Below are 139,129 nucleotides of genomic sequence, written 5' to 3'. Positions count from 1 at the left end.
ATCTCCGTGGCTTGTCTCGGTAAAAACAATTATAAATTCCACCATCCACCACGGTCGAAATAACCACTAGTTCTGCTTTATACTTGTTGTGGACATCCCATGAACGTCGGAACATCTAACGCCCTGGTGTTTGGGTTCATAACATCACCCGTAGGCTCACACAGCTCGGGGAGTTTCACCGACTCCGTCTCGATAGCTTCCGCTTCCAGCGCTACCAGAGCAGCAGCAGCCCAACGGGCATCTCAACGCTGATTGGCTGGCGAGTTGCGCAACTTTTGCAACTCGCATTGGAAGTTTAAATATTTCAACTCTGGCGAAATTTCGCAACGCACGAAACGCGTGTATCGCAACGCCCGGCGAATTTCAACGAAACGCGTCTGTGCGTTGACTTTACATGGGATCCAGACGTGCGAAAGATTCGCAACGCGTTTGGTGTGAACACCCCTTTACGGCTACCGTAGTCAGGAGCGTCGCGGAGTAATACATACTGTGCTTCGCCATAATATTACAGTGTGTGTGTATAAGGACCCCAAAATGGCACCTGTCAAGAGACACGCTTACGACGCGGACTTCAAACTCAAGGCTATCAGTCACGCAGTAGAACATGGGAATAGAGCCGCTGCGAGAGAATTCAAAATTAATTAATCAATGGTACGGAAGTGGAGGAAGCAAGAAGATGACCTGCGCCAAGTAAAGAAGACCACACAGAGTTACGCTAACGTTTGATTTAGCGGTATCAGACTTTTTTTTGCGTGTTACAACTGAACAAGGTTGGGAGTTAATGTGAATACGCTCATTAACGTTTGAACAATGTTGAGAGTTATTGTGAACACGTTTAATAAAGTTTGACTGACTGACTGTTTTGTTTTGTTTCGCTTGATGCGCTTTATAGTCGGGTGCGCTTTATTTATGAAAAAATATCGAAAATAGACCATTCATTGACAGTGCGCCTTATAATCCAGTGCGCCCTATAGTGCGGAAAATACGGTATCCAATATTTTCGTATGGTTTTAACGTATACAGACCACAAAAGCCCACACGGGGCGGCCTGTCCCACAAACATTAGTCTTTCACTCAGGAGACAGCTGTTCCCTTCCCATGCGAAAAGAGAAGTCACCGTTGATGCATTTGTAACATAAATTGCATGCTTCAGTTACACTTTTGTAGTTATTTTCACCCAAACAATTACCTATTCCTAAACCTAACCAAGTACCTCACGGTCTTTTCCTAAACCTTACAGAGTAGCGAAAATTGACAGGATTTGTTGGACGAGGGGAATTTTGTAAGAAATCATACGATGAGGAAGTGACCTGAGGGGGAACTGGAGGGTGGGTGCTAATTCAATTCAATTCAATTCAGTTTATTTTGTATAGCCCAATATCACAAATTACAAATTTGCCTCAGAGGGCTTTACAATCTGTACACATACAACATCCCTGTCCCAGGACCTCACATCGGATCAGGAACAACTCCCCAAAAATAACCTTTCACAGGGAAAAAAGGGAAGAAACCTTCAGGAGAGCAACAGAGGAGGATCCCTCTCCCCGGATGGACAGATGCAATAGATATGTACAGAATGAACAGCATTTACAAAGTTACATAAACAAATTACATGAATATGACAATGTATGAATGGAACTCCAATCCATGAAACAGAAGGAGGTAGAGAGGAGGGGGGGCGGGACGCATCAGCAGGGCCAACGCGGGAGGCCGGCTCATCAGGCATCGGACACCGCCAGCTCCAACGGACCCTATGAGACGTGAAGTCACAACGACTCCGGGGAGGAAGCAGAGTTAATAAGGTGCAATGGAGAGATGTAAATTCATCCATAAGGAGAGAGAGAAGAGGAGATAGGTGCTCAGTGTATCCTAAAACATCCCCCAGCAGCCTATAAGCCTATAACAGCATATCAAGGGGCTCGACAAGGGCAAACCTGATTCAGCCTTAACTATAAGCACTATCAAACAGGAAAGTCTTAAGTCTATTCTTAAATGAGGTGACTGTGTCTGCCTCCTGGACTGAAAGTGGAAGCTGGTTCCATAAAAGAGGAGCTTGATAACTGAAGGCTCTTGCTCCCATCCTACTTTTTAGGACTCTAGGAACCACAAGTAGCCCCGCATTTAGTGAGCGCAGCTCTCTAGTGGGGCAATATGGTACTACAAGCTCCTTAAGATAGGATGGTGCATCACCAATCAAGGCTTTGTAGGTGAGGAGAAGAATTTTAAATGTGATTCTTGATTTTACAGGGAGCCAGTGCAGAGCAGCTAATACAGGAGTAATGTGATCTCTTTTCTTAGTTTTTGTGAGTACACGAGCTGCAGCATTCTGGATCAACTGGAGGGACTTAAGAGACTTATTAGAGCAGCCTGATAGTAAGGAGTTGCAGTAATCTAGTCTGGAAGTAACAAACGCGTGAACCAGCTTTTCTGCATATTTTTGGGACAAGATGTGCCTGATTTTTGAAATGTCACGTAGATGAAAAAATGCAGTCCTTGAGATTTGCTTCACGTGGGAGTTAAAGGACAAGTCCCGGTCAAAGATAACGCCGAGATTATTTACAGTGGTGTTGGATGCCAGGGCGATGCCATCTACAGAAACCACATCACCAGATAATTGATCTCTGAGGTGTTCAGGGCCCAGTAAAATAACTTCAGTTTTGTCTGAGTTTAACATCAGGAAGTTGCAGGTCATCCATGTTTTTATGTCTTTAAGACATTCTTGAATTTTAGCGAGCTGGTTGGTCTCCTCTGGTTTGATCGATAGATATAATTGAGTATCGTCTGCATAGCAATGAAAGTTTATGCAGTGTTTCCTGATAATATTGCCCAAAGGAAGCATATATAAATGTAAATAAAATTGGTCCAAGCACAGAACCTTGTGGAACTCTGTGATTAACGTTGGTGGTCATTGAGGCTTCATCGTTTACAAATACAAATTGAGATCGATCTGATAAATAGGATTTAAATCAACTTTGTGCGGTACCTGAAATGCCAATCGACTGATCCAGTCTCTGTAATAGGATGTCATGATCAGTGGTGTCGAACGCAGCACTAAGGTCTAACAAAACAAGTACAGAGATGAGTCCTTTATCTGATGCAATTAGGAGGTCATTTGTAATTTTCACCAGTGCTGTCTCTGTGCTGTGGTGTTTTCTAAATCCTGACTGAAACTCCTCAAATAAACTATTCTGATGTAGAAAGTCGCACAACTGATTTGCGACTACTTTCTCAAGGATCTTAGAGAGGAAGGGAAGGTTAGAGATCGGTCTGTAGTTAGCCAATACCTCTGGATTAAGAGTGGGCTTTTTCAGGAGAGGTTTAATTACAGCTACTTTGAAGGAATGTGGTACATGGCCTGTTAGCAAAGACACATTAACAATATCCAACAGAGAGGTGCCAATTAAAGGCAACACGTCTTTAAGTAGCTTCATTGGGATGGGGTCTAAGAGATAGGTAGACGGTTTAGAAGTAGAAACCGTTGAGGACAATTGGTCTAGGTTAATGGGAGAAAAGCCATCCAAAGATATACACCAGGGCATACAGCCGTTTCCAAGGCCACTCCTCTTGATGACAGATCGGCAGTAGTTAAGGGCAAGAGAGCATCAATCTTGCCTCTAATAGTTAAAATCTTTTCATTGAAGAAGTTCATGAAGTCATTACTACTGAGGTCTATTGGAATACACGGCTCCACAGAGCTGCGACTCTCTGTCAGCCTGGCTACAGTGCTAAAGAGAACCCTGGGGTTGTTCTTATTTTTCTCTATTACTGATGAGTAATAGGCTGCTCTGGCATTACGGAGAGCCTTTTTATATGTTTTAAGGCTGTCTCGCCAAACTAAGCGTGATTCTTCCAGATTGGTGGAACGCCATATGCTTTCAAGCTTTCGTGAAGTTTGCTTTAGGTCGCGGGTCTGAGGGTTATACCAGGGAGCAAACCTCCTTTGCTATTAGGTTTAACTTAATAATATATTTTAATTCATTAGTTGATTTATAATTTGTATTAATAATCTAAATCTCTATAGTACCTATAGCTGTAGCGTAACACAGAGATAATCAGGTAAAGCATTGTACAAGTAGCTCAAAATTGCAACTTTTTTGCTTCTCGCTCAGACTCTTGTAGATGTAACTTGTTTTCTCTCCCATCAGCAGCACTCGTTAACCGAACCCTGAAGGTCACAGTCACACAACAAATATCAGTTTCATCCCGTTTACAGGAAATTCATCCTCTTTGTTTCTTGATTTCCTGGAGTCTTCTCACGGTTTAATTTAAAGCTACATTTAATGTGCAGTCTGTGCTATTGTAATAAACAATTGAATCAGGTAAATTTAAAATATTGTTTTGCAGCAGGTCGCACACAATAAAAAACTATGTTCTCACTGACAGTCTAATGTACTTTTCTTTTGTTACGCAATGAGCCTATGGATTGGCAAACAGTATGTAAAAGCCATTAATTAGGTAAACGGCAGCTTAGCTTTTGTCCCACGGGATAATGAGTACATTCTGTATTGGTCTCGTGTTCGAGCAAGCCTGGTTGGGCGCGGTGTTTACCACATGTTCCAAGTGCACTCCCACCACTCAAACAAAAGCTTTACTCTGAACTTGTCATGTTGATCAAATCAACAACTTGCTTTCACGTCATTATTAAGAGCGATGGTGACTTTTACAGGTGTTTTTTGTTTTGTTCCAAGCTTCATACGTGAATCTGTATTTTAGATTTTATCAGTTGTATGTGTGATGCATTTAAGTTCACTTTACTGCTTCTTTTAATTATTAAAATTGTTTCAGAAATGATCCTGGCTATGCTGGAATCTAATTACATAATCCGTAGCGCCGCAAGCTAGAGGGTCTTTACTCAAAAGGTGGATTTTTCTTTTGCACCTAAGCTACAAAACCTCATGTCTTCGGCCCACCTTCTTTACGCTGAAATATGGATAGGCATTCCAGTCAAGGTCATGTGCTTTGTGCACCCAACAACAACAACAAGCACCTGTCTCTCTTACATTTATTGCATATGAATGTACTCTGCAAGAGACATGCTTGTGTCAGTGACATGTCTATGTTGTTTACCCTGCCCCTATGTTCTTCATCTGTCCAATACATCAGCAAGATTTGGGCCATAATAATGCCCACTTTGTTTCCCCTCTCTTACCACAATTGACACCCAGTAAGATATTTCACTTGCATGTGATTTGCGCATTGTATTCGCACGATGTCCCTTCTCCCCTCATGAAAATGTAATTTCAAATGGACCTTACACAATCTAGAGAATAAATGTGCCGCATATTTGCTGCCATCTTGTGGTACAACAGGATGTAGCCGTGACACTGACTGCTTTTCATGTTTGGTCAGCGCTTCATTTACTGTAATATTTCATACGACCAAACTTGTATTTGCTGTTAAATCTGCGGCTGCGAAAATAGAAACCAAAGTGAGAAATAATTCAGTCTGCGTGTCACCTAAAATACACTGTAATTAATATCATATATAAGAACGGAAACCAAATTCTAAAATGCAAGCCAAATGATGTTATCATAGCAAACTGTATCGTTTAAGTTGGTCAAACTACTCCTTTAACCTTTCCCCCCCAACACTTGTTAAATGTAGTATTTGTTTGCTGCTGACAGCAGTGTCCTCTGCTCCTGTGAGCATAATAATAATCAGCGTTCCTCTCCCTCGTGAGCGACAGTATGTTCAGTATGCTCAGTATGTCGAGTTCCGCCTATCATTCATCAGTTGTGCAGGGTACACACTGCCCTTACCCCTCCCTCTCTCTCTCTCCCGCGAACGCACGAGCTACACACGCTCCAGGATACGCACACGCGCGCGCGCAAACATGGCGGCCTCTGTTTCACCGCTACGCTCCTCCTTCAGGATTTGTAGCCCGTTAACGTTCCCTCATCACTGCTGCCGGGCAGAGCCGAGGACGCGCAGAAAATGCGAGAGTCAAAGAAGACATCTTCACCAGTCGGCGACGAGGTAAACGGCAGCCCGTTAAAACCTACATTTTTTTTCCACCACCACCACCACCCTCGCCCCCCACCTCCCTTTCCCTGGTTAATGTACGGCGTTACTTTGCGGAGGGATGAGCTACGCTAAAAGCACCGGCGAAGGCGTGTGTGCCGTCACGTGAGCTACGGGGTGGTGATTGACAGCGTGCTTCACCGTTCACGGTGAAGAGGGCAGGTTTAACGGGCGTAGCGTTACCTTCAGGTGAAGAGGGAGTGCAATTACATATCTCATTCAACCGACGGTGCTGTCAACAAACGTGTAGGTGTTACAAAACTCGCCGCAGTTTCTCCGGTTGTAGTTAGCTTACCGTTTTCAGGAGACCCGTTCGTAACATGTTGGCTGCTGCTGGAGGACGGTTAGCTTCAGTTAAGCTCTTAATGTGAATACTAACAGTTTATTCCACGCGGAAGATAACCACACAGTGACGTTAACTCATCACTAACTTTACGTTACTGAGAGTCATTTTACGTTACAGCTCCAAGGCCAATGGTTGCAGTAGCTGCTGCTGCTGCTACTACTACTATTACGACTTCTCCTTCCCTCTTCTTCTCCTCCTTACTTATTCTCCTTCCCTCTACTTCTCCTTTAAAAATGTCTCAAATAGCATTGGTGCCATTTTCTTCATATAAATAAGAAAATACCCGTAATACTTAATTATTAATACATTTATTAAATGTTGCCGATTTAATTTTTGTCACTCGACTAACTGATTAATATTGTTTTCAGCTTCTGTTGATTTTCTGTCTGCAACCTGTGACCTCCTTAACCTTCATGTCTCTGCAATGGACCCCTCCAGGCACGCCGCCGTGGTGATTTCGGGGACGGAGTTGGCTCGGCAGCTCCACCGAGAAATCCAGCGTGACGTGGAAGAGCTGGTAGCTCAGGGCAACATGAGACCCCACTTGGGAGTGGTCCTGGTGGGGGACGACCCGGCCAGTCGCACCTACGTCAAGAACAAGACCCGGGTCGCCAGCATCCTGGGTCAGACACAAGCGTTGCGTGCATCCCTGAACACCTGTATGCCATAATGAGCGTCACGCAGACCAACAAACATAGCCTTGCTCTGCTCACATATCAATGATTGCATGAATATGTGGGCACACATGGATAAACACATTTTTCATAAGCCAAACCAACGTGCAAACTAACACGCACAAGGCTACATTTTTTTTAACGTGGAGTGATTGTGATATGCGTGCGTGCTCTCCAGGTATTTCCAGTGACACGGTGGTGCGGCCGAGATCGGTGTCCCAGGAGGAGTTGTTGGAGCTGATTGACAAGATGAACCGTGACTGGAGGGTCAGCGGGCTATTGGTGCAGCTGCCACTTCCCGGTAAACACCGGGTTTCCCTAGACATCAAACAAACAAGCCGGTCGGTGCGGTGTGCTTTGCAGTGATAGCGTCTCTGCAGTTCTCTTTCCGAATGGAAAATACATTCTCATTATTGCCTTTTAACAGTTGCTGGCAGGAAAAACAATGGTGTTACTCATACCATTAATGAGGGCTCCAGTGAGAGGGGCATGTGAGCCTGAAATTTAATCAGCTAAATGGAATTTAGCCATGATTAGTTCCATTAATTACACCTGTGCGTTTCATACTTTGACAAGTCAAAATGTCCTCGGAGGGGGGAAAAAAAGGACCTAGCCGCATTCCAAATCGCACACTTTTTATTATTATTTTGTAACTTTTAGTACACACTGCGAAATGCCCTTGCTAAGTAAGGATTGTTGCATGCGTTATGCAATCAATTGGGACACACCTTGAACTTTGACCCTATATTTGATGCGCAAAGGATTGTGGGTCAGAATAGCCAGAAAAGCACGCTGGCTTGCAAGCTGCATAATGCGACGGTCAGTAGTGGTACATGGTGGTGGTTTTGACTTGCCATGCATTGGGATGTACTAAATCTTTTTCTGACATACTATCTAGCATGATAGTATGGGTAGTGGAACACACAGCTGTTTTCAACCACTGGGCCATTGGTTGGCCTCATAGCGCCATCTAGTGGGCTGCTGCGCTACTGCCAAATGGTTAGATTACATTTTTGAAATATATAGTTTGTTGTAATATACCAAGCAAATTAAAAAAAATTCTAAATATGCTCATGGATCCACATAAATAAAAACAAACAAACATAGTATTTCAACCAAAGCATTGTGTATATTACCCATTTTTTATATCACCGCACCAATCATCAGGTAGAGACAAAAGTGTTTTAGCCAGTTAGCTAGCTATATGAGCCTGACTACATCAAACTTGGATTCATAATGGCAGGCGAAGCAAAGTCGAACAGAATATTTACATTGGTCATCACAGCTGACAGTGGCAGAACACACATTTACTTCCTTAAGTCGCATGTATTGGATGTACTGGTCGACCATTTACCATTATGTTACCGTCGTGTCACATGTGACATCGTTGTAACATCAATATCTCCCCTTCAGAGCACATCAACGAGCGAGCTGTGTGCAACGCCATCGCTCCAGAGAAGGACGTGGACGGCTTCCACATCGTGAACATTGGTAAGCTGTGTCTGGACCAGAGATCCATGGTGCCTGCCACACCTGCAGCAGTCTGGGAGATCATCAAAAGAGCAGGTAGACCGCCATAGGAACCTCCTCAGCTCCATCACTCTAGACCAGTTTTTGCTCTGCACTTGTGTTGTTCTTTTTTAAAAATTTAAACTTTGCTGCAAACAAATAGTACTGTAGGGGGATTTGCAGATCTATTCAGTGCTATATTAATGTTGAATTTAGTTCAACTTCTGTCGCCATCATTACTTATTCATTAATTTATTTACTGTTTTTTAAATTAATTTTGACACATTGACAGTAAATGACTCAAATGTTGTGGTATTTGTCTGTTTCATAATTTATTCATCAAACCATAGTACACTTGAAAATAAATTGATTTGGAGTCAACTCTGGAGGCAAAGGCTCCTGCCTTTTTGTGTCCGGCCCACAAGATGGCACCTAACAATAATTTATTCCCAAGTAAGGGTGTAAAGCTAAATCCTTGAAATAAAAATAAGATATCTATAATTAGTATGAGCAGTGTTTGAGAGGTCATGTAATAATAATTTAAAAAAAGCTACACATAATGAAATAATAATATGAGAAAAGAATTGTCTGCCATGTGTTGCTTTACTCTTCAGAACATGCACAAGCGGACCGAGACCTTTCAAAAACATTGGAGGCTTTTTTGGAAGAGTTTATGAGGATTATGATGGTATTAACAATAAGTGCCCTCTACTTTATGAAAGATCGAGAGTCCCTGAGGCCCTGAGCACTTTCCTTTTGCACTTCACACACCAAATGTTGAAAACTTTGGGATGCTCTCTGCTTTCCCCTTTATGTTGGGGATGAGAGGGGAGAGGTATCTCTCTCTCTCTTTCTTTCTCTCTCTCTCTGCACTACATGGGACACACTACCTTTTGTTTTTGGTCGGGGGGGGGGGGGGGGGGTAAAGGGAATACAGGTGTTGACTGTCAAGTTGAGATAGGTATTGATGGGTAAAATTAGTCTTTCATCCATTTATTACACTGCATCAGTCAGTTATTTATGTTTGTCATGAAATACTCCAGTGGAAGAATATCGTCCCAGCATTCCCCCAAAGAAGACCGCCAATTTAAAATTCAGATATTCTAGTCACCTTAAGGTGCTCTTAAAGATGAGAAAGCTCTTGGAAAAAAATGTTCTTCAAGCAAAAGTAGAGGCCTTTTTTTTTTGGGTGAGTTGGTGAATAAAGTTGGCCAAACATACAGAACTGAACTACAAATCCATACTGATAAAGTTCCATCGTTCCAGTTTTTGTAGCTGCATGTTTGTCGGCTGTGTGCTTGTTGACATATCAAATACAAACTGAAATATGGGTCTAATATGTGCATATACTCGTCCTCCCACCATCAATCACTGTCATATAGATGCGGTGCCAGGCTGCAGCACATGCCTGTTTGCTCTCTCTCACACTTATGTTGTTGCTAAAGCTCAGCCTTTTGAGTTTGGCAAATATATTTTTTTGCTCCTTGCACACACAGAGTTCTCCTTTATTTCATAAGTGCATGATTTATTCTGAATCCCCCCCCCCCTTTCCCCCGAAAAATCTGTCTGTACAGGCATTGAAACGGTGGGGAAGAATGTGCTGGTCGCCGGTCGCTCCAAAAATGTCGGAATGCCCATCGCAATGCTGCTGCACTCCGATCGCAAGCACGAACGCCCCGGGGGTAAGTGTGTGTGTGTGTGTGTGTGTGCATGTGCATGTGTGTCTGCGTGTGTGCGCATGTGTATGTGCAGGTGAGTCAGAATTGAATTATGATTTGAGTGCTGCTCTTTGTATGTAAATGATTATTGCACCAGCTTGGCTTTCCTTGAAAGACCTTGTACGTGACCGAAGGCTTCAATAACTCACCTTTCTTTAATTAAACCATAAACGCTGATGCACTTCCTGCCGGACGAGTTCCAAGAAGGCGGGGTGAACAGGGACCAGGAAGGAAGAGCGAACAGGGCGAGACTTTTGTGCAGGCAGATCAACTGTCTTATAAGGGCGTAGGAAGAAGGGGAGAGGATTTGGAGCGGCGTGCTGTTTGGATGGAGCAACGAGATATGTTTGACTCGTCAACGTGGAGCAGTTCAAGGGGTCGGATCAACACAATAAGTTCAAAATGTGCAATATTGGGTGTTATAGGTGTTGTTTTCAGCTGTTGGAAACGATTGTCGGGTGTTGTTATAACTGGAAAAAACTGCTCAGTAAAGCTTCGGAGCAAATGTTTGACATTATGGGAAACAACCCAATATTCTCTTTTTTTTTTTTAAAACCCTCAATATTCTCATATATTCTCCCAACCTACAGCTGCAGTCCACGCCATCCATCACTTGAAGCAGTGGTTCCCAACACGGGATCCATAGGGTGTGCCCTATGAACTCCAATCATAATAACGCACTTTTTGGATAATTTATACAAAAGTCTATATGTAAAACCATTTAGAAAGATATCAATGTATTCGTCCTCAGTCTTAAATGGTAGTCCACATTCTGTTTAAACCTGGTATTTGTGCACAGAGTCAAGTAGAGATCACTATTATATGTGTATTTTAGATTCGAGGCGGTGGCTGCATAGGATTGCTTCCAACTCGTAAATTCTAAAAGTCAAATCTGTCAAGACGCCAACACTTTATTCATGTTGACAAAGCTGACAAGTTCTAGTCATTAAAGAAAGATGTTTGAATAAAAACGGACTAACTCTTTTAATACGCTGAATTACTTTGCCTCATGGGTCACCTTGCTAGTGAAGGTGTTGGATCTAAACTTCGTCCATGGCGGTCTCAAACCTACCCTCCAATACAAATGTGATTTAACTGGCATTCTCTCTACTGACCACCTGGAGGTGAATCCTCCGGTTGTAAGAAGTAAGAAGACTTTTATACCATCAGACGATGGTATAAAAGTCTATGAGAAAATGACTCTACTACTCTCTCTCGATTTATTCCTTCAGTAAATATTGTAAACATGAGTTTATGGTCTTAATCTGTAGTTTCAAGTCTTCTTCAATACAGCATGATGTTCATTTAGTACATTATGGTCAGTTTAGAGTCAAATAGACCGTAAAGCAGGGTATGCTTTAGGACAGGGCTTATTGTGATTGACAGGTTGCTACCGCTACCAGAAACATACGCCGTCTCTACTCCGCATTCCAAATATGGTAACTTCCGTTCACTGGTTGCAAAATAGCAAGATGCGGACGGGCAAAATGCCAGACTTGATACTTCAAAAGCGCCGTCCACAAACCAACGGGTGACGACACGACGACTACATCCACTCCTTTTCAGATTCAGTCTGTTTAAACGTTGCTCTGATAATCCTACTGTTCTGTATGTATTTCCTTTCTCGGGACGTGGCACTACCCCTGCATTACATTGTCAACAGTAGAGGGGCACAGAGAACAGGATGGAGCACCAACATGGACACAGTATGACCGTATGTCATGCATGATGAGGCCTGACATGGGATGGGACGCCTTGTTTTTTTTATTTTACTTCATTTTCAGTTCGGGGTCAGTTCTCTTCCTAATCAGCCACACGCGCGCACACACACACACACAGACACACACACACACGTACGTACACACGTGTCTCATAAGGAATGCGTCCTCAGGCTCCCCGGAGGTTCGATGCGCTGCAACTTGCCTCTCCTTCCCTCTCCTTCCCTCTTACATCTCTTATCTTTCTCAAAGCCCCTGCCCCCACCCCCCTATGCATGATCCTCTCATCCCCGCCCCACATTTCAGGTCACAGTTGAGTTGCAACTATGCTGGGTGTCCACGCACATTTTCAGATTGAGATCAAGATCACTGTCGTCGGGTCGCTCTGCCTCATTGCGTAATCACTGGCCGCACCGGAGGGCTTCTGCGGGTGTGATGGATGTATCTGTAAACACTCTTTCTCTTGTCTGAGGTGTTTGCCCTTTTACTGAGAAATCCTCCCCTGAAACTCAATACAATGGAGGTGAATGATGTTCTGAAATTACACACCCTGAAAAGAAGCAGTTTGCTTCTACTTTTCCAAGCTTTTGTGGAGTCATGTTTTTCTTTTGATTATACTGTGGCACACTTTGATAAATTATAGTTTCCTACTGAGCTGAGTATAACAAATAACAATTAAAGGAATTGTGTTCTGTCCTTTGCACCAATATATATATATATATATATGTATGTATATGTGTGTGTGTGTGTGTGTATATATATATATATATATATATACATATGTATGTATGTATATATACACTACCGTTCAAAAGTTTGGGGTCACTTAGAAATGTCCTTATTTTTCAAAGAAAAGCACTGTTTTCTTCAATGAAGATAACATTAAATTAATCACAAATACACTCTATAGAGTCAGAATAGTAATTTATCACATTAACAATAGTCATTTACCACATTAACAATGTATACATTGTTAATGTGGTAAATGACTTCTTTGTGGAAACGTCTGGTTTTTAATTAAATATCTACATAGGTGTATAGAGGCCCATTTCCTATCACTCCAGTGTTCTAATGGTACATTGTGTTTTTAGAAGACTAATGGATGATTAGAAAACCCTTGAAAACCATTGTGCAATTATGTTAGCACAGCTGAAAACAGTTATGCTAGTGAGAGAAGCTATAAAACTGCTGCAAATGGAGCATTCTTTGATGAAAGCAAAGTTTGAAGAACAAAATTAATATTTCAAATAAAAATCATTATTGCTAACCTTGTCAATGTCTTGACTATATTTTCTATTCATTGCAACTCATTTAATAAATAAAAGTCTGAGTTTTCATGGAAAACACGAAATTGTCTGGGTGACCCCAAACTTCTGAACGGTAGTGTATATATACATATATATACACACACATATATATGTATATATATATATATGTGTATGTATATAGATATGTGTATGTATATATATATATGTGTGTATATATACACACACACATATATATATATGTATATGTGTGTATGTATATGTGTGTATATATGTGTATATATATGTATATATGTATATATATATATATATATATATATATATATATGTGTGTTTATATATATATGTATGTATATGAATAAAGGACTTTTCTTTTTCACCCGGTACATTTAAAACATGTATGAATGACAGTAAAATAAATAGCAGCTATCCGGCCTTTATTTTGTAAACTGCCACTGATGAGGTTTAGAAAATATAGATAAACTTCAGGTAAATTTTAAGCACCAGATGTGAAATGTAACGGTGGCAGAAATCCTTGTGTCTTTCAGGTGATGCCACGGTGACCATCGCCCACAGATGCACTCCGAAGGAGCAGCTGAAGGAGCTGACCAGCCTGGCTGACATCATCATTGCAGCTGCAGGTAATCGCACCATTCAGACACGTGCCAGCCTAATAATTCCCAGTTTACGGACTAATTACCAAAAGTGACACGTGACGCAGAGAAAAAGGTTCTGAATTTGATTTAATAACACAAAGTCATGTATACGACTTCTCCGTTAGCCTCTAGCGCCGCAGTTAACGTTTCTTTTTCAGTGTCGGTCGATCTGCTGTTCAGTTCTCAATGACTCTCAATTCCCTTTGTGTCAAAATGTGCGTTATAAGCTGTGTTTTAAATGTGGCACTTTGAAGCCATACTTGGATGGAGTCAATGTAAACACAACAATAAAGACATGAGGTGACATTTAGCTCAGCCATAACTGTACCCTTCCTCTTTGTTTTCACTTTCAAATAAGTGGATTAGCTAATAAGTGTGAGAGCATGTTTCCCTTTTAAAGCTTTGTACTCATCCACGCCCTCCTTCCATTCACATTTTGCATTACAAATTAAATTTTAAATGTTCCTTCCAGGAAAGGGATTTTTGTATTTATTTGTGTTCCTCTTCTTTTTAAGGTATTACTAGCCTCAGACTCACACTCCTTAAACCAGCGTTGTTTCATTGTGTTGGAAGTGCCATAGAGAAAATCCCGCGGCCTGGTAACGCAACCACGAAGACACGTTGTTAAAGTGCTCACCAGCCTCTACTTGAAGGGATCTTGGCAAAAATGGCAATAATCCAGAAAAGTTTTCCTGTGTTTGCTCATCCCAAACTGTGGATTACTTGAGTATCTGTCGAAGGCCTCTCTACGTCACCGCGGACGCCTTCCTTTGTGTGTAAATAGGACGCTTCCTGATGACTAAAAGCAGCTCTCTGGGAAGGGCTCCAACTGTCTTGAAATAAGGAAGTGACCGCGCTGTGTGATTAAGTAAACGCCAACTGTCACAAACGGGTTCCCCGTCACATGGGAATAAGCAATGTGTCTGTTTTTTTTTTATGTTGTTCTGTTTGGGTATTTTTATTTGTTGTCCTTCTGAATTCTGGGGCTTAATTGTTATTTGACTCAGACTCAATCTCGTTGTTGTGGAGCTGTAATTGCAGTGTGGGTGCTTCAAATGGACAGCTCTCTGGTAGCCAGCTTCAAAGCAGAGGGTTTTTAAAAATATAAACACAACGGTTTAATTATTCCCTTCTTCGTTTTTGCTGGCTTTTAAGGAAACCTGTGATTAAAAGCCAGATACTCGCCGTTGTCACTGTTTGGTAAACTGATTAATAGTAGCTTTGGGAACATAGACTGAATACAACACAATAAGGGCCCGAGGGGGGGGGGGGGGGGGGGGGGGGGCAAAAGGTTTTTAATATCTTAATTATTTCAAATTCTTTTTAGCTGACGAGGTGCATATTAAATTAATTTGTGTTTTGGGGTAGTTGCACAGAGAGAGGGAGGAATGAAAGGTTAATAGGGGCCCAGTGGATGTTTTTACCGTGGGGTCTCCAGGCACATAAACTCAACCATGATGCTTCTATCCCTCCTCTGATGCTCTCCCTAAGGGTTCTTCCTTTTTATACATCTTCTTCTTCTTTTTTTCTGAAACAAATGATTATCTTGTAACTGTTCCTGTGACTAGGGGTTCCCGGGCTGATCACAGCAGACATGGTGAAAGAGGGCGCGGCGGTCATCGACGTGGGCATAAATCGCATCCAGGTCCCGAACACGGGGAAACTGCGGCTCATCGGCGACGTGGACTTTGAGGGTAAGTAATCCAAAACGTTCATCCGAACGTCTTCAGATGGGGAACACACACACACCTCACGGTTGTACGCCTCCACCAATCAGGCAAGATCCAGTTTACATAATTTTATCCTCTTAGACTCTAGTGTAAAATAGTCAAAACCATGTTTTGTGAGGTCACGGTGACCTTTGCACCACATTTCTATAATTTCAACCTCGAGTGCTAGAATTTCCCTTAAGGTCTACCTGAGATATTAATCTCACGAGAACAGTACGGACAAACTTTTCACTGATTGTTTGTTTTTTGTTGCCAGTAAAAATATCTCAATGATTACTGTATATAATGTTGTTCCAAAATTAAAATGTAAATCTAAGCTCTGGATTAGATTTTAAAAAAGGAAGTCATTTAATGTCCGTTTGTTTGACTTGTTGCAGGGGTGAAGGAGAAGGCAGGTTTCATCACACCTGTTCCCGGAGGCGTGGGTCCGATGACCGTCGCCATGCTGATGAAGAACACTGTGACCGCTGCCAGAAACGCACTGATGCATTAAACACACACAGATACAGTCAAACAGTGTATCCATACGTACACACACACACACACATCAATTAATTTAGTTTTGCACACATTTTAGCAAACACACATTTTTATTTGAACATCCACAAGCTCTAAACTTCATAACTGCTGGGAAACTTACTTGATATGTACTTTGTTTATACTTTGAATGTTATTATTTATTTATTTATGTTATTAATTTCAGAGTTCACTTTTTATGAATTTAGATCAATATTTTTTCTACTGAAGTTGTTTTGGTTCATTGTTGAACATTCCAGATACCCTGGAAAAGGACTAATAAATGAAAAATAACGCTGTGGCCGTACCACAATCTGTCTTTTCCCCTCTGATTTACAGATGCCTTTATTTGTTGGTGTATTTTGCCTTTTATGTGACAGTCAACACTGCAGATGGAAGAGGAAGGTGTTGGAGAACTGCCTATTTGGTCATCCTCCATATTAAGTGATTTATCAGCCAGAATAATGTTATGCATCACAGTTATTCATTGAAAAAAGCCAGATGTAAAAATCAAGAATTGGGTTCATATTTAACTGACCTGCTGTAATTCATCACATGTATCGCTTGAAAAGTGAAAATTTGGAATTCAATACAAATATCAACAGGAGTAGAATGGAGATTGAACTCGACTAGTACAAAAGAAGATATTTGTTATGACCCGCCGGCTGGCTAACCAGCTCGGTAACTGGCCCAGCGCCCCCTCTCACTACCAGCCCGGTGGCTACCAGCCCGCTGTTTGTCTCCTTTTCTCTAATCGGTGTAGCATTAAAGCATGGCTTAAATAGCAAACTAGCTAACTAGCCAGCTGCCCGCTAGTTGGTGTACGGTTTCAGCCGACACAGCAGAAACCTCAGAGCTTGGTGAGAAACTACTACGCTACAACAATTGCAACGGCGCACAAAAAAATGGCAGCCGCTCGGACAATCCCGCTACTTTGGTTTGAACGGGTGTGTGAAGAGTTCTACTCTTATTCTGTTTCTGTGGGGAGTTCATTGTATGACTTTGGAGTTTGGACAGCTGTTGATCTGTGTTGAGGGTGATAAATGGACCATTAAAGGTAGCTAGAAAATCACAATGCAAGCGTCAAGGCAAACCAAAGGTTATCATTATTAATGGTGTGTGACCGATCTATAAAACCTAAGCAAATTACTGTTTCGCCATTAATAAAGTTACTAATAAGAGCTCATAAACCCTTTTAGAAAATTTACCTCAGAAAGTGGTGCTTAGATTTTAATAATATAAGAGATGGCTAACCAACAAATGGAGGCTGATTCCAAACTTTGGCTTCCATTAAGAATGCTTCTTTACAGCCTGATTGTCTCTATCTTTCTAATTAATACAGCCTCTCTTCATCAAAAAAAATAGAGGCTGCCAAATGAAATATCTTTCCTTAATCACCCCTTTCTGAAGAATTTGAGGCTTTCACAATACCTGTAATCATCAATGTAGCAACCTCAGAACTGCCGAGGTGGCATTTTAGTGAAACTATTGGTCTGTCAAGAGATTACGTGGGTTAAAAAAACTTCCAAACAAAAAACACAAGAAAGGAGCTTCCGGGCAATCGCGCATACCTGGACCACCATCATCCATCCGGTTTAGGCTTTGCCTCTGCATGCATGGGAGAAAAAAAGAAGGAAACAAATCTTTGCTTCATTGACTGACACTTTTAGTGGTTGTGAGCTCGGTATATAAAATCAGCAGACGCTTGTTGGCGATCACAGAGGGAGTTGGCCTGAGAACGTGAGACATCACACCGGCAGACGACAGCATGTTTACTCAAAGACAGGCGCATGCGGATAAAGGTACGTTTCTAGTTTATTCTCCGGTGTCACAATTGAAATGATTTATGTATTTGTTTAAATTAGCTGAAATGGCCTTGCTTATAGAAAAACCAATAGCATGTAGTGCTTTGGTGATCTAGCACTTTCTATGAAGATAGAAAAGGATGTTATACCAAATCGCAGGCAATTTTTTTTATTTAGATTTTGGGGTTTGAGGGTTGAAAGAATCGCAGCATTTGTATAATAAAGAACCTTATTTCCCTCCATGTGTTCCAGCCCTCCTCTCAGCAATGGCAGCGCTGCTTCTCCTGACCACAACAGGACAGTCTGCAATGTCGACTAACAGCCTCCCCACCGCAGCAACTCCTGCTTTGTCGGCCCCGTCGCTGACCACACAGCTCGGCAACGGTAAGTGGCAGTTGTGTTTTATCACAGCTGACGATTACAGCGCTCCACAATTCAAAATAGTGACATATTTTCATTTTGAGAAAAAAAAATGAACATTCCCCCCCCCCCCCCCCCCCCCCCCGTAACTCTATATACAATATACGTATAAGTGGCTACAAATAATGGATGGATGGAACAATCTATTAATTAATCCATTAAATGATAGATAATTTGACAGCAATATGGGTCCCTCCTCCTGTCACAAGAGAAAAGAAAATGTAAATATCACTCACTTATTAAAAATATATTCTAATTTGTATTAAATCAATTAATCAATAGTCAAGTGTTTGTATTTCTTATTCATTAAGTATCCATAATATTTGTTAATTTATTAATTTCTTAGTTCGTCAGTCGCTTAGTGTCACAAATGGGCCCCCATACCTTTGTGTTGATACTTGATTATGAAGCTCTCTCTCTCTCTCTCTCTCTCTCTGCAGGCAGTATGGAGGAGCCTCAGGTTCTGCCCTCACACAGATCGTGCAGGAGTGAACACGAACATTTCTGCGACAACGGGGGCGAGTGCATGTACCCCCAGGACAGCGACGAACCCGCTTGCATGTAAGCTCCTTCTCACACACAATGAAGCCTACAGCCTACAGCCCCTCCCCTCCCCGTTCCTCAATATGTTTGACATACACACAAATATGACACGCCCCTCATCCACATGCACGTGTTGGTTCGCGTTCGGCTTTGGAATGTGCTCACATATTTGTCGGTGTAATTTCGCAGCTGCAAGTCCTCCTACAGCGGCCGTCGGTGCCTGTTCCTGAACGACCGCGCTTACACTCTGCCCGAGTTGGAGCAACTCATCGGCATCACCTTCGGGGTGGCCGTGCTCATCATCGTCCTGGCCTTCATCAGTTACTGCCTCGCCTACAGGAGGTGAGTACCTGCGGGCTTTCTCCGTACAGAGCAGCATATAAATATAGTATCAACGTATTGACTTGTCACCCAGAATACGTTCTAATTCGTGTGATTTCTATCCTTCCTGCAGGTGTATAAAATCGGCGCCGTTTAAAAAGTTAGCACTGTCCGAGTCGTCGGTGTGACCACCCCCACCATCTGTTCGTCATCATCTCCATCACCATTTTAAATCATAAAGTACTGTACAATTCACAGCATTTGGAAATTAATGACAAAGCACTTAAGACACAGACCGGACTTTCTTTTTCTTTTTTTGGACTTTTTAATATGCGTTAAAATGACCACCATTCAGTTTGACGTCATTCGAACGAGCAAGGAACGACTCAACTTCTTGCAACAGATAAGAACGACTTCATTGTCCTTTGAAGAATGAGGGAGAACAAATATGACTATTTATTGTATTATAGCAATTAACTTATTGAACATGTTTTTAAAATGTTGTAATAAATCTATAACATTGTATACGTGTCGTTGACATTTGTGTGGGTTAGCGTTGAGCAAACACACACACACACGCACACACACACACACACACACTCACATATCATTATTAAGAAGATGTTGTCTAATTAGGATGCTCAACAAGCATTTCCTTTGTTATGGCACAATTTTGTAATGAGTGTATACATAAATGTCCTTCTGGTGTATCCAGAGACAAACTGTAACCTTCTATTGACCCTAAAAGCCTCCCCAAAAAAGCAAATTAAATGGCAATGTATCACAAAATTGACATATAAAAAAAGCTGCATGCCAAATACCAATTAGTACACCTGTATAAAATGGCATTAAACAGGTGTTCAGAGGATGGAAGATAATGTATTATGATCTGTTAATACAACTTGTTAAAGTTAATAATGAAGAGACTTAGATGAAAATAAGTTTGAACAAATATAAAAAGATACAGGTGGTAACATCCAACAGTTAAAATCAGAGAACAAATAGGTTAATAATGCAAGGAAAAAAATGCCAAAGAGGCATATTATGAATAAATAATGTATAAACATTCACAAGTGTATACCCGTGCCAGTATCCGTTGAAACAGTAAGCCTGTCCAGAAACTCAGGGTCATTTCAAGTCTTTTTATTTGTGTCCAGTGTGTTTATAAGACAATTATAAATATATATTGTTGAACAATAAAGAGTTTTTAATATATATAGATACACTTACCTTATACTAGAATAGGTGCATGTAGCCTGGTTGGATTTATATAAATCATAGGCTTAGGGCATACATTATATCCATCTGAAGAGGTGGAAAGTATCTCTTTGCATGCAATGTTGCCCTCAGGTTATGTTTTAAAGTATTCGTGCTGAGATTTTTTTAATTTATTTGACCCTGAAATAGTTTTTACAAGTTACTTAGGCTAATATATTTTAACAGTTTGTTCAATCTAATGCATTGTAACAAGTTACTACAAACTAACCAACGGTGCTTTAGTATAATAAATATGAACCCTTTAGGCCAGGCCTGGGGTGGGTAATCGGGAGAATCGGGAGAGTTCCCGGTGGGCAGCTTCACTTCTGGGCCGGTCGAGAATTGTATTTGTTGACATTTGTCACGTTAGTTCATCTTCTCTTAAAGTGGGCTACACACGTTCCGCATTCTGACACCGCAGCCTCTGCATGGGTTGTACCATGCGAGGAAGAACTCCCCTTCCAAATACAGTTGGTTCGGTCCGTAGCCCGTCTTTTCCAAAAAGTTTTCTCTAGGCTACCGATAGCTGGGCCGGCCCGACCGCAGCGATACGCGTCAGGGAGGATGGACGGGAGGAAGAGGGCAGGAAGGGCTGAAAATGCCAGGTTGAAAAAAAGAAAGGCATTGGAGGAGGATGCTGCCAAATGTGCCAAGCTTACTGATTTATTTTCAAGAGGACAAACACAAGTGGCAACTGGTAAAGAGAGACACAGGCCTAATGATTAGCAACGTATTCGGCTAATGTTGTAGCCTTGATTAATAGCGTTGTCAACCTATTCCCAAGCAAAATATTAAATTGAATTAAAATATTAGCCTTTTTATATCACCCAAAATACTGTGATCCATAGACTTTGCAAATACTATGCAAATATTGATATATAATATTGATATTGAAGTATGCAGTAATATTCTTTGTAGCTTCGGAGCAGCAGATAAGACTATAAGAAGTATACTGTACTGTGAGTTGAACTGTAAACATTAGTTCAATATGCCTCTTTGTTGAAGAGTGGGATGTTTCAAATGTTTTATTTATTTATTTCTGCTTTTGTTAATTTATCAACCTATAGTATAGTAGGTTGAATAGTGGAATATTTTGTGTTAACTTCTCATCTTAAGTGCATTATTATTGTTGTATTTAACCTTTACATTATTTGTTGGACCATAGTATTAACAAAAAAAAACTACAGGATAGTAAGAGCTGAACTGTTGCTTCATTTATCCAATTTCCACTACCATGGAAAAAGTGGGCTGGTCTTGAGCCTGAAATTCCAGGGCTGAAAAGTGACCCCACTCCGTCCCTGCTTTAGGCTAATATATAATAACACAACTCAGACCAGAGCCATTTTGCTCCAGGATAACCACTGCGTTTATTTTTAGCTGATAATTTTAACATGAACTGATACTAAGTACCAGACTGGGAGCAACTCTATCGCAATGGCGACGGCTAAACCGGTGGCACGCAGCTAACATCGCTAACAGTGCAAACTACGGCTACTGCTAGAGGTAACGCTATGTAATCATATCGTAAAATAAAGTCTCAGTTTGAAGACCTCAAGAACAGCCTGGATTATTTGCAAGATGCAAGACACATTTCTAAGGAAATGAGATCATTTTAAAACGAGGCAATATAGTAAAATATATGTTTAATCCCTAGGTGGATGAATTGAAAGAGCAGTACACACCTTGAGCAAGGCACTTAATCTCCAGTGGCCAGCAGATCAGACTGGTCGTACTGATCAGCATTGTACGAAGTGAAACTGGTAAAACAGTGCTATCTCCCTTTAGTACCATGCTTTACTTAAAGAGGGACGTCTATTAAGAGACTGTAGGATTGCAGGAAATAGCTCCTCTTCAGTTTTTTTGTTTTTGTTCTGGTGCTTTCAGGGTCTTTTTTACTTTGGCGTCTGAAGTGTTTAAAAGTACAGGCGTCACCACACCCAGCTGACATGATGCAGTCCTATTGGTTTCCAGTTTGACTGCGTGCCAGGAGAGGAGTCGCCGGATCTCCTTTTACCTGATCGTTCATGTTTTTCTTCTTTTTGGGACAAATCGAAAGCGCCAGTAATCCAGAGGACTTGCTGCTAACCCTCCGCGCGCCGAGCGAACCTCCTCCCGAGGGAGTGGTTTATGATCTTGGTGATTAATGGAGAGTTGGCAGAGGTGTTTGTCTTTAGCAGAGCTGATGGGAAAGGGTCCAGAGCACAGGTGGTTGGCTTTGTGTTTTTTATCATTTGATTAGTTGATTAAAAAAAAGTGTTTTAAAGGGACATCAAGAAGGTATATTAAATGGTAATAAATAATGACGCTAATAAATAATCTACATCAGGGTCCATCCTGCTGTGTGTGACTACTTTTTCTTCATATTACAATATCTCCAAAGTGTATAATAAGGAATACATTATTATCCCTTCCATCAAACACAGGGACGTAAAGCATTAAAATAACTTAACAATTTAACAGCATTGGTTTGAACTCAAGTGCATTTTGCTTTATGATATTTTACATGAGGTTTTTCCTCAGTAAAGGTTTATATTTTCTCTTCTATCACACAAGGCCTGTTTCTTCACTTCACATGAGTAACAACAGAAATTAGTTTAAGTTTTCGGAGTCGGGCGAAGGACGTACCTGCACTGATGCTCAGAGCCCGAGGGATGGGGAGAGATGCTGGCAATTAAAGCAGAAAGATTTATTGTTTGGAAGCACGCGCATGCGGTCTGATTCAATCTGTAATTTGCTTGTCATGTTCATTCGTATCTGTAAAGAGTCATATTACACTCTAGCTTGTGTAAACTGATGAGCACACCAGTAGACACCATTACCAGTGAAATCCCACTAAGTACAGAGGTAAAAGTACTCCCTCAAATATTATGACAATATTATATTCTTAACGATGATGCGTCCATGCAGTTGTAGCTGGTGGAGGTTGAGCTAGTTTGAGATCCTTTACAGTTTGGTGGTTTACTCCGGTGGTTACCAACCTAAAGGTCGGGGCCCTCCAAAGGTTCACAAGATGAAATCTGAGGTGTCATACGATGAATAATAGGAGAGGAAAAAAGATAAACAAATATCTTGCTGTGTACATTTGTATGTTTTGAACTTTTCTCAAATCTTTTTTATTTGTTGTAAATCTTTTAATAATTTGACATCGGACTTTAAGCAGATAAAAAGAGGTAAATAAATGAGACATGACTTTTTAATAAGGACTCGCAAGCCCAACATGTTAACTGCAAAATAACTCTCAATAAGCATAGCGGTGTAAAAAGTACAATGTTTCCCTCTGAAGTAGCGTCGAGCAGGCTGGTCTCATCCAGCATTCGTAGCTATGCCTATAGGGAAAAGAGTGCGCCCAAATTCATAGATATCCCACAAAATGATTATGTACGTTATCCACGTAATTATGAACTAGGAAGTATAAAGGCCGCAAATGGGGCAGGTGGGAGGAGAGGGGAGGCGGATGTGTCCAACAACCAGCTGTTCCCCGCTTGAAATGAGAAGTCAACGTTGATTTATTTGTCACGTAACTTGTGTAATGTAGTTCCGGCGCTATCGTTGTTAATTTAACACAAACAACAATCTTTTCCTCAAAACAACTAAGTAGTTTTTTCCCCTCAACCAAACTAAGTACTTCACAATCTTTTCTTAAACCCAACTAAGTAGTTTTGTTGCCTCAACCTAACTAAGTACTTCACAATCTTTTCTTAAACCAAACTAAGTAGTTTTACTGCCTAAATCTAACTAAACAGTTGTGTTGCCAACACCAAACTTAGTATTGTACAGTCTTTTCCTATAACTAACTAAGTATTCTACGATCTTTTCCCAAACCTAAGTTGTTTTGTTGCCTAAACTTAACTAAGTAGTTTTGTTGCCTCAACAAAATGTAGTACTTCCTGTGAATTTGGATATTTCTTTTCTCTTAACAAACCTCAAACACCTTTAGGGTTTCGTAGTAATGTCATGCTTCTACTGCTCTCTTTGTTTATTTCCAAGTTCTTGTTATTAACCAGTTGTCCGTGCATGATAAGACTTTGCCTGCGCTGATAACCTTCCCTCCTTTGCTGCTGTTGATAATGTGGGTCATAGGAAGCCAGCCCTGCTCATAGGAAGCCAGCCCTGCTCACCTTTACTTTGATTTTATTAACCAGCTGAGTGTCAGACGAGACCGACTGAAACCCTGATGGCCGGGCTTTAATAGCGAGTTTCTCTCTTTCTCTCTCTCCAGCCTGCAGGAATGTGGGTGTCTGCAAATGAAGCGCAATATAAAGTTGTGCAGGCTGATACAAGCCCCGCGAGCAACACTGCCTCACGTCCTGTGAGGCATTGTAAAACATGGTTTGGCAGATAATCCAAATGTTTCTTACCAAAGAACTCTGCGAGTGTGCTGGTGTCTCATCTAAACACTGTTAACATTCAGCAATTCAAATTGTCCATCCATCCATTTTCAATACCGCTTATCCTCATTAGGGTCACGGGGGCGCTGGAGCCTATCCCAGCTAACATAGGGCAAAGGCAGGGGACACCCTGGACAGGCCGCCAGTCCATCGAGGGCACATGTAGGGACATACAACCATTCACTCTCACGGGCAATTTAGAGATCAATTAACCTGCAGCATGTCTTTGGACTGTGGGAGGAAGCCGGAGAGACCGTAGAGAACCCACGCTGCCACGGGGAGAACATGCAAACTCCACACAGAAGGACCGCTCCGACCGGGAATCGAACCCACGGCCCTCTTGCTGTGAGGCGACAGTGCTAGCCACTACACCACCGTGCAGCCCAATTCATTTCAATTCCATTGTAGTAAATATCTCAAACCAAATAATCTTGTCATGTCAAATGACAGTTGCAGCTGTAGAGTTCTCTGATTGCGTGTCAAATCAAGGTTTTATGTACAACAACAATCTTTTTTAATGATATGTGGAATTAGGTCAAAGTGTCCACATCCAACATCTTTAAGTTATGAATTTTAAGGTTATCCTCACAACTTGAATAAAAACCATGCGGCGACGTCCGGGTTTGAAAACTGAAGTCAATGCAGACGAGCCTTACAACTTGCACTCTCTCTGCTGACCGGTTGCTAAAAGAAGTGAGATTGTATAGAAGTCTATAGAAAATGATTCTACTTCTCTCTTGATTCATTCCCTCAGTAAACATTGTAAACATGAGTTGTTGGTCTCAATCTCTAGTTTCAAGTCTTCTTCAATACAGCATGATGTTTATTTAGTAAATATGTGATGTCACAGGGGACTTTGTCACTTCATATTGACAGTGTGTGGTAACAACATGTCACATGTGATGTCAAAAAATGAAACCAGTGTTTTGTCTTCAACAGGCGTCATGCTGCTCTGGCCGAATGTTCTCACCAGGAGCGTCTCCTCCAGCACGCAGACTGCAGACAGCGCCTCTCTATCGGCAGGTATTCAACCTCACAACCGCTACACATCACTTTATCTGAAGTATAATAACGTATATTACATGTGCAGGGATTTAGCTTTGAAATATACGTGCAAACACATACTTCCAAGTATTGTTTTGCATTCGAACACCTGGAAGTGATCTCACACAGTATGGGATGTTATTCTCTTGATACAACTCTTGCACTTCTGCACTTTGGATTTGAAAAAACATATACTTAAAAAAACTCAGAGCAACAGTTCAAAACTCCCAAAACATTGACTTAACTATAAGGTATTGTAAGACTAATTATTTAGACTGAAATCAAAATAGCTTTTTGAGTAATCGCTGCGGTTCTAAAACAAATAATAAATAACAAAAGATGCTTGTGATTCTGCGAGCCTCAGATGCAGAGTTTCCTGTGATTAAAACAAAGCTTTCCCATCAGCTGCCCTGTTGCTGCTGTTTTCAGGGCAGGAAGGAGAGCTCCCTCTTGTGGTGAAGCGCTCAACACAGAACTGCGACGGCACGTTTGACAGCTACTGCATGAACTCCGGCCAGTGCATGCTGCTGGTGGACATCAACGAACACCACTGCAAGTACGATCCTGTGTGTGTGTGTGTGTGTGCTAGTCTTAATCATCCTGTGACTCTTTTATCTCTCCGTGTTGCAGGTGTGAGAGGGGCTTCTACGGCCCCAGGTGTAGCAACCTGGAGCTCGTCGTTCAGCCAATGGGAGAAGAGCAGCTAATAGTCACCATTTTCTGTGTGGCTCTGCTGATTATAGGTCTGGCCGGGACTCTGTACTTCTGCTGCAAATGGTACGGCTGGAGTTTGTGAAGGAATGCGTGTTTGCATGAGGATTGATTTTTGATGCAAATGTACTATTTCCGAGAGCTATATGAAGGGTAATGACTAGTTAATTGTCAACAGTGATAATTATGTGACTTGTTGTTGTCAATGCCTGTATATTATGAACATTCCTGTAGCTGGCCAGGGATGCTAGCATTGTTGCCACCGTTTCCTCCACGAAGTCCTTGCACATCAGTAGTGATCAGAAACCTGCATAAAGGATTTAAATGTTGCAGTATCCCAGTTTCTACTGGAGTGCTCCAGCTAGCATGTCCAGGTTTATCAAAACAGGATGTGGTGTTTCATGCGCAACAGATGTGGCCAGAACTCATTTGTACCAGCGGTGGAAATGAATGAAGTCCGTTGACTCAAGTACTCTACATAATGTGACGAACTCAAGAGAGTTATCACTAGAATCTGCAGCTTTCCTCAACTTTACCGAGCGATCGCTGTAGCTTCTTTCAGCTCGCTGTTTTTGATTTTCTTGGCCCACAACTGTGCTGTTGTGGTTCATTCTCACGGCTCTCCAATGTCATTTTGGTCTCAATTGGCAGCTGTTTTTTAAGTGCAAAAGCTCTTAGAACCCCACCGTACGCTGTACTGGCAAGACCCAAACAGCTGACGGGCGTAGTTAGCAACTAGCTAAAGCAGTGCCGCATTTAGCAACTAAAGAGATATTTCCCTCAGGAGTCTGTTGGTGGAGACCCAAAACAGAGCATTAAGAAAGTTAATATTGAACTTACATTGAACAGTTGGTGAGTAACACGACTCCAAATTAATGATTAACATTGTGTTCGATGTGAACTTTTTGATAACATGTGTATGTAAAAGTTGTGTTCACTGCTAATTAATGCTTCCCCCCAAGTAGCCTTAAAAGAGAAAATAATAATGGGAAATGGACCTGTACTTGTAGAGTGCTTTTCTAGTCTTCCGACCACTCAAAGCGCTTTAACACTTCATCATTCATTCATATCCATACACTGATGGGAGGGGCTAAGGTTCCACCTGCACATCAGGAGTAACTAACATTCACACTCCGTAGGCACAGCTTAGGGAGCACTTTTGGGGTTAAGTGTCTTGCCCAAGGACACATTGACATGGACTAGCGAAGGCTGGGAACCGCCGATACTCTGATTGAAGGACGACCCTGCTTACAACTATGCCACAGTCGCCCACATAATAATAATAATAATAATAATAATAATATAAAGCTTGGAGTCGAGTCGCTGCTCCTTCGTGTCGAAAGGAGTCAGCTGAGGTGGTTCGGGCATCTAGTCAGGATGCCTCCTGGACGCCTCCCATTAGAGGTTTTCCGGGCACGTTCCAACTGGTAGGAGGCCCCGGGGAAGACCGAGGACACGCTGGAGGGATTATATCTCCCGGCTGGCCTTGGAACGCCTCGGGATCCCCCAGAATGAGCTGGAAAGTGTTGAGGGTGAGAGGGAAGCCTGGGTCGGCCACCGCGACCCGACCCCGGATAAGCGGCTGATAATGGATGGATAATATATATTCTACTTTTTATTCCACTACATTTAAAAAAAATCTAGATTTCAGAAGCTGTACAAACAAAAGATATTTCCAAGTATTCTAATGTATGTCTATTATTGAATCCTAAAGGTCTTATTACTTGTGAAGAAGTGAAGAAGAAAAAAAAGCAGTTACATCAATTTAACCTGTTGTAATAGAAGTCACAAGGTTTTATAAATGTAATAGAATTAATTTACATCCAATACATTTGTTTTCATGTGAATCGAACTGGACTGGGTGAAAAATAGATTTGTAGGGCTCCATAAACTGAAACCTTCTTTTTTTGCATTTTGTTACCAGTGGCATGCAAACAAAGTGCGATCATTAGACTTTGAAGGTGACTCCACTTGTCTTCATGTCAAACAAGTGTACCTTGTGTTTCAAATCAAGCCCACTTGTGACGTAAAGTCGAACCACATACGGATTAGATTCATTTAAACCTGGTCACCTCTGCAGTTTTCAGCTCATCCCAAGAATACAAAGATATAGACTTGGTACGCACTTTCTTTTAAACCAAATATGTTCTGTTTTTTTGTTTTTTTTAACAGGTATAAGAAAAACAAATTCCCAGACCAGCAGAAGCAGCAAGGTTACAAAGGAGTCCAGACGGCATAGAGGATGTCCACAGTTTTCCTAAAATACCTTTTTTCCTAACGTACAGTACCGTGACGTTACCCGATGAGCTTACACTAAGTGGCCGGTCTAGTGGATGTCACGCGGCTTTGGATCGCTTCATAAAGCAAGCAGGTCGACAAAGAGATACAATCTATTTCATTTAAAAAAGAAACACTGTGTGCGATTGTTGTCACCGGCCGTTTCAGCACCTGCTGCCCTCGGGTTTGAAAAGATGAACCGGGAGATGCACAAAGGCGCAGTTTCTGTGGGTGACAATGATGACGGGTCATGGAAACTTCATAGGACAATGTAATGAAATATAAGCGGCTGTCGCAGTGATCCATGCTTTTAGACATGTAGGTCTATAAAGCAACAACCTGCTCATGTACTTTTTAAACTCCAGAGGCAACAAACCATAGCTTAGCTAACGGACATTATAATGATCATTATTAAAGCAATTTACTCTTCGCTAAGCCCTTAGTAATTTCTAAACCATCATACATAGTCCTCCACTGTTTAATGTTTTTGATTTATATCTAGCACCCATGGTTAAACTTGTATTTATTATTTACTTTTGTAGCTATAATCACAATATAAAGTTGGCTACTGAGTGTAACAATTATGTTTTTTTATTATTTTAAACTCTGTTTAGTCTCTGTTCATTTTTGATAATTTATTCTAAAGTATTAAAAGTATACACTGGAATCTTGTCTTTGTTTTGGAAGCTCTCTTACTGCTACAGAATGAGCGTCATTGTAGTCTGAAGGGCACATCTGAGAGTCTTCACATTCTTGTTACAGTGTTTGCAATTTTATTGTCTGTGATTAATAGGTCTCTTGAAAGAAAATATGTCTACTCTTTTTGTTTTTTACACCAAATTCTATTTTTGCAATGGCACTATTAGCTGTACAATGAAATGTAAATTAAAGTTAATACGTTCCTATTCACAGTTTGTATGATGATGACTTTCAACTCTGTAGAACTTCTCTGGGCTGCAGATTTAAGACACAAATGGGAATTGCCTTCTTACATTGTACCATGTACACAGGTGTTTTGGCACCTTCAAAATGTAGGTAAGTAAAAGTGAATCATCTGACACTTAAGAGAACTTTCCAGATGTAGGTTACTGTGTGTATTGTGTCGCTTCTTTATTACGAGCGCTACTACTAAAAACTCAATATGGTGCATCATGTATCCTGAAAATCTCTGCAGACCAAACATGACGGGTCAATTAAATGAGTCACAGCCGCGATTGATTGACAGTTCCAGACACCTGGTACTGAATGGATGTGTGAGCCATCATCAATGTTACCAGTTACACCTGTGCTTTTCCTTCTATAAGCGGGTCCTCTTCCAGGAGCCGACCACCATGTTTCTACAGTTGCCAACAATGGGGAAAAAGATCTCTAAAACTTCCAAACCAGCCCAGTCTCACAGAAATGCATGACATTGTCACAAGCTATGTTTGGTAGGCATGACGTGTGTTAAAAGTACATGTTGGCAGCATTAGAAATCATGCCGGTGGAGAGTCAATTGCTTTTCTTGTTATATTTTCACCTTTATTTTGTAAGCCACAGTAGCAGCATGCTTCTAGGGGTGTTACCGTAATGTGGGTCTGTAGATCGAATTACAGACATTCGTGATCCCCAGAGGATGAATTCTAATCACTTTGGTGATCCTTTGTCCTAGCAGATGGTCAAAGTTTCCAATAATCCAGTAAAATATGTACAAACATGTACAAAAATGTGTCCAGACATTCATGGTTCCCAGTGGAGGAATCCTAATGATGCCCAAACTTTTGATAAGATGTCGAGATGGAGGGAAAGATCTATGAAAATGAAGACGCTTTGGCGGGTACTTATCAGACAGCTGAGTAATGACCCATAGATCCAATTACATTGCAAGTATCAGTATTTAAAGGTTGTATTTTAATTTGCGCTGTTGCTCTCCTACTTTCACTTGAGAGAGGTGCCAAACCATGGCAGGTCCTTGAATGAAAAAACTTAACCGAGAACTGCATTAACAAATTCTTAACTTGTTCAGATTTATAAAATAAGTTTTTCAAACTAAAAAGATTTAGTTTGAAAAAAAATCTAATTTGTGAAACACAATTACTTTCTTTTACTACATTTAAAACATTACAAGTATTTGAGGGTGCGGTCACACTACACTTAAATAATGCAACGCAGTAATTGGTACAGGCCGTCATGGTCAGACCTACAAAATGCAGTGTCCGGTGTCCAGTTAATCTGTAACAGAGTTTCACTCTCTGCACCCTCATTAGTGCTTCAACCGGAGCCAATGAGCCATTTTTAACTCCTGACTGGAGCAGCTTTATATGTTCTGTATGCTAACGAACAGCATTGGTCACACATAAACATTAACTCACTGAACTTAAGACATATTAAAAAACACATAAGCATGCACTTACACACGCAAAGACCCACGAACACACCCACTCAGCGGCTTACATTCTATTCTATGTATAGCACCTGTGGATAAACATATCCGAAATTCAGGAAATGCACTAATCTCCACTCTGTGCTAGTTCTGTGTAACTGTTATTACCTAATTACTGCATAAGTAATAGTAGGTTGCTCATGCAGTGAGTAACGTGGTTAATGGAAGCCCTGTTAAGCCGCATCCTTGTGTGTCATTTAGGAAAACAAAAAGTTCCACGTGTACCATTTGTTTTTGTAGCTCGAGGCTGGTTCATGTTATATTTTCACTGTTATTTTGTAAGCCACGTTAGCAGCATGCTACTAGGGCTGGAACTGTAATGCTGTGGGTCTGTGGGTAAAATTACAGACATTCGTGATCCCCAGAGGAAGGATCCGAAATGATGCCCAGACATTTACACCAACACCATCTTGTTAAAATGTTATTTTGAAGTGTCGGTCTGTTGATCCATGTACTTCAGCCTACTGAAATATCTCAACAGCTAATGCCATGAATTATACATTCGTGATCCCGAGAGGATGAATTCTAATGACTTTATTGACCCATTATAGCTACCAGGTCAAAGTTTCCACTCATCCGTGGAAATATCCCGACATCTAGGACATAAATAAAAAACACATGTTTTACGAAATTCATGGTTCCCAGAGGAGTAATCCTAATGATGCCCTGGCTTTTACTCCACCATCATGTCAACATTTTATTTGGTTTTGGAAGTCCCGTCAGCCCAAATTGTACTTACAGGTACCCTGTGTAGCATTAATGGGGATCTACTGACAGACATGTATAAAAAACTTAGCAGAATGTTTTCTTTAGTGTATGATGACCTGAAAATAAGAAACATTGTTTTTGTTAACTTAGTTTAAGATGTTTATATCTACGCACGAAGCTGGGCCTCTCCACGGAGCTGGCCGGCATGTTTCTACAACAGCCAACAATGGACAAACCAAACACTGGCTTTAAATTGGGGCCATTCCCGTTTTAGCGTCGGCCACAGTTGTTCTCCGACACGCACACTGAAGAAGTTTCAGTTGGTTGAGATCAGCAATTAACCCTCACAAAAAGAAAAGAGTGGGAACACAACAGAAGCTTCTTCAGAATAAAATACAGCTGTCACCTGAAAGACATTTATACCATCAGGTGATATAAAATCAAGGCAAACAACCTTGAAAGGCCCTAGATCAAACAGAAGGGGCAACGCGGTGGTCTCATGCTGACAGCTACTGAGCTTGTAGAAGTTTCGTGGATATGCAGAATTCTTGGCAAAAATAAAGGTCTGTATTTGTGTGTCAGAAAGCTTTTCCTCCCTCATGGCCGTTAGCTGTGGAGCAGTGTGTTTATAGTAGGCGGCTGTCATGAGGTGCTTCTCTTCAGGCTTGTGTCAGACTTTCCACACGTTCATATCACGCATCCCCAATGCCATTACACATAATCCAAACAATCCAATTCCACAGCCGCTATAAACAAAAAATGTGTCCAGCAGCTTCTGGTCGTCGTTGAGGCCCCGAGGAATGAGACGCAGAGGTTACGGCATTCCTCGCGGGTTTCTGTTCGAATTCCACCCGAGCACGAAGAATGGGCAGCCTCCGTGTGCAGACACAACAACATAACCCACCCATCTGTGCAGCATCCTCACCCAAGCCTCTTGGTCTCCTCACGGTTACGGTGCACTGAAATAGCCCCGTAATCATCGTCACACAGCAATCATAAGACACTGAAAGAATCCCTGTTGAACAATACAGAGCAGACATTGAGCTCTGACACAATAGTAGAAATAATACAATATGTATTACAGTGTGGAGGTGCACTGTTGAAAACACATGACTTATCTGCAAGTGAAAAAGCAATACAGGCTATGTTCATGATAACCATCTCTAGACCTATTTCTTCCCTTTGATAAGCTACAAACTCCCAAACCCTTATATGATCCATCATAGTCACGCCATTTTATTTCTATTGACCATCTTTGTACCTAAAGCAGTGCAGCCGGGACTCCTAGTTTCTGTGTTTATCAGTCAAGTACTTATTTTTTTTGTAAAGCTCATTTGAACATTCCATAACACATGAAAAAAAAACCAAATTAAAACTAAATACAGCCATGATTATTTTGGGATGTGAGAAGTTTTTCACCGGGTAACAGTGTTCTGAGTGTTAGTATGTATGTGTGTGTTTGTGTCTGTGTGTCACTAATGGAGTGACTATAACTATGGCTTAATTCATGACCATAGAGGGAGACGAACGGAAGCAATAAATAGTTAAGGAAGCAGGAACTAATGTTTCTGTGTGTGTGTGTGTGTGTGTTTAATGGCGATGAAATACACGACAGAATACATCAAACTGTTTAGTGTCTTGATCTCTCTGGACTTCTTAATCCCCGACAGAAGCCTTGTCATATGTGAGGACATGAGGCGCAAAATGTGTTGCCTGGGGCAGATTAATAAATTAGACACACACACACACTCTCTAATGCTCTCTCTCACACACACACACACACACACCCTTCTTTCCCCTTGGAGTTGAGAGAGAGGCAGGCGTTGGTCTATAAAAGCTGCACCCAGGAGGTAAAGAGAGCAAAGGACAATCTCTATCAGCAGGGGAGAAACACACACACACACACCCTCTCCAACACACACTTTGCACGCACAATTTAGCGCAGGACCACCGTACACACAACACTCGTCCTGGGATATGAACCCTCTCACCATCACCTGTCTCCTGTGCTGCTTTGGTAAGTCTGGACTTGTATTCTGTGTGCAGAGAGCGTGAATCAATGACATGGAAAGACGCTGAATGTGAAATGGTATGAGGACAGGAGGAGGTGGATGGGGTGAAGTTAAGGAAGAAAGGTCTCTGCATGTGAGGACAGGAGAGTCTTTTAAATTGAGTGTCAGAAGCGTGTGTCTGTGCGAAAGGTCGGCATATTTCAAATACTTAATTGGCCCTTTGAGTCTTGTTCCTCGCTGTTCTTGAATGGTGTGATCAATGTGTACAGCGGAGTTCTGGATGTGGACTGGTTGTACTGGTTTCAGTGTGAGTACAGCGTCTAATTTTCAAGCTCTCGATATTATGAGATGAATGGATGAGTCAGATGTGAGCGTCCGCAGTCACAATGTTAATTGTAAGTAACTAGGAGACCATCAGGGGGAAAGAATAAATGTCTTTATTTATGGTTTCCTGGATATTTAGCGTTCATTTTTCCATGCTCCTAAAAACTAAGCGTGGACCTTAGAACTGTACATTAAATAAAACTGCCTCATGTGATGGAAACTTTGACCCCAATTGCCCCTCGCTGCTGTCATATCTCCACTGTCATATCTCCATGTCGTTCTCACTCGTTGCTCTCTCTTCATCTCTGTGTCCCGTTGGCTTTGCAGTAGTCTCCGGTGCTGGAGGCGCTCAGGGATCTGAGGCCACGTTCTCCGGTGAACTAGCCCGAGTGACCGGGGTTCCGGCCTCTGGTGAGGGCCTCCAGACTTTGCTGGCCGACGATGACGAACCGGAAGTAGACAAGGGGGTTTCGGGAGGAGACAACGACAATTTCAGCCTTCTCCGTACGACCATCAAAGCTTTTCATCTTGACATTTATTTATTTTATTTTTTATATTCCACTTCAAATGCTAGTTAATATGGGTTGAAGCTCATATTTCACTGTTAATAGAATAACTGAAGCTGTGATTGGAAAATCTATATTTCCTGAACAAAACTCTCTGCTTCCAATTACACCCCATGGGAGCTTATTTCGGACAGAAATATCCACCATAGTCTATTGCGAGAGACAAACAGTTTTTTTAAATTGTGCCATGAATTTACACATTGTAATGTTTTTCAATACAAAAGATAATTTTGCTTGAGAAAATCTCAGTTTGCCATAGATCTGTCGCAGCACCATTTAGTTTAGTGTGAAACCGCTCAGTGAACTACAATGTACGCCACCAACACCCACAGGGCTGGTGGCAGAACTAGGTAAAAGTAAGTGGCAGAACTAGGTAAACGTAATGAAAGAGGGGAAATCTCTGGCCAGGTGGAGAACAGCAAGCTCTGTGATTCTCTCTTAAGAATTTAAAACTACTTAATTTTGCTTCTCTATGCTGTGGCGAGTAAAATCAGTAAATATGCTTTTCCCCCTCTAGGTAGTTTTTAAATACAGTACATAAATCAATGATGTATGCAGCTGGTGTATGAAATACTGTACATAATTTGGCTTTCTCGTTCTATCAATGACATCCAGTTTTCCGGATGGCTTTGTTGATCATATCACCATTTTCTTGACTGAATCTTTGGTTTAAAAAAAAAATACAAATGTTGTCTCCTAATAATAACGTCCTAGGTTTTTGGGTTCAAAGAAATTGCTCTTTTTTTTTTTTATCAGGACCGTCAGTCTAGAAAGTCCTCTTAAGTTTAAACTAAAGCTCAGCTACAGTTTCACCCTCAGCTTCTCCTGCCACAGAGTCGCATTCCATTAAAGATAAGAAGAAGAGGATGGGCAAAGGCAAGAAGAACAGGGACAGGAACAAGAGCACGACTCCCCTCAACCCCGAGCACGTGTTCTACACCAACGGCTACACGTCGACTCTCAGCACCACAGAGGATCCCTGCACCTCCACCCACCTGGGCTACTGCATCCACGGTTACTGCAAGTACATAGAGGGCCTGCAGGAGCCAGTGTGCATGTGAGTACACGTCAGTTCCCTGTGTGTGTATGTTCACTTCCAAAAAACAGAATCAGAGCTGTGGCTGATCGGTCGGTTCTGTTCACTCTCCCCTCTGCAGATGTATGAAGGGTTACGACGGGGGGCGCTGTGGGATCCAGTCTCTGGGGACGATTAGGACCCAGCCGGACCAGATCAACAACACTGAGTTGGTGCAGACGGTTTTAGTGATCATCGCAGTTGTCCTGTCGGTCATCAGCTGCACCGCCATCCTGCTCATGACTTGCGCTCAGTGAGTATACAGGTGGCCCCACGGCCATGTTCACACACGAGCAAGCACACGTTTTCGTTTTGAAACTTTTCAGAAAGGAAGAGGAGTGTGAGTGGGTGGGAAGCCAGTGAGGGATGGAGCGGTGAAACTGGGTCAATCTCCTCGCTGGCAGACGCATTAATGCCAGTAGCTACTATGAGCAGCTCAATAGGAGTCTAAACCCTGCTTAAGCTAACAAAGGTGGCAGGGAGGAGAGTTGGTGTAGCCTACACATGCACATTTTTCCAAATAAGAACTGGGAGATACAGAGAAAGAAATTTAATATATTTCAATCTTATCTTTTTCACACATTTTACTCCTCTGTTTATCTTTTACTAGATCATTTTATTTCATTTTCCTCAGATAATTTCTCCTTTTTTTGTACACATAAAATAATATTTTTCATTGTGATCAAAAGACACCAAAATGATAAAATTTTTAGAAGAATTAGAATAACGGTGGCCACAGCGAAGATATTCTAGATTGACCCAGTTTACCAAAATTACACCCCAAAAGTCCTTAAATGTAGAGAAATGTGCAAACTGTCCTAACCTGCATTATTTACCTCCTTTGTCTCAGCCCTTTTGTGGAAAGCACTATAAACCCAGGGGTTGATTCGCGCGCTGTGTTCAGCTTGTACAGGATCTCCACATGTAACATTTAAGATAGTTTCCAACATACTTGTCATCAGTGTTACCTGTACTTACTTCTCTCCTGCTTTGAAAAAAGTGATTCACAATAGGTGTAACTTGAATAGCACAGTTTATTGGTACAAACGCCCTTTTAATCTTCTCGGATTTGTACAAATATTTGTTCTGATTATTGAAGCTTAAAGCAAAGAATGCACGAGGGGCAACCATCCACAACCCGCACATCTCTACATAACACAATCCACACTTCCTGCCCAGAAACAGTTCTTGGCACTCAAACACACATCAAAAAACACATTAACACGCCCAAACACGCCCACACTATACAGGCATTGCTCACCGCCTCCTCGAGACAAACTTATTGACTTCTACAGCCTTTATGTCTCATTCTTACTTTTTATTGTAGACTTTTCATTCCCACCCCTAAACTGGCATGTGGCTGGAATGTGTTACTCATTCAACAGCCATTCATTGCATACTGTAATGGTGTAACCATAGTTCCTTATCAATATGTTATCAAATTGCGTCTATTGTCGGAATGTGGGGCAAAGTCAGAGTCCACAGTCCGAGAGAAAGTAAAACTTAGTTCTCGGACAGCGGAACTACCTCCAATTTAACTTCTGACCAAAAACAGCCAGTGTATCGATAATCGTGTAACAATTTAATGTGTAAGCCACAGAAATGCTGCCAAAAAAAACACCTTGAATATCATTTGTTCAGCCAGGATCACAGCCATGTAACTGACTCCTAACTTCCAAATAACTTAACAGTGATCGTCTGATAATCACACAAACAACAATCGGCTTTTATACTCACGTTGAATGTCTTTTGTAGTTACAGGTCACACAAAAACTTCCTCGCATCCTATCTGGGAACTGGGGCAGAGCAGGAGAAGCTACAGAAACCCATCGGGGACGTTGTGGTATGAGGGCGTCAAGTTACGAGGTAGGTTTTGCCGACGGTTGGACTTTTCTCTCTTAATGTACCTCTTTACGGCTCAGCAATTAATAATGCATCAATTAAATTCTGACACCATGCCACTCATAAATATCTTAATACCCCTAAACTTAAACACTTTAATTAACAGCTCACTAAATAGTGATTGTCCAGTGTGATTCCGAAGCTTCCATGTCCTAATTTAGCACATGTCAAATGTCCTTGTTAGTTTTTAGCATATTTAGCCAACCTCATCCTTTTTTTCTAAAAGTCTGGGCATTTTAGTTGTATCCTAATCAAAGAAAACCGTCACAATTAGTATAGTTTCAGCTAAGGAACACTGGGGAAATTTTTTACATATACATATCATGAACATTTCAGTCCTTCTCGTCTAGTCAAAAAAATCCCCTGGTTTCTTTCTCCAAAGCCCTGTTTTTGTCCTCCTTAAAACTTACGTAAGTACGGTACTCCTGAGTTCTCCTGACTGGACTCGTTGGGTGCTACCGGTGTAGTCCTGATATGGCGTGTGTAACACAGATAACTAAACGGTGTCATTGAAGAACAAAAAAATCTATATGCTAACAATTTGTATTCTCAGGATTTTGTTAACATTTAGTTTTTTTTTAATTACATTTAAGTCCGGTCTTTTTTTCGTCAACAATGATGAATGCTAATAGTGTTTATTATATAGTGGTTGGCGCCGGTCATTGAAAAACCTTGTTGCCACATTCAGTCAGAGATTTTTGTTAACGAAGTTAACACTGGCTCGAATGTAAGCTGCAGACACCGACGTGTCCTCCTTGTTTTCTACAGTCGGAAGCAAACGTCACTTCAAAGATATTGACTTCGACACTTTTGTGGGGTTAGCGCATCCAGTGTGTCTAGTATTTCACGGGCTGGGGTTGCTGCTAGCCCTAACGTCAGCAGCAACCCCGGCCAAACTTGCTGGAAGAGATAGCAATGGCAAACACACTAGTGAGCCCTAAGAGGCTTTGCTATTGTTAAGTTAAAAGTGAAACATACTGCTTGAAGGTAGCAACAATAAAGCTTAAATCCAACCTCTACGGGGCACAATGCTATTTCTCCATGTCATCTACACAGCCATCAAGAAAAAATGTTAGCTCTCAGCCCCAGGACATGCAGCTTTAGCCTCTCTTTTAGCACAATGTCATGAATATAAAGTGCACATTTAAGACCCTTTTACAGAGGTTAATTAGTCAGCTTAAAACATTAAGCTTTGATTTCAGTAAGATTCAACCATGTAACATTAGACTAACTAGCTAGTTAGTTAGCACAACATTTCAGCGGATCCATCTAGTTATCGACCATAATTGAGGAGCTATTGTTTGAAAAATGACTCCATGTAATTAATTGATAATAATAAACTAATTAATTAATTACTATGGTAAAACTGTAATAATCAAAAGCCACAGCAACAGTAACTAAGCCGAACGGAGCTATTGAATGCAAGCAGCTGGGGCTCCAAATTAAAACCCAAACCAATTCCCCAAGCTGATCCTGTGTTAAATGGCATTTCCTCACACACGTGATGCTGTAAGAAGGTCATGCAATCAGGCGCTTGTATACTTCGTGGTGTAGGAGCTTGGTGACTTATTTCCTCCAAAAGGTCTTGCGTGAGTCCTCAGAGGGCGGTGTCGGACCTCTCCACTCACGTGAGCCTTAAGCCAAACAGGAAAGAGTGGGCTAAAGAGTGTGACAGCCTATTGTTGTTATTGAAAACTGCAGGTTGCATCATCGCAAAGAGGAATCCCCACTGGAGCCGGGATTAGCCCGAGGGAATGTCACGGCCCGTCCTCCCGTTGCACCAGCGCATACCAGCGTGAAAAGAAAAACCACATACTCGGATCGCACACACATTCACCTGTGCGTCAAAACAATAACAGTACTGAGACACCGGATCGACACGCAATGACCCTGATGTAACGGCTTAATGGCTCAACGTATTTGTGGTCAGATCTCACGGAGCTACGCACGCACACGGTGGACCGTGTCTATGTTCCCTCGGCCCCATGTTCCCTCAGCCCTATGTTCCCTCTGCCCTATGTTCCCTCAGCCCTATGTTCCCTCAGCCCTATGTTCCCCGAGAACAGTACCTCCTCTGCTGCAATGCCGTTGTTCCAATGGCCAATTATTCTGGATCCCCGAATAGTTTGACAAATGTCCCATTGAACCAATCTCCTTTTTTGTTTACGACAACCCGTTGACCTGAAAAGAAAACGTCCCTTTTTCCAAAGGCCCATTGCTCAAAAGATGACAACAAGCACACTTGCATAGCACATGGCTAATTATTATACAGAATGATGTCATCAGAGCTCCCAGTCATGATCTTTTTCTCCTACAATGGAAAAGGCATGACCCACCCTCCTCTGCCTCTGATTGGCTTGCCCTGATATTCTTACCCTAACCCCAACCAATCTCACTCCTTATGCCGAAACCTATGCATCCCAACCAACAAGATCTATACTGGATATTGTTAGTGCGATATCTCAATATGTTACAGTCAGATTTTAACGTGGGCCAAGGAAGACGACAAAGGAACATAAAACAACGTCATAGGAACACCTCATGCACACATGAAGACGTCACATGTTCACACAGAAATGTAACCTCGAGTCAAACAATGTGGCCACGCAGCATTCTCCTCACAGGCCCTGCCGTCAGTCAGTGTCCACCCCTAGAAAAGCAGGTCTGCCTCACACATACAGCAAAGATTGAAGCAGTAGCTGAAACTTGTGATGCATTTTCACTTCATAACTGTAATCTTTCCACTTGTAACTTGTTGGCTAAAAAAATGTAACGAGTGCCCGTTGGTTACATTCTTAAGAAAAAAATGTTTTTGTTAATGTGGAATTTTTTTTCAATTACGTTAGCAACGGCGACATCGCTACAACAAAGTCTTGACGGGACAATGACAAGAAAGGAGTGGTCAGACAATTGGACAGGTGGTAAAAACGTTAACGTTAATTGTTTAATCTCATTGCGAGGTAAAACCAAAAATGCACACACCCAGAATCTTAATAATCAAACCATGGCGAGGAAATTAGGTCAAAGTGGAACCAGGAAGATAGTCGGAAAATAGTAAAAAAAAAAAAAAAAATGGTTTTGTTTTTTTACTACAAATGCAAACTTATTCTATAGGAATCATTTATGATTGTGGCTTTAAAAACTGTACTGACAAACAAGTGCACAAACTGAGTCTGCAGATAAAAAGGATTGGCAATATCACTGGCCCCCTTATCTTCCTTTTGAAGAGCAGATATGATATCTTACAAAATAGTTTTGCCGTTTCATAATATGCTCGTTGTCGCGACGTTGACACTTTTAATGACTTCTGATTTCTCTCCATCTGTCCCCCAGCCAGCTGCATGACTCGAAGGACGAAGCGGAGGAGTGCGAGGACCTGAGAAAGCAGTAGAGTGAATAGACTGCTTCATTAGATGCTGTGTAAACAAAAAAACAGAACTTGTTAGAATGTAATTTATTTAGTGTGTTTATTTATTGTTAACGACTCTGTGTGTGTGTTTGTATGTTGGACTATTGCTACGACGTCGTCGTCGTTTTTTTTTTATTTATTGCACTGCTGTTGTTATAGGTCAAAGAAAAGGGATATAATTTGATCACCAATAAAGTGTCTCAGTGTTACGTGGAAGAGTTATTTATTCATGCATTCTCTTTTGTGTTTACATTCCCATCCGTTGGACGCCCCATACCTCACGCACACGCCCCGCCCTTTTAGCCAAACACAGATATTCGGTGGACGAGAATAACCCTGAGGGAGAATCTCTCTCTCTCTGACATCAGCGAGGAATTTAGAGACTTATGAGAGCAACACAAAAGCATGGGAGGCTGGAAAGTCTTTAAGTGTGTGTGTGACAAGAAGTATTTATATTGCCTCAGCGTTTGATTCTCAAACGGAAGATTAATTTTCTTACTCCCGAAGACAAACAAAGAGTTACCCTCGATTGTCTGTCGATCTTTGTGAATGGGTTGGCCGGGCTGCTGCACAGGTGTACTGGGCGTGGTCCAATCTATTTTGGGAATTTCCAGGTCACTATAAATAAATGTCTTGAACATAATGAGACAGTCCAAGTTCAGGACAAAAGGAGCCCGGAATAGACTGTGTGAAACTATGTTACCCTCTTTGTGGGCAAATGCAGGGAGACACAGGTCTGCAGCACTAAGGGAAATTTAGGAACAAGAAAAAAAGGGCCATGAAGATAACTAGCCTTCAATCTAGTTTAACCGAAATGTAGGAAGCGTTGTTATATCGAGGCTGAGTTCAATAGGTACGGGAACGGAGGAGCCACAGTATAGAAGAAAACAAAGGGGAGCCCACCATTGTATTACTCTTGGAGGTAAAACAATTGTTTTACAAGGTTAGTTGTGGACAAATAGTCAAGTTTAACAAACTGCCACTGAAACAGACAACAACACTGCAGCGTGGGATAATTAAGGTCTCGTCCACACCCGAATGGGAAAAACGATTCATCACTTTACTTTGACTTTGTGATTAGCAGCTGTAATGTAACTCTGTAATGCTGTTCATTCTGTACACATGACATCTATTGCATCTGTCCATCTGGGGAGAGGGATCCTCCTCTGTTGCTCTCCTGAAAGTTTCTTCCCTTTTTTCCCTGTGAAAGGTTATTTTTGGGAAGATTTTCCTGATCCGATGTGAGGTCCTGGGACAGGGATGTCGTATGTGTACAGATTGTAAAGCCCTCTGAGACAATTTTGTAATTTGTGATATTGGGATATACAAAATAAACTGAATTGAATTGAATCGATCAAACCAGAGGAGACCAACCAGCTCGCTAAAATTCAAGCATGTCTTAAAGACGTAAAAACATGGATAACCTGCAACTTCCTGATGTTAAACTCAGACAAAACTGACGTTATTTTACTCAGCCCTGAACACCTCAGAGATCAATTATCTGGTGATGTGGTTTCTGTAGATGTCATTGCCCTGGCATTCAACGCCACTGTAAATAATCTCGGCGTTATCTTTGACTTGTCCTTTAAATCCCACATGAAGTAACATTTCAAAAATCAGTCACATCTTGTCTCAAAAAGATGCAGAAAAGCTAGTTCACGCGTGTGTTACTTCTAGACTTGATTACTGCAACTCCTTATTTTCAGGCTACTCTAATAAGTCTCTTAAATCCCTCCAGTTAATCCAGAATGCTGCAGCTCGTGTACTCACAAAAACTAAGAAAAGTGATCACATTACTCCTGTATTAGCTGCTCTGCACTGGCTCCCTGTAAAATCAAGAATCACATTTAAAATTCTTCTCCTTACCTACAAAGCCTTGATTGGTGATGCACCATCATATCTTAAGGAGCTTGTAGTACCATATTGCCCCACTAGAGAGCTGCGCTCACTAAATGCGGGGCTACTTGTGGTTCCTAGAGTCCTAAAAAGTAGGATCGGAGCAAGAGCCTTCAGTTATCAAGCTCCTCTTTTATGGAACCAGCTTCCACTTTCAGTCCGGGGGGCAGACACAGTCACCTCATTTAAGAGTAGACTTAAGACTTTCTTCTTTAATATTGCTTATAGTTAGGGCTGAATCAGGTTTGTCCTTGTCCAGCCCTTAGATATGCTGCTATAGGCTTATAGGCTCTTGGGGGGCATTTTAGGATACACTGAGCACCTATCTCATCTTCTCCCTCTACTTATGGATGAATTTACATCTCTCCATTGCACCTTACTAACTCTGCTTCCTCCCCGGAGTCTTTGTGACTTCACGTCTCATAGGGTCGCATTGGACCTGTCTGTGTCTGATGCCTCCTGCCTGGTGAGCCGGCCTCCTGCCTTGGCCCTGCTGATGCCCAACCCCCCTCCTCTCTACCTCCTTCTGTTTCATGGATTGGAGTTCCATTCATACATTGTCATATTCATTGAATGTGTTTATGTAACTCTGTAATGCTGTTCATTCTGTACACATGACATCTATTGCTTCCGTCCATCTGGGGAGAGGGTTCCTCCTCTGTTGCTCTCCTGAAGGTTTCTTCCCTTTTTATCCCTGTGAAAGGTTATTTTTGGGGAGTTTTTCCTGATCCGATGTGAGGTCCTGGGACAGGGATGTTGTATGTGTACAGATTGTAAAGCCCTCTGAGGCAAATTTGTAATTTGTGATATTGGGCTATACAAAATAAACTGAATTGAATTAAATTGTTCGTGGCGTTGCTTCACTAGTGAGCAAGGGAGAAGGCGAGGCAAGGTGGGCAGCTCATCCAGGTAAACATTTACTCTTGTGTGTGTGTGTGTGTGTGTGTGTGTATGTGTGTGTGTGTGTCTGCGTATGAGGCAGATATCTCCATGGCAGAAATGGCTATTTAAACACATCAAAAAACATTCATAAACAATTGTGCATTCATCCATTTGAAAAAAATAAGTTGATAAGGGTGTGGTGAGCTTTGACAGTTTCGCTGGCACTGAGGTGGGCCTGTGAGCTTTTGTGCGTGGCCATGGAAACAGAGTAAACAAACGGGTAGATGGTTGGTCAGTGATAAATCACCTGGAGCTCAAATAAAGGACATGCTGGAATTTCCTGCGTGTGGTAACGTGTTCTTCCCCCTTCACCTTTACGAGAGAGCACCATGGTAAGTATTATTGTATTTTATTTTTGTATTTATTTTAAACTGCCTATGCACACTTCTATTTCAGCAAAAAAACACAATTTGTCAAGCTAGCAACGTTGGCCAATGGATGGCAAATTAAATCGGCCCAACACTTTCTCTGCAGATATTCATGGTCCCCAGAGGATGAATGCCACCAACTTTGATGATCCCCTGACTTTTCCTCTAGCACCACCATGAGGCCGACAGTCTTGATTTTGAGTGACACCATAATTTTTCTACATTCATGCTCAGAAGAAGAAGCTGAGTTAGTAAGGTGCAATGGAGAGATGTAAATTCATCCATAAGTAGAGAGAGAAGAGGAGATAAAGGGATATAATACCAGCTGAGTGAATCCTCCTCTCTGTAAAGGACCGCTTACGACAACGGAGAGCTCCACCTAGTGACGTACCATGAAAGCACGGTGGGTGCCAGGTCCTTAAGAGGGCGGTAGATGTGCTTCTGTGACAAACCCACAATCATTTAAAGTGGGGAATGAGCTCTTTCAAGCTCACAAGAACAAATACGAGAGAGACAAAGGAGCTGATGAATAATCCTTCCCAAAAATGTCCGTGTCAACTTTGATTACAAAGGCAAACATTTCCTTTTCCTGGACGTGGACATGTTTAGTGTGCGTTCGGTATCAAAGGTCTCCTCTCATGCAACGTTTTGCACGTTTCCTGTAGGGGTGGTGGTGGTGGTGGGGTGAGGGGGGGGGGGGGGTCTTAAGAGATACTTTGACAATGTTTCTCTTGTGGTCTGGTCTGAGTAAGAACACAGTATGCAAGATGTTTTTTGTTTCTCTTTACTGCTCAGAATAAAAAAATCTACATTTTCTTTTGCGTTTACAGAGATATTTATTTATGTTATATATGACCTGAAAGCAGAGAATTGAAAACATAAATCTGCAAAACAATGAACGCGTGAAAATAAGAGTTTACAGTAGCGACACAATAACAACATATATTGGTGGCTCTGCAACAAGGCATTGGTTTGGTTGTTTATCAAGCCGTATTTGTTAGAATATGGATTAATAATGGGGGAATAATAATTCACCTGCCCGTGAATTAACCTTTAGAACAGAATCGTTCCACAAGAGTTGATTCCAAAGCCTCATAGTCAAATCACGCTTCTGATGCTGGAAGTGGTAAATCTCTGGTTGACGGCTTGAAAAATTTCACTTTAGTGTAGAAGAGATGGCTCTTTGGTCTACAGCTTTAGAAAAAAAAAATCCCTGCAATGTAAATCCCTTTCGTATATCAAATGTAGGATAAAGTGAATGTACATATAAAATAACAGCAAAGATAGACATTTTACTTTTAGACATTTAAGGTCAGAATTATTGTTAAACAAGCAGAGTCTCGTTATATTTCAGACTTGTTCGTGGTCTTTTTGATCCAGACGAGCTGTTTTTCTGACAGGAAAGAGTACACTCCAGGCTTATCAATCACGCCACACCCAATTCCAAAAGACGTGACGCCGACTAGCGCTCCACCGCACAGCAGTGGGCCTCCCGAATCCCCCTGGCCACAGAATAAATATGCGTATTGTCATGTTTTGATTGACACACATGCAGTCACAGGGCAGTGGTTTCTTCCTGCACGAGGAGAACAAAATAATGTTGGAAACACACTCACCTGACAGGTGTCGGCGTGGTTTTGGCCGTTGGAACCGGCACATATCATGTCTCTGGTGATGATCGGACGAAAGTTGTAATACTTTGGGGAGTTGCACTTCACTCGGTCGATCACGGTCACGTTGACGGACTTCAGGACGTCCGACATCTTCCGGGCAACGTTGTTTGTTTTTCCCCATCCAGCCACCAGACAGCTGGTGCCGGCCGCCGGGTCTTTGGCGGTGTTGCCCAACCGGAGCCATTTCACCATCGTGGTTTGTTTAACCGGTTTGTTGAGCTGAAATTTAGAGAAAAGAAGAAGAAAGGGAAAAAAAGGACTTTACGCTGTAACTCCTCTTGGAACTCTCTGGACTTGAAATTCCCCATCCATCCACCAGATGCCCCTTTCCCAGCAATCCCAGAAGCCTGACTCCAGTCACCAGTTCCCACTTTCCCTCACAGCACTGCAGTGTATATAACCGGCCCTTTTTCACTCACACGTCTCGGCCTTTCAGCCACCTGAACCTTGACTGTTCCCGGCCTTCCCTGTAACCTGTTCCTTGGTTTTGATCTGCTTGCCCGTCCCTGACCTGTTAACCTGTCGTCACCCTCACAAAGTGTTGCAGCACTACTAACAAAGCAAACAAATACATACAAAAATACATAAAAGTAGAGCGTAGGGGGAGGCAGAATATCTATTAAAACACATTTTGTTGTTCAATTTTGGACGCTTTATTTTATATATATATATATATATATATATATATATATATATATATATATATATATATAATTGGCTGAAGAAAATGCAAGTTTCTCTTAATGTATAGTATCGATTTGCAGTTTGTCCTAAAAAAAACATAAAAAGCAAATATTGAGTTCAATCTAATTGCCCCACATATGTTTCCCAGTCATATTGAAGCACGTCCCTATGCAGATTGTTCCCTCTTTGCTTCATCTACAGAGGTAATTCACTCCTGTTCCTGTTTCCTTACCTTGACTAGCATGAGGTCGTTGACCTTATCTGTTGGATCATAGCAAGGGTGAAGAACTTTCTTCTTAACAACGCGGACCTGGCTGGACTCTTTTTCCTTTTCTGAGTGCACTCCAAGAAACACCTTAGCGCTGCAAGAGCAGGACACCGGGTTTTATTACGTTATCACAGTTGCATCATTATATAAGTGCATATGTGATATGTGTGTGTATATATATATATGTATGTATATAGGTTAGGTTTACATTTTTCTCTTTAATATCTTCCTCTTTTGTGCAACCAACCAGAAGTCGGCTAATTCAAAAGGATTATCATATATCTTTATTTTCTTGTTTTGCCAAACATAACAGTGTAGAAACTACAGTAGGAACCAAATCTGCAGTTGAACATGACTGAAATAACACAATCTAGATCATGAACTGCTTTTTCTCGTGAGATTATTTTGTGCATATTAACAATGTGTTTTTTTTAAAGTTTGCTCAACATGCAGATAAAAGTGCTACAAGGCCCGAGAGCATATGCTGTCTCAGGTCGTGTGGTTTTTCTAAGTGAGTGACATTTGTGCATCGCATGTCTTTGTCTCCCAGCCGTCAGAAGTCTGTTCATCCATGTAGTTCCCACGTTTTTCTCTCTGAATACATTTTTGCTGACCTAAATCTTAATAATCTTTCCTCTAATCCTCTTAATCGTCCATGTGCACATTTTTTTTTTCAACTAAAACTCAAACTATTGCAAGAGTTCAAATAGCCAGAACATAAAAACCTTTCATCAGTAAGAAATAAACGTGGTGTTTTTACGCGGCACAGTGGGCAGCAGTCAGGACCCATGATGGGTGGATCAGTACCCCCCCACAGATCTCATTCTCCATCGGGGTCTCCATCAGAGCCATGAAAGGCAGCGAGTGGGGCTTCACTTCTTTCCCGTCAATAATCTCTGAACCATGACCTGAAACAGAACACGCTCTCAGCTCAGTAATTCCACACAAAAGAAAACTTAGTCAATGACAGCTGCACTGTAATATTGAAAGTAGCACAACTTTGCATTGTGCATGTTTACATGAATGAGGAGGACATCGCAGAGTAAATGACTGCGATATGAAGAAGATGTCACTCACTGGACTGGACGACGATGAAGAGGACCACGCAGGAGATGAAAACAGTGAAATCCCTCGGGCAGAACATTCCTTCTTCTTTTTCTTCTTGTCTTTCTTCTTCGTCTTCTTCTTCTTCTTCTTCTTCTCTCTTTGATGTGATGCTATGAAACTAACCTTGAGGCACACACTTTATCAAGCTGGAAGGATGTGGTCTGACCATGGAAAAGCACGAGTCAGCAGAATGGGTCGCAAGCATCACGCGAGGATCGGACGCGTCCCATCTTCATTTATTTTCATTTCCCAGTCATTCAATCAGCACCACTGTTACGGACAGTGGTGCTGTGCGGCGGTGCATGAAGCAGTTCCCATCATCAGGGTGCAGACAGTTGGGTGGGCCCGGTGTGAACCAGCCACAACTGGAGCCTGCTGACAAGCCCCCCAGCCACACTTATGAGTTGATAATGTCATGTCATGACTCAGAGGAAATCATGAGTAAGTGGAACATGTCGGCTGATGTGACACAGAGGCTAGTGGAGGTGAATGGTTAAGAAAGAAAAAGATAACTCAGAGGAAGGTTTAACTGCTGGAGGAACTGGATGCTGTATTTAATGTGGTTCCATTTATGCCACATGCCATCAGACACACTAACTATGCCGACTGAGCATGTCTCCTTGCTGTTTGACTAGCTTACCTTCTAAACCAATCTCATTGCATTTATTGTGCAATTCAACAACCAGTACGACTTGGTTAAAATCAGGTTTAGATTTCTTAAATAAGTTAGCTAATTAGCTAATAGTCCCAATTAGCTAATTAGCGAATAGACTAAATACATGTCATAGAAACAGTAGGCAGGACACCATGCACACGTACAGTGTCAAATGACTGGGAGTGCAACAAGACCGCAGAAGTACGATTCATAGCTGAATGAACAAAGACAAATGATTTGTCACATGTTCAGTCGACAGGCCCGTAGAGATCACCCCCTCAGCCCCCGCACTGCGGGGGGGCCTCACATGGCAATTTTGTTTCTTAATCCAACACTAGCCAGCGCACTCGGCCGTATTGCGGCTAAGTGTCGGCTGACTCGGCTGTGTTCCGGCTCGATGCGGCCAAATGTGAGCCACCTTTGGCACATTTCACTGTTGCCATGTCTGGCCCAGGTGTAGCTGTTACGGACATGGGCAGATTCTGTCTTAGACATGGCAACCGGTTTATCGGCAGCCGAATTTGGGCCGAATAATGTAATAAATAAATAATATTACATTACGTAATAACATTAACATTAAGATATCCCTCAAAGTTGTCTCTCTCATATAAAGCTACACAATGAAAAAAGTATTTAAAACTGGCTTTATAAGTTTTAAATAATAGTTGTAAAGGCAATCGTAACAGGCAACCACTAGGGCCTCCTGCTACGCAAACTGGTGTTATTGTTGGGCCGCGGTGTATTCTGGGAGAACTACGAGGACATTTCTCTTGAGGAAAAATGAAACGCACATTTAAAAGTGGTGCCCAAAAGCGGCATTCAAAACAGAACATTTCTGAATTAAATGCCAAACTTCCCAAAATTACAAGTCTTTTTCGACCAGCTGGTGAAGGATGCACTCATCTGCCAGAAGAGACGGGTATTGTACTGTTTGCTATAGCTAACATTACCACGTAGCTAACGTTATACTTTGACAGCTGTACTGCTCTGTCTATGTGTTGTGCTTGAAAATACATTAACCTTATTAAACCTATGCTCTCACTATACCCCCTGCGCCCATTATCGGACACGTTTCCTTAATTATCTCCACAACCACATCGTTGTTTAACTTCATTTCACGTTGTACAACACTGCAACCCTTTTGAGAAGACAACGGCTCTGTACAAAATAATAAAAGTAACCGTTAGGTAAGAAAGGTCATTTTCCAAGCTAAAACTGATCAAAACATATCTCAGAAGCTCCATGTCACAAGAGAGGCTGTCAGGTCTGGCCATCCTTAGCATAGAGAATAAACGTGCGCGCAGTTTAGATGTAAAGAGCGTGGTTAAAGACTTTGCACACAGATTTGCTAAAAGACGCGCACATGTGTATTCAAATGCAAACCTGTAGAAAGTAGCCTACCGGTGTATCGACTATGTGTAGGCATATTTGTTATGTTGTTGTAACATATGTTCTGTTTGAGCTGTTTGATAGGCCCTAGCATATGTTTTGTTTCGGTTGGAATACATTTGTTCTCTGTTTGAGCTGTTTTTTCTGATTGAATAAATTTCCCTCAAAAGAAAAGCTTGGGTCCTGTTCGTTTATCTTTGGATAATGACCGCCGGACAATACATTATCCCTTACATATGGGGGGGAGGGGGGGCACTCTCAGGGTTATTCTGCAGGGGGGCCTCATGTGTTTCCGTTACGGCACTGTCAGTCGACATGGACGGTGCAAATGGGAGCCCATGCTATTTGAAGTTACCTGAAAGCAACTGTTTGATATTTTGGGAAAATCGCCTTTTCTCTTTCTTTCCGAGAGTTAGCTGAGCAGATTGATGCCACGCTCATATCTGCCCATTAAAGGTAACACAAACTCTGAAGCTCACTAATTAATATGTTATGTTGTGTATGTTTAATGCAACCCTGAAGTGTAATACAGGCTGTTTTACAATCGTAACAGACTAAGTCTTGGTCAAGGCAAAGTACCTTTCTCCACTCTCAGCTAATCGCCTGGCACGACTCAGAACCGAAAAAGTAGTCCAGCACATGTCACCCCGTTAAATGGCTGATTTACTTCGGGACTAGAAGGTGGCTGTTTCCTCCAGTTTCTGGTCTTTGTGCTAACTAGCTGTAGCTTCACATCTATTTTAGACATGAGTGGTATCAATCTCCTGAACTAACACTGACAGAAAGCACATTTCCCAAAATGTTGACGTTTTGCTTTAGTTTTCTTGAAATGAGCAAAGAAAATCATGGCAATCATGTTATAGTATTTTTTTATTCATAAAACTGTTGTTTACATAAACCACCAAAGACAGAAACCATGTGCTGAAAGCGCATTTATGTTCAACACCCAAAACACAATGTTATAACATTTAGAGAATGCACCATAGATCTGAAAGAGTTACACTTCAAAGACTGAGGCACATGAGAGATGTGTGGTCACAAATGCTTTCTTTAAGTAAAACAAGTGCATTGCCCGCATCATCATCATGTGTTTTAGACCTAGCTCAATTTTCAGAATTATATCATTTTGAATCAGAATACTATAAATGTTAGAAAATAAAATGTTCTAATGTAACATATTTAAAAATTTTAATTTAAATAAGGGTCTATTTCCGTGCTTTTGGGCCGTACAAGTCTCTGTACCGTAACACCATGAATAGAGGTGCATTACATTTCAAGCGGCGGCTCACTTGACCGAGTATCCGCGGATACCGGCTCACATGACCGCAGTTATCAGGGTTATGATTCATGCACATCTCATCCCAGGTACGTCAGGAGTCAGAATCTGAATAATTTATTGGCCAAGTACGTTGCACATGCAAGGAATCTGACTCGGTGAAAGGTGCATAACAATAAACATAGACATAGAATAAAACACTAATAAAAATATATAATAAAAACAATAAACATAATGCAATAATATACAAATATGGTCAACATCAAACAGATAACAGTACTTTAGAACAAGTACAAATTATAAAATAAAAGTGGCATGTGTATTTTAATAAGAAAAAGATGTGCACGGGTGTTTGAACCAGTGTTTCTGATAATCTGTCCCTAATAATGAATTATTCTCTCTGTCCTGTTGATCGATCACATGCCGTGATTCTGAAGTTTAAGACACGTTCTTTTGTAACGTCATTTTTTTCTCATTTTGTCACTTGAATTGTCATTTTGTATTCACTCTTGGGGGGTGTTGGTAGATTATGCTTTGGTTGATTTGTTTAGTGCATTCAGCTCTGGAAAACAAAATAATAGATAACGACATAACAAATTGTTGCCTGAATTAGATCTTGTCACCATATGAATCACTGAACAAAAAAAGACCTGGGACTAAAGACTTTGGAGCATGAAGTCAGTGTTTTAGCCCGACCGTAAAGTTCTCTCGGAGGGACAATTTTCGGCTTTCTATTCTATAGTTGTCTGTTTATTTACATCATTGTTTCTGTGTCTAGTCATCAGTGCGTGTGTGTCTTTGCTGAACGTCAGTGTTGTCTTTGAGATCTAGATGTTTGTGGTGACAGACCTCACACGTCTTCAACACATCTGTATCTGCACATTTTAACCAAAAGGAGTTGATGGAGTTCTGTCTTTTTGTTTTATTGAAAGGAAGTCTTTACCACAGTTACTTTTGCTCGACATCTCTGAAGTTGTGTCTGGTCACACATATGTATCTGCCAAGAGTACATAACTTTGCATCTATTGACATGCACACTCACTGTGGGAAGTGAGATATGACAAGCAAATACCCATAAACACATACATCTGATAAACAGAGAGAATCAAGCCCCCACAAGGCACATATAACAATGTTTATTGTGTTACATATCACAGGAGGTCCGGGGCAAGAAAGAAAGGATAGAATACATGGAATCTAACATTAACACAATTTTTACAAGTTACACAAGTAAATATATAAATGGTAATTTGTCCCATGTGCACATTATTTGATTTCAAAGAGCAAAATGCTTCGACGAGAATGAGAAATTGCATTCAAACTTCCCCTGAGACCAGACCACAAAAAAAATCTGGCTTTTCTTTGCAAATACATCATCATATACAAGGCCATCAAGAGGTGAATTTGTGACTATATTCTGTCCATAAAGGCTGCTCAAATTAGGTTAAAGGTGCATGTGGCAGCGGGGTGTGGCTAGGCTCAGCTGCAGAGTGGGTGGAGCGGGGGTGTGGTTCAGGGAACAGTGTCATGATGTGTAAATGAGCCTCACCTGGGATCAATTATATTCTGTGTTCCATATAAGAACAGGAGTAGCTGGAGAGGAGGAAGAGCGGGTAGCGGAGGCCCGGATCGGTCGCTACCAGAAGCGTGACAAATAAATAAAAACGGTTACTGCCCTCACAATTGTGTGTGTGTTGCCTCTTTGGTGCCTGCCCGAGACTCGAACCTGTTACAGTGCAATATACAGGATTCAGAGTATCCATATTGCGGCAAACAATGAGTTGCTCTGTAAAGATATAGTTGGGTAATGTCTCACCGAGCAGAGAAGGAAGTCGCTCTCCCTCTGTGTGTTGTTATCCGAGCTTCTTCTGGCTCTGAAAACCTTAAAAACACATTTGTGGTGGATTACGCCTTCTTGTCTGACCAGACATATTTGTTTACATCGTTTTCAGATTGTTTTATATGGAGCTGCCTAATGCTGTTGATTTTAAAGGCGTGATTGTGTTTTTATGCTGTCTCCGTGCACAGGAAAGCACTTTCTGCTTCTTGGTATAGAAATAAAATCATTGTTAGAATTATTATCATTATTACTATTCTGCAGACAGTCCAAGCCACTCTGCCAGTCTGAGTATTTCATGTACTTTCCTCACATTAAGGGGCTGTTATGCATATTTCAGTCACCAAAAACCAACAACTTAAACTTATCCGTAGCTAAAAAACGAAATAAAAGGAATGTACTGTGTAAATCTGAGCAACTTTTGAATGTGACATTTAGCCCTGAAATTAACCATCTTGGCATGACAATAAGTTTGACTGGTTTGTTAGCTTCTCATGGTGGTGAGCTCAGAGCAGGGGACAGGAACACAATGACATGACCAAGAAGTGTTAGCTTCTCACAGGTAACCCACATTCACCTTCCATGTTCAGTGATGTTGCGTAATTACGTGTCCCAGATGTGAAACCGCTGGTCCGCCCCAGCAGAGAAAATCTGAGTGCCGTCGGGGTTTACGGCCAAGTGCAGGACTCGATGAGAATGACCTGAAACATAAAGATGCGAACTTTGACCTTTCAATAACTACTTTCTGAAAAACTTGAAAAAAGAAATTCCTTTCATATGAATACCGCAATTTCTGAAAGTAAAGAAGGTCATACAGATATTGTAAATGATCTTCATAGGATTTTTAGAGGATGTTTTTTCACATGTAAGTCTACCCCCCACCGACAAATTCACAATGCCTCAGGAAACTGTGACATGTCATAGCAAACGTGGTGACTTTTGATGTGTTCAAGTCACAGTTTCGCACTCGTAAGAAGCTAGGGACACGATTGAGTAAAAATGGCTCGAACGAATATCTCAGTGAGAGATATTACACCGCTGAAGGTGAATAGTACTCAATATTAATACATTTATTCCTACGTGAGGCTGTCGTGAATGTGTTGAGGGATGTCGCTGTGCACGCATCAGGCTTCAGGCCCTCTGACCTGACAGCTGGCAGACGGGACTGAGGGAGGGGAACTCCCAAGACCAGCAGTTGACCTGGTGATGAGGAAGACCGTGACCTGTGACCAGACATTTCTTCTTCTCGGCCCAGCGCAGAGAACAGATCTGCAAGTGGAGTCATGAAGAACGGTCGGTCTAATATTAATGCACAGTAATAAATAATTAAAAAAAAAACTCCGATACACTTTGTGTCTCAAAAGGGACAGTTCAAAAATTACAAAATGTATGACATATTATTCCTCTCACGAGTCAGTCTAGACAACTCACACCAGAACCATCTGGATTGATAAAAAGCATTACAGGTAAGGAGGATTTTTATTTTATTTTGGGGGTGAACAGTTTCTTCAATCACCTGAGAATTGGTTTTGGCAGAAGTCACGCAAGTCCCCAAATCTGTGTCCCAGACTCTCAGCTCTCCATCGTTCCATCCGCCTCCAGTGGCGATTATCTTTCTCTGCCATGGACACCAACCCATTGCCTAAACACAAAAAATAGTCCAAACACACACACACACACAGAGAGAGAGAGAGACTCTCCATAAATTGCTTCCTGACAGAAATCATTGGGCACCACACAGCCACGGGCCACATATCACCTCTTTTATATTTGTTCTCCCCTTTCCCCCAATAAACACTTTCTCTTTCTCTCTCACACACACACACACTCACTCACACACTCACTTTAACAGCGCTGGGCTGTCTCATCGTGGCGATTGGCTGACGTGACCGCATGACCCCGGCGATGCCACCGCCCCAAATACGGAGCAGGCCCTCTGTGGAGCCGCTGGCCAGCCAGTCACCTCCCGGCGACCACTGGAGGCCGCAGACCCCGTCCTCCTGTACGGCAGCACCCACCAGGGGCGTAGGAGCCCGAGGGTCAATGTGATGGATGCGTCCGAGAGCAGAGCCGCTGTGGGATTGTGGGAACTGTCATTTTCCCCTGCATGAATACTTTCAAGCTTCATATTGATACTGAGTGCGATGACAATTTAAATTTTTTTAATAAAAGCTACATTTCCATTTGGATGTGGAGGTCATTCCTGCTCTCATGAAGTTTATAGAGGTAAAAATTATGCTGGAGTTCTATGTAACTTTCATTTTGCGCCCCGACAACACATACCTGCTGAGTAACTGCTGTTTCCAGGAAAGCCCTCTGACCACAGACAGGTGTGACGGCAGACAGCTCATGTTCCGCTTGTGTTCAACATCCCACAGCTACCAAAGTCATAAAGAGAAAGAGAGAGAGAGAGAGAGAGAGAGAGAGAGAGAGAGAGAGAGAGAGAGAGACGCCACAAACCAGTCATCCTGCTGATGGTAAATCAGTTTGCATGAATCAGTTTTTACCCTCTTTGTACTCATTAGCTCCAGAGAGCAGTCACCTGTATCTCCCCTCCCCGGGTCCCGACGCAGAGAGCGCTGCCGTCCCTGCTCCAGCTCAGGCAGGAGACGGTGGGCATCCGATGGCGTGCCCGTCCCGGTTGCGGACTCGTGTCCAAAGACCCCACCAGGGCGCGGGTTTCTGAATTCCAAAGGTGGACGGAAGAGCCCAGTGCCAATGCAATCACGCCGTTGCAACTGCAGTCGAGCAGATTAGTGTCTGAAAATGGTGGGGAATATGGAAAAGATGGAAAAGAGAGAGATGGGCTACGGGGGAGGGGGGGCTATCCTGAGTCAAGTGCTGACAAATTGTGGTCTGACTTAGTTTTGTTGAAAACCAACTATAGAGCATTATTAATCCATGGCTGAAAATAGTCCCCCAACAAATACACTATTTCCTCCAATTTATATAACATTTGCTAAAAAAATAGGGTGTCCAGCTGGAGCATTTTATACGAATCAAACTGTATGTTTTTGACCAGTTTTTACAGATTAACGTTGAGTGTCACAGGCAGGCTGGGTGAGGCGGCCTAACACGCTTCTCTTTTCATGGGGGGGACTTGTAAATGTACAGAATAAGACCAGCCTTATTGTTTAAATATATATATTGTTTCAGGATTTCTATCTTCTCGTACAGTAGTCGTTGAGGAGTGACGGTGCCGCCAAATTCATCACTGACTCTCCCCGCTGACTCATGCTAGTTTTGTCCAAGAGAGCAAACGGCTGCACAGCACGTCTTCTCTCATCAGAACCTGCAATGGGGGAGAAAAAACACATGCACCATGTTACACATCCAACAGCTTTGCATCTTTTGGGGTTGCTGTTAAAAACACCTTCATATAACACGGATCCCCCTCCATTACAAGATGGACTCGACCTGATGCAATAATACACCATGAACGTAGGCCGCCCACGCTACTCGAGCAGCCTCTGCTGCTTGAAAACATTTGACCCCGGTCCTTGTTGCTTCCTGTGTGTGTGTGACGGTGTGCGGTATCGCTCTATGTGTCATTCGCGCTTTCTTTTTTGAAGAAAAAAAGAAAAGAAAATATGCTGTACCGTCCGGTCGTCGACCTCCATGTTCTGGAACTGCAGCTCTCCACACCCATCCCTGCAAAAAAAGAAGAACAAAATCATTTCAGTTGTTACCCCTAACTGGGTGATGTTAGGGAATCAGTGCCTTAACGAGTTATGATGTCACTCTTCCTGTTCATTATAATCTTGCTCTGCACTGCTCTCAGACGGCGGTTACAGCTGTTAGCCGTCGTCGCGGATGCGAAGCAGGTAAACACTGTTAGCTCTGTCAGCACTGTTGCACTAGTTTGCACTGTTGGCGCTGTTAGCTTCCAAACCCCCACATAAAACCAGATGGGCTGTTGTGATTTCTGTGTTGTCACTGACGTTGTCATCGATAGGATCATGTAATAAATAAAAGATAGCCTACAGATGGGACCTTGTGGACAGAGAGGTGGAATTCCATAACTTTAGGTAGAAGTTTCTTAACCAAACCTGTTGTGGTTTTTTTTCCGTGGCGGACCGTCTCCCGGCAGTGAAGGAGCGTGATACGTTTGCCGTCTCTGAACAAAATAGATAAAGTTAATATGACATTTTCAGAACTCGTACATGCAGGTGCAACTCTAATTTCTTCATGGTAATGATTTTGAATTTCAGATGACCAAATATACTTCTGGGGCAAAGTACAAATGTGATGCTGAGTGCACAATCTGTGTCTTTGTACTCTTATGTACTCTAATTGTGGCAACAACAACAACAACAACAACAACAACAACAACAACAACAACAACTAAGCAACAACAAAATGTTCAATTACTTGATTAGTATTTGTTTCCATGTAGCTACTAAAAACAAAAGAACAAAGAAATGTAAAGCGATCCCAAAAGGGTCTGGGTTAATTCCCTCCTGCTTTCACTTTTGATAGTGATGGTGTTGTGGGTATGTAGTGAGTGAGATCACAGACAGGCGGGCTTCTAGTAATACCTTGGCGCGGGCCTCTCCGTGCTGGTTCACCGTGTCTCGGTGGAGAATCCAGCTGCAGCCTCTGGCGCACCGCGTCAAGCTCAAAGCTTGGCTCACGCTGCCGCCAAGTGGCCAGTGGCGTACTTGCAGCTGGATCCTCGCTGCCACTCTTCCGGATGATCCGCCTCCTGAACCGCGTGTACGAGACGCGCTGGGCCCCGTTTGGTCCCTAAGAGGAGGAGGTGGAGGAGGAAGAAGGAGGAAGAAGGAGGAAGAAGAAGGAATTAATCATTTAAACAGAAATTACAGGTAGTCTCAGTGATCTCAGAATAGTGAAGACCGACGCCAACGTAATCCCTCTAAAAGTTTCAAAACGCAAAACTTTACTAGTGCCAAGTAAGGGAGATAAAGAGCAAAACTGCTGGTTAAGACTTTCAAAGCACAAGCCTTGTTTTCTTTTCTTAAATATAATAATGCTAATCCCTCTTTAAGGTCCAAAGGCCTGATTTTAAAAGGTGCAGTATCTAGCGGCGAGGTTGCGGATTGCAATCAACTGAAACTTCTAATTGTATTTTACTCTTTGAAATAATGTGACGACACAAAGCCTATTGGTTTATGACCACTACACTGTGTGTGTGTGTATATATATATATATATATATATATATATATATATATATACATACATATGTGGCAAAAATGTATGTTTACTGAGTACTGAGGGAATAAATCAAGAGAAAAGTCATTTTCTCATAGACTTCTATACAATCAGACTTCCTATTGCAACCGGACGAGTCGCCCCCTGCTGGTCAGTAGAGATAATGCAAGTTTTAAGACACTTCCACATTCGAGGTTGCTGCCTGCCAACAACAGAGAGCAGCACACGTTTTGTGCTGAAAGGAATTTTAGAAATTAGATTCCAGATAGAAAGTGGTTTAACGTCATCATGGACATAATATTTCTTATGTAACTGACTTACTCCACTCACAAACATGACCCAGTTAGTTGGTGTGCCACTTTTAAAGCGTTTACACTCGAAGAAACCTAGCAGGCCACACGGAGCAGGAAGTACAAGGCTAATGCTTTTTGAGAGCGCAAGACTTTTGACTCTCCTCTTATTTTGGAGGACAGTCTCGCGCCCAGCTTCCGGTGTGGCCGTAGCGTTCTCGCTAACTTTAGAAAAACTCGGGTGTCCACACTGTCTCGGTCCCCGGTTCGCCCCCATCCTCCAAGATGGAGGCCTTAGGGGGCTACCCAAGCAAGTCCTCCAGCCCGAAAGCGAAGACGTTGACGGTCCTGCTGAGCATGACGGTCGGCGTCGGCTGTCTGTTCCTCCTGCAGACTCAGCTGAGGCCGAGAAAACCGACGGACTTCTACTCGTTCGAGGTGAAAGACGCGAAGGGGAGGACGGTGTCTCTGGCGAAGTACCGGGGGAAAGTGAGTCCACATCATCAGTTTTTTTTTGGGGGGGGGGGATACGTGCAGACTTTTTGTAGTTGTTGTTCTCTTAAAGTCACTCAGCTTGAGTTAACCTCGTGCTTCACTGTATTTCCTTCCACATTATGGCACCCCCGTGTCTGTTTCCCCCTCTCTTCCACAGGCGTCTCTGGTTGTCAACGTGGCGAGCCACAGCGAGCGGACGGAGGAGAACTACGCGTCACTGCAGGAGCTCCACCGGGAGCTGGGCACCTCTCACTTCAACGTGCTGGCCTTCCCGTGCGGCCAGTTCGGGGATACCGAGACCGGGACCAGCCGGGACATTGAGGCGTTCGCCAAGTCCACCCACGGCGTCACCTTCCCGTTCTTCGGCAGGATCAAAATAATGGGCTCGGAGGCGGACCCCGCCTTCAAGTTCCTCACAGGTTGGTACCGCACCGCAGACAGACCGCCATCACTGCGACCGATGCACTACTTGAGTTAAACTTGCATGGAAACTTCTGGAACCTTCCGCTGTGCCACGTTTCCCCCTCAGATCTGCAACAGCAACTCAGTGTTGTTTTAATGATCTGTCAAATCTGATATCAACACTAACGCCTTTGCATCTGTGAAGATTCAGTACATTTGATATTTTTACATTGTTTTTTTAACTAGCGCCGTGCTTTCCAGAAATACAAGTTACCTTAATTAATTAGTTTTTTAACATTGGTTCCATGAACAAGTGTGAGCTCCTGAGGTTATTGAAATGTAAAACATGAAACAAACTGAACGCACTTTTGTTTTGAACGTTCATACCTGTAAGCGCTGCCTACTTTTGGTGCGACTTTTCAATTTAGCACCCGACGTCTTCAGAAACATACTGTTTCTGGGTTTCTATCATCTGTCGTGAGCCGTGCTGATATCCAAGAATGTAACCGGTTATACAGGCGTCATGACGATACGTAGACGTCGCTTTCCATACCGTTTGTATTGTGGTAGCCCTCTATCTCAAAGTATATGGATGTATATTTGATCTCCATCACGCTCCAATTAGAGAGTAACACAATAACATTTGTAAAACATTTTCATTGTTACATGCACCTGGTAATGAGTTGTCTATGTGCTGCATTTTTTTAGATTCGGTGCAGAAGACCCCCAAGTGGAACTTCTGGAAGTTCCTGGTGAATCCGGAGGGGAGAGTGGTCCGCTTCTGGCGAACGGACGAGCCCGCCGAGAGCGTTCGCCGTGAGGCCACAGCGTTGGTGCGAGAAATCATTCTGAAGAAACGGGTGGAGCTATGAGGGTCCGAAAAGATGTGTGTGCGTCTGTGTGCGTGTGTGTGTGTGTGTGTGTGATGACAATCCAGAGGGACAATCCTTATCATGACCACTGCTGCAGCTGAAGGATTGTTTAGCCATTGAAGTGTTGGATTTAAAAGAAGAAGAAAAAATGTTTTTAACAAATGTTCAGTTTGGCCTATAGTCTGTCCATGTACCATCTCTCTCTCTAATGTTTACATTAAAATCAAATTCTCACGGTGGAGCATAAGCTTTTCAGCCCTTTTTGACTGATTTAAGCTTATTTCAGCATATTGTGAAACGTCCATCTGACAATAAGAATAAGTCATTATCACTGTGATTTAGCTCATGAGCTCGGGATCTGTTTGTGTATGGTTTTAAAAGCTCAACATTTTTTTCGAGCTACTTAATTAACTGTTGATGCAACAACAGTTTTTAATTCGTTATTACAGTGCACATCACCTTTTTAGTTTGAATCTTTGAATAAGTGGCAAAGTCATCGTCATTGGTTGGTTTTGTTTACAAAGCCTAAATGTTGCTGTTGCCATTTGGATTACGGCCTCCGCCATGTTGTTGTTTTTTACAACAGATAAATGGAAGTCACCATAATTGGAATACAGAGGAGTGACGTAGAGACGTACTTCTTTGGTAGCAGTAGCGACCTGTCAATCACAGTAAGCCCACCCTAAAGCATACCCTGCTTTATGGTGTATTTGTCTCTAAATGGACCATCATTTACTACATGAACATCATGCTGTATTGAAGAAGACTTGAAACTAGAGATTGAGACCATAAACTCATGTTTACAATGGTTACTGAGGGAATAAATCAAGAAAGAAGTAGTCATTTTCTCAGACTTCCATACAATCTGACTTCCAGAGGAGTCGACCCCTGCTGGTCAGTAGAGAGAATGCACACTTTAAGACACTTCCGCATCGGATTCACTCGGCAAAACCAAGTGTATACAACCTGCCTTAATTTTTTCCCAAGAAAATACGTAGAAGTACACGTTGGCTGCAGAGGTCTCCTGGATTGTGGATCTAGATGGATAGTTGGAGGGCAGCAGCAGGTAAGCTGGCGCGCAGAATCCACCAGCTAACAAGACACTGCCTACCAGCCACCCACGATGACAGAGCATCGGCTGGATGCTTGTATCTCCTGATGCACCATTGGGGCGGGGGGAGGAAGGGGGGGTAATAAACGCAGAGTCAAATGTAACTGTTTGGGTAGCAGAGCAGAGTGAGCTGGCTAAAGAAACATCAGCTAACATTACACTGCCTCCCAACCAGCCACCGCTGCAGGCCTGTGCAAACGAATGGATTTGACTGTGTTGAGCTGAGTGTCAAATTTAAAAGGGACAGTTCACCACCGGAATGAAAACCAGATCATTCTTCCTCCTCACCTTTCGTACAGTGTTTCACGCTAGATTGCTTTGGTGTCCGTTGTCACAGCAACGTCTCCAGAAATCATGGCCAGGTTAACTCAAACCAAAAACAATGTCGATGACACTGGCGCTCCTGGGGAGGGGAGAACAATGCTATTTTGTTTGTTTGTGGTGAACTGTCCCTTTTAACCCCTTTCCCCCCCTCCAAACTTTATCCAACTGTGTTGACTCGTTTTTTTCTCAGGTGAATAGGTGGCAGGGTGCCTGATGTCACTCGGTAGCAGCAGTGAGGAGTGCAGCCGAAGGCTGTCAATCAGATGGCACAGCCAGCAACAGTACCACCTTCACCACCACCGGAGGAGGAGGAGGAGGAGGCCGCAACAATTAACCCTTTGATGCAGATTTCCCCTTATATCTCTTTCCTGCAACATCTCTCAGCATTCTCCTCATATTACATTGCATTTCATTTAGCTGACGCTTTTATCCAAAGTGACTTACAATAAGTGCATTCAACATGAGTACAAACTCAGAACAACAAGAATCAAGAAAGTAACGTTTCTTCAAGAAAGCCAAACTACAGAAATACCATAAGTAAGTGGCATTCAGGGCCACTGAAGTGCTAATTTATTCAAGGAATTGTCGGAAAAGATGAGTTTTTAGTTTCCGGCGGAAGATGTCAAGACTTTCCTGGTTATATAAAACAATTAAAATAAAAACCACCTCAGTCAAAGTGCTGCTCATTAGCATAAATAAAACTGTCTAATCGACTAAACTCAGCCCTCTAATTTGAAATGATATTTACTAATCTCATAATGAGTGGCCTACAGCATTCATGGCTGTTGTTTTGAATGACCCTATAATAAGCTCTGTTTGTTTCCGTTGTACCAAAGAGACAAAGCCATGTGTTTAGACATTGAAGTGGTTGCCTTGGTAGCAACAGAAACAGTCCATACATGAAAAACACCAATCTATAAAGCTATATTGTAAAGAAATATATAAAATAAAATATATAAAAATGACTCACCCAGTCGTTTGATGGTCCACCTTTCATTTCAACTTTCCATAACTTGAGTAAACCCCCCCTCACCCTTGAGGACGCGGTCGTGCCCGGTGCACCTGTCGTCTGCTCTCTCCCGGACGGACTGCTGTCTAAATACTCTCCCCCGGCGGACCGCGGAGCGGGAAGCCCCGTCATCTGCTCTGCTATTGGTGCTAACAGGTTAAAGTTGTTTTCTTTTTTTTGAAGTAGTGTCCTGTTCACTGGGATTCCCTCCGCATCCTGGTTTCTATTGGAAACAAATGGATACAGAAAATAAAAAGAGAGCAACGCGGTAATGTTTTAAAGGCGGAGGCGGCAACGCGTTATCAGTGGGTGACAAGGACAAGACGTATAGGTGCCGTGTGCACACAGTTTATTATTGAACTGCCATACTCGGCTTATTAGCTATAGTCTGAAGGAATAATGATGATTTGTTTAAAAGTGTGAGGGAATCTTTCAAACACAAGCCATTTAAAGCAAGGGATCGTGTTAAAACATTTAAAAGGAAATACAAATGAATATCATACTAAAAATAGTTATTTATTTCCTTAAATAAAAGAAATAAAAGACAGTAATAATGATAGACAACACGCGCAAATAATTATAATAAATTGCAATAGATCATAAAATCATAGCAGCAGTACATGGTTTGCTTTTTCAAATTATACATGGTGTAAACACAATATTGCCCGGTATATAGCAGATAAAATGTCTCTTTTTTAAAAATTTAATTTGAGTGATAAATAACATGTAATAAATAAAATTGCATTAACAATACACTGAAATGATACAAAATATATACATCGAAGGACTCTAGAGTTTAAGCTATGTGTTTTAATTTTTTAAGTTAAATATTTCAATTAATCATTTCAAATTTGAGGGCTTAACAACTAAACTGAACATATAATAATAATAACCACATATTACTTTGTTACATTTAATGTATTAAAACAAATTTAACAATATATAAAAAAAATACAAAACAGACCAAGACCAGAGAAATAAAAGACATTTAATAAGAATAAGTATTTTTCGGATAATCTCGCGACTCTTCAGCGCCCTGCCTCCGGCTCCGCTCATGCTCTCTGGCGCTAAGTGGGCCGAATGGCGCGAGCTGCGCACGTTCTCGCCACCTGCCACGTCCATATGCGCTCGCACACCACGAGCTCGAGCCCGGAACTGCGCGACAGGTGCGTGCTCTCAATCACACGCAAAGCATGCAGACACGCGCTCCCCGCATGAGCCCCTTTAGTCACAACAAAGGGCCAAAATGCACACGACTCCATTATTAAAGGTGCACGTGGGTCTCGTTATAGGCAGGTCATTAATCTGGTAGTTTAATTATTATGATTTATTTGTAGCATCTTGTTGTATGTGTGTTTGTATTACTTCAAAAAATATCGTATACCTTAAGTGATTGTAGCTAAATGTACAATATTCATATTCATAAGAAAAAAGGGCTCAAATAAAATCTTAACTTCTGTGTATATGTATATATTTACCCAGAGGCCTTTTCACCTCCATTACAGCATCACTCCACAGGACTATGACTGTTTCTTTCTCTCTCTTTTTCCCGCGGGGTTTGCAGCCTCCCTCCAGGTTTGGCATTAGTCACCTTAGAAACTCATTGTGTTTGTACCCCCCCCCCCCCCCCCCCCCGCAGTTTGGCGGTAGCTTAACCGGTCAAAATGTGTCACGCGCTCAGCTCCCGGCGACCGAACGGATTTGTTTGCAGTAAAAGTGCCGCGAGGCGCGTCTGGCTGTGAAGGCTCGCGCGGTCCCGCTAGGGGTTAGGAAACAAAAACCTCGTGATCGGTTGGCAGCAGGAAGGTAGGTGGTTGACGGCTGCGGGGGTCAGGTGTCAGTGGTGGAGACATACTTATTTTATTTAGGAAGCCTACTTATACTTAGTTCTAGGTCACAACAATAAAGCACGCTTTACTCCACGTTATTGCGATACATTCAGAGACTTTGCGATATAAAAAAATGCAATTTATATTTTATTAGAATTATTGACTTTTCTGTTGACGGTAACACATTGCCACGCATATACATTTACTGTGTACGTACAAATCTGCATTTCATTTTTTCTGTTCATGTCCAATAATACGTTTTCCCATACAGTAAACTGTGACATACCATGACATTCTTGTAAGCAGTCAGTGACTACAGAAAAAGCAGAGATTTGTATATTGGAAACATTACCAGGGTTGGCTGCCGTATTAAAAAATATCTCACAATGACTAAATAACTTTTCATTTTGTATTATATATATATATTTATTCCCTCAGTACTCAGTAAACATACATTTTTGCCACATATGTATATATATATATATATATATATATATATATATATATATATATATATATGTGATATATATGTGTGTGTGTTGTTGTGGAATAAATTGAATAATCTCTGTGAGATTTTATAAAAGGAAATTGATGCAAACTTATAAATAAACCTTATGTATTAATTCAAGTTCATATAAAGTTACAGGGAACTTTTTCATGAACCTCATTTGTTTATTCAAGTGTTATATATTTGTAACAAATCCCTAAATGCATACAAAAACAGTTATGGATGCTTCATTGCCGGATACAACAAAATGTATACAATATGCAATATGACATGGGAGACCAACAACTTAAAAATTGGAGTTGTTCTGATACCATTGGTAATGCCTCCGATAACGCCTAAAAAGCTGCTGTCAGCGACTTCACCATTCGATTAAATTTTGAATCACAGATCAAAAAAATTGTCCAGTCCTGCTTCTTTCAATTAAGAATAATCTCAAAAATCAAACCCATATGGTCACGCTCAGATCTGGAAAAAGTCATTCATGCACTCATTTTCTCTCCATTCGACTACTGCAACTCCCTCCTTTCCGGCATTAATCAAAAATCCATTTCCCGCCTCTAACTAGTCCAGAATGCAGCAGCTCGGCTTCTGACTGGTTCTAACAGACGGCATCACATGACTCCAGTCCTGGCCTCTCTCCACTGGCTCCCTGTTAGTTTTAGAATTGATTTTAAGATTTTGCTGCTCACTTTTAAAGCACGCCTGGGTCTGGCCCCAAGCTACATCATTGAAATGTTAGCCCCATATGAGCCAGCTCGCAGCCTTAGATCCTCCGGTGGGGCCCTTCAAGGCCCTTCTGGTCGTTCCAAAGTCAAGGCTTAAATCAAAGGGTGACCGTGCTTTTGGCATCAGAGCCCCTCGACTTTGGAACGACCTACCTGAGAGGATAAGACTAGCAGAATCAGTAGCTTCTTTTAAATCACTTCTTAAAACCCATTTTTATAGAACTGCTTATAAGTGATGTCGTCCTTTTATGCAGTTTCCCCTACTTTAGTTTGTCTGTTCTGCTTTATTTTGTATTTGTAATTTTCTATTCCTCTATTGTGTTCATTGCCTATATGGCATTGTCTCCTTTGCCTCATGTATTTTCTGAAATGTTTACTTGTATTGATGTTATGTTTGTACCTTGCTTCTATGTAGAGCATAGCATGCTATATAAATAAATGTATTATTATTATTATTATTATTATTATTCGGATATCACATTCACATATCATTTTGTATACAACTTTGCATATAAAGGTAAATTAAAACGTTAGCATGCATGTTCAAATGTAATCTTGTCAAATTTAGTTTTGGTGAGAAACCTGAAAAAATACAGTTTCTTGATGCTTTCACAGCAATATAAAATGGAATTAACCCGAACTTTTGTTCAGTTTTTAAACACACTGGTATTGGCTCGGTTCTCTGTCCCAGCCGATACACAAGTATAACAATTAGTAAAGGGCACAAAAGAAATGCTACCGGAACATCTCTATTCGAAATTACTGAACAACTTCTATAGCATCAAATGTATTTGTACCATCGCGCAATTCAAACAGGGATACAGCAGCAAGACCTGCAATTGCCCAGAAACCTCAGTAATGGGATGGTTAAAAACGCATCACATTCTAACCATGAAGTGTATATGAACTGACTAACAGTACATAGGAGAATATAGGGGCATGGCTTTCTACTCCTGACTTGTATCTTCATCTCAGAAAAATAACATTACCAATGAAAAATGCAACACCATACAACATTTTTGGAACATTTGACATTTCACAATTAGCAAAAATGCGACCATGGAATAATGGCACAAGGCTCAGTTATGTATTACCACTATACCAGAGAACATCAACAAGGCTTTCCACAGTGCCAATACCACAGGTGAGAATAAACCTTATCCACAGCCACAGGGTCCAAGAGCACTTTCCTTCCCCAAAGGTTCCATCCTTCCAATAGCACATCTTAAGAAGAAGAGAGTTCACCATGAAAGAGGCATTAGAAGATGCCAAAAAAAATTATAAACGAAACGGGAGAAAAACGAGGCGTTTCACGTAAGTGAAGTGAGGCTTCCTTACTCACATACATGATCCAGTCAAGTAAAGTTTTTATTGATTTGTTTACATTCAGCATATATATGTTTTCATGAATACACTTTTGATTTAATATATTTCTGTTATGTTTTACTTACAAATATCATTTAATGTTCAAGGTCCCAGAATCATTTTTTATATACTAATTATGTCTCATGTTATTGTACTGTTTTTTTAATTAATTATTGTTATTCACCTTTTACCAAGTCAAATTCCTTGTGTGTAACATACCTGGCAATAAACAGTTCTGATTCTGATCATGACATCATGGAACAAAAGCCACGCTCCTCACGCTTTTTTGTTTATGGATGGATGCATATATAGATGGATGATTGACGGATAGATAGATAGATAGAATGATAGATAGATAGAAAGAAAAATAGATAGATAGATAGATATAGAAAGATAGATATAGATATATTTAGAAAGATAGATATAGGTAAATATAGATAGATTTAGATAGAGATAGATATAGGTAGATATACATAGATTTAGATAGATAGATAGATTGAAAGAGATAGATAGATAGATAGATAGATAGATAGAAAGGTGGAAAGAGAGATAGATAGATAGATAGATAGATAGATAGATACACAAACCCACCCCTTTACAGCTAAAGCCCCTCATTGGGAAGATTACGGGACATATACACAAAGGTCACAAGGTCACATCCTCTCGAAATAAGTTAATCTCTTTGTTTTAATTTCTTCTACCAAGTAATACAAAAAGACCTAAACAAAGATGTTTGCTGCAATGCATCATGACTCAGCGCCCGTTGTTCACCACATGGTCATTCAGAGACAAAAGGGGAGGATGTCCCTGCATCTTAAAGTCGGGGTCACAGGGTCATATTTGTTGCGTTGCTGCAAACAAGAAAGGTGTCTCTCCCTTTGCCCAAACGTCACCTCTTGACAAAAAGTACTCCAACACAAGCTTTATAAAACATAACTTTTATTGTCGCCAAGACAAATCCTGTCGTCAGGGCATGAAGATAAACCCGACGGCGCTCCATTGTTTGGCCAGATCATTATATTTCGAGGCCTGTAAACAGAAACACAATGAAAAGTGGCAGTGTCGTTTCCTTTTTGTCCGGCGCCATCTCTGACTGATCAGCTCGCGAGCTACCTGAGGAAGACATCACTGAATCATTTACAGCTCTCCCTATAGATTTGTTTGTTAAGCATTAACAGCCGCTGAGCCCACCACCCCCACTTCCTCCCAAATCCCTGAGGGATCAAGCTTTTCGTTTCGGCCAAAACACCACTGATTCTTGGTTTCAGCTGTGGTCGGGAACCCAGCGGAAGCGGTACCCCCCTTGCGAAGTCGTGGAGGTGAAGGCCCGTCCGTGAGGAAACACCCGAGTCCTCATGGTGCAGTGCTCTCGGACGGACGTCCGGAAGGACGAGACACTCTCGGCGGCTCCTGCTCCGTGTGCCACCGAGCTGCCGGAAGCAGCAGACATCTGCAGGCCGGAGAATGCGCCGTGCATGCGTATGGTCTCTGGCTCCCGCGGCGGTCTATCCCCGGCATTGGCGCCGTGCAGGACAGCGTTGCATCGCGTGCTGATGTCCCTCAGCATGTCCTCCACTGAGTCGGAGGGCTCCGTTTCGTACCCTTCATCGAGCCGCTGCCGCTTGCAGGGACCCAGGGACGTTTGGTCGCCCCAGGGTGTCACTGGCTCCCTTGCCTGTGGTCCTCTGTCCGTCATCAGTTTCTGAAGACACGAAGAGCGATTCACAATTCATGGAGCGACGACTACACGCGTGCATTTGGCTGTGCTTCTTGTCTCGGCCGCATACTCACCTCGAGCACCGAGGCCAGGTGCTTTGCACGGCTGGCCAGCTGCCTGAGGGGAAGGTTCTGCTCCTGGAGGGAGTTGATCTCTTCCTGCTGTTGCCGGAGAGTCTCGTGGAGCTGCGGACGCACAGAGGCAAAGTCACGGCCGAAGACACGTCGCTCAAGCTTTTGCCGATTGGCACAACCAATTCTTTTTGCGTTTCTTTCAAATGGGGCAAATGGGGCTCCGGTCACATGAAAACCCCAAACTCCACCTAAATTTAAACCGTAACCACAATTTCACGTTTTACTAGTTGACACATAGTCTCCAGTGTGCACATTTTAAAGCCAAACTGGGTTAAAGGCGAAATATTCCCCAATATGCTTTTGGCTTCTTAACATGTGCTTTAATGTTCAAATAATTAATTTTTTCTCTCATTCTGTCTGTTGGAATATTCCTGTCGTCGCCCTCAGTTGGAAACTCTCCGTTTTAGAGTGTTTCAATATAATTGCGTTGAGGCAACAGCCTGGATCCGTGTTTACTTCCTGTCAGCTGATGTCATTCACATAAACAGTGATAACTGGAAATAAACTGGGACACATTTAGAAATATTTAAGTTTGAAGGACATGATATTATTAATAAAATATTGTCTGAGCATAAAGACAGAACACAGTCAGCCACAGGTCTTTGGGCTCTCTTAGATAACTCAAACCTATGAACAATGCCTATACCTATACGCCTGCATGATTTAGACACATCTAAATACATACGTGCACGACAGTCACCAAGTCCAGATCCAAAAAGAAAAGAAACGCTGAACATTGTTCACATCTCAGTGAGGATTTACCTGATTGTTGACTTCCATGGAATCTCCCAACGCCCTGCCCTGGAACTGAGCGATGCCCACCCAGGGAGCTCCGTCTTGGGCAGATGGGTCGCCTGCTAAAGAGCAAACCAGACCAGTTTCTGAAGAGAAGCACCGCTGAGGGGTGAGGAGGGGTAGGATGCATCCCTGGAATGAAACCAGCTCAGCTGGAGACAGACTGCTCTCCAGAGTGGCCGGAGAATCTGACAGAGGAGACAAAAACCTTATCTTTGAGGATTTCTATGATCATTATTATTGTTAATATTAGCAGTATTAGTGTACACATTATCAATGCTTAGATGTAAATGTTTGCATCTCCACAGCAGAAGGCTTGCTTGGCGTCACTCACCTGCCATGAAATCCAGCCCGTAATCTCCAAAGTCTTGGTCATCTACATCAGAGTCGTTCACCTGCAGGGCGAGTCAACAGGCGATTAAAAGACATCCACATTCATATTCATATTACATCTCAGCCGACGTGGAGGTCACAACTGCCCCAAACCTGGTAGTCCCACCACGACCACGCCGCGTGGTGTGGCTGCGGGCAGGAAAACGTCCGAGTGCTCATTTCAGCAAAGTGTGCTGTCGCGTGAGTGTGTGCCAAAGAGGCGACTCGTGGACCAAAACTGGGAAGGTCCTGCCAATTAGCGGTATATAGCCCTGCAGCGCGTCACGAGGGAACCACGATCTCATTCGAGCAGAATTCCAGCAGATCACGTCAAACATTAACCTTATCTGCCGCCATGTATCACTCTCACTCTCACTCTCTCTCTCTTTCTCTCTTTCTCTCTCTCTCTCTCTCTGGCGTGTTATTAATTGTTTGAGGTGCGTGGATTTAAATGACAAAGCTGGCGCCACAAAAACATGAGACCTCTAATTAAGAATAAGACATTTCCTTGAGGCATTACGAGTTTTTGTGTTGTTTTTGTTGGTTCATTATCTCACCTGAGAGCCGAGGGAGTCGCTCTCCCGTCTCACCGCAGACGCACAGTCCTCCAAATCATCCCACGCGATTGTTGAAAAAGCTGGAAAGCAAGTAAAGCGCGTCTGCATGATTCAAGTGTGCACCATTTATGTGCACGTGCAGTCACGTGCTACTACAAATGCATCTTGTATGAAACGCAGTGTCAGAGATGCGCATACCTTGCTCAATGACGCACGGGAACTCAACGTACCCGCCGACGGGGCTGCTGCTCCTTGGCACCAGCTTGTCCTGCAGTGAGAGTCTGCATATTAACGCCCTGCACAGAGCTGCATTGTGGGTCAGTATAGTGTGTGTCGTACCTTTGTGTTTCCCGCAGCCCTCCTCAACTTTTGGCTGGTGCGCGCAACGCCAAACGCCCTGCTGTCTCTTTGCATCTCCATCGGCTCAGGTCTGTCTGCAGGACTGAAGGGGGACGGACCACTGTTTGATTCAGAGCGGATTTATAGACAGAATCCTTCGCGGTTCGTGCCTCTCCATGCCGCGGCCTCGGCACCAATCAAATGCACTTAAACGGTCTCCAGGGAGCGACAAACGTCCTCGGAGACTAACGGTTTTTTATGCTCTGAAGTGTAAAGTGGTACCGCGCACAGCGGCGCCATTACAGCAGGTGCTCTCTGCGTCTGAGGTGCCCTCCCTCCCTATACTTCCCGCCTGCTCGCCCACGGCCACATATTCCCCTTGCACTGCGCCAAAGGCGCACTAGGACCATGTCCGTTTTATGAAAATGTTTGCTTTTGTCTGCACACTCCTCATAAGGGAGTACCAGCCTGTGTCGTATTTTCCAGTGCGTAATTTCTGTTGAAATACGTAAAACACCTTAAAAAAGAAAAGGAAAGGAAAAGGGCAATTACGGCATGCAGACAGCTCAGCAAACACTGGCGACAAATGCCTCTTTTAGTAAACAAACAAGAGTGTGCCTTGTTGACCCTTAACGCTGAATGCATCTGTGTGGTCGACACTGTGTCAGCAGGCCGAGATGCCATGCGTAATGGATTATCAGAGAAAGGGACCTCGATTGGCCGGGCTGTGTTGGCACAGGTCAGTTCCAAAATAGTGACGCTATGATGGAGAGTAAAGACGTGGGTGAACTGACCTCCAGCAGCTACAACGGGCGACAAAGGGCACTTGTATGCAATGAGAAATGTGTTTATTTCAGCTGTTAACCGTAAAGAGGGCTTTAAACCTCACATTTAGAGACATCTTGTGGTTTATTGTTAAGCAACCAAACGTATTCATGCCAGTTTAGTGGAAACCCCAAGTTGTACCCATAAAGCTGCCACGCAACATTCCACTGGTGCCATTTTGTCAAATTGCACTTAATATTCAACATTTTACTTAATATTCAAAAAAGGCCTCCTGGTGGCTGTGAATTATGGCTTCACGTTTTTATGATCATTCAAGAGACCAACACGAAATAATTCACTGATCATTTATTTCTTACAATACAAACAATCAATCAATGAGTGCATTCTTTTTTTACAGGTTCTTCATGAAAGAGGGTGCAACAGTTATAACACATCCCGTAAACTCGCCATGCTACACAGTAAACCATGACTGCAATATATTAAAACATATATATTAATGTACTTGATAAACAAAAGACATATGACTAAAATAAATAAAACGCTATGATGTAAAACGTTCATTCAGTTCAACCGACTAATTGATGGTGTATATGCGGTATACATGCGCTTTAGAAGGTTGTGCATAAACAGACTTCCCCTCTATATTAACCCTAGAATAAAAAACGCTAGAATCCCCCCCCCCCCCCCACAAAGTTTTTCTAGCGTTTTTTTTTGGCCTTTTACGGCCGCATTATGTAGACATCACACGGCAGACATCACTTCCAGTGACCCCTGGTTTAATGACACCAGCAACCTCAGGTTGTCCTTGCACTCCTGGGCCAGATTGTGGTTGCGGCCCCCCTGACCCAACAGGGACCGGAAGTGGCCCTTCGCTTCCAGGGGGTCCACATCACAGATCTCGGGGCGCTCGGATGGCTGTGCGCGCTGCTCCTCCTGTTCACCTTCCAGCAACTCGCCGGCTATCCTCAGCGCGCAGCGGGCGGTCAGGGACGGCGGGTATTTGTTGAACGCGTAGTCCGACAGACTCAACTCGCACACCTTGCGCGCCAGGTTGCAGCGCCGCCCGGGGCCCTTTGCGTCCGGATAGTTGGCGTAGTAGTCCAGGAAAAAGGCCAGCGTGGGCGCGGCGATCCGGAAGTTCAGGCGACGGAGGACGAGACACTCCAGGTTGCAGAGCTGCTCCTTGGTGAACGCGTCGCAGCACAGTGCCAGGAGGTGGCCGATCCGCGGCGAGCCCACTTCCACCTGGGTGAGCAGAGAGAGTGAGAGAGAGAGAGTGAGAGAGAGAGAGTGAGAGAGAGAGTGAGTCGCGATGAACCAAACTGTCAATCCGGCCACCGGGCACAAAGCCGCACCTGTTTGCTCGCCAGGAGGAGCGCAGTGACTCCCAGCAGCTGGAAGCAGTCCGCGGCCACCGGCGTGGACGCCATGAACCTGTCCATGATGTTCACCGCCAGGCAGCAGCACTCGAAGGACAGCCGGAAGTGTTTGTGGACGGGGACGAGCCAGCTGACGAGCTTACAGCGGGCCTCCGCAGTCAGCTGCGAGCACAGAGCACAGACTCCATTATAACAGTGTTTATCCATCTTCATAACATGTTCATGTCATTATTTATGCAATCAGCAACCTACATTTATTTAGCTCCAATATGGCAAGATTGTTGTGTGTAATTGCAGGAATCATATTGACAACAAATGCTATTGGGAGGTGGAAACTATATATCATTAGTGATGACAAATAGATAAATTATTATAAAAATGCAAAACAAGTAATTTAACTTAATTCCTAATGGTGGAATACTTTACACATGTTTCTTATTCATACTGTATGACCTGACCTATATAAGGTGCGTTATAGCCTACTTGTGGCTATATTAGGTGCGTTATAGCCTACTTGTGGCTGGCGTGCCAAGCTTTTGCCGGAATGAAACTTCGCCTCGTTGTCCCTCTGGATCTGGAAACCCACATCGCCGTACTGGAGGTACCAGTTGGACAGCTGTACCGCGGGAGGCTCCGTCGAGTCCGCCCGAGCCGGGGAGCAAATCGGGGACGATCCCAGGTCTTCCTCGAAACCGGAGTCGCTCAACTTGGACACGAGCGTCTGCTTTCTGTGCCGGGCCGTCGCGCGCGCCTCTGTTGGAGGGGTCGGGCCGGCCTTCCGCCTCTGTTTGCGAGCGGCTTCGTTCACAGATGACACCATGTCTCCGGTGGGCTGTCTCACTGAGGCCGGGTCCTAACACGGCAGCAGCCTCTTGGATGCTGGCCGCGGGATGGGGAGGGGAGTTCCATCTGGTCATGTTAGTTTTCCCGGGGTCTTCCCCGCGCTCATGCAGCGCACCTTTTCTCCCATCGCCCGGGCAACCGATGCAAAACAATTACTTGCCCCATGTAGGAATTAATTACCCGAAACCATGTTGTTTATGGCTTTCGCTGCTCACGAAAACAAAACTATAAATACATCAACACTTAAAATAATGTAAAAAAAGGCTTTTTTTCACATCTGGCCTAATGTGTTACATTGTTCCACGTGTTACTTTGTGAATTCATCAGATACAAACATTGTTGTTTCACTCGTGACGTTGGGTGTGAAATTTCTAAAACAATTTCCAGAAATTAGTCAAAAAAACATAAGCCTCTATGTGAAATGGCTTTGTAGTTTCACGAGATAATATGTACACCATTTTTTAAAAGGCTAATTTTGCGATGTAAAACATTTATGTGTTATGATTATTTATATATTTAGCAACATTAAGGAAGGTCTCTCTAAATGGAACATCAACAGCGCGGGTGTTTATCCATAACAATGACATAACCTCATCTCCGAATGTTTGTATTATTATTTGTTGCTTCAAAACGCGAGCCAGATGTGGTTCGCGATGATATACTATTATATTTAGTAATTCACAATATTTATTTTGTGTGTTAAAAAAAATAGAAAAATATCAGTAGGTTCCGCACTGTGGGCGGAACTTGAACGCTGACGTCTACAAAACAGAGGAGCCCGTACGTCATCTTTCAAACTCCAGCGCAGGACGAGCGATCATGCAAAGTCAGACCTGAACAAGGCTTCCAGTGTGCCCTCTGCACACGTACAAACGGTATTTCACCGACTTCAGTGCTCTTTGGGGATGATTACCGCTAGCGTTCTACTGTTTTGCTGTTTGACGCGGCTGCAGCTTGAGCGGTTTTTAAAAAAACTATGAAATGAGCCCGTATCGGCTCTCTGTTGCTAGCTGGGTTAGCCATTCGGCGTCCTAGCTAATGAGCTATATAGGAACGGCTAACGGTATCGTTAGCTGGGGGGGTTGCTATACGTCGCACATTAGCTAGCTGCCGTTCGGTTTGATGGGGAACACTTAACGCAAATTTGCGAAAGGGGCTGTGAGCGGCGCGCGCGAGATTAAGTTAACCGCCGTTGACTCGGGGAAGAGGAAACGGCGACGCGAGAGGCGAAGCTGATCACAGGAGCTAGCGAGCTAGCGAGCGAGCTAGCTTACGCGGACGCCGTGCAATAACAAGTTCGGTTAGTTAGCTCACGTCACAGTTAGCCAGGTAACTTGAGCCGCTTGGTTCCGTTTGATGCACGCGTGTTTACCTCTCAGTGATGTTGTGTTTGGTCACACGGGAGGCACCAAATGACCGTGAGTGCTTCCGCGGAGCTGCGCTTTTTCAGTTGAGAACTGTCAACGTTCACAGCCTATGAAATAATAACGATAGTAGTATTAGCCGTTGCTTCTATAGCTCTTTGACAAGTTATGCTAGTTATTTCTGTAATGACACTAGACATGGGATACATCCTAAACTCCTAATAAACTATCAATAAAATAGGAGTAAAAGATCATTTATGTTAACAGATACAGCTGGCTAATCACACCAACACACATGGATACAATGAATGGTGGAGGGATTTACATAAAAGCCTGTTTATGAAAGTGCATTTTGACTGAAGGTGTAAAAGCATGCATGACTTTCTCTAAATCTAAATACTTTATTTAATTTTGTTCTTGCTTTTCTGAACCGAAAGAAACTCTCTTTACTTAATGCGCGGTTTCCCTTGAGGTCTTTCTGTGGAATATTGGTGGGGCGGGAATTATCAATAGGACTAATTTTTGATCGTCCCAGCCTCTTTGGGAAAATCATCTTTTTCATCCAGATCCAAAGTTACAATTACTTGTCCCCTGGGGACCTCAATTAGTGATGGAGACTTCCACTCTTGTTTGTGGCTGCAAAGTCACAGGAGGCTGTGATGAGGAAAAAAGTCTGTTAATCTGAGTTCACAGACGTCCAACAACTATGTTATGCAGGCCTTTACTGCCAGATATCTGTTGGTTAACTCCCTTAAGATCAGATTGCAACTATGTCTTAATCGGTGGCAAAGTTTGCGACCGTGTCTGCAGGCAACTGGAATGCTTCTCCATAGGAAAACGGGCAGATGATTCTGTTGCCATACAGTTTGTGTCGAGGATGTTCTACATGAGGACTTAACTGAATATTTCATCCTGCAGTTTTTTGCAAAAGTGAACCATGGAAAACTCGGGCAGGCCTTACCGGGCGCGGCAAGGCGGCAGGGAGAGGGGAGCAGGAACGGAGAGGGGAGCAGGAACGGGAGCAGGAACGGAGAGGGGAGCTGGAACGGAGAGGGCAGAAGGCTGGAGGGCCCAGGACCAGGGTCGAGGACAGAGCTACAGATCAGAGGGAGGACAGCAGGGCAAGAACCAAGGCGGGCCCTACCGGGCTAGTCCCAAGAAGGGAGGGCTTGGACCCCTGAGCTACTCCCCCGGTGGTTTCAGAGGTGGTCACAGCCCCTTGCAGAAGGATGACTCCCGGTGGTTCTTGGGTCCTGAGAACAGTGGTGGGGGTCGAGAAGATGCCTGGAGAGAGCGCTCGCAGTGGAAGAGGAGTTCACCGGGAGAAGGGCCAAAGGAGGACAGGGAGCAAGGGGGGAGAGAGGACACTGATGGCAATGCTCACAAATCAGGTGAGGATTTTGAAAAATCGGACTGGCTGATTCAACTTCACTGAAGCGTATTCAACACATATTGACACGTCTTCCTTCCGAAGGGAGACGACGGAGATACCGAAACAAGAATAGAGCTTATGCCGAGGACAACAGGGGCCCAGTGATCGAAGAGTCCACGCTCTCGGCCCAAGAGCTACAAAGCCTACGGCAAGCAGAGAGGCGGCTTAACAGAGAAGAGATCTACACCCTGAAAAAGGTACGATGTGTGTGTGGTCATCCAAAAATACAGCCTTGTGGATACATTTGTTTCGGCTGCAATGATTTGTTGGTTAATCAATCAAAAGATATTTAATCTGCAAATTTGAATCTTTTTTTTTCAAGCAAAAGAAAAGTGAATGTCATAATTTGCAGCTTTTTCTTGATCTTACATTATAGTATTATAGTAATATTTTTGGGTATTTCACTATTGGTCAGAAAAGCTTATCTGGGACACAGCTGCAACTAAGGATTATTTTCACTCTAATCAAGAACAAAATTGCCAGATTAATTATTAATTATTAGCTATTTGGTCCATTGAAATGACAGAAAATGGGGGAAACAAGTGTTTCAACTTGACAAAGCATTCTTTCTTCGATAACAAGTTTTATTTAATATTTTGTCTTCTGTGCTTCCATATTTGATATGCATTATCGGGCAGAGCTGAGAAGAAGCTCCACAACAGTTTAATTATTGCAGCTGCTGTCTGACTTCTGTACTCTCCTTCCCCTTTTTCAGAGGTCCCACAACAACCCCGATGCCCTTTACACCTGCGCTCTGTGCGACGTCCTGCTGGATTCCGTGTCGGACGCCTACAGACACATCCGAGACAAACGGCACAAGAAGAGAGCCAGGGTAAGAACAATTATGCTGCTGTGTGGTCATCGTGTGGCTGCAATCTTTAGTGTGTTGAAGACGGTCCTGAGCCCGTATGGACCTGTTTGTGTTTAATAGGAGAGGCAGGAGCAGGTGATGCTGACGGAGATCCTGCCCCCCGGCCCGGAGCACACTGCCGCAGTGAGCGCTGCGCTGGAGGCCGTCGTCCTGGAACACGGGATGAGTGACCAGGACGTTGCGACGAGACAAAATGTTGTCCTCATGATGCAAGACCTCCTTCTGTCCGTCCTGCCTGGTAAGTCACCCGGGGGACAAAATGTCGTGATTGCATTGTAGTGGTTCACAAGAATGTGTGCCTGCGTTAATAACATTGCTCCATCTCTCGTCTGCAGAGGTCAGGCTCAGGCTTTATGGATCGTCTTGCACTAAGTTTGGATTTAAAGATTCTGACGTCAACATTGACATTCAGTATCCACCTCACGTGAGTTTAAAACATTGTTTTTGATAGTTTTCCCTCACACACCTCTCGGGATTAACAGCTTTTTACTTACAGAAACCTTCAGTCTGGTAAGGTTCAGGGTAATTGATATTGGTGTTTGATATTTATTCATACCACTGTGACTTAATGGTGATCTTAAGTAGGGAAAGAGACACAAATATTTCCATTGCAATTATTTTGCTCTAGCTTTTTACCTTTTTTTTAATGTGACTGTTTCATAAGACATGCCACATTGATGTCCTTTTTTGTTTTGTAATGACTTTGACATGCAATGTATTCACAGATGCATCAGCCAGATGTCTTGTTGTTGGTCAAGGAGAGCCTCTCCGTGAGCCGTGAGTCACCTCTTATTCTTTTCACAGCGAGATGTGTTGTTGACACGACTCCGCCGCAGGAAAAATCCTGTGTCGCTAGACCGTCGTGGAAGTTTTAAATTGAACACGTCTTGTTCTTTTCCTCAGCTATTTTTGTCGAAATGGAAGCTGATTTTCATGCCAGGGTGCCTGTGGTAATCTGCAAAGAGATAAAGAGGTCGGTGTTATTATTTGATTTATAGAAACTCCAGCTTGATCATTAATTAAAATGTTATGAAACTACCAGAACAAGAATGCAGTAAACCATGCACAAGAAGCAGTAAACCGCTAATGGAAACCCGTTGCTATTTTCAACAGCGGCCTGGTGTGCAAAGTGAGTGCCGGGAATGAAAACGCATTCCAAACCACCTCCTATCTCTCTGCTCTGTCCGGTCGGGAGGATCTCCTCCTCCCGCTGGTTTTGGGTCTCAGACGCTGGGCCCAGGTACGTTTCCAGCTGAGACGCCGACGCTCACATCAGCCAGGGACTCCGTATCCCTACACTTATAAACATCTTCTTGTTTCCGCTTTAGATCAGCATGATCGACCGCTCGGAGGAAGGCGGGCTGCCGCCGTATGTCTTCGCCCTCATGGTCATCTTCTTCTTGCAGCAGCGCAAAGAGTCCCTCTTGCCTGCCTACCTGAAACAAGAGGTGTGCTGTTTTTCTTCACCGTGAGCCAGGAAATAACAGGAAACGCGCTCATTTCAGCATCGATCCAAGGATGAAACTAATCCCATCGCCTGATTTTGTCTTTTTTAGATTAAGGCGTTTTCACTCAGTAGGCTGTCGGACTTCAATCTCACGCACACGGAGGACGGACACGTGCACTGGGCCTACACCTCTCCCTCCAAAGAACAGCCAGCAGAGGGCTCCTGTATAAAGGGAAAGGTAGTCATGACTACACTGTTGTTTTGTTACCAGAGAAGAGTGCGTGTGTTCCTCTATTTTGGCAGTTTCTATTTTTTTTTTTTTTTTTTTACATGAATGCTTTTTATTTTATTCTAATTGGGATGGTTTATAATTTTTTCAATACAGTAATTAAACAACTTGCAGAGACTTGAAACATTATGTTACCATTGATGATACATCATAGTAAACAGGTTTTGTCAGAGTTCCTGGAGATAATAATGGTTGTTGTCCTCTTTTTTTAAATCCACCGTCTTACTAGCAGCTGAAAGTTTGTGCCATCTGCGTTTCCTCTCAGGTTCTGTTGGCGTTCCAGAGCCCTCACCCGCCTGTGGAAGTTGGGCTTCTCTGGGTGGAGATGCTCCGCTTCTACTCGCTGGAGTTCAACCTGGCCGACAACGTCATCGGTGTGCGGACGGGTGCCGTCCTCTCCCGGGAGATGAAGGACTGGCCAAAGAAGCGCATCGCCGTGGAGGGTCAGAAACTCTCATTTTGTCGTCTGAATTGGAAGGTTTATGCTTGTAGTGTGCTGGGGAAATCCCACACGGGAGTTCTGCTCTTAAAATAAAATAAAAGTGTGTTGACATAAACGAGCAGCAATGAACCGAATGCCATTCATGTTTAGAGTTTAATTCAATCCTGGATAGAGGTATGAATCTTCTTATTACACCATTTCTCGAAGCATCGTCAATGTTCCATCTGCAGCACGATTTAACTCCCAAGTTATGTCTCTCCTTCAGACCCATTCGCCGTGAAGAGAAATGTGGCCCGCACCCTGAACAGCCAGCAAATGTACGAGTACATCCTCCACTGTCTCAAAACCACATACAAGTACTTTGCACTGCCGCTCAACGCGCCCGCCGGCGGCCACAAGGTGAAGGCCCGGCATGGACCCGCCGGAGGGGCGAACGCTGAGGTTCCCAGCGGAGAGGTGGCATCTGCCTTAAGCCGGCTCAGCATCCAGTCACATCCCGCAGGTCAATCGGAAGCGGCCGAGAACGGTCCCGAAGACTCCGATTGCATTATCGAGGAAGAGGAGGAGGTCGAAGAGTACAGCGACTCGGACGAGGAACGGGAGAAGGAGAAAGCGGACCCGGGAAAAAGCAGCCTCTCCGAGGACGAGGAGGATGACGCCGAGCACAACAGGCAACACTTGGACAGCTTCACCACAGAGGATGAGGAGATCTTCCTAGTGGACGAGATCTCCGGGGAGGAGCTCCTTTCTGACGAGGAGGGTCCAGATTTGGACACGCCTGGTTCGATGGATGACGTAGAGGAGGAGGAGGAGATGGAGTTGGCACCTGAGAGTCTCGCATCGCCACACTTGGAGAACACAATTGAGGAGAAAAGCTCTGAAACTAAAAACCAACAACTGAAGAGACGGTCTTATACGTTCACGAGGCAAGCGTTCACCAGAGGAAAGGTAAGTGTTGGTTTTCACTTCATCTTGACGTGTTGGAAAACAAAGGCTAATGTCAAACTTGGGCGAACAGTTTAAAGTATTGGGTTGCCTAATCATCTGGGTTGTAGGACTACTGGAAGTTTAGACAAGAGACTGTGGCAAATAAGCCTGTGTCATCTGTGTTTGAACCCCTTTCCATCTCCCTCAGTCACACATGGTCGTGTGCAGCTTGTGCAAGCGAGATGGCCACCTGAAGAAAGACTGTCCAGAGGATTTCAAGAAAGTGCAGCTGGAGCCTTTGCCCCCGATAACGCAAGAGTTCCTTTGTGTCCTCGACAAAGTCTGCGAGCAGTGCTACAGTGAGTACCATGTGGTTACAGCCTGCTAACTAAATTTCTGGAATATAACAAAATATAGCCTTTCAAGGCGTTTGACTATTTTACATGTATATAAACATGTACACATTATCTTATTTGAACAATGTAGCTCATGCGAGAACATTTTCATATTCTGATCCCAAATCTTTTTCTTTGAAGTTGAAATTGCTTGTTTCAGCTTCATGAAGGCCAACTGTTCATGAGCAGGTGTGAATTTCTGAGTTAAAAAGAAATACGGAAATTCAAATCCTGCTGTCAAAACGGAGGAATTACAACTTCCTGGTCCGTCACAAGATGCGATTGCACGTTGCTTACCAATGACGCCTTCTCTGTCCGCCTCACGGTCACCACTGTCGTGGTGTAATTTAGATCGGCGAAATCATTTAAAATCAAGTGTATGACTTTGCGTCGGGTCTGACTAATAGGTCCGTTTCCTTTCCAGCTGACTTCGCCCCAGATGAACTGGAAGTGGGTGTAAGAGAGCACATCCTTCAAGACCTGGAGACCTTTGTCAGACGACAGTTTGCTGGTGAATTACCCCACTCCCCTTCATCTTCACCGTTTACCTTTTTTGTTTATTAAACTTAAACTAGTATAATGAAGATGATTCTGAATTTAATTGACTTGCCCATGAAACCACGTAAATGTTGACTTTAATGTTTAAATAAACAAATTCTGTTTTTTGATGGACAGGAGCTCGGCTGCAACTGTTTGGATCATCCAAAAATGGCTTTGGGTTCAGACAGAGTGACCTAGACATCTGTATGGTGCTGGAGGGGCAGGACAGCATAGAAGTAAGTTATTTTTTTTAACTTATTGCCAGAACTGTGCTGTTGTTTTTGCAGGAAATTTAAATTGAATTTATTGATGGCAACAGAAAAACGTTTTGCTGTTTTAGCGTTTCTGCTCCAGTCATTTGAGGATTAAATGAAACGACCAGGCATTTGAAGTTGTCGGTAATCGGTTTGTCAGCGCGATTTATTATCTCATTCCACAGGATGTTGACTGCATCATTGAAAGCTTGGCGAGAACGCTGAGGAAACACCAAGGTTGGTAATAAATCAGTACAACACACTCAGACCCTCGGTTGAGAAAGAAATACTCCCCAAAATGTATCTTCTGTTAAATTACATATTTGAGCTGATGGCAGAGCAGTGTCAGGAGGTTTTTTTAATGTTTATTAATGAATAATAGTTTCTCAGCTTGCAGCCATTCCATTTGTTTAATTTCATTTTAGTGAATGAGTTTGTCCAATAATTCCTCGTAAAGTAATGATTTATATAATACAAAATGTCAAAGCATCCCTTTTAACCCGTTTCCATCCCGTCACCAGGTCTGAAGAACATCCTTCCCATCACGACAGCGAAAGTACCGATTGTGAAATTCTACCACGTTCGCACCGGCCTGGAGGGAGACATTAGCCTCTACAACACTCTGGTAGGGCTCTCTTAGTTTTCTGTTTTCATTTGGTCTCTTTTTGCTATTTGTTAACTCCTTATATTGTCATCTCAACCACTTTTTTCTTCTTCAGGCCCTGCATAACACGCATCTGCTCGCTTTGTATGCCGCCATTGACAGAAGAGTGAAGATCCTCTGTTACGTCATGAAGGTTTTTGCCAAGGTGAGCGTGTCTCTCTGTCTACTTTATTATTATATTGTGTTGGAGTATTACCATGTTTTCTTTTTTTGTCCCATTACAGATCTGCGACATTGGGGATGCTTCCCGTGGCAGCCTCTCGTCTTACGCCTACACCCTCATGGTGCTGTTCTTTCTCCAGCAGAGAGACCCACCAGTTATCCCTGTGCTGCAAGAGGTACAAATGACATGTTTGTTTAAAAATTTAAAAAAAGGTTAAAGTATCCCAATACCCTGCTGTTTAAATTCCGGTATCGTACTGTCTTTAAGACACACGGTGTCTTAAGAGCCAAAGATATTTCCTTTTTATCCCAAGCACCAGCAGATTGTGCACCTTTTCAGGCCTTTTAATAGAGCAATTTATTGCCAAGAGTCTGCAATCTTCCTCGACTTCTCAACTGTGTCGCAGATTTACGATGGAAAGAAGAAGCCGGAGGTGCTGGTTGATGGCTGGAATGTGTACTTCTTTGACGATTTAAAAGCACTAGTGAGTAATTTATATTTTATTGTTTTACATGTTCTGTCTGATGCCCCCCCACCGTGTGTTTAATGTGTCAATGCGGTCTTCCTGCAGCCAAGCCGCTGGCCGCAGCACGGGAAGAACGTGGAGACAGTGGGGGAGCTGTGGCTCGGCCTGCTCCGCTTTTACACCGAGGACTTTGACTTCAGAGAGCATGTCATCTGTCTCCGTCAGCACGGCCGCCTCACCACCTTCAACAAGCAGTGGACGTCCAAATACATCGTCATTGAAGGTCGGACTGTGTGACAAACCCGGGTGGGGGGGCTGGCACTTTGGGAAGTGTTATTTCTTGTACATCTAGTTCTCTGAATCGAAATGCCTATCTGTGGGTATTTAAAAAAAATATTTTTTCATTAATATTCCAGATCCGTTTGACTTGAATCATAACCTTGGTGCTGGTCTGTCCAGGAAAAGTAAGAAGATGACGTCCGTTTGTCTTCTGTTGTCTCGTTTCCGTTTGTCCTGGCTTTCTTCTCTGATACTTGTTCTTCTTTTTGTCGTCGAAACAGTGACTAACTTCATCATGAAGGCTTTCATCAACGGCAGAACCGTGTGTGGCACACCAGTCAAAGCCTTTTCTCCCGTCTACCCCTCTCAGATGGTGAGTGTCTGCTGTCTAAGCGCCACATTTCCATATTGTAGTGGCATCAAAGCAATGAGCGGGAATCGGCTATCCTCTCTCGATTGTTTAGCCGACACCAAAGATGGGATGTCTCTTAATTTCCTCCAATTGGAACTTATGCCACTGCAGTTGATCAGTTTGTTTGTCCATTTCACTCAAATCTGCTAAGAATCTTGGCATCATCTTTAACCAGATTAAGAAGTTTGACCATCATGTTGCTTAAAACTCATCCAGTCCTGTTTTATTTATTTGTATCCTGCTTAGAATTATAGCAAAAACAATATGCGTCTTAAATTAATAATCTACACTTGAATTTTCTCCTGTCTCCTGCCTGATTATTGTAATTTCCTCAACATGCGTCTCAATCAAGGTGCTCTAATTACAACCGAGGAGATGGTTCAAAGTACAGCTGCCCGGTTAATAAGAGGCACCACCCTCCGGGTCTGAAAAGTGAAGCCAATGCCGAAGTGACTTAAACTTGCATTATCTCTACTGACTATCAGCGGGCAACGTTGTGATTTGTCTTCATGTCCCAGGAGTATTTCTTTGACCCTGAAGTCCTCACGGAGGGAGAGGTTGCTCCCAATGACCGCTGCTGCCGCATCTGTGGCAAGATTGGCCACTTCATGAAGGACTGCCCCATGCGTAAGAAGTAGGTACAAATCCCAGTGCAAGCCCGACTTCATCGCAGCGTTAAATGCCTAATCCCTGTCGAGCTATGAGTTTGCATCACGCTGTGGGTGACTTGTGGCCCAGGTACAAAAACAGACGGGACTCTGAGAAAAGGCCAGAACACATGGGAGAGGACGGCAGACACCAGAACGAGCCCTGGAGAAAACGGGATTCACAGGAGGTGCGCTGCTGCTACCTGTGTGGATCAAGTGCCCACATCAAGAGAGACTGTCCGCTGTACCGAAGCCCCGCAGGTACACGCAGCTGTTTGGTTTTGACCCATTGCATTGTGAAGCCCCTCCTAAAATGACAGTTTAGTTTCCTTTCCTATATTTTTCATTAGCAAAATAAAGTCAAAGAAGTTTATTTTTGCATCAAATAAATTATTTATTTTGTATTGGTCATTTGACAGGTAACATGAGGATGGATGGCTTTGCTTCCACCTCTTCCGCTCACGGAAGGAATTTGAGAGAGCGACCGGTATGATCTTGATATTGCAACAGTAAAAAAAAAACGTATTAAAAATAAATAAATGTAAAATATATATTTTTTTTTTTCTTTCCTCCAGGGTTCACCGATGCGAGAAAAGAGAAAGCAACAAAATGTGATACTAAGTCCACAATCGGGTATGTCAATTTCCATTTGACGTTCCTGAGCACAGTACTTCCTCGTCAGTGCCATTGTATCGATTATTTAACATTGAATTTTTTTTTTTAAATGTATTTATTTCACATGACTTTATGGAATGTAGGAAGTGAGAGCCAAAAAGGGTTACGTCAGGGTCTCCCGTCTTTCTCATGCTTGCTGATGTTTGTGCTAAAGTTGATCATGTTGCTCCTGTTTTCTATTTAATCCACGAACACACATTCTGTGTGTGATCGTACTTGTCGCCTGAAATGTGTTTGTGTAAATAAAGCCGTAAACACATTTACCAGGTTGAAGCAATCTGTCTTTTTTTTTTTTTTTTTTTTCATTGTCATTGTCCGGATGGGTAGTTTTTCTTTTAGTGTGGCGGTTTCGAGTGATTGACAATTGCATTCTGGTTTTGTTGCAGGTAGTTTAGCCTGCCGAAACATGGATCGCTCTGGTCACAGGAAGAGCCCGGTGGAATGAGCAGCGGGGCAGCCGTGGCCACGCAAACCACGTGGTTCTCCTCTTGTCCAGGCAGACAGCGACCCAAAGTCCAGAAACCATTTATCTGAATGGAACGGTTGGGCAAATGGGAGCCTGTTAAAAGCCAAAGCCAGGACGCCTTGACTTGAAGCCAAATAGGGCCTTTTTATGTGTGTGTTTTTTTCTTTTCCTTTTAAAGCGCTCCTCCTAAGAGGAGCTTTTTAATGAGTTCATTTTAAAAAGAGAAGCCATTTTGCATGCACCATGTCTTTGTTTACCTACACTGCCAGTCAAGTTCTCTTTTTTTATATACGTTTAAAACAATGGCATCGTAGTGAAATTTCTTGAATTGGAAAATGGAAGTGTCTAACGTGACTAATAGTTAATGGCTTCAGTCTTTTGCGGACAACATTTTATACATTTGTGTATGGCGTGTTGTCTGCTACTTAAAGTGATTTTAAGGTCAGTTATTCGAGATGAAGGCCATTTTATCAGTTCACTTTTATGGATATATTTTCCTGTTTCATTAATGTTAACATAAAAAAAATACTAGAGGTTAAACGTTTGAATGGCAGTGTATGTAATCGCCAGGATCTTTTTATTTAAAAAAAAAAAAAAAAAAAATTGCATTTCTTTTAAATCCTGTGTTATTTGTCCTCCACACTGACGTCCGTCTGTCTTCAGCCTCGAATGCAGCTCTGCCCACAGTCTGTCTCTGTGTTAGAGAAACCAACCTGTAGATGTATATATATTTTTGTTTTTCTGGGTCGTACTTTGATGTTGTTGAGACAGCTTATCCACCCCTGTTTCATAGACAACTTGCCCCTCAATTGCCTGTGTGTGAACCGAAGCCCCGTGAGACTTCCTCTGCTAACCCGCACGCGCTAGGAAATGTTGCGACATATAGTTGAAAGTTGAACAAGAGTTTCATGCTTACTGGTTTTAAAAAAATGTTTTATTATGACCCCCCCATATAACTGTTTCAGCTGACGGTGTACTCCACTGTGCTCACTTTTTCCTAAACTAGAGTTCATCTCAGTTGATTTGGTTAAGAGATAAACGTATTTATTTTTCACAAAAAAGGCTTCATGTTGTCGTCATGGCGCCACAGATTGGTAGCTGCACTGTGCGAGGGTACACGCACAGTGCAGACTGATGTCGCTGCTAGTTAAGGTCTCATATGCTTATATTCAAATGCGAAGATGGACTGTGTGGCTGTCATAATTTGGCTGACTTGTATTCAAAGAAATGTTTCGTTGGCGGTATTGTAACCAAATTTCTCATTTTTAAAAGTTTCCTTCGTAGGACTCAAATGTGAGGTTCAGTTTGTTATTGAGGTGTGCGTGCCCCCCCCCCCCCCCCCCCCATCCCAGGAAAAGTTGTCTTGCAATCCATTTTGTGTCTCAATTAATTAAACAGAAATCAAATCCTAGTGTGCAATATTTCCTTGAATATATTGTGTTTTTCATATCTAACTGTTGTGCATTTATAAAACAATGCAATGTACCACTGCTATAATAAAACTGGAAACACCTGAGTGAAAGTATGGGTGGATGCTGATTAACTATTTTTAGATTTAAAAAAAAAAGAATTCTTAACATATTATAGTATGTTTTATCATTTAATTTTAAGAGACTGGATTTACTCACGAGTGATTGGCTCTGACAGCAATATAATGTCAATCTGGTCACGAAGCGTCATGTGTTGCCATCTTTACTGTATACCACAAAGACTAGCACGTGCGAACGTGAATGTTCTGTATTGACCTTTGACATAGTGCTGGAAAAACCTAGTAAGTGTGCCTTTAGGTTGAGACTTGTTTTTAGAATTAACAAATTCATCAAGAGGTATGACATAAACGACCCTGGCGAGTATTTTAGAAGCGTAAATGACAATTGAAAAGCTTTAGATGGAGTAGGTTACATAACCAACGCCTGTGTGTGTTTGCGTAGTCTTATCCGTGAGACCATTGGCGGACGGGCTCGTCCTTCATATTATTAGCCAATCAATGAACGGATCTTTTAATTTGGGAGGTTGCGGATTGCCTGACACGCTTGCGCAATTCAATGTTGTGATTATAACCGAAGCAATATGTCTGCCTCCGTGGTGCGGGCTACCGTCCGAGCGGTCAGCAAAAGGAAGCTATTACCCACAAGAGCCGCACTGACCCTGGTAAGTCCTACCTGTGGCTACAAATGCACGTAACTACCTCTCTTGTCTGCTCGTACATGCTAAAGGCACCAAGTGTGGCACTAACCCTCCAGCGGCCGCTTTGTCGCCTTTAACTTACGTGATCCCACGTTAGCTTAGCTAGCTAACCACCAATGACGGTGCAACCCTGGTCCTACTTTTACTGAACTTTCTCGTGACATCACAATGCACTTTTTTTTAATCGTGTTGAGGAGCTTACGTTAGCGGAGGGACACTAGGGCGTTTCGGCAGGTATTCTGTTGTCGGAATCAAATCGCCTAGTTAGATGCTAACGGTGCTCCTTTGCTAACTAAGCTAAGCGGTTTCGTAACGTGCAATCCGCTGTCCTGTTCTGTCACAGCCACTAATAGTCTATTGCATACAAACAATTTACCACAATACGGACGACCTTGTCAGGCCGTAAAACATTAACTAACCGTAACATTCTATAACGATGTCGTAAACGGTAATGTAAGTTAAAACGGTCTTAATTCACTGGGTAAGAATTGTAAAATAACGCATGAACAATAACGAGTCGAGAGGCTCACAAGTGGAAGGTTAAAAGTCGACGCAGCAGTCAGTCCCCAGCCAGCTCTAACACCACAAGACTTCATCCCCCATAATGCAACCAACAGCCTTAAACACAAACTCATTGTTAAACTCCTCGCTCACCTCTTGAATTTACAAGTGATATAAAGAAAAAATTGTAGTTCTATGTATAAATCCATTTTAATATAACACTTAACACGGGGAGTTTTTCCTGATCCGATGTGAGGTCCTGGGACAGGGATGTCCTATGTGTACAGATTGTAAAGCCTTCTGAGGCTAATTTGTGATATTGGGCTATACAAAATAAACTGAATTGAATTAATATTGTGTTATCTTCTGTATCAGGCGTATCTTTTTGTTTATTTTTATTATTCTAAATTTAAATGCACTCAATTCTACCAGTTGTTTTTCTATGTGAGGGGCACACATCACCAGAGCAGAATATCTGGTCTCGTGGGGCTGCCGCTTAAATTAGTCACCCATCTCTATCTGTGACGGAGAGGGGAAAGTACTCGACGTAGTATCGGTGTAAATACAATAGGCGGTCGGTATAGCAAGCTGTCAGTGCTGGGGAAGGCTCATAGTTTGTTATGATGTGCCGCTGCAAGATAACTTCCAAGCCCTTGGTGGTCTGAGCTGATAAAGGACGTGCGCTGAAGTAGGCCTAAATGTTAAGGAGTGGTATGATGCAGTCGAATTTGCGAGTATCCCTCCTCCCGTGTGTGACTTAAGATTAGAATGAATAAGAATTTAAAATCCAGAGCAAAATACTCTGCTAGGACCTGCATGTTATTATTTATTAGACAGTTCCAGGCTGTGGCACATTTAGGATTGTACTGTACCTTTTTATTGTTTGGCACGAGCAGCTGCACACACACACACAAGCAGTTGAACTTTTAAGGGGTCAGCACTCTGTGGCCGACGGGGTTCACCTCTGTCTCCCCCCCTCCACATGATAGTCCGAACCCCGTGATCCCTCTCGGGGTTCGCTTTCAGTTTATCTGTTGAGATTGTTAATGCTGCGAAATGGCGTGATTGTTTTGGAGAAGGGTGCTGCAGCTCCTCCTCAAACAACCTGCAGTTGATTGCTAAAGTTAAAACTCTAACGTGTTTTTGGTATAAATAATGATACATAACTAAACACATCTGTTATCATATGCATGTGAGCATTATTCCTTGGGATGCAGAGGGAACACGAAATGCAAAGACTTTCTTTGAACATACAGCTGATTTAAAGTAAATGTCAGCACGCTGCATTTTGATCCTTTTTTTGGGGGACGGGGGGTTGTTTCATCTCAGGAACGCCTGGAGGCAAATTTCCTCAAATTTGGCACAAACGTCCTCCTTGACTCACGGTTGGACTGCTAAAAATTTGGTGGTCCCTGTGACCTGTAACTCAAAGAATTCACACGCACAAATATAACTAATCAAAACAAATGTTTTGTGTAACCTGCATCACATTACACAAACATGTGAGGGGATGCAAACTGCGACTTGGCTGGTTGGCGAAGGCTTGTGTGGCAGTGTTTCATGACACTGTGGGTACCCGCTCAATTCCGACCAGTTGAACAGTTGCCCCCTGTCGAAGAAACGTCTTACAGTATCAAACTGCCGAAGAAACTTAAACTGGCACCACGGTGTGTTTCTCTATTCTCTCCTGCTTTTTGCAAAGTGTACTTTTTTGCAAAGAAAATAAACGAAAACACACCTTGCTTCTATTTGACCCCGGTGTGCTCTGTTGAACTGTAGCAACCTCCTGTTGTCTTTTCTTTTAGACCCCAGCGGCTGTGAACAAGATCAGGTTTTTGCTGCAGAACAAGCCAGAATACGTGAGTAGCCGACGAGGCCAACGGTTTAGACCATTTTCTGTAACTTACCAAGTCCATCAATCCACATTCTTGTCCACTCCCTTCAACCCTGACCATTTAAACCCACAATTAGCCGTCTCCATGGCGACTGGCACTCAAAATTCATGAAACGCTCAAGAGATTGGCCAAAAAGTTAGGTGACACCAAACAGTGACGTCCTTGTGGCTCTCCTTAGATCGGTTTGAAGGTCGGGGTGAGAACGCGCGGCTGTAACGGGATGACTTACACACTGGACTACACCAAGGAGAAGGGGAACTCTGACGAGGAGGTTCTGCAGGACGGTGAGTCTTGTCTCTTTTGTGCTTTTACGTCCGGTGTCATGATGCAGTAAAAAAGAACCGTGGAGGGGGAGAGTAGTGACGTCTCCGCTGCGACTCTTCTTGCAGGTGTGAGGGTGTTCATAGAGAAGAAGGCGCAGCTGACCCTGCTGGGAACCGAGATGGACTTTGTGGAGTCCAAACTGTCCAGCGAGTTCGTCTTCAACAATCCCAACATCAAGGGCACGTGTGGCTGCGGAGAGAGCTTCAACATCTGACCCCTGTCCCCCCGGCTCCCCCGTCCCCTCCACGAAGACCGAGAGACTGAACGATGACGAGGAAGTCGGGCTCTAACTGCAGACCACTCGCCACACACACACACACACACACACATTTAGGTTCAGTTACCTCTGATATTGACAACTGCTTTTTTCTTCTTTAAAAAAACAACTGTGATCTGCATAAAAAAACAAAAACTTAAAACAACCTCAAAAGCGAGATGTTTTTGCTGCCGTTTTTTAAAATCACACAATGTGATTGCGGCACAATCATTTCAGAAAAGTCAAATTTTAAGTTGGCAAAGCTTGAATCTATCCACTAAAAGCCCGTAGGCCAACCTCAGCTGGTTGAGTGAGTGTCTTGAGAGCGCTTTATTCATTTGTAAAGTGTATATTTATCTTTTATGTGTAAATATAAAGAATGTATATCTCCCTTGAACCACGCAAGCGCACAAAAATAACATGCATCCCTCATAGAGTACATGAGGTTCGTGTTCTTTCTTTTTAGCTTGATTTAAAGCCGTTGCGTTTGTATCGTGCAATATGTCATATGTGTACATATGGAATAATAAATGGCTAAATCCAGAAAAGATGACAGTGTGGAAGCTGTTTCCCCCTCCCCCCCTCTTTAGAATCTTCATCTCTGTTGTCGGAACCAGATGAAGATTCTGTGTCATGTTGTTGGCTTTTAACTCGTTGCTGCTTTTTTATTTTGTGCTCAAGCAGAATGAGGTACGGGCATTTTGAAAGATTTTAATAACTGTTATAGGTTTTTAGTATTACTGAGTCACTTTGATTATTATTTGTTTTAAGTGATTGGGTCATGGGCAGTCAAAGCAAGGAAGAAGATTCTGACAGCAGAGAGTCTAATGGGTTGAAGGTAATGAATACACTATTGTAAGATTCACTATAAGCATTAAAAAATAATGTTGAATTTGAATTCTGTGAAGGATGACATCACCGAGGGAAAGAGGATGGTTGCCACCCCCAATATTCAATTCAGTTTATTTTGTATAGCCCAATATCACAAATTACAAATTTGCCTCAGAGGGCTTTACAATCTGTACACATACAACATCCCTGTCCCAGGACCTCATATCTTAAATGGTGGATATAGAGATATATTGAGAACAAAATCATGTAAAACTAGTAATTTAACTTAAATGTAATATTTGTTTGCAACTTTTGGGGCTGAAAAATAAGCTGTCAATCATTGGTCCCCCGTTGTAGCAAACGGTTACCTTTACAGCAGCATCTCAGTGATATTAATTTGAAATGAAATCCTACACACTGGCCATTTTAAGAGCAGCAGTGTCCCTCTGATAAGTGGTCGTCGAAATTGGCTTCGCTTTGGTCTCCACCAACTAATTATCTGGAAAGGACGCAAATAAAACGGTGACACTGAACCGAGACAGTAAAGCGGTGGCCGAAAAACCCCAAAACGCTGAAGGAAGCTAAAAAAAGCTCAGTTGAGTTGAACTGCAGAGATAATTCTTCACAACACATTATTTGATCCATTGCCAATATAAAAAGCACGTCTACACGTCTGTATTTCAAAGCAACATGGATAGTCTTTAATTAGCGCCCTCCTTATGAGTTTCTCAGAGAACATGTAAGCTGCCTCCCTCTATTCTTTAGGCCTGTTCTTCCTTTTGATTTGATTTTGACAGTTTGAGCTATGAGTCACATACAAAACCTGGATTCCTATCCTTTATATGAATTACGGCAGCAAAGTGGCCAATGTGTTTTGGTAGAATCTTCATAAATATTTCCTCTGTGTGTCAGATCTCTGATATTCTCCCTTCTGCTACAGATTTCCGATTTATTAAAGACTTTGGCCCATTGGAAATCGTCCGCAGGCCGCCGAAGCGTCCGCGCCGCCCTCTCCACGCCGGGGACAGGTACTTCCACTTCCCCCGCCCCCGGGGCCTTCCGGTCCAGAGCCGTCCTCCCCGGAAACCTCGGCCAGCTGTCCAGCTGTCGCTTTGAAAGGCGAGATTGGCTGAGAGAGAGCGCGGTCTCCTCGCCGCCCGCCACCGCGGCCTCGTCTCAGGAGGGTCAGCCGCGACCCGGCTTACCCTCCTCGCATCCCGTCATCTTTGCGCTCTTGGCTGGAAAGTCCAAGATGCTGCCCTCTGAGATGCATCCACACATCCTGGGCCTGCAGGCTTGGACCAGACAACCGTCCCGTGGAGCGCCGTGGACGCCGCCCGAACCGTCTCGCCAAACCGGTCAATAGGCAATCGGCCATCACATATCACAAAAACAAATGACTAGCAAACTCATGATTAGGAAGACTCTCCTTCACGCCTAGTATCGCCCACTGTACTTCTAATTCGGCTCAAGTTTCATAATCACAGCACAACAAAACTAGTTTTCACGTTTGGGATTAAAATGTGTGTGTTCTTTGCTACGCAGAACTAACAAAGACACATTTATATATATATATTATTTTTTCCCCCCGGATGGGTCAACTGTTCCTGTGCTAACTGCAACGCTTGTAATTCCGATCCAGGGCCAACCAGCGAATGGTTCTTTGAAGATTTAGTGGACCTCCAGAGGAAGCTGTTTTTAGGTGCCTCAAAGAAATCTGGAGTCCCGAGGACTCATCAGGAACCCGCGTCTACCAGTTTAAGACGCAGGAAAGATTAAATCCATCTGAAACAAGTAGAGATAGTTGTTTTTGTACATAGCATATACAAAAACTAAAACGGGCACTCGGTAGAGCGCATACCTTCGCCGCAGCCACTTTTTGGTACTTGGCATGAGAGTGTGGGGAACAGTAAATTGATGTAACTTGATACCAGATATTGTGGTAAACATCACAAAAGAATTATGTATGAACATCAGCCTTGATTTATTAATTTTGAAAGAAAACCATGTAGTGGTATTTGATACAATTTGGACTGTATGTGCTGCGAAGATATAAGACACAGAAATGGTTGTTCTGTTGATATGTATTTTATTAATTGTTTGGACAAGTACCTGAACATACATGTCCAAAACCGGACGTTCGTGAAACAAGTTCCCTGAACATTACCATGGAAACATCAAGGCCAAATGCATGAAGATTAATACCTGTGATTTTGTTTATTAATTTTGAAACTTTTGTTTGCGTTGAGAATAATTTCCTGACCTTCGACCCTCAACCGCTAAGAAGGGTTATGACGTCATTGTATCATGTCGTATATCACAAGATCGGGCATTGAATTCTGAACATTTTGGCATTAGTTGCATGCCAATTGGATAAAAATGTACCGCGTTATGATAAAAATACGATTTTGACCTTTTCTTGACATTGACCTTGACCTTTGACCCGATCGCTCCCAAAATCTAATCAAATGGTCCCCGGATAACAGCCAATCATCCCACCAAATTTCATGCGATTCGGTTTAATACTTTTTGAGTTATGCGAATAACAAACAGACATATTTACAAATAAAAAGTATTTTGCGAAGGTAATAATGGCTCTTTAGACACAAGATACAATATGAATCGAAGGAGTTGCACGATATTAGGAACCGAGCATGCAGGAGATGATACAAAATAAAGCATTTCTGAAAATGTTTGAAATGTAAAACCTACCTTCGACTAAATATGCTTTATTTGAAAAATGTAAGTTCCTTCTCTTGCGCAATAAAAAGACTAGCATCTGATTTGGAATATAAAAATATAAAACAATCAATGAAGATTCAAAATCCTGTTGAGGTTTCTTGTTAACTATAAAAGACACAATGCAAAATGATTTAAGCTCAAATTGTATTTGTCTGTCGCACGCGCGAGTTTGATGTCACTGAGCGTCTCGCTGTGCGGTTGGCATGGTAACATCCAGAGACACGTAATGGCGGCTTTAAAATGAGTGGGAGATCAAGCTGTACGGTCACCACGACCCCATCGGCTGGCTCCACAAGTCGTCCGTTTTTTTAAATTGTTTTGCAGGTGAGCGCCCGTCATTCTGATTTCCCTGTTTTCTAGAATGCATCGGCTGCATATTTGATGAAATAAAACGTAAAATAAGGGTTGCCTGCAGGCTGTGGTTTGAGTAGATTGACCCGCATTGTAAACTACATAATCGGCTATTATCCGAACAATTGTTTTTTTTTTAATTCTGCCCATCTTTTTCTGCAAGAAATTCAATTTTTCCTTTGTGTAACACTACAGGCTAACAACTAGTTTTCATGCTCCGGTCAATTTTGACATTCTGCTTCCTGCACATAGGACTAGAGGGGAAAGAAAACATCCAAAATACACATTATGCTGTTATTTTTACTACTTTGTCTATTTGCATCTGTAGATTTCTCCTAAATTCAGCCACAGTTACCATTAAATAACGCCTAATTTGCATATTTAAACATGACATTTCAGCAGAAAGTATTCGTCTCAACGTGGGTGATCGACTGGGGAAGTTTCGTGGCGACATCGAACACCGACTGCAACTTCTGGATGTCAACAAGATGAAGAAGATGTTTGAATCCAGCTGCAGACGTTTCACATTTTACCTCCATGATTACAGGCAGTGTAAAGCTCTGCTACCTCTCTCTCTCGCTCTCACATAAATACTCTCAGAGTAGTATGACCCCTCTCTCCTCCGACCCCCCTCCCCTCACCAGTGATGGTGGTCTATAACAGGGCTTTCATCTGAGACCTGCAGAGATCAGAACAGCATCCCATCTCTGACCGACACGAGACTAAACCTTCCAGAGCAGACAGAGAACACAGGTAAGAGAGGCTCATGATACGGCGGTAGGTAGCTTATATGCTTACATTTAGCAATGTATTGCAAATGAGGAAGTATTCATTTAACTACCGTAAAGAACATGTATAAACCATGAAACATTTTAAACATACCATTATTTTTTTGTTTTTAATTCATGGTAATTCTTCAGACTTTGCAGACTTTTGTGTTGCATTTAAATGGTGTTGATAAATTGATGCGGTAGCAAGAGCAGACATGTTGCCCCAAGTCAAACGCGCTCTCCGTACCGTAGGATACTCCTGGCTCTGACCGGTGAAGATGTCCGTAGAACCAGCAGCCCACCGTGGTCCGGACTGCGGGTCGGCGTGCAACGAGTCGACAGCCACGGCGGGCCGCCAGGGGCCGCCGGCATTGGTCGATGCCTGGCTGGTCCCCACCTTCTTCTGCCTCATCATGCTGGTCGGCCTGGTGGGGAACTCGCTGGTCATCCACGTGGTCACCAAGCACCAGCAGATGAAGACTGTCACCAACTTCTACATCGGTAACATTTCCGAAGGGCTCACAACCGGCTCTTTTATATATATATATATATATATATATATATATATATATATATATATATATATATATATATATATATATATATATATATATATACTTTCAGCCTATTAGTCGAAAGGTGTCTTTAATCTCACACTTCTTTTTAGTATTATCATCTCACCTCCCTATAAGATCTAATGCCGTAATATTGTTTGTAATTAAGAGATTTTATTGAGAGCAACAATACTTTTACTTGAGTAAAGAAACTGTGTGAAGTTGTATACCTTTTGTTCTGAGTCGTCTGAAAGGGTTCTAGCTGGTGGAGTTTGAAAGCGTGAAACCTCAGCATCTCCCAATGTTATCGCCGTTGATGCGGTTATTTGTGGTCTTTTGTCTCGAATGACATTTCTCTAATAACCACTGCCCTTGCCCTCTTCCAGTGAACCTAGCTACCACCGACATCTTGTTCCTTGTCTGCTGCGTGCCCTTCACTGCCACGCTCTACCCGCTGCCCAGCTGGGTCTTTGGAGAGTTTATGTGCCGACTGGTGAACTACCTTCAGCAGGTCAGAGGCGCACACGTTACGTTTTACATTCATGTCTGTCCAAAACATCAGCACTTCATCCCTTTATCGTATGGGACACTTTTGTGTGAAACTGTCATCTGATTTATTGAGTTATGGCCAAATAAAAACGTGTATTTTGTGAGGTCATAGTGACGTTTGACCACCAAATTCTATTCAGTTCGAGTGTCCCGTTCCTATGAATGGATCGGGCAGACACAATGCCTCCGGTCACGGCTGTAGCCAGCGTGGAGGCGTTGAAGCGTCAGATGAGAGGTTTCTGCATTATAGGGGGCTGCAGGAATGAGTCGTAAAAACCCCACAAAGGAATGAGAATCTTTGCACTTCCTCGTGTTGAAGTCCATGTGTTATGGTTTAGATACCTGGAATAAGGTATTTTACTGCTTTGTTCTCCAATCTAAAATGTATCATTATTTGTGACATTTGAAGATTTAACACGCCTTAAAAATGTGGTTGCTAACAAGTGGCTAAATGAGACGCCACTAGGCCGACGAGTGAACGTGGCGTAGTTTGTTTATAGCCAAACATTAGCTTTTTACTCCTGCCGATTGCAATCATGCTTCAAAAAAAAAAAAAAAGTTTGTTTGTGAAGATCATCCTGCAGAGGAAGATGTGTTTGTCACAGGAATTATTTTCAGCAATAATTCAAAATTCAACTGGTCAAGGGAACCAGTGCGACGCTAACTTCTCGGGGTTGGCTTCATTCCTGAAGCCCTCTACAGATGTACAGCTACCAAAGTAATACAAAGAAGCTAGACTTAGACCCCAAACATGAAAAACAATCGTTATAAAAATGTCTGCGCGCACTACCAGTACAAAGTGTGTGTGTGTGTGTGTGTGTGTGTGTGTGTGGTTCAGGTGACCGCTCAGGCGACGTGCATCACTCTGTCCGCTATGAGCGTGGACCGCTGCTACGTGACCGTCTACCCTCTGCAGTCACTGCGCCGACGCACCCCGCGCATGGCGCTGGCCATCTCCGTGTCCATCTGGATAGGTATGCCACAAACAAACACACACCACGCACCTCATGCACACATCGGCAAATGACAGTGGGAATAACTTTCAACAACTCTCACTTTCTTTTGATGCTAATTATCGATCCAAAGTCAGAAAACGGATGGAACGAAAAAGAAACGTCCCAGAGAGACTTTGTGTGTGTGTGTCCCTCCCCCCCTCCGTTTTCTCCAGGCTCCCTGCTTCTGTCGATCCCCGTCGCCGTGTACCAGCGCCTGGAGGCGGGTGACTGGTTTGGACCCCAGACGTACTGCAGCGAGGTCTTCCCCTCGGCCCGCCTCCAGAGAGCCTTCATCATCTACAGCTTCCTGTCCGTCTACCTGCTGCCCCTGCTCACCATCAGCGCCTGTTACGCCTTCATGCTCAAGCGCATGGGGCAGGCTGGCGTGGATCCCATCGACAGCAGCCACCAAGTAAGAGTTGCTTTGCTACATCCGTGCGTGTTGAATCCACAGAGGGCCGAATGTGATTCCCTGACTCCAGCTCCAGGCTCAGGTGGAACGAGCGGCGGCGGTGCAGGCGCGAGTCTCCCGGATGGTGGTGGTGATGGTGGCCCTGTTTCTCATCTGCTGGGGCCCGATCCAGGTCTGCATCCTCCTCCAAGCTTTTGGCCTCCGCAGTTACGTTCTGTACAAGGTGACTGACTCTCTGTGACGTCACATGCTGTTCAGACGCTCAGAACTAACCGGCCTTGAGCTGAAAATATATATGGAAGAATATGGTTGCTACTTTTAGTACCCTTTTATTTAAGACACTACAGTCATAAGTCAACTCAATAATGAAAAACTGTTGTCCATGCTTTCCAGTATGATTTTCCGTCCAGCTCAATGTCGGGATACTTTTCCTCCCAAGTCTTCATAATTGTCTTTTTTTTTCTTTTTCGCTCAGATTCATCTGGTTCTTTATTGCTTCTTATAGTCAAAACACTTAATTTGCTTCGGCAATGTCTCTCAAACAGATGCTTGTGGGCACATGTAGAAATGTCACCAATGCCACACATATTACCAGTGTATTCATTTTGGGCTTCACATTTTGCTGTTTGCTGTCCCTGTTTTTCCAATCGTTAAAAAGTAGGCAACCAAAGATCAAGGATTAGTTGCCAATAGAAAACCACTGGAATGAGTCCGGCAACTAGGAAATGAGTCTGCATTGTTGCCCTCCCGGTTCCCTCATCACAAAGTCAATGTTCTTCTTTTGAATCGTTTGGTTCGATGCCTGAGAGAAGACCTGTGGTGAACACAAGCTGAAGAGAGTTTTACTTTTTGTCCTACGACATAAAATGTGTGCCCCTCTCATGAATTTCAAAGATTGAACACATCTTAGAAAAGCCGTTCGTTAACAAGTGGTGAAATAAGACTACAAAACGTGTTCACGTCTGCCTTCACAGCCTCGCGCTCAGGACGCCATAGCCTGTCTAACGTTAGCGTTCTACTTCTTATGTTTTTTTTTAACAAGACTTCTTTATTATTTTTATATATATTTTTTTCAACCATTGGCTTTTTGTCAGGGGAACAGGTGCACGGCTTACTGCCAAGACTACACAAATACGTCACTTATAATTCACAATATAGCAGTAGTGTTGTGACCTTTGCTACGCTACAGTGCGAACAGGAACTTGAAATGACCATACAGGAAATGTAGACAATTCTGGACACGGAAATAATTTGTATCACATTCTCTGTGATGAGGTGTGGACCTTTCAGTCTAAGTTGAGCTCTTCCAGGCAATGGCGGTGAATAACAGGACTGCGGTCACACATATTGATGTGGCTCTGGCTTCAAAGACTGTGCCGCAGATCGATGCCTTTCCTCTAAGTCCGTCTCACTTCTGCTCCCCTGCAGCTGAGGATTTGGGGTCACTGCATGTCTTACTCCAACTCCTCCGTCAACCCGCTGGTCTACGCCTTCCTGGGCAACAACTTCAGAAAGGCCTTCAAGCACGCCTTCCCCGCCATATTTCTGTGGCGCATGAGGGGGAGAGTCAGGGTGGGAAACATGGACCCAGAGGATCGGGGAGATGTGGATCGCCCGACACCCAAAGGAGAAGCAGAGATGCTCTTTCTTTCATCTGGGTCCTGAAGGTCACGCTGGGCATTCGGACACTGTGAGCTCATTGTTCATTTATGGTTTGTTCTGGAGACAAGAGCGCACGCACGCACGCACGCACGCACGCACGCACGCACGCACGCACGCACGCACGCACGCACGCACGCACGCACGCACGCACGCACGCACGCACGCACGCACGCACGCACGCACGCATGCACGCACACACACATTTGTGTTTCCATCACTTTAGAGGACTTTACATTGACTTACATTAGACTGTCCCCAAAAGGAATAACAATCAGATGTATGTCCCCAGAAGATCGGTATAAGTCTTGAAACATGCTCTTTTTTTGTCTGTGACTCTATGTGCGCATGTATACGCAGATACTCTGTACTTGTGATGTCAGCCAAGCTACTGTTGATGTGATGTGTACGTGTGCAATCGGAGGTGGAGCAAACTTGCATATAAATGGGATGGATATTTTCCTCAAAATAAAGAATATCAAACTTGTGTATGTTTTTGCTCCTGGTTGTTTATTTCATTGCAGGCTCGCCACATTTTAACTGGGTTGCTTGTGTGACCTCGTTGTTCTCAAATCGAGATTTACCCACAAATCCTTTCTCTCCCCCTTAAGAACCTGTATCTCTGCAGGAACAAAGTGCACCTTTAAGTTGCTGACCAGGACTGATTTTGAAATGTCCAAATTCCCACATGTCCCATTGATTAATTGGATGTTTTGATAGAACAGCCATAATACTCCTGTATTTTATCTAAATTATTTTGATTTCAAACGGTACATAAAATGGCCATTACATTTTAAACACGTTTTCCTCGGCTGCATGCTGTTATTTAAATAGTCCTTCATTATGCTACATTGTTAACTGTGATGTTAATAGTATCACATTAAAAGCAATGAAGTTTTCTTTTCTTTTCTGCCTGTCTCAGCATTTTTGTGTGTTGTGTGGCGTGACCGCGGAACCAGTCAGGACCTAAAACAAGTTCACCAATGAAAGCCGTTTACCAAACACCAGACAATAAAACGGCAGCCTGGCAGTTCCGGGTTATCATGCTGCCTTCACGTGACGCCGGAAATATTTGTATTTCTACAGACGTGAACGAATATAACACACTTATCGGATGGTCTTTGTTTTATTTTTGTGTATCTGTTGTTTTTTTTTTATTGACGAGTTTTAATATCAAAATAAAACAGAAATGGATTCAGACTCAACATGTGTGGCAGTTCTTGCTCTGTTTGTTTTTTATATCTCTGAATACATATATTTTTTAATAATAATGCAAATATGTGGGAAATATATAACTAATTATGTTACTTATTAAACATAAATGAACACGAACAAGCTAAAAGGCGTTTACAGATGTATTCTCTATTTTATACACCTCAATAATTACAGCCTTACAGTCTACCTCGCTTTGTCAGTGGAGTACACAAGTTTACGCGGGGTACTAGAACGCAACATTTCACGGCTAGATAATTTGCATCCACGCGATGAGAGAGAAAGACATCCACATCTCTAAAGCAAAGCACACCAAACACCCACTGGGAAATCTTTCTCTCATTTCACATCATGGAGCCGAAACAAGTCATCAACTTTGGCGCCGGACCTGCAAAACTTCCGCAATCCGTAAGTGTAGACGCGCACTTTGCTTGTGTAACGTTAATAGAGTGGGTGGGAGGGGAAGAAAAGGTGTGTAAAAACGAGCTTTCTTCTCTTTCTCCTCTAATGCAACGTTCGTAACTCCGTCGGCACTACTTTCTCTTCGTAACGACAGGGACTTGCGCGCAGTTACGAGGTGGTGCCTGTCGGCTTGAGAGCTGGGCTGAACACTGCGGGCCGAGTTGCATCATCCTCATCCGAGTGTAAAACCGGCTCCTTTTTGTGCTTCGCTGGCAGCGGCGGCGCGAACCGCCTCCAGATGACAGGGAGTGAAGCGCCAGGAGAGAGACTTATCACGCTCGCCAAACTACATGCACGGTTTTACGGCAAAACAAACACCAAGATCAATCATTTTTAAAAAGCAGTGTCATCTTGAAAGGTGGACATTTGTTTCAAAGTTACTTCTGAGTCCGAGGTGTTGGTGATAGCAATGCACTTATTGACACGAGGATTGTAATGGTACGAGATGTTCAAGGTACGATCATTACATTACACATCATAGTTTTACACTACTACAGTCAGGCCTGTAGAGATCACCCCGCAGCCCCGCACTGCGGGGGGGCCTCGCAGTGACAGGGGGCCTCGCATGGCGGCTAAGTGTCGGCTGACTCGGCTGTGTTCCGGCTCGATGAGTCCAAATGTGAGCCACCTTTGGCACATTTCACTGTTGCCATGTCTGGCCCAGGTGTAGCTGTTACGGACAGGGGCAGATTCTGTCTGAGATATGGCAACCGGTTTATCGGCTGCCGAATCTGGGCCGAATTATGTAATAAATAAATAATATTACATTACTTAATAACATTAAGATATCCCTCAAAGTTGTCTCTCTCATATAACACAATATACACAATAAAAAAAGTATTTTAAACTGGCTTTATAAGTTTTAAATAATAGTTGTAAAGGCAATCGTAACAGGCAACCACTAGGGCCTCCTGCTACGCGGACTGGTGTTATTGTTGGGCCGCGGTGTATTCTCTTGAGGAAAAATGAAACGCACATTTAAAAGTGGTGCCCAAAAGCAGAACATTGTGGTGCCCAAAACGGAACATTTCTGAATTAAATGCCAAACTTCCCAAAATTACAAGTCTTTTTCGACCAGCTGGTGAAGGATGCACTCATCTGCCAGAAGAGACAGGTATTGTACTGTTTGCTATAGCTAACATTACCACGTAGCTAACGTTATACTTTGACAGCTGTACTGCTCTGTCTATGTGTTGTGCTTGAAAATACATTAACCTTATTAAACCTATGCTCTCACTATACCCCCTGCGCCCATTATCGGACACGTTTCCTTAATTATCTCCACAACCACATCGTTGTTTAACTTCATTTCACGTTGTACAACACTGCAACCCTTTTGAGAAGACAACGGCTCTGTACAAAATAATAAAAGTAACCGTTAAGTAAGAAAGGTCATTTTCCAAGCTAAAACTGATCAAAACATATCTCAGAAGCTCCATGTCACAAGAGAGGCTGTCAGGTCTGGCCATCCTTAGCATAGAGAATAAACGTGCGCGCAGTTTAGATGTAAAGAGTGTGGTTAAAGACTTTGCACACAGATTTGCTAAAAGACGTGCACATGTGTATTCAAATGCAAACCTGTAGAAAGTAGCCTACCGGTGTATCGACTATGTGTAGGCATATTTGTTATGTTGTTGTAACATATGTTCTGTTTGAGCTGTTTGATAGGCCCTAGCATATGTTTTGTTTCGGTTGGAATACATTTGTTCTCTGTTTGAGCTGTTTTTTCTGATTGAATAAATTTCCCTCAAAAGAAAAGCTTGGGTCCTGTTCGTTTATCTTTGGATAATGACCGCCGGACAATACATTATCCCTTACATATGGGGGGGAGGGGGAGGCCCTCTCAGGGTTATTCTGCAGGGGGCCTCATGTGTTTCCGTTACCGCGCTGACTACAGTACACACTATTTTACAATATCCACAATTAGTATTCACACACATATATATATCTCACTTAAAATGACCCTCAAAGAAATGAGAATATAATAATAAACAGAATGAATAACCTGGTAAAAACAATAGCATGTGACTTCTTCTCTTTCCTCATAAGCAGCTTTCTTTCAAGACGGCGTCATCATTTCTGAACTGAAGAAGGAATACCTCAAGGCAATCTTCAAACATTTTTTAAATATTTTTTCTAAAATGTTCTTTACGTCCCAACAGCAATCAATGAACCAAAAGCTTAAAAGAAAATTACAAATACGGTATCTGTGGTTGTCGCAGAACTGTAATAAACCCATCTCAATCGAGCTTCCCACCAACTGCACATATTCTGCCTGTGCACTCATTGCTTGTGTAAAAGTTCAGAGAATCTCGAGCTACCTGGTGCTTGGAAGAAGAAGCTCCGAAGCCAGAGATATATAATAATCATTATTTAATCATAACAAACAAGAGTCATCAGTATACATACATACAGTCCAGGCCCGGACGCGCTCACATGGCTTCACTTCCACAGTCTCCTGACGTAGCCAGCAGTTTCTGTCTGCGTCACCACGTAAGAGACCAAATTCGCGTCTTACAATTAGTTTTATTCGCAGTCCATTCGCTGAGCTAAGCTCCAATTGGTTAGTGGAGGTATTCATGCAAATACCTTTCAGAGACACAGCATGCTACGCTGAGCAGCAAATAAGACATAAGGTTCACACCTGAGGGTTAGTTCCATTCGCCACTTCAAAGAATGCCTCGAATCGATAAACTAGCGGGGTCAAAGCGCACACTTCCGGTCAAGGACAGGAAGTTCCCCTTCAGAATAAAACCCTATTATCCTGCCTTCAGAATAAAAGCAACATCTCAGGTTTCAATCGGCATCCCTTTTTAACTATTGTCTAAACAATAAAACATCCATTCATTCTCATGCATCATACAATTAATTACATTTGTCATTAACAAACAGAATAATAAAACAGTGATCCTCTCTTATGCTTTATAATACATTCCTCAGAATATTCCTCAAATTAATTATCATAACTTTCTTTATGTATTAATTTAAAACATAACCTCTCTTATCTACATGTGCACGTGTATATAAAATCCACTACAATTCAACACTTGTCACTGGAGTCTTCTGCAAGCTGCTAACCTGACAGCTGTGAGTGCTAACATTAGCCATGTTGGTTGTTTGTGCTGAGTGAAGCCAACGTGGAAGAGTCTTAAAACTTGCATTTTCTCGACTGACCAAACGGGGGCGACTCCTCCGGTTGTGAAAAGAAGTCAGATTGTATAGAAGTCTGAGAAAATGACTCTACTTTATAAACTTGTTAAACATTGTAAACATGAGTTTATGGTTCAATCTCTAGTTTCAGGTATTCTTCAATACAGCATGATGGTCCGTTTAGAGTCAAACAGACCATAAAGCAGGTTTTGCTTTAGGACAGGCTTACTGCGATTGACAGGTCGCCGCTACTCCCAGAAGGGAGGCCTGAAGGGACGGGCTGTCTGTGTTGACAGCAACGTTTAAAGCTAATGCTGCCAGCTGCTTTCATGGGGAAAGAGTTGGCAACACTGCTGTGTTTTTTTCGGTGAGATAATAAATAAAAAAAACTCCCGTACTCCTGCTAGTTACTCAAGATTACCAAACCTGCCTTTTTAACATGGTGCTTTTCTACATTTCAGGTGCTGCTTCAAGCACAGAAGGAGTTCCTCAACTACGGTGGCATCGGCGTTAGCGTTCTCGGTGAGTCGCATCAGGAGACCAAACTGCTGTCTTTCTCCCGATCAATGCATTCTATGGAAGATTTAAACTAATTAAAGGATGAGTTTACGATGTTTCGAGTCTCGTAACAATAGTTAAAGGCCCCATCTGTTTTTCCAAAGTTCATCCGAAGCCATAATGGCCATACTGTGTGCCAGAGTGAAATGTAATAATCCAACATAATGTGTGTAAATGCCAGCGACGGTGGGATTGAAGTCATGTGTTTTCTGATTCCGTTCCAACCAGAGATGAGTCACCGATCAGCGGACTTCAACAAAATCATCAACAAAACGGAGAGTCTGATGAGAGAGTTGCTGTAAGTGCTGCTTTTTATTCTTTCTAATGGCTCCACCTGTTCCTGTTTCCTCCCTCCGCACCGCGTGAAACTTGCATAAGTACCCGACTAAACTAAAGCTTGATTGACGGGACAAGTAGGAGGATGATGGTGATAATTGCATTGCCACATCAATGGTTCCCTGCACGTTCTCTCCTGTGTTCCTTTAGACGTCTTTCACCTCCAACCGTTTTTCAATTACTTTAAACTTTGTGATTGTTCAGGGTGTTCTAACTTTTCAGGAAAAGCCAGACATTCAACGTGCATATGAAATCATCATAGACACAAACCATTCACATACCTAAACGCATTTAGATATGCCAAATACCACAAATAATTGCATTAATATATATTTTTTCCAGTGATTTACGTATAGGAATAATTTCTCTCTTGCTAAAATTGTGCGAATTTAAAGTTGCAATCCTGAAGATTTTCATTTCAATAAATCGCTATCGCCAAAAGAACGTAAAGATGGTTATTGAGCCTCTGGCCCATTGAGGAAAGTATTATAATATTTATATATTTGCAGTATTACAAACTGTGGCAACATTCCCTGTAAAAAATAAATAAATAAATAAATATATATATAAATTATATAGTTGCTGCTAATATTTCCTGCTTTAAACCGAGTAATGCGATGTGTTTGTCAGTGAGCTGGACGCTTACCGCTATCGAAAACGCGCCTACGGCAGCACCCAGTCAATTTTAATCTCCTTTATTAATGCCCAAATATCTTGTTTTCAGACATTTTGCGAACCGTGTGCTGAGAGACAGTGAGATGAGCGTACTGGTCAGTCAGCGTACAGCGTTTTATCACAGGGGCCTTTTTCCCTCTTCACAGGAACATCCCCGACAACTACAAGGTGATGTTCCTGCAGGGCGGTGGGTCGGGACAGTTCAGTGCTGTTCCCCTCAACCTCATCGGCCTCAAAGAGGACAAATGCGCCGATTACCTGGTAACCGGCACGTGGTCCGAAAAGGCCGCTAAAGAGGCGGAGAAGTACGGCAAAGTCAACATCGTCCACCCGAAGCTGGACCGTTACACGAGTAAGTTGGTGTGCATTGTTGTAGTGATTCAAAAGCAGACTAATAATGGTATTTTTATGGTTTGGTTGTTCTAACTGTGACAAACATTTCTTTAGCATTGGAAGTACCGTATTTTCCGCACTATAAGGCGCACTTAAAAGCCTTTAATTTTCTCAAAAAACGACAGTGCGCCTTATAATCCGGAGCGCCTTTTTTATGAATTAATTCTGGTTGTGCTTACTGACCTCGAAGCGATTTTGTGTGGTACACGGCGCTCTGTCAAAATGTTTTAGTACGACTTTGGTAAACTACAAAGCCGCACCGCTTGCAGCATTATGGTGCGTTCACACCAAACGGCTTTATAACGCGTCAGTTTATTCGCCAGTCAAGTTGTGTTCATTTGTGTTTTTCGCAACCAGTTGCGAAAAGGGGGCGTGGCTTATCTTCGTGGCTTGTCTCGGTAAAAACAATTATAAATTCCACCATCCACCACGGTCGAAATAACCACTAGTTCTGCTTTATACTTGTTGTGGACATCCCATAAACGTCGGAACATCTAACGCCCTGGTGTTTGGGTTCATAACATCACCCGTAGGCTCACACAGCTCGGGGAGTTTGACCGACTCCGTCTCGATAGCTTCCGCTTCCAGCGCTACCAGAGCAGCAGCAGCCCAACAGGCATCTCAACGCTGATTGGCTGGTGAGTTGCGAAACGTTTGCAACTCGCATTGGAAGTTGAAATATTTCAACTCTGACGAAATTTTGAAACGCGCAAAATGCATCTATCGCAACGCCCGGCGAATTTCAACCAAACGCGATTGGTTCGCAACGCGTTTGGCGTGAACACCCCTTTACGGCTACCGTAGTCAGGAGCGTCGCGGAGTAATACATACTGTGCTTCGCCATAATATTACAGTGTGTGTGTATAAGGACCCCAAAATGGTACCTGTCAAGACACACGCTTACAACGCGGACTTCAAACTCGAGGCCATTAGTCACGCAGTAGAACATGGGAATAGAGCTGCTGCGAGAGAATTCAACATTAATGAATCAATGGTACGGAAGTAGAGGAAGCAAGTAAAGAAGACCACACAGAGTTACGGAGTTACGCTAACTTTTGATTTAGCGGTATCAGACTTTTTTTTTACGTGTTACAACTGAACAAGGTTGGGAGTTATTGTGAATACGCTCATTAACATTTGAACAATGTTGAGAGTTATTGTGAACACGTTTAATAAAGTTTGACTGACTGACTGTTTCGCTTAATGCGCCTTATAGCTTTATATATGAAAAAAGATCGAAAATAGACCATTCATTGACAGTGCGCCTTATAATCCAGTGCGCCCTATAGTGTGGAAAATACGGTATGTACTAGTGATCCAATTTCACGCCTGGAAGGAGCTTCTTTTTAAATTTGGCACCAGAGTCCACCTGCAACCACCGACTGTACAATAAGTGGATGTAGTCATCGTGACGTCGCCTGTTGGTTTGTGGATGGATGTTTTTAAGCATTGAGTTCACAGATTTTGCTGTCGCCGTCTTTGATTTAACAGCCGTTGCATGTTGTGGTTTTTCGCAACCAATGAACAGAAGTTACCATGTTTGGAATGACGTAGCGGCAGCGACCTGTCAATCACAGTAAGCCAGTCCTAACGCATACCCTGCTTTATAGTCTGATTGACACTAAATGGACCAGAATTTACGAAATGAACATCATGATGTATTGAAGACAATTTGAAACTAGACCATAAACTCATGTTTACTGAGGGAATAAATCAAGAGAGAAGTCATTTTATATAGACTTCTATACAACCAAACTTCTTTTTGCAACCAGAGGAGTCGCCCCCTAATGACCGTTGGTAAGAATGCACGGTTTATGACACTGAACTCAAGAAGGAACTGATAAGATTTTGGTGGTCACTGAACTCTTAAAACTATTTTTTTGGGGCAATAATCCAGAATTAGGACATAATTATGACAATTTCGCACAAATGTCTAACAGAATGAAACAGAATGAAATGATGAAGTGATGACATTTTTGGACCCACATGGATTTAAACTGCGACTTGACTGGTTGGAGGAGGCGTACAACCGTGAGGAGGCGTACAACCGTGAGGTGGCGATTTCAAGTTTTTCTTCTTTTCCATCTGTCCAGCATCCGGGGTGACACGTCGAGTCAGACGTCCGTTCACGCGAGCAATTCCGAGTCCTCAATTCACCGAAGCTGCAATTTAATTACCACATCAAAAGTAGCGCTGGCTGTGTGCCCAGACTGTTCCACAATAAACAATAGAGCCGACTGCCAGTGAAAGACTAGTATGCAAGCAGCCTTTTCCGCATGGCTGTGTCCGACCGGGGCTTTGAAGCAGAGTTCTCGTTTGGAGGCAACTTTATACAGCGCTTTTATGGAAATGTACGCTCTTCAAGCTGCCATCACTCTTCATTTGAGACTGCTGGTACATCTGGTTCTTTGCCAATTTTGCCAATTGGTCACCCTGGATGGATGGATGGATGGGGGGGGGGGGGGGGGGGGGGAATAAAAAAATACTTAAAAGAACAAGATCCAGAAAGAGCAGGGCAAATGTTCTTGGTCCTCCTTCTTTAAGGAATTTTTTTTAACAAGTCAATGGCTTAATTTACAAGACTGAAGCAAAGACGGTGGTTTGACGATGTTCTGTTGTTGCTCCCTCCAGTAATCCCCGACCCCAGCAGCTGGACCCTGAACCCCTCGGCCTCCTACGTGTACTACTGCTGCAACGAGACGGTCCACGGCGTGGAGTACGACTTCACGCCAGAAACAAACGGGGTGGTCCTCGTCAGCGACATGTCCTCCAACTTCCTGTCTCGACCCGTGGATGTGTCAAAGGTGAGGACCCCACCCCCACCCCAAAGTTCCATATCGATTGTTGTTAGGAAAACCTTTTTATTATACCTAAAATGTGTGGGAAATCTGGACTCATGTAAAATACAAAATGGGGAATCTTAAAAACAAATGCATGAGATAAAATGTTTGAAGTTCTAATGAGGTAAAGCAAGGTAACGTGTCGCATTACAACGTGTCCTCTCGTGTAGTTCGGGCTGATCTTTGCCGGAGCGCAGAAGAACGTGGGCTGTGCCGGGGTGACCGTGGTCATCGTGCGAGAGGACTTGGTGGGACACGCCCTGAAAGAGTGTCCCATCATCCTGGACTACAAGGTGCAGACTGAAATGAACTCCCTCTACAACACACCACCGTGTTTCAGGTACCGGCTGTTTAGTTGTGTTTTTTTTTATTTTTTATGTACTTGACTATAGAGTGCTGCAAGAATCAGTCCTAACACCAGAGATGAGTCGGCTTTTTGTCTTTTCCGGTTCCTCTCGTCTGGAAGTTGATGAGTTTTTGCCTGAAAAAAGTCTGTGGTTCAAACAAGTTAAAGAGATTTCAGTGTTTTGTTCTACGGCATTAATTAGGTCAGGAAGTACCTCTGGTGAATTTTGACGCTTTTTTGTGTCTTTAGTAAAGCAGTGAATTTTTATGTTTAGTTTCTTGGATACTAAAAATACGAGATATGTTTCAGATTGTGAGGATGAAACTTTGCACAAAGCCGGGCTAGCGGTTTCCAGGCTTTATTGTACATGTGTGCCAAGCTAACCAGCTGCTGCTCTATATGTAGCATAAGAACATGAGACGTATCGATTTTCTCATACAACTCTCGGCAAGAAAGCAAATACGAGTGTTTCCCAAAATATTGACCTTTTTCTTTCAGGATATTTAAAAACAATTCACAATCATTGTGTCAAAAATGATTCAGAACTTTATTTTGTCGGTTCAGCATCTACATCATGGGTCTGGTCCTGGAGTGGATTAAGAACAACGGCGGCAGCGCTGCCATGGAGACGCTCAACAAGCAGAAGTCCTCCATGATTTATGACATCATCAACACCTCCAATGGTTTCTATGAGTAAGTGTCGGGAAAACGTCAGCAATGGATGTTGAAATGGGAAATTCAGTGAAGGGTAAAACCTTCTGGGGAAAGTCCTGGTTGAAGATTTAAAACTTTTATCTGATTGTATCAGCATTGAAATATTGCATTGCATCCCCGGCTGAATGATCTGACTCTTCCACTGATGGTTCACAGAATGTCTTCTTGTGAGCATTTCTGTTGCTCCAAGAGCTAAGAAGGAAAACAATAAAAAACATGACCACCATTTGGTTTCCAAAAAGAATCCAGCTCTCGTTAGACCAGAAACTTTAAAGGTGCATTTCTATTGCCTCTCGGCATTGTGATTGCTGAGCCAGCAGCAATGGCAACAGGTGTTAAACATAAAATGCTTTTTCATCTGTTTGTAAAACACACTTGTACTCCACCTTCAAAATAATAAATAAGTGCTCCCTTTCACAACAAAAAGGCCAAAGTAAGCAAACCAAAGGCCATGTAGTATACAATGATGGTAGTAACGATGAAGAACACTTCTGATTTAAGTCATGAAGGGGAAAGATTAAACTCGGAACTGCGTGCCGCTGTGTGCCTCCGTCCAGGTGTCCCGTGGACGTGACTTGTCGAAGCCGCATGAACATACCATTTCGTGTGGGGAAGAAAGAGGGAGCCGAAACCTTGGAGAAGGAGTTTCTGGCCGGCGCGTCCAAACGTGGGATGCTATCGCTGAAAGGACACAGGTTAGTCCCACCTGCACGTAGACCACTTTATTGATGTTTCAAGGGGTTACTAACGAGCGAGAATACCGGGTCCCGAAGTTGAACCCAAGTTAGATTCTGTAAAGTTGGACATGAACGCCAGCAGTTGGATGATTCGTTGTGTTGGAGCTGTGTTTGTCTCCCCCTGCAGGTCAGTTGGAGGAATTCGTGCATCTCTGTACAACGCTGTGACGGTGGAGGACACTGAAGCCCTGGCCACCTTTATGAAAGAATTCCTGAAAGAGCACCAATAAAACAGCCACACTAAAGATCGGGTGATATCGCACATCTGCATCTCATCACTCCAGTGAAAAACCAACGCTCTGGTTTACTAGAGATCCATGTTGGATCTGAACACTGCACCTTTTAGAAGCATGTTTGGTAAAACCCCTTCATTGCCCAGAATGAGCTTTAACCACTACTGTTGTCTTAATTACATCTGTGTTTCATAGAACTACTATTTTAATGTTGACTAACAGTGCTTTAATACATTATACTGTAGGTGATGCTTGATACATTCCAGTAAATCTAACTTGATTATATTTACATGTTGCAGCGTCATTTCTTGTCTTAAGTGTTGTTTTACTATTAAACATATTTTCTGGGTAATCCAAACGAACACATATCAGTAAATGTTCATTTCTCCCTCCTGAGGTCAGAGAGGCAGCGTTACCTGAGCTCTGCGACGCCGGCCTGGTTTCCCTTTTAATAATCACATTACAGGTATTGTTTGAAAATGGACTAATATACCCTTTTAAAGGGTTGGTTCACCACACCCATCTGTGGTAGCCATGCACACGGTTTATGGTTTTGAGATGTCAATCTGAGATTTCTGCCCCCAACCAAATACAATGGAATTCCAAATACAATGGAAGTGAATGGAATTTAGCAGCTCTGTCATTGTTAGCATTATTTTAAAAGCTTAACTAATTAATCAATCCGCTGATCCTGACATCTGTTCAAGAAGTGATCCTATTGATCTGTATGAAGCCATGTATAGGAATCAACACGTATGCAATAGAGTAAAGAAATGGAATAATGAATACCGCCGGGAAACTTCCCAAGTTGTTTACTTGCATCAAAACATTTATTTATATCCAACCTTTCTGAAAATGTATGTTTTAATATCCATTATCTTATAAATGTGTTAATTTGCAAACATTTGCAGTAGAGAAAGCGAAACACTCGATAAAGCCAGGATCAACATTCTTGTTTTATTTTTTGACATATTGGAGGTTTTTACCTTTTTTACAGACTGAATTGTTTTAATATATATATATATATATATATATATATATATATATATATATATATATATTTTACAGCCATTTAAAAAAGAATACATTTTCTACATGTGTTTTAGAATGTATGAACAAACCCCTCTGTAAAAACCTTCAGAACATAGAGAGGAATAAAGTGGAGATTTCTGATATTAAATATCATATATTTATGAAAATATTTTAGATAAAACAACCTTGAAAGATATTTTTTTGTAAAATAACACATTTTGAAGACACTACAGGTGAATAGCGTAAAAGAATAACTAATATCACCATCGCATTAAGACAAGTTTTCCGTCATGTTAAAATATGTAAAAGTCATTATGTAATGCTAACATTTGGTGAGGAAATCTATGGACGCAAATGGACAAAGTAGTAAAAATAAACATCTCAATGTATATTTAAGATGCTTTCTTTCCACTAGTCTGAGGGAAGACATCCAGAGCAGGAAACATATTGTTTGCCTTAATGAGCCTTAATGGGCCTTAATGAGCCAAAGGCTGTTAAAGCCATCATTGAGTCCACTAAAAGGTGTAATCTGCAGTCTAATAATACTAATTGTCCTTCTAATTGCTTCTTCGTCACTGATTGGAATGGTATTTGATGTTACCCGTCAGTCTGTACAACTTCATGTTTACCGCTCATGGTTGGTTTACAAAGGTCAGCGAGAACAGGAACCGGACCAGAACCAAAATGCTACAAGGTATCATTTCCCCCACCCTTGGTTCAAATGAACCCAACTTCAGGTTTATTAAGCACCCCTCTAAATAATCTCTGCAGCAGAAAATCCTCCTGTAGTGACGTGCAGCGCAGCCCTACTGTACCAGCACAAGCCTTGAGAAGCCACCTCCTCCTTCTTCACAGCCCGCCGACAGCAGAACCGGTTTGGGACGGAGGAGTGAGCATAACACCAGCGGGGAGGTGGGGGCGGCTCATCCATCTGGGGGTCCGGAGGCCAACCCCCCCCCGCTGCTGCAGGAGAACCGAGTGAATCTGGCCCTGACCTCTGACCTCCCTCGAGGAGAGGTAACAAAAAAGGAGAATTTCATTCATTGGTAGAAGACAGGAAGTTGATAAGTTCAATGTGATCCTTCATAAAGGGTTTGTTCATGTTTGGATTGTCTAGAAGTGAACTTGTAAAATGTTTTTCCCTCTAAGAAGAGCTATTGGGGTGGCAAGGGTCCACTGCATTTGATGTGTGTATTTAAAATACATACATGTACTTATCCGTTGTAACTATACATGGATAGACTGAAACATTATTATTTTTTTAAAACATGATAAAACCCAGGTTATCAAGTGTTTCACACAAGGCCCCAACTAATAATAAAATATAAAATAAAATTCATACAGTAAGAAAACAAATACATTAATATAACATAACAGAAATAAAGACACAACTGAGGTCAAATCAAAAGGAACAAAGAAAAGCTAATTTAAAATCAAGATAAACTCTCAAGAACTTGACTTACTTGACCGCAGACCCCTAATCCATAAAATGCCCACATATTTAAATTCTCAGACACTGCCTCTAACAAGCTCAGACAAAAATGTAACCAGAAGACGTTCTTCCTGCAAATAACCTCTAGGTGGAAGTGTTAATCAAGAAACGTGTGTCCGCAACCGTGAAGGAGATCAAACGTTGATCCGACTCTTCTCATAGTGGTTTTGCCCACCCCATTGAGTTGGGCTTCATTGGCATAAAATGTTGATTAAATTATGTTGCCAAAGCATATAGATAGATAATGTATAATAATAGTGTTCCATTATAGCTAATGTGGTTATTAATACACATGAACAATGAAACAAGTCATCACCGCTAATGGCTCAATTGAAAAAAGGAAAATGCATTGTTTTGTATATTCACAAACACACACACACACACACACACACACACCATAATCTTACCCTAACCTTAACCTAACCCTAAACCTAATCTTAACCTAAACCTTACCCGGACCGTCTACTTCACCCTAAAATGTAATGATTTACATTATGGGGGCCTGTCCCCAAAAGGAAGGCAAGCCCCCACAATGTGACTGTATACAGATTTATGTCCCCCCAATGTGAGTAACACACACACACAGATTCCTCTGATAAGGACAACTCACCAACACAGGGTCCTCAACTAGAGAACAGAATCCTTTCAAAAATCAATTTTAAGCACAGGAACTATCCGTCCATACTCGACACAGGAAGGCCCGTTGTTTTACAGTCATTGTCGCAGAGGCACGTGCAGGAGTTGGACATTCGAGGTGGAACAACCCCTCTCCTGTTGCAGACTTGTGTAAAAAGGACTATTAGTGTGCAGCGGGCATGCTGCTAATAGAACATGAGTTGCAGCGCTTTGTCAGCGCTTTTCTCCTTCATGCTTTACAAATCTATTGGTGCATGAATGGTTGTATGGATGGAATAAGTGGGAATTGAACTACCGACCTCACAGCCTCTCAAAACGTTTTCAGGCCTAGCGTCTGTATTATGTCACAGCCCACTTTAGCAGAAGCAGGATCCTTTAAGTGATGTTTCCCATTAAGTTCTTTTTGTCCCACACAGATTCAATAAACCTCTCGAAAGCCATCTAGAAGGTGGGTGATCGTGAACTGTCGCCTCTGAAACAGACTCTTTTTAAGTCAAAAAAAGAAGGAAAAAAGAGACTGGCTATTTTCTTACTTTCATTTCGAAATGTAATGAAACACAAGGTTAAGTTGATCCAGGAGTTATTATTTTATATAACATCCCGGGTGATTCTTCCCAAAAAGTAATTTTGGCTGTTAGCAAATATCAATACCAAGAGCAGGGTAGAAAGTCTGAATGCTGGTGTTGACTGTGGATCCACAGAGCGAGAGATGTTGAGCCTGCTATGAAGGTGTGTGTGTGTGTGTGCTGAGAGGTAAAAAAAAAGAAGAAGAAAGTTCTGCCAGACGGAGGTATTGCAATGGTGGCTTTGAAAACCTTCTCTCCTGCGGCTTGATTTGGTGGCTGGTCTTCAGCGCACCCTCTGCGACTGTACCTCTATGGAAACTATTTCAGCTTTTAGCTCAGCTTCTAGTTCATCTAATGTCTCCTAAAGGAACTTCATAGCCATGCTGTTTCAAAACATATAGAAAATAAGGCGTCCATCTTTTAAGGAGGCACTCCTTGAAAGGATGGCAGTGTTTAAAATGGCCTTCGATAACTCACCATGATTTAGACAGTCTGACTGTATGTAAGATGGGGACGTAGTCTCCATGACGTCACCCATTGGTTTGTGGACTGACGTTTTGAAGGCTCAAGTTCGTCATTTTGACCGTGGCCATCTTGTTTTTATCAATGAGAGGAAACGGTTACGATTAACTTCCATGAACTGAAAACACACCGTGAAAGGGTTAACGTTTCTTTATGGTCTATTTGACTCATGTTTACAATGTTTACTGAGGGAATAAATCAAGAGAGAAGTAGAGTCATTTTATCACAGACTTCTATACAATAAGATTCATTTTTAGCAACCAGAGAAGTGGCCCCCTGGTGGCCCTTTTTACGACACACAAACTTGCCGATACAGCCACTTAGGCCTTCATGAGGCAAATACAAATAAATGCTGCGGCCAGAGACAGTTATTCTGCGCTGTTTTATTGGGCATCAACGTTGCGTTTACATGCTTATTATTCAAAAAACAGACTTGAACTACGAGACCTTTTTTTCTGATTCAGCCTAGAAAAAGAAACCTGGGAATCTCTACTGATTTATAACCGCTGGAGATAAATCAAAATCCATGGGGTTGGTTGGGGACCTCATGTTCAGGCTCAAATACAGGAAGATATACTGTTGCCAGAAGCAAGTGAGGTACAGTCAATTATGTAAAGAGGCCATTAAAGCACATGGAGATAAACGTGGGGAAAGAAGTGCAACAAGAGGAAGAAGAAAACAAATCCATCCCTCTCACATTTAAGATTGCTCATTAGAAATGTTGATGATGAGGACGTAGAACCTGTGAATCTGCTGCTCGGGTGCAACAATCGCCGGAGGGTGCAGTAATTGATGGCAGTCATGCATTAATTGGAACAAGCCTGTCAACCATACATGACTGTGTTGAGCAGACCTTGCTGTTTGTGCTTGTGGCTGTGAAATGGACTGGGTGCAGTGTGAGTTTATGACAGTCCAGACAAAACAAAACAAAAAGGATTACGTTTGAGAATACAACGGTGGTGAAATCAAGCAAATTTCAAACAAATCATCTATATTTGTGAAGTATATGTGAGGAAACATTTCACTTTCAATCTTTCCAACGGCGATTTTGCTCTTGTGTCTCAAGTTCTTTGTACTCTACTCTCTGCCTAAATGCAATTTGGATTCCGACAAACTGCCTAACCTCTCAGCAATTTCCACGAAAAAATATTGTCCACGACCCTGCTGCATAGCCACCTCCAAAGCAGGAGGGAAAAAAAAGAAAAGGCAATTGAGAAATAAGAAGAGGCAGAGGGGCTTTGAAATGCGAGTAGGGTTACAGCAGAGACGGGAGGTTGTGACAAGATTCTAAGGTGATTCTCATCCTGTCAAGCCCACTAATGTCGAGGTAATGCCAGCGGCAGGCTGCAGTAAGACAGTGATAATGAAAAACACCGGGGAAGACAATATCAAACGGCTCCTCTACATCCTACAGTGGAGATTAGTCGGCACAAAAGTAGGGTGGCGGAGGCAGAGGAGGCAGAGGCCGGCTTTAGTGCTGCTGATTGAGTCTCTTGTCAAGAGCTCCAAGCTTGCAGCATAAAAAGTTACTGTGACTGACATCCTTTATTTCAGACACACACGCACACACACACACACACAGTTTGCATTGCCGCCGCCTGTTTTCTATAGATACTGTGTATACCGTCTGCTCAAAGAAGATCACTCTATTTATCCTTGAACTAGTTCATTCCTTCTCCCTCGGTGTGCATTACAGAGCATTTAGTGCACTTGCCCACAAATAGGAAAAAGAGTGATTGTGTTTCTCCTGCCACGCTGCCGCATAGAGACGTTGCAGGAAAATGCACAGCTTTAAGTGGAATATGGTGACTTCATGTGGATTTAAGTGTCCACAGTTTGACATCATAGCTACTACTGTATGCTATCCAAAATGTATGTCTTTCTGGTTCTATTTTTAAATGTCTCTCCCTAGTTCAACAACCTGCATTCATTGAATTTAATATAAATGTATTTAATAAAATCAGCTTTAATTGTTCAAACAAGCTCCAAGAGCCCAATAAACTCACGTGTGGCGGCCATGGGCAGCATAAAAAAAAATAAACACAGTCCAGGATGGTTGTTTGTGTTCAATCTTTTGTTGCGAGGCTTATTAGTCACGAACACACTCAACTGTTCTCTTTCAGTTTGCTTTCAAAGAAGCAACAGACGAGAAAGACATTGGTGCCTGAGACTGTCTGTGTACTGTAAATTAGCTTTGTTCAACAGTGCCGCGACAAGGTCAGCGCGAAAACAAAACAACTGTGTTTTAATTACCGAATGCAACACATCGCACACGCAACAAGCACAGAGATGCATGTTCTCATGACTCCAGACTGGAGATGGAGCTTTGGGGGAGCTGAAGGGCAAATTCACCCGAAACATATTCTTGCACTTGGTTGTATTTGCAGATGTGTTGAAACGCTGGAACTTCCACTTAGATACGATGGAAAACAAATGGAAATTCATTCTTACATGTATTTTTGATGGTATTGGCAGAAAAGTAAATCTGCCCACCTCTATTTGAAAATCTTTTGATGTGTGTGAGTGGGATATCTCTCTTGCTTTCCTTCCCCTCTTAACAGCATGGCGATGTTGTTAATGGCCAATTTAAGTTTAGGACAAGAGCGAGGTTGAAATAACAACCAGATGAAGGCAATGTATCACTCACGGTGTGCGTTAGCTTTTAGCACAACAAAAGACATTCTACAAAGAGTTGATGAGCTTCCGTCAAACAAGCGCAGGGCAAATATATTGTGGTGTTTGTCTCAATCTTTTTTGCCGTTATCAATAGCATTCTAATCCTATGATGTGATGTTATAGATATTTGTTCTTTTTGAAGTGAGGTTCTTTAGATGAGCCTGTAGTGGGTTTCTACCCCACTTGCCCAATGTTTTGGTTTCTCAGGCTGACTTTCCTTTTTGTATAAAATTGCAAATAAAACATTTTTTTTGAGTGATATATCTCAACTATTATTAGATGATCTGCAATGGAATTTTGATAAAGACATGCATGCTCCCCAGGAGAATAGTAATGACTTCAGTGATCCCTTAATGTTTCAGATAGCGCCAGCATGAGATCAAAAATGTAAAATTGTCCAGTAGTGGTTTATGAAATTCCTGCAAATCCAATGACATTCAGCCTCAACTGTACTTTAGTGTTAATCAGACAGCAACCTCCGGGTCTGAAACCGCTTTCTCACTTGATGTATTCCCTCAGTAAACATGAGTGTTTGGTCTCAATCTCTAGGTTCTCTTCAATACAGCATGATTCAAATAGACCATGAAGCAGAGTATAATTTAGGGCGGGGCTACACGGTGATTGACAATTTGCTACCGCGGTGTTGTCCAGTCTGCGAGTTGTCCTTGTTTTCGTCTTATAGCTTTAACCCTTTTAATCTGTTGTATTGTCAGTTCCTGAAAGTTAATTGTAACATTTTGATCGTCTAAAAAAAGTCTTATTCAGCATTCGGTTATACTTAGCTCCACCCTCTCGTGTCACCTTCGGTTGCAAAAAACCAAGATGGCGACGGCCAACTTCAAAACGTCAGTCCCCAGACCAATGGGAGATGTCACATGACTACATCCACTTCTCATACAGTCTTTATTGTTAACTAAAAATGATTTGCATGCTAACATGCTAAGCTATGATGGTGAATGAAAAACAGCTTGTTAGCATTTAGCTCAATGCGGCTCTGCAGATTGTTAGTCTTTGCCCCTGAGATTCATTTAAACCGGCAAACATCAACACCTGTATCCTGCTCCAAATCACTCAGGCTTTTTTAACATAGCAAACCGATGCCATGTGACTCACTGTAGGGTGATCTAATTCACCATGTTAATGTACCGATTGTTGTACCCACATAATTAGCTGGTGCCCATGTGTAAACATAACCAAGCATTTTTGTTAAATCCTGAATTTGTTTGTTACCTCCATAATCTCTCTCCCACAGGCTCAAGTATTGTTGGTAATTAAATGCTGTCAGAGGTGCACAGTCTTGTCCTTGCCTCTGTTAATATTCAGTGAGCTCACGAAACCGAATGTCCTTTATGCAGCAGCTCATTTAAAGGCCAGTCGGGTGATTCATGCGGGGAAATGAAAAAAAAAAGAAGAAAATAGGTTGTTTGAATCTGAAGCACACAATTTAACACACAACGATCCTATACCATGTCTCCCTCTGCCTCCTTCACTTCTTTGTCCTTCTACCTCTTATTTTCTTTTTTTGCCTCCATTCGTCCTCATTTCTCCCTCTCAGTTCCTTCCATCCACACTATCTCTCTCCTTTCTTTGAACACTGTCTACTATCTTTCTCCCTCAATTGAATCTCTACCCCCAGCTTCACCTCTCTCTTTCTGCCTGCCTGTCTCTCTCTCTCTCTCTCTCTCGTAAACTCATTGCTCCATGAGGCTAATCTTGTTAGCACCAAATGCACCATGTTCCGCTAGCTCCTCTTAATTGCTGTTGTGTTATTAATGAGTGGGGAGTGGGGAAAATCACTCTTAATTAGCTTGTCTCATTCGGCAGGCATCTTGAGTGCAGCAGTGGCGGCGCCGCTCAGCAACAAACACACTGGGGATAATTAAAGCCCTTCACTTGTCGGAGTATTTATCTGAACCAAAGAGCAACAAGCCGTTCCCGCAATTAGCCTTGTCATTCATTAGCGGCAGAGTGCCATTGATTTTAGAGTTACATTGTCATTTTGCCACTGCTGACACTTATTCATTCAGCGCCCGCTGTGGTACAAGTGTGCTTAACTTAGCCATATGGCACGGAATCACTGCACGTTTGCTCTTTTAATGGTTGTGCTGAGACACTGAATCCATTTGCAAACCTGATTACTGTGATAAATCCGGTCATAGTGATGCAAGAAATCAGATAATGCATTTATTTTTCTTTCTGATAGTTCTCTGATTTCGCCAGATATCCCATACTCTGACAGGAATGTGAGATGTCCTCCAATGAAATTATATCTAGAAAGCACCTGACCTGATCCTTCACATGGCCAATTAGAACGGCACCCTCAGTAGAATGCAGATCTCCGTCAGGTGTGTCCATGAACACTGCTGTATTGTGTGATTGAATGAATATAGCCTACAATTAACTAATCCCGATGCCGAGACGCAATGGGCTTAAGGTATTGCAAAACACACTTTATTCAAACTATGAAAACAAGCGCCGATGTATGCAGACAATCGTCTTGAAGTCGTTGTTTAAGTTATTTCATACAATCTTACCAAAGACTAAATCAAACTCACCGAGTTGTCGGCCGGCTTAGCAGTGGCTGGGTTGCAGCGAGGGACTCAGCAGTGTGCCGATGTATGCGGACAATCGTCTTGAAGTCGTTGTTTAAGTTATTTCATACAATCTTACCAAAGACTAAATCAAACTCACGAGTTGTCGGCCGGCTTAGCAGTGGCTGGGTTGCAGCGAGGTACTCAGCAGTGAGTGTACTGATTATTAGTAATAGCTAATAGTACTGCTATTAGCTGTTAGCCAAGCACACCGTCCAACACAATGAAAGAGAGCAAAGCAGTCAATGGCAGTATTAAACAGGAAGTCAAAGATATTTTGAGAAAGTGTGTCACAGCAACCCTGAGAGGTCCTTCAGCATGCGATCATAACTGTCCATCCAACATATTATGTATTTTTTTGCAGCAGAATGGAGATTAGCCGTGGACAGACACCGAGGTGCACACCCACTCACTCACACACGCACACACATCACATGATCCTCCCTGCAGATAGTAATAAGTAATAAGATAATAATCGTATTTCTGAAATGGATGGACATGGACTCCATGTGGTGTCCCAATCGGGGCTGAATTGTAAAAGACTTCTCACATATATAACTTTTTCTATTTCGCACATTATATAAAATAAAGAAATTTCTTAACTCTTCGAGCATTTCTTTAAAATAAATGAATTAGCATTATTCATAAATTAATTAACTTACTTGCGTGTGTAACCTAAAGAGTCTTTACACCAGTGCACAGCAGGTTATAGCTGAATATGCAAACATTTTAAATGTGTCTACAGGCAGGTGATGGAGTGTAACGTTACCAATACAATTTACCTGGGTAAATTGTAGATACAAAAACGTAAGCGTATGTAAATGTAGTTAAGATCACAGTTAATAACATTTGCTTCATTACTGTACCAAAAACGCAATTAATCAGTTCCACGTGTGGCCACTGACATTACGGCTTTGTAGCCTAATACAGACTCTAAACTGTATAGTTTTATAATCATAGTATTTACCTTTCTGGCAAACATTCTTAGTACAGTAAGAAACTTGCTCGGCGCTTCGCACAAGTTAAACTCTGACCTGCGCTGAATTTGTTCCAGCGTTCTTTAACAACCGATATTTTGTCTTGACATCATCACTGTACAACGAAAACGTAGGACAGACGAGGCTGACACTTTGTCCCAAAAAACAGCATAAAAAATGATCGCTGGCAAGAAAGTAAAAAAGTAACTATTGAAAGAATTAGGTGTATATACTCTGCAGACCTCAGCTTGTGATAGTTACAATAGTCTGTTCCCCTTACCTGGCAATGAACTGTTGTTCCTGCATGTCTGTAACCATGCTATTAAATGATCTAAGACCTCCCATTTTGCCTTCGAAGCTTGTAGATTCACTGTGAGCTCAGTTGTGTGATGAATCGCCTTGCGACACACAGAAAATGAATCTCTACTTGAGGGAAAAGAAATAGTCCTTGCCTCTGTGTGACCCTGACATGTTCATGTATGATGAAAGACCAGTGTCGGTGCATTCAGATAAATTTAATGTGCACCTACAGCTCAGTGAGATGGGTGGGGGTGGACTAATTGCTGCCTGGGGATCTGTGTTTGTGTGTGTGTGTGTGTGTGTGTTTGCCCGGCTGTCTTTCTGCCAAAATAAACACTTTAGTGAATATTTAATGCACGTGTCTGTCAGCGTGTGATAACAGAATGTCAGCAAAGACACAGGAGTTAATGAGGCCTTCCTTTTGCCACCAGGAGTGGATCAAGCGCGGCGCACACAGCTCTTTGGGCATTATTTACGTGTATAATCACGACTGTCACGGGTAATCTGTGCAGCCATAGTGCAGAGTATCAGAACGGATACTCATCAGTACAGCTGACTGTCAATCCGCTCGCCAAACACAACAGACCGGGTTCTGCTATCCCAGATACATCATTCATCAGAGCACTGAGACAATGGTATCAGCCTCATGTTATCGTGATTAAACAATCATCGCTATCTTTATTTCATAGATCTGTAAAGGAGGAAAATAGGGAGTTATTCTATGATGCTATGAATAATGATCTGCTTTGAAGCTTTGCTGCTTGTTGTAAAAACTGTATTTCACTGTGGAACTGCTTTAAGCATGATATGATGAGTAAACTTAACTCTAGATACACTAACATCTCAGTGGGCAGGGAGTTCCAGAGCAAATTCTAATTAAAACTAATATCTGTGTCTGATGAAGTAACTGTTGATCATCAGAAAAAAAATGGAAAACACAATGGCCATATTTTGCTTTAAGGATGTAAAACTTATATTTGTATACTCAGGTTTCTTGGCTTTCTTTGGCATTTTTTGAAAGGTATTTCATGAAATGTACTTCTGCCTGACAGTCTGTCGTAAAATGTGGAGCTCTGAAAGGTTCTATACAGCAATTCTCTTTAATTGTTAATTGTAAACCAAATAGCAGAACAATAAAATGTTTTTTCTTCTTCATTACTGGCATTTTTTAAGTCAATTTAACTGTTAGCCAATTATATTAGACTGATATAATCTATATATAATTATTATATATAATATATATGATCAATATCCTCAATTTTCCAATTGTTGCTAAGTCATTAAGGTATTAATAATGATAAAAGTCATTAAGCCAGCACTGAATGGTTATGTCCAGGGTTGGACATTAACTTTTTGTCCACCTGCCACTATTTCTGGTGGATTCCAAAATCGACAGTCCCATAGTTTGCCATTGTTTGGCTGGTGAGGGAGGTAAGTCCAGCAGCCACGTGCATATTTTACCAGCATTTGGCTGGTGCTAATTTCCAACCGTGGTTGTGTCCCTAAACATCGACCCTCCATCTCAAGTCTTGTTGTCAGGTTTTAGGCTAAGGATGAAACCAACATGATCTTATATTTACTTTCTCCTAATTGATGGCTGTGTGGTTTTACAACCCATTTCATATTTTTTAATTTCTGTTCCTCTTAGCGTAGTTTATTTTTACGCACAACATATAAAAATAATCTCATCCTGCAAATCATGACGACTTCAACACAATAAAGCTGGAGTTGGACACAAGTTTGGAGAAACCGACAAGAGTAAACTAGATTTGGAAAGTGTCCAACTAATAAACTGTGTAATAAACGGTGTTGCCAACTCTTTCCCAATGAAAGTAGTCAGCAGCACTAGTTCCAAAAGTCGCTAAATCTAGCAAGAGAATTGTCATGTCGGCCGAAGCCACTCCACCGAAATTATCATAATTAATGTAAACAATTAGCATGGCTATTGTAAGGATGTATTACAGCCCTGTGTCTGTCACAGATACCAGGTTTAGTTTTTTGTCAGAGCATTTTAATTATTGATAATCAATAATTGAGCATTTCAATTATTGATTATTGATGATGTCGGCATGTAAAGAGAAGTTCAACAATTATAACCCTGGCTTTAATATAATTGCGTCTCACGATTCTACTTCCATTAAAGCAAATTAAAATGCGTCAATTAAAGCCTGAGCTTTTTGGTGATTTCCACCAATGCAAGACAATAGGAACACCTTCTAGTTAGCGGTCCGTTCCTTTCACTACTAGTACGAACAATCCAACTCAATGTCTTGTGTTTGCGTTTCAGAATGAAGCGAGAGAAAAAGTACTGTCAGGGGTAAAACTTTTTTTGTTCCGCGTAATCTCATCTGATGCAGTGCTGCAGTGTTTCCTCCTGTCTCTGCACGCTCATGTCCTCAGCAGGAAGGCTCATAAATTGGACAGCTAAGCCTTTCATAGAGTTTAATAAAGCGCTATTTTCGTGGCTCATGGGAGCTGGTATTAGTGACGAGAGCCGCTGCTGCCATTCCGGCAAATCACATCATCATAATGAGGCTGTACTACGGGAGTAAGACACCTCCCTCGCCACCCCACCCACGCAGCCACCCACCTCCCCTCCACCCGCTTTGTTTTCTTTATCATTCCTCTGACACAATGCGATGTCTTCACTCCACAGCCTTTTCCCAGTGGGAATTTGGGCAGAGCGCTGTTTAAACGTTGCAGGGCCGGCTCGGACAGGCTAGGGTTATTTCTCATTTAGTAAAGATCACAGACGCTGTAAAATGCTCCTGCGGCATGCCGTGAATGCCAAAAGCGCCGTGATTGGCAGCTCGACGGCAGCGGCAGCATTTGCATGGCATTTAGCTGGGCGTGCGATGGCCACCCCCTCACACCAAGGTGGGTAAATAAGATGACTTTCTCTGTTCACACACAAATGTACACACGTACAAACACACGGGTGCTTGTGCACTCACACGTGCAATCTCGCTCCTCAACAACCCCCGACCGTCTTGGTCTGCCAAACCTGGAGCCACTCATAATTGTGTGGCATTTAGGGAGAGGAAAAGGACTTCTAGGGGTGTGGGCGAGAGGGCCGCTGAAAAGGCCGAGCCTCCTAGTTTTTACATCTAAGGCTGTTATTTAGAAATAATTAGGCACTTTCGCAATTTCCCTGATCTTAAAAAAAACTTGGCTGCAAACACTATTGCAAGCTTGGATGGCGCATGTATATTTTAATAATAATGCAACACCTTTTTGTTTTTTGTTGCGAGCCTTGGTCACATAAGACACCGTGAAAATAACCCACATTTATTGCTTCTGCATTCAATATTTCTAAGTCAACAATTAATCAAATAACTATGTGTGGTGATAGGGCTCAGATTGCCATCGCACTCTCTGCAGTTTTAGCGTCTTTCAGCTCATTGTTTTGTTTCTTTCAGACTCCAGCTTTAATGTTTTGTTTCACTTTTTCAGCTCTTGTTCGCGTCTAGTTTTTTGCCAGAACTTATTGTTTTAAACATAAGAAAACCTAAGAATGGGCTCAAAATGTGGTTTACAGTTTTGGAGTTATGTTAAAGATGTTTACGTATTGCGTTGAAGAGATATTTATGGAAATGTCCATGCTAACCAGCGATAGGGAGTCACTAGCGTCCAGTAGCTGGTGTGATCGTCTAGTGCTGGGATCACACCAGGTCGTAAAGTTGTGGGGGGCTGATGGCCCCTTCCCAAAATCCTACCCGGATAGTACATTTTGGACGTGCTAACGTAAGAAATATAATCTTTTTTACGTTCTAAGTTGCTAATATGTCAATTATTGTAATTAATTCACCCTGTTCCACTGCCCCCAAGTGCCCAAAAAAGAAAATAGATAACTAAATGAAAAAAATGCAGCTTTTGAAACTAACTATTGAAAATGTCCATTGTGAGTACTGTGCCGCTTCTTTTTTAACAACCTTAAATATTGCACAAGAAGCAGCCCAACCTCTGGTGGAATCAGTCAAATGTATTTACCTTCTTTGTATTATCAGGCTCTGATAACAACCTCTACGGTCCAATGATACAAGTGCTTGTTTAGACAGTTGCTTTCCCTGGACAGCGTGAGCAAAGCAGACAAACAGCTGGTTGCATAAGCACAAAGCTGGCCGAGGTGCAGAGTGCACAGAGCCTCTATTCAGCGGAAGTGTGGATGGGAAAAGAGCTTCTTGGTCAAGAGACGGGAACCAGATTGTGTACGCCACAATGCAAACAGTGACCTCTGCAAGACTGCAAGTGCGGAATGAGAGTGATGAACTAACACTGCACTGCATCGATTCAGAATCAGACAGATCAACATGAATCACTATGTTTATTTAATTTGCTGTAATTTAGACTTTCAATTTCGTAGGCCTATATACAGTTCAAGGGGCCTCAGATTATTTGTTGTTGTTTCTTCTGAATTTTGATGCTGTGAAGTGTAGTTTATTGGCTTTTATGTTCAGTGTCTTTGCCACATGAGCAATGATGAACAAAAATAGCTCTCAAACTCATGACGGGATCATTTCAGGTTATATATTTATGAATTTACAAGATAAACACACGTCCTGCACCGTCTTGGTTTATGGCCGTCGCCATCTTGCTTTTTTGGAACCAGAAGTGATACAAGAGGGTGGAGCTAAGTACAGCGACTTAGACGTTTATTAAATGTTAAAACTGGTAACTTTCATGAACTGAAAACGCACTGTGAAAGGGGTTAAGACAACAACATGGTCATCACAAGGTAGCCCCGCCCTAAAGCATACCCTGCTTTATGGTCTGTTTGTCTCAAGATGGACTCTAGATCTGATTCATTATAAATGCAAACATATATATTATAGCTTTAAGAAGTGACTATCCCTCAAAATGTCTATTTGTCTTGTGGCAAACTTTCAAATATGGGACTTTCAACCGGGAGACCGGTGCCCAAAAGTTACATTAGCAATGCCACGTACCTATGTTACATTATTTGGGTTTTACGTTATTTGGGTTTTACGTTATTTGGTTTTTTTTTTGTTTACGTACTTATTTTTGGTAGTAGAAGTGGCATCAGAAGCAGACCTGGTGGTAGGTTACTACTGGTGGCAATAATTAATCCATTTAATTTCTTAAAAATGAAAACATTTGCACCCAGAGCAGGAGATCTGTTTAGGTGTACCAGTCACATTTAACGTCTCCGAGTCATCTTATCATATCATCTTACTCATCTCATATTCCGTCCCGCCGTTGGAGCGATCGCACGCTGGCATTTACACACACCGTCCCTCAACTTTCATTCACCTGAAAGATGATTGTGAAATGACATTACCGGCGACAGCCAGGCAATAACAAAAGTGCCGAAACTTCCCTTGAAAAACAATAAATCAATAAGCCTCGCCAACACATCCTGTTACATTTGCGACTCCTTGACACCTGGAGCTCATTAAACACAGCCTAACGTCAACTTAGAAGAAGGAGAGCACACAGAGGCCTGCCTTTTTCCACAGCCTATAACAATAAGAGCTGCTGAGCAACCTTGATATATTGTATATACTCGAAATAAATATGATTGTCCTTTAATCTGATTTTATTATACTGGGGACTCCCGCTGGCGAACCTACTGGGGGCTGATGGCCTGTAATCTTATTGCAGGGAGCGTGCCGTGTTTCATATCCCCTTCTTGATGGTGTTTTATCATGTCAGGGCTATTATTGTTCCGATTGGTATATGTGTGTTTCTGCATTTATATGCGTTGGCATATAGAACCTCATAGATCGAGTTATTGCGCGTTCCTCGAGCGCCCGCCACTGTTTGCATACGCGTGCACGAGCGTTTGCGCGTGTGCGCCCCCACAGGTCCCTGCAGCTCGGATGTGGGTGCAAATTTTTTGTCCCCTCGGGGGTACCGGGGGGCGCATCGAGGGCTCTGCTCTGTTTGTGACCGATATTGACCCAGTTTGTGGCCTCTGTGCTTTCTCTCTCTCTCTCTCTCTCTTTCTCTCTCTCTCTCTCTCTCCCTCCTCTCGGTCTCTCCTTCTTTTGTCCGTCTGTCGGGGCGGATTTGCGAGCGGCCGGAGAAGCGGGGCGCACTCAGACTGAACTAAACGCAGCACGCATCATTGAGCGGCATTACCACCCTCTCCCCCGCTCATCATCGCTCTCACTGGATGCTGCAGGTGTGTGTGTATGTGTGTGTGTGTGTGGGTGTGGGTGTGGGTGTGGAGGGCTCCGTTAACTAGAAGGTCTAATACATCAACATGTCTGTCCACAACCTCCCCTCACCAATTCCCCCCCATTACTCCTGCCTCCTCCTCTCTCTCGTCCGCCATCGCTCTTTCCGTCTGCCTCCTTCTTGTCCTGTAATTCTTCTTTCGAAGCTCCAGGGGTGGTGTCGGAGGCATTACCTGTGCCTCCTGATAAATCACTGTCTGGGAGCACATCGGAGTAACACGGCCATCTGCGGACCAACTCCCTGACGGATCCACAGCGTTGTCCAAGTGATTGCGCGCTCCTTACAACGGGGTGTGTGTTTGTGTGCTCGCATGCCTTTAGGTATTTGTGATTGTTCTCCGCTCGCAGGACGCGCGTGCACGCGCAACACGGAAGAAGTGGACGGCAGTTCTCCATGGCCAGTACTGATCTCCCCTGTCCTGCTGAATGGTGGCTGATTGAGACGCATGGGCTGCCTTTGTGCCCTGATCGAGTTGCCATTGATTACCTATCAGGGTTTTTGATTGCATCCTGGAAGTAATTCTTTTAAATAGGCCCTAATGGCCTCCAATCTGGGCTGATGACGACCTCGGAGAGTCCAATCGCGGATCCATTTAGGCCCTTTCAGACCCCTTCATGTACACTCTGGAACTCCCGCTCATTGCTCACCCCCCCTACCCCCCTCCCCATCTGCCTGGTACACCTCCACCTCCACTGCTGCATACCTATTTGCCTCATGTGGCCTCACCGCCACATCCCTGTGCTCTGATACATGCGTGCAAAGCACAATGGCAATGGAAAATGGGCCTCAAACTTGCATGCAGAGATCGGAGCGGTCAAGATTAGGGAAGCCGCTGACGGGAGCAGAGTAATTGATAATGACGGCGAGAGAGGACGCACACGGAGCATATTCCTGCTTTTAAACCGAAAGAGACAAAAGTAAGAGGGAGCGGGTCCAGGTTTCACAGCAGCAGGAAAACGAAAGGCATGACAGATCTGTTAGGGATAACGGTGTGCGGCGGGGCTGGTCGTCAGTATGTCATGCTGTGTTATTGTAGTCTGAGGGTTGGATGGAGGCATGAGAAGGAGGAAGAGTAGGGGGAGGAGGGGGAGGGGGGATGCTGCAGACAGGAAGAGGGCTCGCCGTCTAATCCTCCAATTTTCTTACATTACTGCTCCCACCCCCTCCTCCTTCTCTCCACCTCCCCACCCTCCCTCCCCTCCCACCCAGCTGCCAGACCTGTCGACAAATGAAACCGGAGACGGCGGCAGCCTCGCAGAGATTGACTCGACGGAGTAAAACACACACACAGAGAGAGAGAGAGAGAGAGAGAGAGAGAGAGAGAGAGAGAGAGAGAGAGAGAGAGAGAGAGAGAGAGAGAGAGAGAGAGAGAGAGAGAGAGAGAGAGAGAGAGAGAGAGAGAGAGAGAGAGAGAGAGAGAGAGAGAGAGAGAGAGAGAGAGAGAGAGAGAGAGAGAGAGAGAGAGAGAGAGACCTTCTGCAACCTTCTGCAACCCCTAACAACATAAATGTACCTAGAAAACCCCAGCGGATTGCTCCTCTATTGTTCTGAGCCGGACAAAAGAAGAAGAAGAAGAAAAAAAAACACGGCCTAGGTTCCTAGGTGTCATACGTGCTTTGCTCGCAAACTTTCCTCAGTTTGAAAATACCGTATCGCGGCTAAAGGAGCCGATCTGAAGGACGGTGCAGAGAAAGAGAGAGATAGAAATCTCAGCCTCTCGCCGCGAAAGCAACATGACCGATAACTTCTTGCTGTTGAAGAGACAAAAAAAACAAAAAAACAACAACATCAACCTGATGACAGAACTAAAGAAATTGTTTTACGCCGGGAAATGTACAAACGGTTCCCTTAGCAGAATTGCGAAGCAGCGATGACAAACAAGGGTCCATTGGCGAGACATAATATGCTGAGCCGTGTTTATTTATTGATGTATGTATTTTTTGGGGCATTCATTTTTATGTAACCGTAACTAGGCACTGATGTGATCAATAGCGGCAGTTGATTAAATCTGAGCTTTTAGGGGAATTAAACTCATATATTTCTATTTCTGCTAGTAACAAGCCCATCCCCCCCCATCTTGACCTTTCCCACTTGTGTCTCTAATTTCCAGCAAACCAAGTCGGAAAAAAAGTTTCCCCAATATTACCCCCACTCTCCGATGCAATTTAACGGTTTCCCCATTTTTCCCCGCCCTCCCGATTGATTTGCATTCCGATCCCCTCTCGTTGGGCGAGGCCGAGCCCTGGCTGAGCGGGGGACTCATTTGCCATGCTAATGAGATGGCTCCGACAAACAGAGCCAGCTGGAGACCGGAGTAAATGATCCTGTCATCAGTCAAGAACACAAACACGGCTAACAGCTAATTAGCTTTCGGCAGTTTGCGGAGGTGACATTCTGTGTGATCTGCACCGCGGCGCGGAAGAGAAGAAGAAGAAGAAGACGAAGAAAGGAAGAAGAAGAAGAAGAAGAAGAAGAAGAAGGAGAAGAAGAAGAAGGAGAAGAACAACAACAACAACAATAAAGGAGGGAGGAAAAGAGGGAGCTTGGTGCTGAATTTTTTTCATGTGTGTTTCCCCAAACACACTCTTGTGGCACGTGATGTAAAACACACACACAACACACACACACACACACTCCGTGGTTGCTTTGTGCAACGCGATGAGGATAAGGGCGAGGATGTGCCATCAGAATGAAGGGGAGAAAATATGCTAAGCAGACAATCAGAGGTGTACCCCCCGGTGCTAAACAGCCAATCATGTGCCGTCCCAGTGTGTGTCACCAGCCAGCAGGAGGCAGAATTAGTCCTGGTTAGCCGCCAGAGCCCCGCCGAGTGGCTGATTAGTCTTTTAGGCTGAAGAGGAGACAGAATATAAAAAAATAATAATAATAAAAAGTCCCAGCCGCATATTTGAGACTCTTCTGCGCAGCAGACAAAGGAATGGACTTTTTATGTCCAAAAAAGGGAGGCGAACTTAGCCGCCTCGTAAAGGGGATGAAAGCACTAAATTAAACAATAAGTACATTTGCCAGGGTTAAGCGTTTTTTTATTTGCATGCATTTATATGCTACAATGGAGGTGGCCTTTTACTGCAAATATAAAAAGGTGTAAAAGTACAATGTTTTACTGGATTTATTTGTATTTTGAAGACTTTCCTATTTAACATACTACAACAGTACGTACATACACTATGAACAAACGGTTCACGACACATTGTAATAGAGTTATGATGTATGTGTTTATTGATCGGTTTGTATGCTATAGCTCCCCCGAAAAGTGGAGGTTGAGGCTAGTATATAAACATATATCTAATAATATAAATATTGTCTCAAGGAAGAAGTTATGGTTGTTGACAAATACTCTGCTTAAATGCATCCTGCTTATCCTTACATTGCAGCAAGTTGTAAACAAAAGAAATGAAGCTCACATGTAAGTGCCAAACATGGCAGTTCCTCAAACGGCCACTTGAGGCTTCAAAAGCGAGCCATTCCCATAGACTCCAATGTTAAAATGGCCCACTTGACAGCAGAATTAAACACGTTTACAGCCCCCTCTATAGATCATTTCCCTGTTTATGATAACTGTACTTAAAACTCACCTGTTTAAAGTGATAGTAAGGCTGAAATTTAGGCATAATTTAGTGCGCAGATGCTTTGAATGACGGGTGGGTGCCGCACCAGGTTGCTAGCTGCTAGCTATCTGCTCTGCTATGTCACATGGGCCACCTCGTTCAACCTCCTTGCCCATTTTCTTTGTTAGCTTTCGTTGCCATAACCGACGTCTCCTCAGAAACCCATGGGAGACATTACGTCTCAAACCATTTTTTTTGGTGAAGATTTTACGTGTCTTTAAAAAAGGCGGTTGCTAACAAGTGGCTAAATGAGACAACACAATGTCGTCACGCCAACTAGTCCGTTAATTCGTGAAGATCATCTTGCTGAACAAAACGAGTATCACAAAAAACGGGAACCAATGCGATGCTAACTGCGGCACTCTATGATTGTTGCGAATTTCCTAAACGTTTATGTACTTAAAGGCTTACAGATACTAAATAAGGGACTTAAGGGCAGAAGTTTTCTTTTTCTCGACGCCGGGATTCTCGTTGCTTCCTCTTGGTGCTTCATGCATGCTTACGATCTGGCACGAGATGATAGAAACATCCCGAACACAACAAAATAAGAAAATCCTCTGCAGAGATACAGGGACCGACTTCTAGTAGGTCACAAGCGATGATTGAGAGGGGTTATTTTTAAGTCTATGCATTGTGTGTGGTTTATTTGAAATACTCATTTCGTCTTTAAAACGAAGGGTCACCCAGGAGACTTTCATTCTACAATGTCTGCCATAAACTGATGTCATGATTAGCTCTCTGCATTATTTAGGCCCTCGGGATTTTTCAGCTGTTCTCGATGTCACCACTTCCCTGTTAATTAATTGTGCCTCATCCCGGTCCGTCTCCCTTTTTCTCCCTTCGGCGTCTCGGCCTGTTTGTCATCTGGTGTGCTATTTCTGTATTTCTACTTTTTTTTTCTATCAGCACCAACACTTGCATCCATTCATCTGTAATCTAATGAAGAAATGGCAGCAAATCTGTATGTTCCTTTTGGGGGGACTGGATGACTTTGAGCACCAGATGCTGATGTTCCCCCAGAGTCGTTACTGTGATGGAGCCGATCCTTAACTGTCTCCAATAAAGACACACACACACACACACGCACACACACACACACACCCTCGCTCAGTGTGGAGGCAGGATTAACCTGCTGGTAGCGGAGTAAATCCAGCGCTGCCTCTGCCTCTCCCATATCTGAGTCTGAGGAGGCCTGGTTATCCCTTCACACAAGCTCCCTGTTCAAAGAGGCGGCCGCCGGGGATTAATGACGTGTTAAAGGGGCTCGCATGAGGGATTTGGACGCAGCTTGTAGTCAGGACAGGAGATTTACACGACCCGTGCTCAATGAAGTGTGATTAGTTAGACATTTAACCCCCAATGCACACAGACAATGACAGACAGGATATTATTCTATATACCCAGAGGAGGGAAGGTGGTGAAAGGACAACACCATTGTGCTGGTGGTCTAGTAAATAAACCTGTGACTGACCTGGGGGACAACAGCTGGGGCCTGCAGGACTATTGTCATTGCATGAAGTGCGTCCAGACCTTGAACAGTTGCCTGTTTCTATCCAGTGTTTTTCTTTTACATTTTAGTCCCATGCTATATTTCTTCCATTGCTTTTGCATCTACGCAATGTATCCTCATACAACGGTTCGACTGATAAATTCTTTGTGCGTTTTCCTAAGAAAGCCCTTAACACATGTACATTTCTGCTTGTTACATGAATCCGGTCTTTTCAATATAATATATATATATATTCACACGGGAAAGAACAGCTGCCTGAAAGATCGCTGTTGGTTGGGTCCCATCACCTCCATCACGTTCAGCATGGCCGTTGGTCTCGGATGTGGATAACCTACGGAATACATTGGTCGGATATCTTTGTATTACGCCGCATTACTTCTCGTGGGCTCTGCTGGATGGGACCAGGCTAACCTACGACGAGCTGTATGAATAAACTGTGTGTAAACATGATTTATGTTCCAACGGTAGCTCAAATCCAGGATGATCTTGTGTATCCCCCCCAAATCCATCAGTAGAAATACCAAAGGCAATATGGCAGACTATGGCAGAAACACAAGTATATAACAGAATTATTTTCATTTATTTATGAAGAAAATAAGAAATAAATCAAGCTAACATAATAGGACATCTCCCTGTACGGTATCAGCCCAGCGTCTCTCACGATAACATCTATATTTGAAAGATTTACAGATCTCAAAATGTGCGCCCAATGGCAACATTCAGTGCCAATGCAGGAAGTAAGCGTACTTAGCGTGTACCTCATCCAACTTTCCTGCAGGAGACGGGAGTTTGCCCTTGCAATTACATTTGATCAAACACAACCATGATCTTTTCATGACTTTGACCATAATGTAGTTGCCATAAACCGATATTGCGGAAAGGGATGAACTTTGGGTTTGGGTTCAAATAACTACGGTAAATGGCTTCCCTTCTCCTCTTACTTCAAGTCGAAAGCAGCAGAAAAGCGGATCTGGTTCGCAGCCGGGGGCCCCCACTGGACGTACGAGTTTTCTGGTGAAGCTGCGCGATTTCATCTCAGTTTGTGACCCAACGGCTCCGATGACCAGCATTAGGAATTGACTGAGACTGTTTAAAGTTTTTTTACAGTAACTTCAAGTACGGAAGTTTACGTGGACAAATAAGACGACCCTGACTTCTGGTTTCACACGGTGGTCTCCCGGGTGAAAGTCCTACGTTCTCAGGCTCGCCCATCCACCCTAACCTCCTCCCTGCATGGACCTTTCCTCTATTCATACTACACCACCTGTCTTGGCTCACAAATGCTTTACAATGCGTTCAAATTAAATTTTACACAAATTACAGTGCATCACACAGTGAACAGTGTATGAGCACATCCTGCGTTATTACGGGAACACAACCATAGGTGGAGTGCTCTTTTAAAGCCTGACACAGGGTAAATACTTTGACCAGTGGGCTGAGTGCATGGATGTCAAAGTTAGTAATATAGTGAGGGAGTATGATAATAGAGCTTCGCACATAAGTCAGCATGTGTATTCATATGTGTGTGTGTGTGTGAGAGAGGAGGCAGGAGTGGAACGGGAGAGGGCTGCAGCGAGATTAAGAGACACGTGTACAGGTGCTGATAGCTGGTCGGGATCAGTGCAACGAGCAAGATGTTAAGGCCGGGGGTTTCTTTTCCACCCACTCCCCACCTGCGCCCACGTCACCCCCCCACCCCTCCTGCCCCCTTAATCCCCTTCCGTCCCCGATAAGCCCCCCCCCTTCACCCGCCTCCTATATACACACACACATCTAGCTTGCTACCCTCAAAATCCGCTCCTGTGCAATCTTCCCCACGCATCAGCTGCCAAATGAAGTTCCTCTTTAGAAAAAAAGAAGAAAAAAACCCCAACTTGGTCGTCGTATCACCCTAGGCTGTACGATGGAGGCGGCTGGCCCTCATGCTGAAGCCAATAATCCAGCGCCGGGGCTTCAGGTGCATGGAGGGATGTGATTGACAGGCCTCGATATGAGGCCCCTCGCCTCACTTGACATTTGGGTTTCATAAGGTCTGGAACAAAAGGCAGGGGCAAAATAATCAGAGAGGGGCGCAGGCAAATAAATCTGTTTATTCCTCCCCCCCACCCCCATCCCCCCTCCCTCACCCCTGCGCCTCCACATCACGGCTCAAGCCCTTGGAAGCGGTGATGGGGAAGGAGGGGGAGGGCTTGATATTACCTTTTCGGAGCCTTAGTGGATTCACGCAGACGACAGCAGGTCACTTTAGGCCCCCGTGCTTACCTGAGATATTAGTTTGTATGTGCGGTAGATGGAGGTGTGTGTTTGGATGGCTGAGGCGATGTGTGTGTACACTCCACGTGAGAGAGCCAGAGACAACAGGGAAGACAGAGACACGGGATCGGACAGACTGAGGGAGGATTGATCGAGGGGTCAAATTGTGGATAACCGTTTGTGTCGAAGCAACCACGTGCACTGGGCGAGTATCTATGCCATTGTTTCCAAACTTCTCCGTTCACGCCCATCCACACAAGGAAGTAACCCGGAGTTTTCAAATGTATCCGTCCTCAGGAGCGTTTCCAAACTCCTCTTTTTTTTGGTGTTCGAAAACTCCAGCGTATGCGGACATTCAGTGTGAACATAGCAAAAGACATGCGTTTTTAAAATGGAAATGTAGTGTGGACATGGCCTTAGTCTAAATCAGTGGTTCAATTGGTGACATATTTGGAAAGCATAATGAATTAAATCTTCATCTTCAAGGCAGAGAGCACCTTCCTCAGGAAGCTGGAGATGTGGGACAGGCAACTCGATCAGGGGAGTATCCTAAAACATCCCCCAGTAGCCTATAAGCCTATAGTAGCATATCTAGGGGCTGGACCAAGGCAAACCTGATTCAGCCCTAACTATAAGCACTATTAAAGAGGAAAGTCTTAAGTCTACTCTTAAATGAGGTGACTGTGTCTGCCTCCCGGACTGAAAGTGGAAGCTGGTTCCATAAAAGAGGAGCTTGATAACTGAAGGCTCTGGCTCCCATCCTGATTTTGAAGACTCTAGGAACCACGAGTAGCCCCGCATTTAGTGAGCGCAGCTCTCTAGTGGGGCAATATGGTACTACAAGCTCCTTAAGATATGATGGTGCATCACCAATTAAGGCTTTGTGGGTGAGGAGAATAATTTTAAATGTGATTAATGTCATCTCTTTTCTTACTTTTTGTGAGTATACGAGCTGCAGCATTCTGGATTAACTGGAGGGACCTAAGATATTTATTAGAGCAGCCTGATAATAAGGAATTGCAGTAATCTAGTCTAGAAGTAACAAATGCGTGAACCAGCTTTTCTGCATCTTTTTGAGACAAGATGTGCCTGATTTTTTAAATGTTACGTAGATGAAAAAACTTTAGCGAGCTGGTTGGTCTCCTCTGGTTTGATCAATAGATATAATTGAGTATCATCTGCATAACAATGAAAGTGTTTCCTGATAATGTTGCCCAAAGGAAGCATATATAAAATTGGTCCAAGCACAGAACCTTGTGGAACTCCGTGATTAACGTTGATGGTCATCGAGGCTTCATCGTTTACAAATACAAATTCAGATCGATCTGATGAATAGGATTTAAACCAACTTAGTGCGGTACCTGAAATGCCAATCGACTGATCCAGTCTCTGTAATAGGATGTCATGATCAATGGTGTCGAACGCAGCACTAAGGTCTAACAAAACAAGTACAGAGATGAGTCCTTTATCTGATGAAATTAGGAGGTCATTTGTAATTTTCACCAGTGCTGTCTCTGTGCTGTGGTGTTTTCTAAATCCTGACTGAAACTCCTCAAATAAACTATTATGATGTAGAAAGTCACACAACTGATTTGCGACTACTTTCTCAAGGATCTTAGAGAGGAAGGGAAGGCTAGAGATCGGTCTGTAGTTAGCCAACACCTCTGGATTAAGAGTGGGCTTCTTTAGGAGAGGTTTAATTACAGCTACTTTGAAGGAATGTGGTACATGCCCTGTTAGCAAAGACACATTAACAATATCCAACAGAGAGGTGCCAATTAAAGGCAAGACGTCTTTAAGCAGCCTCGTTGGGATGGGGTCTAAGAGACAGGTAGACGATTTAGAAGTAGAAACCGTTGAAGACAATTGGACAAGGTTAATGGGAGAAAAGCCATCCAAATATACAGCAGGGCATACAGCCGTTTCCAAGTTCACTCCACTTGAGGACAGATGGGCACTAGTTGAGGGCAGGAGATCATCTGTCTTGCCTCTAATAGTTAAAATATTTTCATTGAAGAAGTTCATGAAGTCATTACTACTGAGGTCTATAGGAATACACAGCTCCACAGAGCTGTGACTCTCTGTCAGCCTGGCTACAGTGCTAAAGAGAACCCTGGAGTTGTTCTTATTTTTCTCTATTACTGATGAGTAGTAGGCTGCTCTGGCATTACGGAGAGCCTTCTTATATGTTTTAAGACTATCTCGCCAAACTAAGCGTGATTCTTCCAGACGCCATATGCTTTCAAACTTTCGTGATGTACTACCCTACCATGACCTCACTACTCACTACTATGACCTCACTACTCACTACTATGACCTCACTACTACACAAATATGACTTGACTCATCACTACTAAACTACTATGACCTCATTACTCACTACTATGACCTCACTACTCACTACTATGACCTCCCTACTACACTACTATGACCTGCCTACTCATTACTACACTACTATGACCTCACTACTACACTACTATGACCTCAGTACTCATTACTACACTACTATGACCTCACTACTTACTACTACCTTACTATGACCTCACTACTACACTACTATGACCTCACTACGCACTACTACACTACTATGACCTCAGTACTCATTACTACACTACTATAATAATAATAATAATAATACATGTATTTATATAGCACCTTTAAAAACAGGGTTTACAAAGTGCTCTACATAGAAGCAAGGTAAAAACATAACATCAATACAAGTAAACATTTCAGAAAATACATGAGGCAAAGGAGACAATGCCATATAGGCAATGAACACAATAGAGGAATAGAAAATTACAAATACAAAATAAAGCAGAACAGACACACTAACATAGGGGGAAGCAGGAAGAGTAGAGGGTGGTGGGGGTG

The 139,129-nt window shown here is 42.8% G+C and overlaps 14 protein-coding genes across 29 annotated transcripts in view; 9 read left to right on the top strand and 5 right to left on the bottom strand.

The window, feature by feature from the left end:
* The window catches only part of slc20a2 (solute carrier family 20 member 2), a 46,353-nt gene extending 39,918 nt beyond the window's left edge, over positions 1–6,435 (bottom strand). For all 5 annotated transcript variants that reach the window (XR_004609937.1, XR_004609938.1, XR_004609939.1 and 2 more), the window contains exon 1: positions 6,317–6,435. The gene's annotated coding sequence lies outside the window, so the exon portion shown is untranslated. The remainder of the gene's footprint in view (positions 1–6,316) is intronic.
* Positions 5,788–16,465, top strand: mthfd2l (methylenetetrahydrofolate dehydrogenase (NADP+ dependent) 2 like). 4 transcript variants are annotated; one of them, XM_034540619.1, is made up of 8 exons: positions 5,788–5,976; positions 6,806–6,990; positions 7,220–7,342; positions 8,455–8,607; positions 10,125–10,232; positions 13,800–13,892; positions 15,476–15,601; positions 16,015–16,465. In XM_034540619.1, exons 1-8 carry the CDS (start codon positions 5,834–5,836, stop codon positions 16,128–16,130), a joined length of 1,047 nt encoding a protein of 348 aa, XP_034396510.1. In that variant the 5' UTR covers positions 5,788–5,833; the 3' UTR covers positions 16,131–16,465. The 4 variants fall into 4 exon arrangements, with proteins under 4 accessions (XP_034396510.1, XP_034396513.1, XP_034396511.1 ...); XM_034540622.1 differs by lacking the exon at positions 5,788–5,976 and adding an exon at positions 6,115–6,210 and having other exon boundaries at positions 16,015–16,455; XM_034540620.1 differs by lacking the exon at positions 5,788–5,976 and adding an exon at positions 6,135–6,364 and having other exon boundaries at positions 16,015–16,455.
* A 1,244-nt stretch (positions 16,466–17,709) lies between these two features.
* Positions 17,710–19,767, top strand: epgn (epithelial mitogen homolog (mouse)). The gene is made up of 5 exons (XM_034541706.1): positions 17,710–17,955; positions 18,211–18,342; positions 18,819–18,939; positions 19,111–19,263; positions 19,376–19,767. Exons 1-5 carry the CDS (start codon positions 17,922–17,924, stop codon positions 19,428–19,430), a joined length of 495 nt encoding a protein of 164 aa, XP_034397597.1. The 5' UTR covers positions 17,710–17,921; the 3' UTR covers positions 19,431–19,767.
* A 6,010-nt stretch (positions 19,768–25,777) lies between these two features.
* Positions 25,778–28,881, top strand: LOC117736192 (proepiregulin-like). The gene is made up of 4 exons (XM_034541353.1): positions 25,778–25,910; positions 26,361–26,487; positions 26,562–26,708; positions 28,815–28,881. The coding sequence occupies exons 1-4, from the start codon at positions 25,778–25,780 to the stop codon at positions 28,879–28,881; spliced, it is 474 nt and encodes a 157-aa protein (XP_034397244.1).
* A 5,043-nt stretch (positions 28,882–33,924) lies between these two features.
* Positions 33,925–41,546, top strand: areg (amphiregulin). The gene is made up of 6 exons (XM_034541840.1): positions 33,925–34,066; positions 34,713–34,889; positions 35,786–36,008; positions 36,109–36,279; positions 37,782–37,892; positions 41,262–41,546. The coding sequence occupies exons 1-5, from the start codon at positions 34,027–34,029 to the stop codon at positions 37,873–37,875; spliced, it is 705 nt and encodes a 234-aa protein (XP_034397731.1). The 5' UTR covers positions 33,925–34,026; the 3' UTR covers positions 37,876–37,892; positions 41,262–41,546.
* Positions 41,547–45,427: 3,881 nt separating this feature from the next.
* LOC117736538 (granzyme A-like) lies at positions 45,428–48,378 on the bottom strand. Its single transcript, XM_034541935.1, has 5 exons — positions 48,246–48,378; positions 47,929–48,076; positions 47,133–47,262; positions 46,160–46,435; positions 45,428–46,045 (listed from the first exon to the last, which is right to left on the bottom strand). The coding sequence occupies exons 1-5, from the start codon at positions 48,310–48,312 to the stop codon at positions 45,887–45,889; spliced, it is 780 nt and encodes a 259-aa protein (XP_034397826.1). The 5' UTR covers positions 48,313–48,378; the 3' UTR covers positions 45,428–45,886.
* A 4,848-nt stretch (positions 48,379–53,226) lies between these two features.
* Positions 53,227–63,157, bottom strand: LOC117736612 (cell division cycle protein 20 homolog B-like). Of its 7 annotated transcripts, XR_004609981.1 has the most exons (13): positions 58,928–59,193; positions 57,971–58,178; positions 57,482–57,549; positions 57,032–57,083; positions 56,608–56,724; positions 55,975–56,192; positions 55,716–55,810; positions 55,277–55,505; positions 54,949–55,074; positions 54,578–54,701; positions 54,010–54,133; positions 53,412–53,477; positions 53,294–53,321 (listed from the first exon to the last, which is right to left on the bottom strand). XR_004609981.1 is itself a non-coding variant. In XM_034542057.1 (12 exons), exons 1-11 carry the CDS (start codon positions 59,171–59,173, stop codon positions 54,036–54,038), a joined length of 1,581 nt encoding a protein of 526 aa, XP_034397948.1. In that variant the 5' UTR covers positions 59,174–59,193; the 3' UTR covers positions 53,227–53,477; positions 54,010–54,035. The 7 variants fall into 7 exon arrangements, 3 of the variants coding, with proteins under 3 accessions (XP_034397948.1, XP_034397950.1, XP_034397947.1); XM_034542057.1 differs by having other exon boundaries at positions 53,227–53,477; XR_004609980.1 differs by having other exon boundaries at positions 53,304–53,321; positions 53,412–54,133.
* On the top strand, positions 59,108–60,912 carry gpx8 (glutathione peroxidase 8 (putative)). Its single transcript, XM_034542060.1, has 3 exons — positions 59,108–59,385; positions 59,549–59,810; positions 60,502–60,912. The coding sequence occupies exons 1-3, from the start codon at positions 59,182–59,184 to the stop codon at positions 60,663–60,665; spliced, it is 630 nt and encodes a 209-aa protein (XP_034397951.1). The 5' UTR covers positions 59,108–59,181; the 3' UTR covers positions 60,666–60,912.
* Positions 63,158–68,800: 5,643 nt separating the features above from the next.
* LOC117736934 (multicilin) lies at positions 68,801–71,540 on the bottom strand. Its single transcript, XM_034542598.1, has 7 exons — positions 71,451–71,540; positions 71,310–71,379; positions 71,112–71,191; positions 70,517–70,577; positions 70,150–70,370; positions 69,328–69,438; positions 68,801–69,238 (listed from the first exon to the last, which is right to left on the bottom strand). The coding sequence occupies exons 1-7, from the start codon at positions 71,529–71,531 to the stop codon at positions 68,801–68,803; spliced, it is 1,062 nt and encodes a 353-aa protein (XP_034398489.1). The 5' UTR covers positions 71,532–71,540.
* Positions 71,541–72,567: 1,027 nt separating this feature from the next.
* Positions 72,568–74,494, bottom strand: LOC117736808 (cyclin-O protein B). The gene is made up of 3 exons (XM_034542379.1): positions 74,130–74,494; positions 73,592–73,777; positions 72,568–73,481 (listed from the first exon to the last, which is right to left on the bottom strand). Exons 1-3 carry the CDS (start codon positions 74,433–74,435, stop codon positions 72,978–72,980), a joined length of 996 nt encoding a protein of 331 aa, XP_034398270.1. The 5' UTR covers positions 74,436–74,494; the 3' UTR covers positions 72,568–72,977.
* Positions 74,495–75,223: 729 nt separating this feature from the next.
* Positions 75,224–87,602, top strand: tut7 (terminal uridylyl transferase 7). Its single transcript, XM_034542373.1, has 29 exons — positions 75,224–75,333; positions 76,741–77,213; positions 77,297–77,451; positions 77,970–78,086; positions 78,186–78,363; positions 78,461–78,549; positions 78,851–78,902; positions 79,029–79,098; positions 79,239–79,365; positions 79,454–79,573; positions 79,682–79,810; positions 80,127–80,304; positions 80,569–81,251; positions 81,439–81,589; positions 82,050–82,136; positions 82,301–82,401; positions 82,605–82,656; positions 82,941–83,044; positions 83,139–83,228; positions 83,308–83,421; positions 83,653–83,730; positions 83,818–83,995; positions 84,129–84,176; positions 84,273–84,364; positions 84,922–85,037; positions 85,142–85,311; positions 85,470–85,537; positions 85,626–85,683; positions 86,112–87,602. The coding sequence occupies exons 2-29, from the start codon at positions 76,760–76,762 to the stop codon at positions 86,168–86,170; spliced, it is 3,918 nt and encodes a 1,305-aa protein (XP_034398264.1). The 5' UTR covers positions 75,224–75,333; positions 76,741–76,759; the 3' UTR covers positions 86,171–87,602.
* A 610-nt stretch (positions 87,603–88,212) lies between these two features.
* isca1 (iron-sulfur cluster assembly 1) lies at positions 88,213–91,902 on the top strand. Its single transcript, XM_034542378.1, has 4 exons — positions 88,213–88,342; positions 90,685–90,738; positions 90,953–91,058; positions 91,164–91,902. Exons 1-4 carry the CDS (start codon positions 88,262–88,264, stop codon positions 91,310–91,312), a joined length of 390 nt encoding a protein of 129 aa, XP_034398269.1. The 5' UTR covers positions 88,213–88,261; the 3' UTR covers positions 91,313–91,902.
* A 2,828-nt stretch (positions 91,903–94,730) lies between these two features.
* On the top strand, positions 94,731–100,322 carry kiss1rb (KISS1 receptor b). Of its 3 annotated transcripts, XM_034542376.1 has the most exons (7): positions 94,731–96,031; positions 96,301–96,549; positions 96,989–97,113; positions 97,990–98,125; positions 98,320–98,558; positions 98,629–98,781; positions 99,987–100,322. In XM_034542376.1, exons 2-7 carry the CDS (start codon positions 96,327–96,329, stop codon positions 100,221–100,223), a joined length of 1,113 nt encoding a protein of 370 aa, XP_034398267.1. In that variant the 5' UTR covers positions 94,731–96,031; positions 96,301–96,326; the 3' UTR covers positions 100,224–100,322. The 3 variants fall into 3 exon arrangements, with proteins under 3 accessions (XP_034398267.1, XP_034398268.1, XP_034398265.1); XM_034542377.1 differs by lacking the exon at positions 98,629–98,781; XM_034542374.1 differs by having other exon boundaries at positions 98,320–98,781.
* Positions 100,323–101,642: 1,320 nt separating this feature from the next.
* Positions 101,643–112,158, top strand: psat1 (phosphoserine aminotransferase 1). The gene is made up of 9 exons (XM_034542481.1): positions 101,643–101,837; positions 105,503–105,563; positions 105,828–105,897; positions 106,757–106,962; positions 109,635–109,807; positions 110,014–110,183; positions 110,754–110,882; positions 111,461–111,598; positions 111,768–112,158. Exons 1-9 carry the CDS (start codon positions 101,781–101,783, stop codon positions 111,868–111,870), a joined length of 1,107 nt encoding a protein of 368 aa, XP_034398372.1. The 5' UTR covers positions 101,643–101,780; the 3' UTR covers positions 111,871–112,158.
* Positions 112,159–139,129: the final 26,971 nt, after the last annotated feature.

The sequence above is a fragment of the Cyclopterus lumpus genome, chromosome 9, assembly GCF_009769545.1.
Source record: "Cyclopterus lumpus isolate fCycLum1 chromosome 9, fCycLum1.pri, whole genome shotgun sequence".
NCBI lineage: Eukaryota > Metazoa > Chordata > Actinopteri > Perciformes > Cyclopteridae > Cyclopterus > Cyclopterus lumpus.
This window is presented reverse-complemented; position numbering and strand designations above follow the sequence as displayed.

What these genes read in the sequence shown, in the direction of transcription:
- mthfd2l (XM_034540619.1), top strand. Translation starts at nt 5,834, where the DNA reads ATGGCGGCCTCTGTTTCACCGCTACGCTCCTCCTTCAGGATTTGTAGC. An exon ending in CCGGGTCGCCAGCATCCTGG is followed by an intron (nt 6,991 to 7,219) that starts GTCAGACACAAG and finishes CGTGCTCTCCAG; the next exon opens with GTATTTCCAGTGACACGGTG. An exon ending in CAAGCACGAACGCCCCGGGG is followed by an intron (nt 10,233 to 13,799) that starts GTAAGTGTGTGT and finishes TGTGTCTTTCAG; the next exon opens with GTGATGCCACGGTGACCATC.
- epgn (XM_034541706.1), top strand. Translation starts at nt 17,922, where the DNA reads ATGTTTACTCAAAGACAGGCGCATGCGGATAAAG. An exon ending in GACCACACAGCTCGGCAACG is followed by an intron (nt 18,343 to 18,818) that starts GTAAGTGGCAGT and finishes CTCTCTCTGCAG; the next exon opens with GCAGTATGGAGGAGCCTCAG. An exon ending in AGCGACGAACCCGCTTGCAT is followed by an intron (nt 18,940 to 19,110) that starts GTAAGCTCCTTC and finishes GTAATTTCGCAG; the next exon opens with CTGCAAGTCCTCCTACAGCG.
- LOC117736192 (XM_034541353.1), top strand. Translation starts at nt 25,778, where the DNA reads ATGTCACATGTGATGTCAAAAAATGAAACCAGTGTTTTGTCTTCAACA. An exon ending in ATCAACGAACACCACTGCAA is followed by an intron (nt 26,488 to 26,561) that starts GTACGATCCTGT and finishes TCCGTGTTGCAG; the next exon opens with GTGTGAGAGGGGCTTCTACG. An exon ending in CTGTACTTCTGCTGCAAATG is followed by an intron (nt 26,709 to 28,814) that starts GTACGGCTGGAG and finishes TTTTTTTAACAG; the next exon opens with GTATAAGAAAAACAAATTCC.
- areg (XM_034541840.1), top strand. Translation starts at nt 34,027, where the DNA reads ATGAACCCTCTCACCATCACCTGTCTCCTGTGCTGCTTTG. An exon ending in CTGTCTCCTGTGCTGCTTTG is followed by an intron (nt 34,067 to 34,712) that starts GTAAGTCTGGAC and finishes TTGGCTTTGCAG; the next exon opens with TAGTCTCCGGTGCTGGAGGC. An exon ending in CTGCAGGAGCCAGTGTGCAT is followed by an intron (nt 36,009 to 36,108) that starts GTGAGTACACGT and finishes TCCCCTCTGCAG; the next exon opens with ATGTATGAAGGGTTACGACG.
- LOC117736538 (XM_034541935.1), bottom strand. Translation starts at nt 48,312, where the DNA reads ATGTTCTGCCCGAGGGATTTCACTGTTTTCATCTCCTGCGTGGTCCTC. An exon ending in CTTCATCGTCGTCCAGTCCA is followed by an intron (nt 48,077 to 48,245) that starts GTGAGTGACATC and finishes GTTCTGTTTCAG; the next exon opens with GTCATGGTTCAGAGATTATT. An exon ending in ACGACCTCATGCTAGTCAAG is followed by an intron (nt 46,436 to 47,132) that starts GTAAGGAAACAG and finishes TCTAAATTTCAG; the next exon opens with CTCAACAAACCGGTTAAACA.
- LOC117736612 (XM_034542056.1), bottom strand. Translation starts at nt 59,173, where the DNA reads ATGGGGGCGAACCGGGGACCGAGACAGTGTGGACACCCGAGTTTTTCT. An exon ending in AAACAGCAGTTACTCAGCAG is followed by an intron (nt 55,506 to 55,715) that starts GTATGTGTTGTC and finishes ACAATCCCACAG; the next exon opens with CGGCTCTGCTCTCGGACGCA. An exon ending in TCCCGTCTGCCAGCTGTCAG is followed by an intron (nt 54,134 to 54,577) that starts GTCAGAGGGCCT and finishes TTTATGTTTCAG; the next exon opens with GTCATTCTCATCGAGTCCTG.
- gpx8 (XM_034542060.1), top strand. Translation starts at nt 59,182, where the DNA reads ATGGAGGCCTTAGGGGGCTACCCAAGCAAGTCCTCCAGCCCGAAAGCG. An exon ending in TGGCGAAGTACCGGGGGAAA is followed by an intron (nt 59,386 to 59,548) that starts GTGAGTCCACAT and finishes TCTCTTCCACAG; the next exon opens with GCGTCTCTGGTTGTCAACGT. An exon ending in CGCCTTCAAGTTCCTCACAG is followed by an intron (nt 59,811 to 60,501) that starts GTTGGTACCGCA and finishes GCATTTTTTTAG; the next exon opens with ATTCGGTGCAGAAGACCCCC.
- LOC117736934 (XM_034542598.1), bottom strand. Translation starts at nt 71,531, where the DNA reads ATGGAGATGCAAAGAGACAGCAGGGCGTTTGGCGTTGCGCGCACCAGC. An exon ending in GGGCTGCGGGAAACACAAAG is followed by an intron (nt 71,380 to 71,450) that starts GTACGACACACA and finishes CTCTCACTGCAG; the next exon opens with GACAAGCTGGTGCCAAGGAG. An exon ending in CCATGGAAGTCAACAATCAG is followed by an intron (nt 69,439 to 70,149) that starts GTAAATCCTCAC and finishes GTGCGTCCGCAG; the next exon opens with CTCCACGAGACTCTCCGGCA.
- LOC117736808 (XM_034542379.1), bottom strand. Translation starts at nt 74,435, where the DNA reads ATGGTGTCATCTGTGAACGAAGCCGCTCGCAAACAGAGGCGGAAGGCC. An exon ending in GCTTGGCACGCCAGCCACAA is followed by an intron (nt 73,778 to 74,129) that starts GTAGGCTATAAC and finishes CTGTGCTCGCAG; the next exon opens with CTGACTGCGGAGGCCCGCTG. An exon ending in TCCTCCTGGCGAGCAAACAG is followed by an intron (nt 73,482 to 73,591) that starts GTGCGGCTTTGT and finishes CTGCTCACCCAG; the next exon opens with GTGGAAGTGGGCTCGCCGCG.
- tut7 (XM_034542373.1), top strand. Translation starts at nt 76,760, where the DNA reads ATGGAAAACTCGGGCAGGCCTTACCGGGCGCGGCAAGGCGGCAGGGAG. An exon ending in ACATTCAGTATCCACCTCAC is followed by an intron (nt 78,550 to 78,850) that starts GTGAGTTTAAAA and finishes ATGTATTCACAG; the next exon opens with ATGCATCAGCCAGATGTCTT. An exon ending in AAGCGTTCACCAGAGGAAAG is followed by an intron (nt 81,252 to 81,438) that starts GTAAGTGTTGGT and finishes CATCTCCCTCAG; the next exon opens with TCACACATGGTCGTGTGCAG.
- isca1 (XM_034542378.1), top strand. Translation starts at nt 88,262, where the DNA reads ATGTCTGCCTCCGTGGTGCGGGCTACCGTCCGAGCGGTCAGCAAAAGG. An exon ending in TGCAGAACAAGCCAGAATAC is followed by an intron (nt 90,739 to 90,952) that starts GTGAGTAGCCGA and finishes GGCTCTCCTTAG; the next exon opens with ATCGGTTTGAAGGTCGGGGT. An exon ending in CGAGGAGGTTCTGCAGGACG is followed by an intron (nt 91,059 to 91,163) that starts GTGAGTCTTGTC and finishes CTCTTCTTGCAG; the next exon opens with GTGTGAGGGTGTTCATAGAG.
- kiss1rb (XM_034542374.1), top strand. Translation starts at nt 96,327, where the DNA reads ATGTCCGTAGAACCAGCAGCCCACCGTGGTCCGGACTGCGGGTCGGCG. An exon ending in TGTCACCAACTTCTACATCG is followed by an intron (nt 96,550 to 96,988) that starts GTAACATTTCCG and finishes GCCCTCTTCCAG; the next exon opens with TGAACCTAGCTACCACCGAC. An exon ending in TGGTGAACTACCTTCAGCAG is followed by an intron (nt 97,114 to 97,989) that starts GTCAGAGGCGCA and finishes TGTGTGGTTCAG; the next exon opens with GTGACCGCTCAGGCGACGTG.
- psat1 (XM_034542481.1), top strand. Translation starts at nt 101,781, where the DNA reads ATGGAGCCGAAACAAGTCATCAACTTTGGCGCCGGACCTGCAAAACTT. An exon ending in CTGCAAAACTTCCGCAATCC is followed by an intron (nt 101,838 to 105,502) that starts GTAAGTGTAGAC and finishes TCTACATTTCAG; the next exon opens with GTGCTGCTTCAAGCACAGAA. An exon ending in GACCCGTGGATGTGTCAAAG is followed by an intron (nt 109,808 to 110,013) that starts GTGAGGACCCCA and finishes CCTCTCGTGTAG; the next exon opens with TTCGGGCTGATCTTTGCCGG.